A 121,896-nucleotide genomic window follows, 5' to 3' on the forward strand; every position below is an offset into this window, starting at 1 on the left:
AGTTAAACATATACTTATCACACAACCCACCATCCCATTTCTCTTATCCAGGAGAAATGAAAACATAAACCCACACTGGGAGCTATACACAAATATTTATAACAGCTTTATTCATAACTACTAAAAACTCAAGACAACTCAAATATCCATGTACTGGTGAATGAATAAACAAGCTATGTACTTCCACAAAATGGACTACTATACAGCAACATTCCCTGGTGGCTTAGTGGTAAAGATTCTGCCTGACAATACAGGAGACACGGGTTCAATCCCTGGGTCGGGAAGATCTCCTGGAGTAGGATACGGCAACCCACTCCAGTATGCTTGCCTAGAACATCCCATGGACAGAGAAGCCTGGTGGGCTAAGTCCACGGGGTCGCAAAAAGAATCAGATAAACTTTATCAACTAAACAACAAATAAGCAATAAAAAAGAACAAGCTGCTGATACACACAATAACATTGATGAAACACAAAAGCATCATGCTAAGAGACAAACGGCTACATATTGTTTGATTCAATTTACATGGCATTCTGAAAAAGGAAAAATGATAGGAGCAGATTGATGGTTGCTGGAGTTGGGGGTGGGCGAGGGAGATTGACTATGAAAGAGTACAATGGGACTTTTTGAGGTGATTAAAAGTTTTATATCTTGATTTATGGTGGCAGATCTATAACTGTATTATTTGTCAAAACCCATCGAACTGTATCCCTAAAAGAGTGAACATTATTGTATGCAGATTGTACCTCAATAAATCTGAATTTTTCAATTTATTTATTTTTTAATTGAAGGATAATTGCTCTACAGAATTCCGTTGTTTCCTGTCAAACCTCAACATGAATCAGCCATATGTATACATATAATCCCCTCCCTTTTGAACTTCCTCCCATCTCCCTCCCCATCCCACCTCTCTATGTTGATACAGAGCCCCTATTTGAGTTTCTTAGCCATACAGCAAATTCCCCATTGGCTGTCTATTTTACATATGGTAATGTAAGTTTCCATGTTACTCTTTCCATACAACTCCCCTCTCCTTCCCTCTCCACATGTCCATAAGTCTATTCTCTATGTCTATTTCTCCATTGCTGCCCTATAAATAAACTCTTCAGTACCATTTTTCTAGATTCCATATATATGCATTAGAATATGATATTTATCTTTCTCTTTCTGACTCACTTCACTCTGTATAATAGGTTCTAGGTTCATCCACCTCATTAGAACTCACTCAAATGCGTTCCTTTTTATGGCTGAGTAATATCCCACTGTGTATATGTACCACAGCTTCTTTATCCATTCATCTGTCGATGGACATCTAGGTTGCTTCCCTGTTCTAGCTGTTGTAAATAGTGCTGCAATGAACAATGGGATACATGTGTCTTTTTCAATTTTGGTTTCCTCAGGGTATAGGCCTAGGAGTGGGATTGCTGGGTCATATGGTGCTTTTATTCCTGAATTTTTTTAAAGAAAGAGGAAAAAAAAAAACAGATGCCTTAAATCTAATAGCTTTAAGATTTCTTTGGGAATTCCAGTGTTTAGGATGTCATGCTTTCACTGTCGAGGGCATGGGTTCAAAGATCCTACAAGCTTCCAGGTGAGGCCAAAAATAAAAAGGTAAAAACATGAAAAAAGATTTATTGGAAATCAACTGGCTACCATACCCAGTGATGTTCAGGAGATACAGATCTGAAACTCAGAGGAGGGGACTCTGTTGGAGACTGTAACCGGTCTCAGTGCCGGTTGTTTTACCTGGAAAGAGTTCTCCTGACCCCCTCGTTTCTCTAGCAAGTTCCTGCTCATTTTTTGAAGTTCAGCGCATTCCCTCCTACATGAGGTTCTCCATGATCCCAATCCTTCAACACATAAAATGTGACCTCTGTAAGAGCAACAACCTCATCTGACTTTTCTTTGCTGTACCCTCAAAGCCTAGAACATGGCTGGAACAAAACAGTTGCCTTATAAATTGTTAATGAATGGATGAATTATTCCATCTTCTGATAGTACTTCAGGACGTTTCATAGCACGTATCATACAGTTATCTGTCCCCTCTAATAGTCTTCTCCTTGATTATCGCTGTTAATTCTTATTTATCTCTGTATCCCCAGCTCACTGTGGAACTGAACCAAACTGAGAGACTTGAACCTCCGTGCTGATAATTCTTCCAGAAGAAGGAGGCAGGGGAGCACCTGTGATGCTCCAGGCCCTACCAGGCTGGTTTAATTCCTGCAACAGATGAGGAAACTGTTAGACAGAGAAGTTCACTGGCTTGGGTACTGACATGAACGACGTCACTCAGCAGGCAAACAACAGAACTAGAACATTAGATCTGTTTGACTCTAAAATGTATGCTTTTTTCCCTATCCTTTCTTTTCCTTAAGATGCTTAACTAGGTGATTTTCAGCACCTTTGGCCACGCTAGAATGATATCAGCTCTGACCTCAAATTCTGACAGTCTCCTCTCTGACACACCACATTGCACGCTCCCTTGTTTTCCAGACAGCTGCTGCCATCCGTCATGTCAGCTCCCAAGCCCTAAACTCCTTTTCATCTGAGGTTTTCTTTGCCTTAGCTTTCCCACTCAACCCACCCCCAAGAGTCTATTTCAACAATGTGGTAAGCCTAGATTCCCTTGCTTCTGAGTTTCCACCACTCCCTCCCTCTTTCAGCAAGATATTCCCTGAGGATACAGATTCTTATGTGGCTGACCTCATCATAGCCATGTTATGTGACCTTCACTGGGATTTCAAAACCATTCACATAACCTAGTGTACCACATGCATGTAGACATAGACTCCTTTCGTCTGTCCTGCTCTTCACACTGGGGGGAGGCAGAGACACGTAGAGGTTACATCAGGCAAACCCCAGGTGTGCCACCTGCTAGCACTAGCACTCTTCAGGGTCCAGCTGAAATGTCAGGTCCTCCAGCCTCTTAGGCACAGCGCCAACCTCACTCCATTGTCATCGCTTGTTTAATTGTTGATCAGCCTGGCTAAAGAGTACCAAGTACTATCCTGAGGACACCTTTCATCAACCTTGCTACCTACACCAAGATATCACCCCATTTTCTCCTTTCCATCCCTGACAAACTTAGTTGAACCCAGTTATTGCATTGCAGGCGGTTTCTTTATTGTTTAAAGATACACACACAGGAGGCTTCCCTGGTGGCTCAGTGGTAAAGCATCTGCCTGCCAATGCAGGGGACACAGGTTCGACCCCTGGTCGGGAAAGATTCCACATACTGCTGGACAACTAAGCCTATGTGCCACAACTACTAAGCCCATGCTCTGCAACAAAAAAGCCACTGCAACGAGAAGCCCACGAATTGCAGCTAGAGAAAGCCCATGCAGCAAGGAAGACCCAGCCCAGCCAACAATACATAAAACTATTTTTAAAAAAGATACACACACGGAGCTTCCCTGGTGGCTCAGATGGTAACGAATCTGTCTGCAATGCAGGAGACCCAGCTTGGATCCCTGGGTTGGGAATATCTCCAGGAGAAGGAAATGGCAACCCACTCACTCCAGTATTCTCGCCTGGGAAATCCCATTGACAAGAGAAGCCTGGAGGGCTACAGTCTATGGGATCCATGGGGTCACAAAAGAGTTGGACATGACTTAGAGACTAAACAGCTAAACAAACAAAATCTACACACATACATATTATACATATATATATATACACACAAAAAGTTTGTATATACATACATATATATGTTCATGTATATACAAACATTCTTTTGGCAATGCCACTCAACCACTCAGTCCAGGATTTTAGCTCCCCGACCAGGAATTGAACCTGGACCCCAGCAGTGGAAGCTCAAAGTCCTAACCCCTGGACTACCAGGGAATTACCCCAAACTTCTTAAAAAGAAAAGTTGACATTCTGCTTCCACTCAGCACTAACCACTTACACCTTGTCCTTTCAGCACCTGGCTTTGGTCTCCATCGCTTTATCGGAAGTGCTGTGCTTGTCCTCAGCCCCCTTGATCTCTGTGTGTGTCCGCCCCTCCTTGAAATTCCTTCTCTTTGGCTTTCATGACAGCCCTCTCCCCTGGTCTCTTTTGGGAGCGGACAGGCATCTGGACCTCCTCTCCTTTCTCCTCTCTTTTTCCTCTGTCTCTTCCTCCTCTTCTTGCCTTGGGTCCCTTTGTGCAGACTCGGCCCACTTTTTTTGTCTGATCTTTTATCACAGGCCAGCTCATCCACACCAGGGTTTTCCCCAAATCCCCAAGGGGGGTGGCTTCAGACAGGGCTACCACATCTGCCTGTGCAAGTCGGTCATTGCACAAGGGCACCAGGCCAAAGAGACAAGGAAGCTGACTTCCTCCAGTTTGTGCAAAGGCCCTGAGGGCTAGCCTTGGCCCCATAAGCTGCATTCCATACCCCATGCCTCACTCAAGCTGTAACGCTGCTTGTCTAGCTGCCAGTTTCCCCAGACATTGCTGGTAGATCTGCCAGGTTCAAAGCCAAAGCGAGAGAGGCTGATAGAGATGTGGACGTTGATGGGACGAGTTTGAAATGGTTCTCAGACACTCTACTTTTCCATTTCATCCCTTTTCCATAGACTCAGTTTTAGTCACCCTGCCCCGTGCTCAAGATGAAAGTAAAAGAAATAGTGACGAGCAGGGAGCAGAAGGCTAGAAGGTAGTGAGAGTGAAATAAAGGGTCTGGGAAGAAAAGGAATAAATGCGGGCAAACCAGAAAAGAAAGGAAACTGACTAGCTTATTCTGCTGTCCAAGCTCTTCCAGGCAGACTGTCACATTTGATCCTCATGAAAACTCTAGTTGTACATATAACTCCTATCCTTATTCTACAACTGAAGAGACCAAGGCAGGTAAATTTGCCCAAGCTCACCCAGCCAGCAGTGGAACCCTGAACCCAGGTCTTTGGACACCCACCTCTTGGCAGACTGAAAAGAGGTGATGGGCTGGGGGATGGCATTGAGGTACCTGGAGAGTGACCAGGAGCACCAGGGGCAGAAGTAGGGAAGGGGAAGAGGTTATAAGAATAGGAGCGGCCACCCCTGCCCTGGTAGGTGAGAGCTGCCTTTGTCAGAGGAGACTGCAGGGGACCCCAGGGAGCTGAGGGGACTCCGGAAGGGCCCGATTTCTCTGAGCTTTATCACTGGAGATTCCTGGACAGCTAAATGCTTCTCAGGGCTGACCTTTATCCCTGGAAAATAAGCCAGGATACAAATCCAACTGAAGCAATGATATAAAAGTACCAGAGCCTTCTTTGATCTTCCGAACCCGAGGGACAGGGCCTGGACAGAACCCTCAGAAGCCCTCTGCTACTGACACTGGACAGGCAGGTCCAGGGCCTCCACAGCGGGCAGGGACACTTTCAAAGAAATTCCCAAAAGTCATGAGGGATTCTCATGGGTTCCTGCTCCCAACCCAGTTGCCATCCCCATCATCCCACCGGCCTCCACAGCCTTCCTAACCACATTTCCTGACCCCCACCCCCACCACTGCCTCTCCTAGAACCCCCTTTTCATTAATGGTTTGAATCAAAGTCACTTAGGGAGCTTCCCTTACATGCCAGGAATTCTCACACAGCCTCAGACTCTTTTCCCTCGGGTTTCACTCCCGCCCCCTCCCCTGTCTATTCTCTTCCTCTCAGGCTTTGCCCCTGACTCAGCACCCCTTGCAGTCCTCCTGTGGGCAGCCTGCAAGCCAGGCCCTCCACTGAGGGGAGCTGAAGGGAGCCTCCTAGGCCAACTGCTCACCCGCCTCACTGCCCCCTACTGTCCCTGCAAGGACCTCTCACTGCCTGTAACACACACACTTTTGGAAATCCTGTCTGGAGTCATTCTCTATCCTTCAGTTGTTGGAGAAGATGAGGAGAATCAGACACGTGCCCAATCCTCACCCCACCCCATAACTCCCCGCCATAGACCCCCACCCTCACATTTCAGTTCCTTTTCTAAACAACCACCTCCTCAGGGTTGGGTACAAAATTTATAGCCTAAATGATAAAGCAAAGCCTAAGGGGCTCCAGGCCCTCATGATCCCCCAATCCCTTAATCCCCCCACTATCTAGTTCTCCCAGGGCTGTGGCTCCCGCCCTCCCTGGGAGAGTGCCAGGAGGGGGAAGGAAAGAGCTGACCCCTCCTTATCAGGGTCATCTCAGAATTTACTCAGGAATTAAACCTGTCTCTCAGGTTCCCAGCTCCCCAGCGACCCCTCAGCAGGACACCGGAACCCAGGGCAGGATGGGGGTGGGGACCATTTCCCCTCCTTCAGGACCCCCACCTCAGCCAAGTCTCTTTACTCAGCTAGCCTTCTCTTCAATGTCTTTGTTCTGGCCTCTCTCAGCAGGGCCCCTCCTGCTCCCCCTTCACCCGGGACTGGCCTCACTATCACCCATCCCCCTTCCCACCTGGCCTCCCACCCCCAACTCAGAGCCTCAGTGCTGGGAACCAGGGTGCTCAAAAATGCCCCCTCCCCAGCTCTCCCAGAGACACTCAGATAAAAGTGAAAAGGCTCTGAACCACAGAGCAATCTAGATGTGGTGGAAAAGGGCAGGCTGGTGCTGGAAACCTGAGGTCGGTATCTGCCCCACTGCTGCAAGAGGTCAGGAATGTGGTCACTAACATCAGCTACGGGAGATAAGACCCAGCTGGCAGTGCTCCTCCACCACCCCCAGACAGCGCCTCCCTCCCCAGGCCCCAAAATGTCCCAGGCTGTTGGAGTCAGGCAGCAGTCAGAGAATGATCTGGAAAGAGCTTAGATAAGAACCCTTAGATCTGGACCTGATCCCCGTTGGAATTCAAAGTCCCCCAGGGGTCTTAAGTGACTTAGAAAGAGTCCTTATATCCTGGAGACATCTGCCCTTTTGGAGATTTACCCAATAGTAAGTAAACAGCATTTGTTCAGTGAATGAGTGAGTGATAATTAACATAAGTATCCACTGCCATCCCAGGAGATAGACTGGTCACGCTTGCTTTCTTCTCCTTTTACAAGAGAAGAAACTGAAGTGCCTAGTCAAGTAACTTCCCCAAGGTCACACAGCTGGCAACGTACCCAAATTGGCTGACTTCAAGTTAAGCAAAAACAGCAAAGGCAATACCTCATATATGTAATCTCTACCCCTTATTGTGCAATTCTACACAACAAGACAATTCTGGAACCTCGTGGGAGAATGTGAAGGTGAAAGCAGGAGAAACCCCTTTGACTGGCTGGGACTTCTAAGCTCCCAGAAATCTTCCAGGCAAACCTAGTGGTCATTCATTTGTATGCAAATTTGCATTTCATTTGCCTCTTGGCCTTCAGCAGACCCTAACCCTCCCCTGGCCATTTCCTACTCTGACCTCCCCTAGCCAGCTCCTGCTGGTGCGGGGCGCTGGGTAGGGGCCTCGCCCCAGCAGAGGATGCCAGGACTGGGATGATCCAGGGCCAAGTCCCTCATTTGACCTGTGCCTGCCTCGTCCACCGACCTAATTATTCCTGGGACTCCTTCTCTTCCCAGGCCTCCTTTCCTGTCTGCCCCCTTCTCTTCAGTTCAGCTGGCAGCTCGATAAGAATCGATAGGTCCACTCCAGAGCAAAGAGTACAGACAGGCCTGTAATGCCAGGCCCTGCCAGCCAAACGAGCTGGCGGTGGTGACAGACTTGAAGGCCCAGTATCTCAGGATTCCTCCAGTTCATTCAGTAGGGGGTCACCATCCAGGTTCTGAGGTGAAGGGGAAAAGGGTACTTCCCTACCTCCATCGTCTCACCCATGTCCTGACATAAGTTTCCTGGAGGAGGCAGCCCCCTGGAGACAGGCATGGGATTCAGAGAGCCTTTGGAGGAGAAGCAGGGGGCCTGCAGAAAAGTCCTGGTAAGGGGAGAGAGAGCTGGCCACCAGGGCTGAGTCTCAGCTAGAATGTTTCTCCTCTCAGACAGTCTCCATGAGGGATTACTGGTCTTTTCTCCCTGCTGCTGTCCAGGCAATTAGAGCAGGGCCTGACACACAGTAGGTGCCTAACAAATATTTGTTGAACTGCGAGTGCTCAGAAATTGTTTACCCAAGGGTGTGGGTAAGGCTGATACACAGGTGTGTTGAAGTGAGGACTCCAGCTGAGACCACAAAGCACTCCCAAGTAGACCAGACCTCCATGGGAGTGAGCTGAGGCACAGGGGAGGGGAGGTTCAGGGTGAGTTTTCGGGAGTCAGTGTAACTGGTGAGTGAGTGTGTCTGTGGGCAATGACAGCACACGTCTGAGTGTGTGCTAGGGAACAACGGGCAGGAGGGGCGAGAGTAAACCAGCGGGACTTGAAGCTCAGGATGGCGTCTCTCTTCCTCTCTGCCAGCCCCCAGCTTTTCTTCCCCAAGACTCCTGGGGCTTTGGGATTTCCCCCGAGACGCCCCCTGCAGGCGAGAACTTGGCCTGCAGGCTGAGGACAAGGACACACACAACTCGACACTCATCCCCCAAATTCTCTACGAGGCCAGTACCTCCCTCCACCTGGGAAAGGGGGGTACAATAACGTCATTTCCTGCCCTGAAATCCCAGCTGCCAGAGTCAACTTCACCTTCTGCCCTTGGCAGGCCCGGTCCCACTCACTCACCTCCTCCCTGGGGGGTGGAGGGAGGCCTTGGTGGGGCGGTGCAGAGGGGGCGGGGAAAGGCCGGGAGGGTGAGGAACCGAGGGCGCCAAGTCCCCGCGGTCCCACCTGTGACCCAGGCTTCCGCGGCGACTCTGATGGCGGGGGCGGGGCTTGCCGGGCCGTTCCCCACCCCCGCCCCCATCCCTGGGAGCTATAACTTGAGTTGCGGACCTCACACACTCCACGACCCAGCACCTGAGTCCTGGCCTCGCTCTTTCCTCGCGAACAAGCATCATGAGCTTCAGCACCCAATCCACCTTCTCCAACTACCGGTCCCTGGGCTCCGTGCAGTCGTCGGGCCACCGGGTCCGACCGGTCAGCAGCGCGGCCAGCGTCTATGCAGGCGCCGGGGGCTCGGGCTCCCGGATCTCCGTGTCCCGCACCACCAGCGTCCGGGGCGGCTGGGGGTCCGGGAACCTGGGCGCCGGGATGGCCGGGGGTCTGGTGGGTGTAGGGGGCATCCAGGGCGAGAAGGAGACCATGCAAGACCTGAATGACCGCCTGGCCTCCTACCTGGAGAAGGTGAGGAGCCTGGAGGCGGATAACCGGAGACTGGAGAGCAAAATCCGGGAACACCTGGAGAAGAAGGGACCCCAGGTCAGAGACTGGGCGCATTACCTGAAGATCATCGAGGACCTGAGGGCTCAGGTAAGCGGGCACGGCGGGAGTGGCTCCCACTCCCAACCAGTGTGACCCTCCAGTCACCCTCTCCCTTCTCTCTCCTCCCCCTACCCCAAGGATAGGAATTTTAGTAGGGGGAGGTGTATGCACTCCTCTCCCCTCCCTATCTCCCGCCCCGCCCCCAACTCCACCCGTCGGGGATTAGGGATGTCCCGGATTTCCACACACACCGCCTCCCCACCCCCGCTTCACGGGGACCCCAAGGGTGGGTGAAAGGGCACGGATAGCTTCCACAGGGGAGAGTGGGAAGAGGAGGGGGAGCTTCACAGAGGAGCGGACAGCATGCAGGGAGGCGAAACAGGCCCACACAGAGGACCCAGACACTCCAGCTTCTGGAAGACAGTTGGAGGGGTTAAGCGGATGTGGCTAAGGCTGAGTCATCCTGGAGTAAACACACGGCCTACCTGTGGGAGAGGCCAATGGGGCCTGCGCTGAGCAGGTGCACTAAAAACAGCAGGAGGGAACCTGGGAGAGGACTTTTCAGTAGCTGCTCATTTAGTAGACAGGCCAGCCAGCAGAGGCCTAGAAAGAGAGTCAGTAGGAGACTGGGAAAGGTGGAATTTGGAAGTCCGGGAAGGGAGGGAGCAGTATGAGGAGCACAAATGGAAGGGCCTAAGTATAGGAGGAGAGCCTCTGGTTATTCCAGGGACCCGGAAGGTTTTTTCAGAGACACATAACACCCTCCACTCAGCCCACCTCATCACTTAACACCTATTCATGGAGCGACCTCTGTTTACAATATACCCAGATTTTTGCAAATTCTGTGGACAACGCCCGCATCGTTCTGCAGATTGATAATGCCCGTCTTGCTGCTGATGACTTCAGAGTCAAGTAAGGCTGGGGGTTTAGGAAGCTGGGGTCAAGGGGATTTTGTTCAGTTGTGGGTGGAGCTGGGTGGATGAGAGTAAAGCATCATCAATTTATTCTTAATGTAACTCAGTGTGAAGAACTCTGCCCCCCAAGTGCCAGGAATGGTGTTCAGAGGCTTAGTGCTTGATTCCTGACTTCAGGTGGCTGGTGTGCATAAGGCTGCTTTTAGGAGGTGGCATGGGTTGAGAAGGTTTGGGACCAGAGGCGGGGCCCTTCTGATCACCTCCACTCCCCGTAGGTATGAGACAGAGCTGGCCATGCGCCAGTCTGTGGAGAGTGACATACACGGGCTCCGCAAGGTCATCGATGACACCAATGTCACCCGGCTGCAGCTGGAGACTGAGATCGAGGCTCTCAAGGAGGAGCTGCTCTTCATGAAGAAGAACCATGAGGAGGCAAGCAGTGGCCCCTGGCCACCAGGGGGTCAAGACAAGTCAGGGTTGGGGAGTAGATGGAGCAAGCCACGTACAAGAAGACTTACAGGGAAGTTGAGAACTACCAGCCTAAGCACTTCTTAATCAGACTGTTGCCATGCTCAGTGGTTAACCGGAATTAGAGCATGGTGAGGTCAAAAAGACATGGGTGAGAGGATGAGATGAGGACCAAGGTGGAAACAGCTAGCAGTAGAGGTGAGATGTGATAGAGGATGGTGAGGGAGGAAGGTGCAAGGAATAGTCTGTAGATGGAGGGACAGGGTGAAGAAAGGAGAGAGAAACCACCACCTGTGAGCAACAGGCATGTGTGGTTAACAGTGGGCATTTTACCCATATGGAGTAGAAGCCCAGAATTGGCATTGCCCAGAGAGCAAAGTCAAAAGATTCCTCAGTTCTGTTCCCCAACTGATCCTGTAGGACTCCTGGAAGAGGCAGTCACAGATAAAGAGGCTTCCTAGAGCTCTGACCCTGAAACCTTCCTCAACATTTGTCCCTCTCTCTTTTAGGAAGTAAAGGGTCTACAAAACCAGATTGCCAACTCTGGGCTGACCGTGGAGTTGGATGCCCCCAAACCTCAGGACCTTAGCAAGATCATGGCAGACATCCGGGCCCAGTATGACGAGCTGGCTCAGAAGAACCGAGAGGAGCTGGACAAGTACTGGTCCCAGCAGGTACGAGAGAGTGATGGATGCCAGGCTCAGCACAGAGGCATGAGGGTGCGGGAGGGAGGCTGATGGAGAAGGAGGAACCTGAGGACCATATCTACCCTGCAGATTGAGGAGAGCACCACAGTGGTCACCTCGCAGACCGCTGAGATAGGAGCTGCTGAGATGACCCTCACGGAGCTGAGGCGCACTGTCCAGTCCCTGGAGATCGACCTGGACTCCATGAGAAATCTGGTAAGAACCCTCAGCTCCTTTCACTAGGAACAGTTGTTTCTCCCATTGCATTTCCCACTGCTCCTACCCACTAGCCTAGTGCCTGGCAAATAGTAGGCACTCAACAAAGTTTCAAAGAGGGCTGAAAGCTGCAGAGTCTCTCTCTCCACTCTGTCTCACCCCACCCTCCTCCCTGTGCCCCTGCAGAAGGCCAGCTTGGAGAACAGCCTGAGGGAAGTGGAGGCCCGATATGCCATGCAGATGGAGCAGCTCAACGGAGTCCTCCTGCACCTGGAGTCAGAGCTGGCCCAGACCCGGGCAGAGGGGCAACGCCAGACCCAGGAGTACGAGGCCCTGCTGAATGTCAAGGTCAAGCTGGAGGCTGAGATCAATACCTACCGCCGTCTGCTGGAAGATGGGGAGGATTTCAGGTGAGTGAGTCTCTTTTCCTACCCCTAGAAGCTAGGATCAAGCTACCACTTATCCCCAAGCCCCCATATGCCTGTTCATTGGCCCACTGAGCATTGGGCTGGTGCTCTGTGCATGCCCCGAGAAGAGAACTGACCAAGTGTCGGCCCTAGCTCTTCTTAAGGCACAGGTGGAGTTTGGCTTAAGCAGCTAAGGGGGAATTAGGAAGTAATGCCAGGCTTATTTTTCTTCATTTTCCTTGTTTCTCTTTTCTCTTCGGGGCTGTTTATAACTGGGGCTTTGTCTTCTGTTACAGTCTTGGCGACGCTCTGGACAGCAGCAACTCCAGGCAAACCATCCAGAAGACCACCACCCTCAGGCTCGTGGATGGCAAAGTGGTGTCTGAGACCTCAGACACCAAAGTTCTGAGGCACTGAGGCCGCAGAAGCAGGGTCCCCTGGGGAGCAGGAGATCAATAAAAGTTGAGACGTTATTGCATATCATTTTGTGTCTTCAGTGTCTGTTTTCATACTGTGAGCGTACAAATGCCCTGACCGGATAGACCTGTCTCTCTGATCAGGCAGAAATCACCTCTAAGCGCAGGGGTTTCATACGAGTGGGGTATGGGCAGAGGAAGTATCTGGGCTCTGGGAAACAGCTTCTCAGAGACATAAGAGGGAGCTAATAGATGAGATGGGCCAAGGGCAGTGGGGAAAATTGCAATAGAATTGTGAACTGGCGATGATAAATTCCCACCTGACAAGTGCTCCTTGGTACAAATCTGAGCCTGAGGAAGAAGTTGTGCCAAAGACAGATGTGTGTGTATAAGTGGGTTTCTTGTCAATAACTGTAATAGTTCATTGCAACTATCAAAATTTGCTTCTTGCTTGGTCCTCTGCCAGGCTGTTTCATGTAATGCTCATGATCAACCCAATGGAGTAGATACTATCCCATTTTCTTTTACTTCATAGAAACATTTTTTATTCTTTTTACATTCTTTTCTATTATGGCTCGTTACAGGATATTGAACATAGTTCCCTCTGCTGTACAGTAGGACCTTATTTATCCATCCTGTATATAATACTTTGTACCTGACAATTCCAAATTCCCAGTCCTCCCTCCGCCATCTCCTCCCTTGGCAACCACAAGTCTGATCTCCGTGTCTGAGTCTCTCTGTTTTGTAGACAGGTTCATTCGTGCCATATTTTAGATTGCACATGTAAGTGAAACGGTATTCGTCTTTCTCTTTCTTATTTAGTATGACTGCCTGGTTGCACAATTGGGTCCTTTTGATTGGAAGTGTGTCATCTAGTGAAAAAAAAAAAGGATGGCTAAAATTAATCATGCCTTGATTGGAATGGTAATTTATTCTTTTTAATTAAAAGTATTTTTAAAATGCACAAAATCCAAAAGGAAATAAGGAAAGAAAATTAAATATGTCCCATTCCATTCCCCACAGTTAACCACTATAAAAGTTTCTTAAACTAGACATACAAACACATTTTATTTTGTATATGTAGGATTATACTGTTTGTTCTGCACCTCAATTTCTTAAACTCTGTTTTCTTAATTTCACAGTGTGTCTTGGATACCTTTCTGAATCAATATATGTAGACCTACCTTTTTTTTTTTAACCCAGATAAGTGAATTTGTAATCTCTTCTACCTTCATTTGGAATCCATATGCATATTCCATTTACTAAAAAATTGTTAGTCCAGGATCGAGGGAGAAAAAAAAAACAGAATTGCAACGATTATGCATTCTGTCACACATCCTGTTTTGGTGCCAATTTCAATTAATTTTTCCTACCCATTGTCCAGTTGAATGTTTATATCACATAAATCTGCTTTTAATCTGCAATACAGAGTAACTACTACACTCTACAAATTCTTTCAAAAAATCAGAACCTTGCTCTGTATAAGGTTCAATCATGCTCCACAGACCAATTCGAGAAATGATATTTAGATTTTTTTTGATCCTTGCCTTAGTAATTTGTCATCTGTCTAGTTTGCGAAACATCATACAAAATATGATACCATTTTACATAAGACTTCTTATTGCATCTGTATAGGAATGATGTTGGCATAATTATTTTAAAAGAATCCTCAGTAATTTTCTCTCGGGTCTCAGCAATGCAAAAAAAACCAAACTGTCATTTGATGGGAAAGGGGCTATTACATTTGATCTCACATCATATGTCTCATTATTTTGAACAGCTGCTTGGTATTTTAGTGTGTGGAGTATGAATTTACTTAACCCGGATCTTCTAGCAATGAATGTCTTGGTCTCCAGTAGTTTTGTTTTTGCAAAAATGCTGCAATTAATATTGATTATTATGCATTTAATATCTAAGTAATATGTCATATGTGAGCATATCTAGGAATTTATCTAGGAATTTATCTATAAATTCCTAAAAATGAGACGTTAGACTGCCATATTACCAAATATTAACATTTATGCAGTGCCTACTTTGTGCCAGGCCCTGTCAGCATATATGTGGTAAACAAAGTTGGTACTGCCCCTACCTCGTGGGGCTCATAGCCTAATGATCAAAAGGATGTGCATTTTTTATTTATTCTTTCAACAAATACTTACTGAGCACCTACTATGTACCAGCCTCTCTTCTAGGCACTAGGGATTTTCAGTGAACCAAATAGACAAAATATCTGTCCTCATGGAGTTTATATTCTGGTGACGGGAAACAGATACTAACTGCAACACAGCATGTTAGCAAGAAGTTAAGTGTTATAGGCCAGATAGAGCAAGCCAGGAAGACTGTAGTCAGGAAAGTGCAAATGTGATGACCCCAGGATAATGAATCTCCGACTAAAATGGAAAACTGAGTTTTTACTTAAGAAATACAGTGTGTTTATTCTGCAATCTCTAAAAACATGAAGGTCCTTCAAGAAAAGCTAAAGATAGTACTGCCAGAGCCCCTTTGTCCTTGAGAGGCCCAGAGGACAGTGGCGCCAGGACAGGCAGCCTCGAGGGCCAGGGAAGCCCCCAGAGGAAGGGATTGGGCATCTTTACCAAAGTAGGCTCCCCCAGAGAAGATGAGTCAAAGGGTACATGAAGTGAGCACAGCAAGGGTCACTCTTCCTGAGTCACAAGGAGAGGTCATCTGGGAGCTTCTGCAGGTCACCTGGGTCCTTCAAAACATCCTTCCTGAAAGCAAGGTGCCCTAGTGAGGTGTTTCTCACCCTTCTTAAACCTACCTTCCCTGAATAAAATAACAATCACTTATCCGACTTCTTTCCCAACCGTTATCATCCCCCAACGCTAATCTTTGCAGGAGTCTACAGGAAATGAAACCTTGGGGCAAGATGGTTGAGCTTTACTTTCTGAGACTTGTTATAGGAAGGCCATTGAGGTAGAAGTCTGACGCGGTCCTCTCCACCATTTTCCAAACGTGTAAGTATCACATGGCAAGTAGTACATCCCTCTGACCACACAAGTGCCCCAGAAGTCTGATGAGCCCCCGACAAAGTATTCTACTGCGCTGGTGGGCCATCACTGGAATTCGGGGCGGCGGGGGTGGGGGGGCCTGCTGCACAGGATGTGGGGTCTGAGTTCCCGCACCAGGGGTCAAACCTGTGCCCTTGCAGTAAAAGCACAGAGTCTTAACCTCTAGACTGCCAGGAAAGTCACCTCGCTGAAATTTAGTCAAGAGGAATCTAGCTTTTCTTAGGCCTCTAAAACAAAGAGACTTATGTGGGACAGCGAGTAGACAGGCCTGAGACTAGACTGACCCCAGCAAACAGTATGGGAAGTATACCTGGTTCTCTGGTGACTCAGATGGTAAAGAATCCACCTGCAATGCAAGAGACCTGGGTTCAGTCCCTGGGTCGGGAAGATCCCCTGGAGAAAGGAATGGCAACCCACTCCAGTATTCTTGCTTGGAGAATTCCATGGACAGAGGGTCCTAGTGGGCTAGAGTCCAGGGGGTCACAAAGAGTTGGACATGACTGAGTGACTAACACACACACACACACACACACACCTGCCCGAGGGTGAAGCAGAAAGTCCCTGGCAGAGCCCGAGCAGTGCTTGCAACTGAGGCAAATGATGGAAGTAACCTGAGATGAGACATCTGGTATGCCTAGCCCTCCCATTGGACAATGTCTTACAGTTCCCAGGGCGCTCACGCATTTGATCCCATTAAAATCCTGTGAAGTATGCGAGGCAGCAGTTATTACTGGCTCTGGCCCAGAGAGGTGGGCACTGAGGTTCACAGAGATCATGTGACAGGTCTGAAGCCACAGAGGAAGAAGCTTAACGCAGGAAACTACATTTCCAGATTCCCAGTCCCAAACTCTTTCCTCTGTGCATTACAACTTAAACCTGGGGTTTGGGTGGGGTGGGGGGGAAGCAGGGGTTGGAGTCTCAGCCCTTGGATGCACATTTGAATTACCTGGTGAGATTCATAAACAATATCAAGGCCAGGTCCCATCTCCAGATATTCTGACTCAGTTGTTCTGAGGTTGGGGCACAGGACTCAAGGCAAACGTTAAGAGTCTGGTGTGCATGCTCAGTCATTAAGTCGCGTTGACTCTTTGTGACCCTATGAACTGTAGCCCACCAGGCTCCTCTGTCCATGGGATTCTCCAGGCAAGAATATTGGAGTGGGTTGTCATCTCTTCCTCCAGGGGATTTTCCTAACCCAGGGATCAAACCCACATCTCCTGAGTCTACTGCATTGGAGGATGGATTCTTTTCCATTGAGCCACCTGGGAAGCCCCAAAAAGCCCGTAGGTGATTCCAATGGGCAGGCAAGGTTGAGAGTCAGACCCAGTCTGTACAGAGGGTCAGCACCATGGCTTTCCCTCCTAATGCAGGAAAGGAAAAGGAAATCAAGGACTCTGGTGTGGTCTGGCTGCTTTGGCTGTACTAATGAGCTTAAGAAAAGGAAATGGCAAGCTTGACCTTTTAAATTCTTGGCTTAAAGGGACCAGGCTGATCCCAAGAAAGACTTCCTAAATGAATCTCTTAACTCCTGTAGCCATGGGGCCGATGCAGCTGAAGCCTGATTCTGCAGGTTGTTGGATTACATACACTGAAATCACAACCTTCCCAGGTCTTATGGGAAAAACCAAGAGATTAAGAAGGAATCCTAAGAATAGGCAAAGGGGCTTTGGGATATATTTGAGGATGCTGAATGCCCAGGCCCTGCTAAATCTCACTGGCTGGCAGAGGCAGCCCCTCTTTCTCTGTTTAATGAGGCTGGTTTTGTCTTACTTGGAAACTCTGTAAAAGCCTCACTTGCAGCAGTCAATGTGCCATGGACAGCTCAGACACACAACTAGAGGGACAACACAAAATCTGACCCCAGAAGAGAAAACTCACAAAAATTGCAAACATTTACTAGTTTATGAAGAACAGTGTATAGAGTAAGATTCTAAAGATCCTAAACCAGAGAGGAAGGAACACAGTTTTAGAATTGGGTTGAATTTTTTTTTTTTTTTTTGGTCCCACTGCAGGAGAAGGAAATGGCAACCCACTCCAGTGTTCTTGCCTTGAGAATCCCAGGGATGGGGGAGCCTGGTGGGCGGCCGTCTATGGGGTCGCACAGAGTCAGACACGACTGAAGCGACTTAGCAGCAGCAGCAGCAGCATGGCTTGCAGGATCTTAGCTCCCAACCAGGGATTGACCCCGGCCTTCAGCAGTGAAAGCATAGAGTCCTAACCAATGGACTGCCAGGCGAAATTCCCTGGGCTGAATTTTTTAATATGGGTTCAGAGATTCCAAACTCAGTGTGCTAACTCCAGCAGTTTAGGAATGATTTTTATCTCTTTCCTTAATTTGTTAAAACCTGGATTCAGGAGTGGTGCACGAGGAATGAAGCTGTAATATGAGAAATCCTATTGTATAACACAGAAAAAGAAATCCAAAGACTTAGACAGGAATGTTAAAGGGGATTTATCATGTACAATCCATTCACTCACTCCTAAATAATTCCCCCAAGAGGGCCTAAGGGAAACGTCCTTCACTGAGGCACTGATATATATACTGATGAGAGAAGCACATCATTCTTTAAAAGGGCTGTGCTGATTTTTCTCTGCAGTCAGGAATGAAGATGGACAGCCTGCTATGGAAATGGGCTTCCTGATTTCCATAGCAATGATGGATACCAGCATGGAGAGGCCAGAGGCAGCAGCTGACCACCAGAGGCAAAGTGGGTTTGGTTACCTTAAAAGGCAACAAGGTCAGTGTAATAATCAAAATGGTCTGACTTTCAGGAATCTTTGGCAGTAATTACCTTGTCACACGGCTCCAGTTCTAAAATAATTGGGCAGTCTATTAAAACCATCTTTTTTTGTTATAAATGTGTCTATAAGAAATTCATTTCTAAACAGAGTGAAGTAAGTCAGAAAGAGAAAGGTAAATATGGTATATCAATGCATATATATGAAATCTAGAAAGGCAGTATTGGTGATCCTACGTGCAGGGCAGCACAGGAGACACAGACATAAAGAACAGACTTTGGACACGGTGGAAGAAGGAGAGGGTGGGATGATTTGAGAGAAGACCATTGAAACGTATACATTACCATATGTGAAATGGACAGCCAGTGGCAGTTTGCTGTATGAAGCAGGGAACCCAAAGCCAGGGCTCTGTGACAACCTAGAGTGGTGGGACAGGGGCCTTCAAGAGGCAGGGGACATATGTGTACCTGTGACTGATCCATGCTGATGTATGGCAAAAACCATCACGATATTGTAAAGTAATTACTGTCTAATGAAAATAAAATTTTTAAAAAAGAAGTTCACTTCAAATCAAGGACATAAAAATATTAGAAATTTTGCAAAATTTTACCATGTCCTGAACTTGGAAATAATCTATATGCCCAACAATAGGGACTTGGTTGACTACATTTTTGAACAATTGTTTAATGGATTATTAAATCTAATGGGTTGTTAAATCTATTTAGAATACTGACATGAAAAAATTTTCTACAGATAAATGTATCAAATTTTTAAAAATCACAGGTATACAAAGTAAAAGAATGAAAAAAGAAGATATGTAATGGAATATCAATCAAAATAAAGTAGAAGTGGCAGTATAAATATAAAATATAGTAGACTTCAGAGCAAAGAAAATTGCCAGAGATAGAGACACCATATCAGAGAAGGCGATGGCACCCCACTCCAGTACGCTTGCCTGGAAAATCCCATGGACGGAGGAGCCTGGTAGGCTTCAGTCCATGGGGTCACTAGAAGTTGGACACGACTGAGCGACTTCCCTTTCACTTTTCACTTTCTTGTATTGGAGAAGGAAATGGCAACCCACTCCAGTGTTCTTGCCTGGAGAATCCCAGGGATGTGGGAGCCTGGTGGGCTGCCATCTATGGGGTCGCACAGAATCAGACACTACTGAAGCAACTTAGCAGCAGCAGCAGCAGAGACACTATATAATGACATGAATTCAATCCACCAGGAAGACACAGCAATCCTAACATATATGCAGTTAACAACAGAGTTGTAAAATATGTAAAGTAAAAAAATTGATTGAAATGAAAGGAGAAACAGAAAAATCTACAATTATAGTTGGAGATTTCAACACTTCTTTCCTACGAACTGATAGAACAACTAGACAGAAAATCAGCAAAGCTAAAGAGGAACTCAAAAACACTATCAACCAATGAAACTTCACTGTCATTTATAAAACAGTTCACCCCCACCAACAGCAGAATACACATTCTTTTCAAGTGCCCACTGGACATATACTGAGACAGGCTATATCCTGGGCCACAGAACTAACCTCAGAAAATTGAAAAGAATTTAAATCATATAGAATGTTTTCTTTGACCACAATGGAATCAAACTAGAAAACAACAACATAAAGATAAGAGAAAAACCTCCAAACACTTAGAAATGAAATACCACACTTCTAAGTAACCCATGAGTCAAAGGAGTCTCAAAAGAAATTTAAAACCACAATGAACTGAATGAAAATTAAAATACATTATCTCAAAAATGGTAGGATACAGATGAAGCAATGTTGAAAGGGGAATTCATGCTCAGCTCCCATTTCAAGAATATAGAAAAAGAACAGCAAAATAAACCATAAGCAAGCAGAAAGAAGGAAATTCAAAAGGAAGAAATTTTGAAAACAGTGACACTGGAAACAGAAAAGCAATAGAGAAAATAATGAAAAAGAGGACTTGTTTTGGCTGCTCTGGGTCTTCCTTGCTACACTAGGGCTTTCCCTAGTAGCGTGGGCAGGAGCTACTCTTCACTGCAACACGCAGGCTTCTCATTGCAGTGGCTTCTCCTGCTGCAGAGCGCTGGCTTTAAGTACACAGGCTTCAGTAGCTGCTTAGTCACCCCAGGGCATGTGGAATCCTTTCCAACCAGGTATTGAACCCATGTCTCCTGCACTGGCAGGAAGATTCTTATCCACTGGATCACCAGTGAAGTCCCAAGAACTGCTTCCTTGAGGGCCTTCCCTGGTGGTTCAGTAGTAACGAATTCACCTGCCAAAGCAGGAGATACAGGTTCGATCCCTGATCTGGGAAGACCCCACGTGCTGTGAAGCACCGAAGCCTGTAGGCCACAGTGAGAAGCCTGAGCGCTGCAACTAGACAGTGGCCCTGTTCACCGCAACTAGAGAAAGTCTGTGTGTAGCAATGAAGACCCAGCCAAAAATAAGTACATAAATAAAAATTTTTTAAAAAGAACAACTTCTTTGAAAAGATGAACAAAATCAACAAATCAAAAGAGAGAGAAGAAACAAATTGCCAACATCAACAATGAAATGGGATTATGTGTGTGTGTGTGTGTGTGTGTAGAGACAAGATTATTCTAAAATTTACATCCCACTCCAAATATTCTTGCCTAGGAAATCCCACGGACAGAGAACCCTGGTGGGCTACAGTCCATGGGGTCTCAAAGACTCAGATACGACTTCCCAACAACAACCCACACATTTAATCCTCACAACAAGCCAATGAAGCTGATATTATTAAATTTAACATCTTGGCAATCTTTTTATAGTCACAAGGCTATTTTTTCCTCTATAGTAAAATAAGAAAAACTTTTTAAAATAAAAATATAATGTATATGGAAAGGCAAAGAAACAAGAATAGCTAAAACAATTACATGAAAGTAGGAAAAATCAGTCCACATGATGTGAACACATTATTTCACTATAGTAATCAAGACTGTGTGGTACTGGCAGAGAGACAGATATACAGATCACTGGAATGACATACAGAACCCAGGAATAGATTCACACAAATATGCCCAGTTTTTGACAAAAGGAAAAGAGCAATTCAATGGAGGAAAAAATAGCCTTTTCAACAAGCAGTACGGGAGCAACTGGACAATCACAAATGAAAAACAGCCACCACCATCTCAATCTATGTCTTACACCTTATACAAAAATTAACTCAAAATTGATCACAAACTTAAATGTAAAACACAATACTAAAAAACTCTACAGGGAAAAAAAAAAGACAAGCAACAGACTAGGAGAAATTAGTTGCAAACCATACATTTCCCAGGTACTACTATCTAGAACATATAAAGAATTCTCAAAACTCAACAGTAAAAAACAAACAATCCAATTAGAAAATGGGTTAAAATTTGAAGAGACAGTTCCCTGAAGAGGATATACAGATGGCAAATAAGCATATGAAAAGATGTTCAATATCACTATTGGGGAGATGCAAACTAAAATCACCACAAGATATCACTACACACCAATTAAGATGATTAAAAAATTTTAAATGGACAACACCAAATGCTGGAGTAGATGTGGAAAAACTGGAACATTCATACATAGCTGGCAGGGATGGAAAATAGCACAACTCTGAAATCCAGTTTGGCAGTTTCTTAAAAATCTCACACACAATGCAGCCTTGCACTCCTGGACATTGATCCTAGAGAAACAAAAACTTTATCTTCACAAAAAGAATCTGTACTGCAAAAGCAACTTTATCCTTTGTAAAAATTTTTTAATTAATTTATCTGTAAAGATTTATTTATTAGTTGTGACACACAGGATCTTTTAGTTGAGGCATATAGAGTTTAGTTCCCTGAACAGAGAATGAACCCAGGCCCCCTGCATTGGGAGAGCAGAGTCTTAGTCATTGGAACCACCAGGGAAGTTCTGCAACTGTATTCTTAAAATAGCTAAAAACTAGAAACAATATAGATGTCCTTCAACAAGTAAATGGTTAAATAACAGTACCACATCCTTGCAGTGGAATATTTCTCAGCTATATGCAATAGCCCAGGTGAATCTCCAAGGAAATATGCTGAGAAAAGTCAGTCCCAAATGTCACATATTGTATGATTCCATGTCTATTTCATTCTCCAAATAACAAAGTTATAAAAATGGGGAACAACTTAGTGATTCAGTGGTTGGGGGGAGGGGTGTGGGTGTTAAGAAGGAAATGGGGCCAGAGTAAAGTGTGTGGCCATACAAAGATAACACCAGAGATCCTTGTGGTGATGGAAATGTCTTGTATCTTTACTTCATCAAGATAAAAGCCTTGTCTGTGATCTATAGTACTACAGTTTTGTAAGAGGCTACCCTTGGGGGAAACTGGGTAAGGAAGTGCGTGGGATTTCTCTGTGTTATTTCCAAATGCATGTGTCTACAATTATCTCAAAATAAAAGTTTAATTTCTTAAAAATGGGTTTGTAAAATGTTTCTTATTTATTCTCTCCAAAAATAACTTTAAGATTGTTTTTTAATAGTCGATCCTTACCTTAAACATATACGCGCTCAACACACACATACCTGAGATTTTTCCCCCTGAGTTCTTTGTGTTATGATAGGAAAGTGCTCCTCCTTCTTAGGAGACTGAGGCGTTGCAGGTGCCCCGGGACTCGCCCTGGGAGCTACCGGAAGTTTCAGAACAAACTGGAAGCCAGGAGACCCAACTGAGGGGTTCTGGGGATACAGCGGCCCTGCACCCGGCACGAACCCAGATTTGCAGAGGCCACGGGACAGGGACAGGGAGACAGCCCTGAGCCCTTGGGGCTGCAGACACCCAGGCGCCCCCTGCTGACGCCACTGGGAACTGGGGATAGGAGAGGCAGACCCGAGGGTGGCGGACGCAGTAGGAAAAGGAGGGTGCGGGCCGGAATGCAGCTTCCCCACGCGGTTTGTTCGGGAAACGAGCCGAGACGGGCTGCGCAGAGCTGAGAAGCAGCTCCGCCAGCTCCAGAGAGTCCTTTAAGGAGAATTTTTGAGATTTAGGGTCCGGCTTCCTGCCCGCCAGTCCCCACCCCCGCGCTGCCCGCGTCTCCATGCTCTGGCGCCTTCTCTGCGTCCTTCTCAGCACCCCCATCCGTTCCACCTTGGCTGTCGCTTTAAGGGGAATCCCACCCCGACACAAAGCTTCTCTTTGTTCTCACATTTCTCACCTTTCCTCTTTGCCTTTCAGCTCCAAGAACAAGGACTGCAGCCCTGGAGGAGGTCTTGGATGTGATCTGGTTTGAGTAGGGCCCGCTGGGTGCCAGGGCAGTGGGTTGGCCAGGTGCCCACTGAGGGAGCTAGGGAGGGAAGATGGCTTCTGGACCCAGGGGTGGCAGCCCCCTCACTAGAGAGCCGAGCCTCAAATCCCAGGAAAACCACTCAGACTGGATGACCCTGGGACAGATTCCTTACCTATCAGTGCCTTAGTTTTCTTGTTCCTAAAATAGAGCTAAGGGTAGTGCCTGCTTCTGGGGTTGTTCAGTTCAGTTCAGTTGCTCAGTCATGTCTGACTCTTTGCAACCCCATGAACCGCAGCACGCCAGGCCTCCCTGTCCATCACCAACTCCTGGAGTTTACCCAAACTCATGTCCATTGAGTCAGTGATGCCATCCAACCATCTCATCCTCTGTCATTCCCCTTCTCCTCCTGCCCTCAATCTTTCCCAGCATCAGGGTCTTTTCCAATGAGTCAGCTCTTCACATCAGGTGGCCAAAGTATTAGAGTTTCAGCTTCAACATCAGTCCTTCCAATGTTGGGGGGGAGTAAATGAACTAACACATGTAAAGCTTGTTGGACCCATCTAATCTATGCTGTTGTTCAGTCCCTAAGTCTTGTCCAACTCTTTGTGACCCCATGGACTGCAGCACACCTGGCTTCCCTGTCCTTCACTATCTTCCCAGAGTTTGCTCAGACTCATGTCCATTGAGTTGGTGGGTGATGCCATCCAACCATCTCATCCTCTGTCGCCCCCTTCTCGTCGTACCCTCAATCTTTTCCAACATCAGGGTCTTTTCCAAGTCAGCTCTTTGCAGCAGGTGGCCAAAGTATTGGAGCTTCAGCTTCAGCATCAGTCCTTCCAATGAATATTCAGAGTTGATTTCCTTCAGGATTGACTGGTTTGATTTCCGTTCTGTCCAAGGGACTCTCTAGAGTCTTCTCCAGCGCAGTTCGAAAGCATCGATTCTTCAGTGCTCAGCCTTCTTTATAGTCTAACTCTCACGTCCATACATGACAACTGGAAAAACCATAGCTTTGGCTCCATAGACTTTTGCCAGCAAAGTGATGTCTCTGCTTTTTAATATACTGTCTCGGTTTGTCATAGCATTTCTTCCAAAGAGCAAGCTTCTTTAATTTCGTGGCTGTGGTCACCATCCACAGTGATTTTGGAGCCCAAGAAAATAAAATCTGCCACTGTTTCCACTTTTTCCCCATCTATTTACCATGAAATGATGGGACCAGATGCCATGATCTTAGTTTTTTGAATGTTAAGTTTTAAGCCAGGTTTTCAACTCTCCTCTTTCACCCTCATCTTTAGTTCCTCTTCCCTTTCTGCCATTAGAGTGGTGTCGTCTTTGAGGTTGTTGATATTTCTCCCCAGCTTGTGATTCATCCAGCCCAGCATTTCTCATGATGTACTCTGCTTATAAGTTAAATAAGCAGGGTGACAATATACAGCCTTGACGTACTCCTTTCCCAATTTTGAGCCAGTCCATTGTTCTATGTCCAGGTCTAACTGTAGCTTCTTCATCTGCATACAGGTTTCTCAGGAGGCAGGTAAGGTTGTCCAGTATTCCCATCTCTTGAAGAATTTTCCACAGTTTGCTGTGATCCACACAGTCAAAGGCTTTAGCATAGTCAGTGAAGCAGAAGTAGATGTTTTTTGGAATTCCCTTGTTTTTTTCTATGATCCAGAAGATGTTGGCAGTTTGATCTCTGGTTCCTCTACCTTTTCTAAATCCAGCTTTATACATCTGCAAGTTCTTGGTTCCCGTACTGCTAAAGCCTAGCTTGAAGGATTTTCAGCAATACTTTGCTTGCATGTGAAATGAGCACAGTTGTACAGTAGTTTGAACATTCTTTGGCATTGTCTTTCTTTGGGATTGGAATGAAAACTGACCTTTTCCAGTCCTGTGGCCAATGCTGAGTTTTCCAGATTTGCTGACATATTGAATGCAGTACATTAACAGCATTATCTTTTAGGACTTGAAATAGCTATGCTGGAATTCCATCACCTCCACTAGCTTTGTTCATAGTGATGCTTCCTAAGGCTCACTTGACTTCACACTCCAGGATGTTTGACTATAGTAGAGTGACCACACCATCATGGTTATCTGACTCCATGGACTGTAACCTTCCAGGCTCCTCTGTCCATGGGACTCTCCAGGCAAGAATACTGCAGTGGGTAGCCATTCCTTTTTCCAAGGGATCTTCCTGACCCAGGGATTGAATCCGGGTCTCCTGCATTGCAGTCAGATTCTTTACCTCTGAGCCACCAGGAAAGCCCTTGTCCGGATCATTAAGACCTTTTTGTGTATATTCTTCTGTGTATTCTTGCCACGCCTTCTCAATCTCTTCTGCTTCTGTTTGGTCCACACCATTTCTGTCCTTTATTGGGCTCATCTTTGCATGAAATGTTCCCTTGGTATCTCCAATTTTCTTGAAGAGATCTCTGGTCTTTCCCATTCTATTGTTTTCTTGTATTTCTTTACATTGTTCACTTGAGAAGGCTTTCTTATCTCTCCTTGCTAGTCTCTGGAACTCTGCATTCAGATGGGTGTATCTTTCCCTTTCTCCACTGTCTTTCACTTCTCTTCTTTTCTCAGCTCTTTGGAAGGATTCCTCAGACAACCATTTCGCCTTCTTTCATTTCTTTTTCTTTGGGGTGGTTTTGGTCACTGCCTCCTGTACAACGTCTAACCTATAGTAAGTGCTGTCTAAGGCTGGATATTATGATAAGCAGGTGAGCACTAGAATTCCCCCTTCTTCTCTTCAGTTTCCATAATCGCCCTCCCCTGCTCTTTCCCTCTCTGCCACAATCTGCTTATGCCGACTGGTCACAAGGAATCAGAAGGGTGGCACACACACTCTTACCATCCAGTGAGTCTCCTCACTCTGGCCCAGGTCCCTCTCCCATCTCCCCACCCTGGGGAAAGTCTCAGTTCTCCTTGGTGAAGAGGGGTAAGGAGAAAGATTTTCCATCTCCTCCTGGGCTGGGTCACCCACTGGGGTGTGAAAAGCAGGGAAGTTCTAAACTCTGAATCCCTGGGACTTCCCTGGTGGTTCAGAGGTTAAGGACTTAACACCTACTGCAGGGGCCCAGGTTCAATCCCTGAACCTAGTCAGGAATCTGAAATCCCACGTGCCATGGCAAAAGAAACGCAAATCCTTGTCCCAGCCCTGTCACTACCTCTGTGACCTTGAGTCAGCCACCCTCGGGGCCTTAGTTTTTTCATGAGTGACATAAAGATATTGCTTTCTTGAGCACACATTTATTAGGTGTAGACACTCGCCTGCCCTGCCCTAACTTCTTCATGGGTGGTTGTAAGGATTACTTGAAATAATACAGGTGGAAGTGAGTCATGATGTTCCCTAGAATTCCACACATTTTACAGTCCTGAAGTTTTAGGAGGCGGCCCAAGTCACTCAGTGCCTGACTTCCCATTCCTCTCACCTCCCAGTCATGTTGGCTCCAGGAGATTAGGGATTTGCGTCTGCTTTGTCCTCAGAAGTAACGAAGGTTCAAATTTGGTCTCTCAGGGTAGGAATCTTCCTTGTGGCCCTACTGACATCTGTCCTCTGTGGGAAGACTTTAAGATAGCCTGTAAAGAACTTCCCCTATAGTCCAGTGGTTAAGAATCCGCCAGTGCATGGGACACGGGTTCGATCCCTGGTCCGGGAAGATCCCACATTCAGTGGGGCAACTAAGCCTGTATGCCACAACTACTGAGCCGCACTCCAGAGCCAGAGGGCTGCAACTACCGAAGCCTGTGTGCCCTAGAGCCCGTGCTCTGCAACAAGAGAAGTCACTGCAGTGAGGAGCCCGAGGACCACAACCAGTCAGTAGCCCCTGCTCACCACAATTGGAGAAAGCCTGCGTGCATCAGTGAAGACACTGAACAGCCAAAAACAAATAAATAAATACTTTTCTTAAAGATAGCCTGTAAGTATCTGAAATCACTTTGCTGTATACCTAAAACTAACATAATATTAGAAATCAACTATACTTCAATTAAAAAAAAAAAAAGAAAACGTTTTTAGATAGCCTGTAAGTGACTTAAGATAGTGCCCCTTTAAGGGATAGTTAGGAAGTTTGGGATGGACATGCACACATCACTATATTTAAAATAGATAACCAGTAAGCCTCTGCTGCTGCTGCTGCTAAGTCACTTCAGTCATGTCGGACTCTGTGCGACCCCACAGACAGCAGCCCACCAGGCTCCCCCGTCCCTGGGATTCTCCAGGCAAGAACACTGGAGTGGGTTGCCATTTCCTTCTCCAATGCATGAAAGTGAAAAGTGAAAGTGAAGTTGCTCAGTTGTGTCTGACTCAGCGACCCCACGGACTGAAGCCCACCAGGCTCCTCCATCCATGGGATTTTCCAGGCAAGAGTACTGGAGTGGGGTGCCATTGCCTTTTCCAGTAAGGCTCTACTGCATAGCAAAGGGAACTCTGCTCAATATTGTGTGGCAGCCTGGATGGGAGTGGGGTTTGGGGGAGAATGGATGCATGTATATGTAAGGCAGAGTCACTTTGCTGTCCACCTGAGACTATCACAACTTTGTTAGCTGGCTATACTCTAATATTAAAAAAAAAAAAGTTAAAAGGAAGATAGTGTCCCCATTGGGCACTCTAGTTACTAGAGTATTATTGCCACTGATACTGGGCTGAAATCTACCTTCTTGTAACCTTCAAGACACAGCTCGCCCACTAGAATTACACAGAACTCCCTTCTCAGTGAGATAGTATCTGTGCAAGTGAAAGTGTTAGTTGCTCATTCATATTCGACTCTTTTGGACCCTATGGACTGTATCCCACCAAGCTCCTCTGTCCACTGAATTCTCTAGGCAAGAATACTGGAATGGGTTGCTATTTCCTTCTCCAGGGAGTCTTCCCAACCCAGAATTGAACCCGGGTCTCCTGCATTGCAGCCAGATTCTTTACTGTCTGAGCCATCTGTGAGTGATTATTATTCTCCTAACCTGTGTAGAGGGAACCCCAAGCACTGTGTACAGATTTAGCTCCACTGTTGGCCTTGGACTCCCCCTGCTTGGGACTAAGCTGGGAAAGCACTTCTCTACCTAAGAACATACAAAGAATTTGAATGAAGGAATGGTTTTAGTGATCCTCAGCTCTTGGGAAGCTGCTTCTCCCAAAGGCCCTGACCAGAACATGAAGAAGTGGCTGGTGCTGCAACAGGAGGGATTTAGGGTAAAGTAGGGATTCAGTGCCCTGGGCCTAAAGCAGGCAGAGTTCCCCCTACCCCCCACCCCAGGCAGTAGGGTCAGCAGGTCCCTACCAAAGCAGCTAAGCTTTCTCCACCAGCCAACCCCTCAGGATCTGAAGGCACTCATTTACATTGTTGACTTTCCTCTAGGCCTTTCCCACACATACCTGTGTTAGAGTGCTGTTTTGTGTCCCCCGCTAGAGCTAATGATTTACACTCAAGGCCAGATGAAAGGGCTTGGGAGCCCGCGAAGGGAGGGAGGAGAACAGGAAGAGACTTTGAAGCCATCTAGATTTGGGGAATGAATTACAGCCCCTTGTGGCCCAAGTCCTCCACCCCAAGTTAGTTCACTATGCCAGACTAATAATGCTCCTTTCCCTCTTCTTCTAAAGCCACTACAATCTCTTCCAGGAAGCCTTCTTCACTCTTCCGTCACTCTTCTTTTCTCTTCCCCATCACCTCACCCTACCCTCACTAATGTCTAAGGCAGTATTTTTCAAAGGAAGGAGTATGAGCAGAAGAGTTGTCTAACCAGCATATCTGCTGCTAAGCTGCTAAGTCGCTTCAGTCGTGTCCGACTCTCTGCAACCCCAGAGACGGCAGCCCACCAGGCTCCCCCGTCCCTGGGATTCTCCAGGCAAGGACACTGGAGTGGGTTGCCATTGCCTTCTCCAATGCATGAAAGTGAAAAGTGAAAGTGAAGTCGCTCAGTCGTGTCCAACTCCTAGAGACCCCATGGACTGCAGTCTACCAGGCTCCTCCGTCCATTGGATTTTCCAGGCAAGAGTACTGGAGTGGGGTACCATTGCCTTCTCCAAACCAGCATATACATAAAACTTTTTAACAAAATTAATAGAATAAGGTAAAATAAACTAAATTGGAGTGCATCCCATGTGGTACGGGTGGATACTGTTATACTGTTTCATGAAACTCTTAATGTGAAGAGAGAGATGTTTTATAAATATATATATGTATATGTATATATACATATTACTGTGGATTTTAATCAAAAAAAGTTTAAAAGCCACAATCTAAAGCACTTCGTTCTGTCATTTTGATGACATATATCTGGATCTGGATACATGACCCATCTGCCTTACCCATCCCTCTTCCTCCTTCCACCTCTAGATAGCATCCAAAAGATCTTTTATTTCTGCAGTAAAGGAAGTATACTATATCTGTCCAGTATGGTAGCCACCAACTCCATAGGGCCTACTGAGCACTTGAAGTATAGCTAATGTGACTGAGAAAATTTATTTTTACTATATTTAATTTCGATGAATTTAAATAGTCATAGTAGTGGCTAGTGGCTAAGACTACTGTATTGCACAGTGAAGTTCTACACTGAAGGCTCCCTGTGGGCAGAGACTAGGCTGTCTTGCTCACTCTTGTACCCCTGAGACTTGGCAGAGTTCCAGCACGTGATAAGTCACCTATAAACAGTCAGGTGTCTTTGTTTTTGAGACAGAATGAAGTGGGGAAACCACTAGACCACTCAGGTATGACCTAAATCAAATCCCTTATGATTATACAGTGGGAGTGAGAAATAGATTTAAGGGCTTAGACCTGATAGACAGAGCGCCTGATGAACTATGGACGGAGGTTCGTGACATTGTACAGGAGACAGGGATCAAGACCATCTCCATGGAAAAGAAATGCAAAAAAGCAAAATGGCTGTCTGAGGAGGCCTTACAAATAACTGTGAAAAGAAGAGAAGCGAAAAGCAAAGGAGAAAAGGAAAGATATAAGCATCTGAATGCAGAGTTCCAAAAAATAGCAAGAAGAGATAAGAAAGCCTTCTTCAGTGATCAATGCAAAGAAATAGAGGAAAACAACAGAATGGGAAAGACTAGAGATCTCGTCAAGAAAATTAAAGATACCAAGGGAACATTTCATGCAAAGATGGGCTTGATAAAGGACAGAAATGGTATGGACCTAACAGAAGCAGAAGATATTAAGAAGAGGTGACAAGAATACACAGAATAATCATACAAAAAAGATCTTCATGACCCAGATAATCACGATGGTGTGATCACTCATCTAGAGCCAGACATCCTGGAATGTGAAGTCATGTGGGCCTTAGAAAGCATCACTACGAACAAAGCTAGTGGAGGTGATGGAATTCCAGTGGAGCTATTTCAAATCCTGAAAGATGATGCTGTGAAAGTGCTGCACTCAATATGCCAGCAAATTTCGAAAACTCAGCAGTGGCCACAGGACTGGAAAAGGTCAGTTTTCATTCCAATCCCAAAGAAAGGCAATGCCAAAGAATGTTCAAACTACCACACAACTGCACTCATCTCACATGCTGGCAAAGTAATGCTCAAAATTCTCCAAGCCAGGCTTCAGCAATACGTGAACTGTGAACTTCCTGATGTTCAAGCTGGTTTTAGAAAAGGCAGAGGAACCAGAGATCAAATTGCCAACATCTGCTGGATCATGGAAAAAGCAAGAGAGTTCCAAAAAAACATCTATTTCTGCTTTATTGACTATGCCAAAGCCTTTGACTATGTGGCTCATAATAAACTGGAAAATTCTGAAAGAGATGAGAATATCAGACCACCTGACCTGGCTCCTGAGAAACCTACATGCAGGTCAGGAAGCAACAGTTAGAATTGGACATGGAACAACAGACTGGTTCCAAATAGGAAAAGGAGTACGTCAAGGCTGTATATTGTCACCCTGCTTATTTAACTTCTACGCAGAGTACATCATGAGAAACGCTGGGCTGGAAGAAGCACAAGCTGGAATCAAGATTGCCAGGAGAAATATCAATAATCTCAGATATGCAGATGACACCAGTCTCATGGCAGAAAGTGAAGAGGAACTAAAAAGCCTCTTGATGAAAGTGAAAGAGGAGAGTGAAAAAGTTGGCTTAAAGCTCAACTCTCATTAGTTTTTCTTTTAAATTAATTTATTTGACTGCACTGGGTCTTATTTGCAACATGTGGGGTCCAGTTCCCAGACCAGGGATGGCCCAGCTCCCTGCACTGGGAGCTCAGAATCTTATCCACTGAATCAGCAGGAGAGTCCCCCTCATTCGTGTTTGAATGAATGAGTGAATGAATGAACAGATAAATGAGTGAAAACCTATCAAGATGGGACGATATAAGAAGAACACTCAAGGGAAGGATTAATAAGGAGAGTGAAAGTGTTAGTCCCTCAGTCGTCTCCAACTCTGTGAGACCCCATGGACTGCAGCCCACCAGGCTTCTCTGTCCATGGAATTCTCCAGGCAAGAATACTGGAGTGGGTTGCCATTCCCTTCTCCAGGGGATCTTCCCGACCCAGGGATCAAGTAAGGAGATTTTTGAAGTTGTCCAAAGTTATCTTTGGAGAAGGCAATGGCACCTCCCTCCAGTACTCTTGCCTGGAAAATCCCATGGACGGAGGAGCCTGGTGGGCTGCAGTCCATGGGGTCACTAAGAGTCGGACACGACAGCGACTTCCCTTTCACTTTTCACTTTCATGCATTGGAGAAGCAAATGGTCTCTGGGGTGGCACAGAGTCTGACACAACTGAAGCGACTTAGCAGCAGCAGCAGCAGCACAGTCATCTTTTGGGAATTTCTTGGCAGTCCAGTGGTTAAGACTCTGTGCTCTCACTGCCCAGGTCTGGATTGAATCCCTAGTCGGGGAACCAAGACCCCACGAGCCTTGTGGCATGGACAAAAAAACCCGAAAATCATCTTTCTCCTTCTGTAAACCCTCTTTGTACAAAGAAATAGAACCCATTGGGAGAATGGTTAAACTTCCTCAGTCTGTGGCCCCACTTCACAGCTGCACACTGTTAGGAAACCTCAGACTTTCCAACCTAAGCCATTCTAGCCAGAAGAAAATCCTGTGTATTATAAAAGCTATCGAATGAGTATTAAAGCATGTGGGTTGAATACTAAGCTCATGTAATATAGTTAAATTTTTTTTTAATTTCCAGATACAGAAATTATACAGCTTCCCCCAGTCAGGTAAATAGCCTTTGTAATGGGATGTGCTAAAACTATAAATCTTGCTGTCTTTTAGGAATGCGCAGTTCAAATGTTTATTGGCCCCAGGCACCATTTTCTACCTCTCCTTTGAAGGGCTCGGCAGTTCTCCCCTGGGGTCGATCCTGCATTCCACACGTGTTCAAGAAAGGAAGGGCAGGTTCCTATTTTTCAGATAGCCTGAACTCCTGGTGGAGACCTTAGCCCTAACTGATTCAAAACAACAGAGTGCTCAAATAAAAAATCAGTCAACAAAGTATGAGACAAGGATATGAGAAAGGTCATGAGCTGAATTCAAAGCCAAGGAATGGCAGGGCAGTAACCACTACAGGCATTGGGAGCAAAGATGGTGATTGTGATTCATGCAGAAGCGGGCTCTGAGGGATGGCAGGGCTTGTGCATCGGGAGCATGTGCAATCCAGATGAGAGGATAATGAGAACACAGTGCCCAAGGTCAACCAGGAAAGTGACAGGAACACCAGCACAGTGTCCTCCGGCGCCTCTGTCCATGGAATTCTCCCCACCCCAGGGATCGAGCCCAGGTCTCCCACACTGCAGGCAGATCCTTTACATCTAAGCCATCAGGGAAGGTGTCCTCATAGTAGGCATTCAATAAACACTTGTTCCTAGTGTCCCAGAGAACCTGCATCTGCTCTTGGCTATGGCGATGGCAAGAGAGCATGGGTGGGCAAATGCCAGGTGTCAGGCAGTCGGTCCATCTCCAGGGAGATAACCTGAGGCTGACAGGAGCATACCTTAGGGCTGAGCTGAGCCAAAAGCACAGACAAAAAGGTCTTGTCCCTGCAGCTGCTATCTAGGATGCCAGCCCCCCAGCTGCCTCAAAATCTCAGGCCTAACTAAGGAGGTGACATCCTGCCTGCTGAACATGGCTCTGCTCAGCCAGGGTCTAAAAGGCCTGCTGTCCACCTTAGTGCTTCCCTGAGCCTACCTGGCACCAGGCCCAGCTTCTCAGAGCTCTCAGATCCCTCCGTTGTCAGGGCTAAGGGTGGCTGGACTATGACAGCCCTGGTCAAAGCAAAGTCTTACTGGGGTCCCCTGGAGCTATCTCTCATTTGCCACCCACTCCCAGGCCTCCATCACCTCTCCTTAGCCTTTCCTAGCAACTTCTTTGGCTCATTCAAGCTCCCACCAAGTAACGAAAAATCATCCTTAAAAGGCAGTATCATAATGTTCAAGCCCTTAACCAACAGTTTCAAATTCCAGAAAACTCTGAAGACCAGAGTTTTGTTTTGTTTTGCTTGGCTGCGTGGCATGTGGGATCTTAGTTCCTTGACCTGGGATCAAACCCACACCCCCTGCAGTGGAAGTGTGAAGTCTTAACCACTGAAGTGCCAGGAAGTCCCTAGAAGTTTTTTGTAATTTACTTACTTGAAACCCTGACATGAGGCTGTGTCTAAGTTTTATATATCTCACCTGGGAGGAATGTTCCTACATCTCCCTGCTGAAATAGTGAAGTATGTGATTTCATGATTCCAGGGGCCATCTCAACCCCCCTGCGATTTTCCTTAAACATTACATGCACTACGTTTCCTTTCTAAAATCTAAAAGATTCTGAATTCCAGAAGTCATCTGGACCTCAGGGTTGGGGTCAGCGGTTGTGGACTTGTCGCATCAGCCCAGGCTTAAATTTAGAGCGAACAGATTCCAAGCCTGAACACCTATTCCTTAGAGTTGATGATAGGCAGGGACCCCAGGAAGACAAGACGGGGGTGGGGGTGGGTGGGGAGGGGGGACAGGGACCTCTCAGGCGGTGACTATTTCCCAACTGAGACACAAGTGCAGTGTTTTCATACTTTAACAACTACGAGGTGGCCCGGGGGCATACCTGCTGCCTAGCAGCTGTGGCCTCACCCTCTCTAGCAGTCCGACCTTGAGCAAAACCCTCATCTCCTCACCTGGGTTTCTTCATCGTTTAAGTGAACCCACCTTGGAGGAGCTCCGGGTGGGGACGAAATGAACTGAAACGGAAGGAGCTCAGAGGGTAAGGACTACTTGAAGTGTTCCTTCACAGTGAGGCCTTCCTGGACCACCCTGTACTGCTAGGGCCCTGTGGGCAAGACAATGTGTAAGTTACAGGGTGAGCTCAAGGATAGGATGTGCACACACAATTAAAAGTGAAGATCAAAGTAAGATCTCCAGGGACAGAAGAGTTTGGCGTGGAGAAAAGAAAGCTTGGGAGGTAATAAAAGCGCCCTGGGTGGTGTCAGGAGGCGTGGGTTGGGCCAGGCTGACTCACCAGGCAACTCTAATGTGGCTCTTTCCCCTCTGGGTCGTTTTCCTCACCGAAACGTAGATTAGCCTGCAGTGTCCTCTGAGTTCGCTTCTGCTTTCTATGATCTGAGGGCCTGCCATTCAGGAGGAGAGAAATTAGACCTGGTCTTTGTAACTCCCTGTGAATGGTCTTCCCTTGTGGCTCAGCTGGTAAAGAATCCACCCTCAATGCGGGAGGCCAGGGTTCGATCCCTGGGTTGGGAAGATCCCATGGAGAAGAGAAGGGCTACCTTCTGCAGTATTCTGGCCTAGAGAATTCCATGGACTGTATAGTCCATGGCCTCGCAAAGAGGAGTCGGACATGACTGAGCTACTCTCACTTCACTTGTAACTCCCAGAGGAGCAAAGCGTGTGTGACGCAGGGGGCAGATCTCTGCTCACATGAGGGACTGGGTGAGGTGCTGGCCTATATGAGGGCTGTCCACCTCCTTCTCACCCGAGTGAGGCAGCCTGGGGATTGGGCACCGGGCAGGGCGTCAGAGAAGGGGATCGTGACACCAAAAAAGGCAAGTGAGCCACCCTGGGACAAGTAGAGAGAGGAATGAAAATTCAAGGGTCTGGGCTCCCAGCACCATAGCAGCTGCAAACGGCCCAGGCCCAGATTCCCAGAGAGACAGCGGTCCAAGAGGCCAGCCAGTGGCCCCACAAGAACAACCCTGGAGAGACCACTGCTTCCATCCCATCTCGGGAATAGGGCCTCCCAGGGCCAGTATCTGCATTCCAGTGAATAGTTCTCTTCACTGACAGTTGACCCCCAGAAGTCAACAAGGCATGGGTCTGGGGTCACAAGAGCGAAAGGAGATATTCTGGGGAGCCTCTGTGATTAGACTGAGCCTCTGGGATGTACCCCTGAACCCAGTGAGCTAGCCCCAAACCATATCCCACCTTGCTCTTGAATTTCTGCCCTCTATTTCTCCATTCCCCATCCCCCTTTTCCCGCCTCCCTTCCAGCAGACTGAGGTCAGAGTGTGCTATGCAGAAGTCAGGTGGTACCAAGGAACTAAACCCTTCCCTGTAAGGTGCCAGGCCCTCTGGTCCAGAATAGTTCACCCTGCCCTGTGCCACCCAGGAGGCAGGGAAGCTCCACTATGGACAGAAGCATTCGCACAGTGTAGACCCAAGGTCTGGAGGATCCCTGGATTGAGAGATGGAGGCATGTGTCTCTCCTGGCTTCCTCAGCCCCACGCCTCCTGGACCTTTACTCCAAACACTCCCGGGCCTGCTGGGACAACAGCAATGGCAGAGGATGAGGAGTGGGGGAGATAATAGTGCATGGGACCCTTACCTCTCTCCTCTGGAACACAGTCTACACTTCACTTCCAGAATTATCTGTAAATCCACACCTGTCCCCTATCACCACTCCCTCCCCTAACAGATACCTTCGATGACATCCCATTGTTCAAAGTATACAATCCGACCTCCTTATCCTTGCATTCCATCTCTCCTACGACCCTGTGTTTGTCTCCCTACTTAGCCCGCCTGTCTCCTCCTTCAGATTCTTTGCTCCCTCGCAATGCTTCCTCAGCTGCCTCCTGCCGCTTCTCTGTCCTGGCTACTCTTCTCTTTCCTGGTCCACACATCCATCAAGGCTCAGCACTAAGGACACCTCCTCCCTGAAGCCTTCCCCACAGCTCTGGCACCGGATAACTGGTGCCCTCTCATTAAGACCTCTCATTGAGATTGTTCTTTTAGTTTTTGAGGTTCCTGGTCCCGTATGTTGGCTGGAATTGATTCTTTGAATGAATGTTTTTTGACTCTATGATGGCATCTGCTCTACTCCCCAAGAAGAGAGAGGGTAGAAAAGCCCATAGCAGGGGTCAATAATCCCCAGGCCAAACCCAGGAGATGTTCATATGATGATGAAAGTGAGATGTTCCCCTCCAGCTTTCAGAAGCACAGGCCCCACATAAGATGAAGAAGCCATAGAGATGCAAAGAGACCCAAAGTTGGAGGCAAGGCCTGAAGTTGGGGGCAAGGAAAGCACTTGGGAAACAAAGATTCACTGTCCCCAGGAAAGAGGATAAACTGCAGGGACCAAAGGGGGCAGAAACTAGTTCCTGGGAAAGAATGTGTTATTCATCTTAGAAGAAAGAAAATGGGAGCTTCCTGGAGGGGAGGGGGTACTGATCTTATCTGACGTTTACATTCCAGAGGGCCCTTGCTGCTGCTTCTCATCTTAATTAGAAAATACCTGAGGATCCCCGCTAAGTGCTCTGAGAAAGGAATTCAGGCACCTCTCCCGACCCCCGCCCCAGTCTGGCCCCCCTCACCTCTGACCTCCAGGCTTGCTGTGTGGATAGACTGGTGGGAGCCGGGCACTGCCTGCATTTCTGTTTCTTCAACCACATTGGGTGGATCCTTTAAGCTCCTTGAGAGATAATATGAGGGGGTCTGGGAACTGTCAGGACTCCACTCCTGCAGGGGGAAAAAAAAAAAATCAGTGCCAACCCCCACGTCGCCCTTCCTTCAGCACCGTGGTATAGGGTGCTGACACCACCCATTATCCACCTGGCTGTCCATTCAAAGTCATTTATTAAGGCCTGTTATATATTTGCCAGACACAGCGCTGGGGCACAGACGCTTCTGTGGCAGCCTCTGTTTCCAATAATATATGACAAAAGCTATAATCCAGCTATATACATGCTATGAGTGCATGGAGACAAAACTTTGTCTTGCAGATGTCCCAGAAGCACTGACATCTGAGCTGGTCCTTGAAGGATCCGTCCAAGATGGCAAGGCAGTGGTAAGATAGGGCACTGCATGTTTAGGGAAGAGCATGAGCCAAGGTCTGGACTCCATCCCTTCTTAAACAGCATCAACTGACCTTCCTCTCCCTCCTCCATCAGATTTCTTTCTCACTCTCAAACATGTCCTAGTGGCGCCCATCTTAAGACAGGCCCCCTGGACCACTGTCCCAACATCCCCTTTTTGAGTTCTCTGCTCCTTTCCACAGGCTCTCCCCTCCCTTGCCCCTGCCCATTCCTCAGCCCACTCCAGGCTGCCCAGGGCTCCCATGAGGGCTGCACCAGTCAAGGTTCCAAGAAATTCCACATTGTCAAAATCAGTGGATGCTTGACACTCCTTCTATTCCTTGACCTCTTAGCTTTCAGCTGCTGAACATAAACACTCTCCTTTTCGGAACACTCTCTTTCCCTCGTTTCCTTGAACCTCACTCCAGGTTCTCCTCCAAATGTAGCTCCTCAGCCTCTTTTCTCAGCTCATCCCTTTAATCTGCTCTATATACATTGGCGTGCCTCTGCATTTATTCCTGTGTATTATTCCCTTGAGTAATCTTACTCATTGCCATGACTTTAACTCCATCCTCTATAGACCAAAGGCTTCCAGTCTTAGATGTCCAACCCAGATCTTCCTTCTGAGCTCCTGACTAGTCAATGGAACTTTCTACTCAATGCCTCCTTTTGAATTTCTCTTAGACACCTTGGATTTAACCTGTTCAAAACCGAAAACTGAACTAATGATCTTAACTCCTCACCAGCTCCTTGTTAATTATTGCTCAGCTTAATAAGTGACACACATCCAGCTACTCACTCCCAAAACCTGGGGATCATATTTGACCTCTTCTCTCTTACCCCATCCCTCTGCACCTAATGAATTACTAAGTCTACTTCCAAAATAAATCCAAACCTATTCCCTTCTCTTCTTCTACACTTGGTATCCAGGCTGCAGCCATCTCGTCTCTGTATTACACGGTCTCCCTAAGTAAAGGCCTTCTTGGAGCCACCTATGACCCATTAGCCTTCTTTGACATGCCAGCCAGCACTGTCTTCTTTGAAAATAAATCTTATGGAACTTCCCCAGCAGTACAGTGGTTAAGATTCCAGACTTCCACTGCAGAGGGCAAGGGTTCTATCTCTGTGGGAACTAAGATCCCACATGCTGCTCTGCGCAGCCAAAAAAACGAAAAATAAATAAATCTCATCATGTCTCTCACCTACCTGGAATCCTTCAGCGGTCTCAGAAATGTGCAAACTACATGGTCTCTCCAGGGGCTTCCCTGGTGGCTTAGATGGTAAAGAATCCACCTGCAATGCGGGAGACCTGGGTTTGATTCCTAGGTCAGTAAGATTCCCTGGAGAAGGAAATGACAACCCACTCCGGTATCCTTGCCTGGAAAGTCCCATGGACAGAGGAGCCTGGCAGGCTGCAGTCCATGGAGTTGCAGAGTTGGGCACTACTCAGCGACTAACACGGTTTCTCCAGCCTTCAGGGACACTGAGCTTCACCCAGTTCTTCTAACCAGGCACACTTTTCCAGCCCAAGGACCTGAGAGTGTGACAGTCACACTTCACACACCCATGCTACTCATATGCCTTGCCCCTCACTTAGCTCCCTCCTACCTCATCCTTAAAGGATCTGTCAGGCTCTGGCTTCCTCTCCAGGCTCTGGTCAAGTGCTCTGGTGCTCAGAAGGTGCTCAGTGAACGTGGGGTAGGGAGGGAGAACAGAGAGGGGAAAGGAAGAGGCATGGTGAGGGAGGAGGCTCACAGCCAGGAGTGTGTGTGGGAGAAGGGGCGGGCTGAGGGCAGTGGCTGGACAGGTCCTCTGAGCTCCCTCTGAGCATTTAGCATCAAGATCTGCACCTGTTTGAATTATTCTGTTTTGTCCCTGGCACTTCATTTTTATAATGATCCGTTTTATTGAATGGTATTGTACACCGGTGGCTCCAGCAGGCCCTCAGGAAGCAGCATCCTCTTAACCTTCGACTGCCCCCTGGTGGCTTTTCAGAAGCAGATGGCTGTTCCAGCCTAACCCGGGACTACTGCGCTGTGCTCTGATTCTCAGCCTTACAGCACCACCATCTGGCCAAAGCTATTAACAGTCGGATGCTCCACCCACATTCTTTTAATTTTAATTTCAACGAAATTAAAAGACGCTTACTCCTTGGAAGAAAAGCTATGACAAACCTAGACAGCATGTTAAAAAGCAGAGACATCACTTTGTCAACAAAGTCCATCTAGTCAAAGCTATGGCGTTTCCAGTAGTCATGTACGGATTTGAGAGTTGAACCATAAAGAAGACTGCACGTGCACGCTCTATCGCTTCAGTCCTATCCAACTCTTTGCAATCTTATGGACGGTAGCCCACCGGGCTCCTCTGTCCATGGGATTCTCCAGGCAAGAATACTGGAGTGGGTTACCAAGAAGGCTGAGCAGTGAAGAATTGATGCTTTCAAACTATGGTGCTGAAGAAGACTCTTGACAGTCCCTTGGACCGCAAGGAGATCAAACCAGTCAATCCTAAAGGAAATCAATCCTGAATATTCATTGGAAGGGCTGATGTTAAAGCTGAAGCTCCAGTACTTTGGCCAGCTGATGTGAAGAGACAACTCACTGGAAAAGACCCCGATGCTGGGGAAAATCAAGCATAGGAGGAGAAGGGGGCAACAGGGAATGAGATGCTTGGATGGCATCACCAACTCAATGGACATGAGTTTGAGCAAATTCCAGGAGATAGTGAAGGACAGGGAAGCCAGATGTGCTGCAGTCCATGGGGTCACAATGAGTCCGACACAACTGAGCGACTGAACAACAACTATCACCCACATTCACCTCCAATTTCTTTTCGACCTCTCATTGGGCGGAGTTCATAGAATCACAGCCTCTTGGAATGCAAATGACCTCAGTGGACAAAGTCACATCCAGAGTTCATCTATGCTTGAAGTTCATTCCTGCAGGACCTTGCAGGAAGTATGGACAGAGAGGCAAAGACCATGGTCCAGCAGTCAAAGGACAGGTAATATGCACGGCAGGTGCAGAGCCCCAATCCCTGACAGCTTCTTTGTACCCAAGCTGTTCCAGCTTTCCTGGTCCTGCCCTCCATCTCCTCCCCAGCCCACCTCGGCCCCTCCTCACACACAAACACCTATCACTCTCCTTCATCGTGGGTGGAAAGTCATTGGCCTTTTACTGGGTTCTCTTCCAGATTAGCTCAGTTGCTTCCCTGGTGGCTCAGACAGTAAAGAATTCGCCTGCAAGGAGGGAAACCTGGGTTCGATCCCTGGGTTGGGAAGATCTCCTGGAGGAAGAAATGGCAACCCACTCCAGTATTCCTGCCTGGAGAACTCCCATGGACAGAGGAGCCTGGGAGGCTATAGTCCATGGGGTAGCAAAGACTCAGACTCGACTGAGTGACTTTCACTTTCATTAACCTATTAACACAATCTTTGATTCCTATCCAGTGACTCTCACCATGCTTTAAAAAATAAATGTGGTTTTTTCCTTATTGTACCTAAGTAAGATGTGTTCACTGTAGAAAATTAGAAAACACAGATGAGTAGAAATAAGAAAAATTTTAAACCTTCAGAATACCTCCACCTAGAGATAACTATTGTGAATACCTTGATATGTAGCTTTCAAGGTCTTTTATAGGGCTTGTGGCTATTAGGGCTTGAGCCTTGTGGCTTAGCTGGTAAAGAATCCACCTGCAGTGGGGGAGACCTGGGTTCAATCCCTGGGTTGGGAAGATCCCCTGGAGAAGGGAAAGGCTACCCAAATCCAGTACTCTGGCCTGGAGAATTCCGTGGACTATGTATATAGTCTTTGGGTCACAAAAAGTCAGACAGAACTGAGCAACTTTTACATACTTGTTTTAATTTCACAAAAGTGAGATTGGATTGTACCCACTGTTTTATAATCTCCTCTTCACATATCACATATATAATGGAAATTTCTTTCCCTGTCAAACATTCTTCCTCTAATAATATTTTTGGGGATTGAAGAGTATTCCCTCAATGAATGGATATAGAGCAATTTATTTAACCATTCCCCTAGTTTGGAATATTTACTTTGACTTTAGTTTTTCGCCATCATAAACTGAATTGCAACAAACATCTCTCTGATCATTTAAAAAATAACTTTGCATTGTAAATGTTCCCATAGGTGGGCTGCTTACTCTGTTCAACTGTGAGGACCCCAGATAGAACCACACTGCACCTTTTCCCCTCATACAGAGCCACATTTGCAGCCCCAGTGGTCCATCCCCTTCTCTCCTTCTCCTTCACAGGAGCCAGTAGGCACTTCTCATCTAAATCCCACCTGCTTCAGCTCTCTGCTTCTCCAGGGCTCCCTTGTTTTTTTCTGACTTGGGACATAAGTCAGTATCTACCTATGAATTAAAAGTAAGGTGATATTTTCACTATGGTATAGTGGAAAGAGCTTTGAAGTCAGCCCAGACCAAAGTCTGAATTGTTTATTAGTTGTGGGTGTCATAGGCTGTCAGCCCACCCCATGGACAGATGGACCTGTCTCAGAAAGGGAAACTGAGGGCTTCTGGTGGTCCAGTGGTAAAGAATTTGCCTGCCAATGCAGGAGACACAGGTTCGATCTCTAGTCCGCGAAGATCCCACATGCCGGGGAGCAACTAAATCTGTGCACTACAACTATTGAGCCTGTGCTCTGGAGCCCAGGAACCACGAGAGAAGCCACTGCAATGAGAAGCCTGGGTACTGCAACCAGAGAAAAGCCCACCCAGCAGCGAAGACCCAGCACAGCCAGAATAAATAAATAAATCATTTTAAAAGGTGCTTCCTGCCTAGCTCACAGGATTGACATGACTTAAAAAAAGAAAGAAGGAAAGAAGACTGATAGTGAACACCTCTAGTCAGGGCACGCCCTGCTGGTCTTCCACGGACTGCACAGCGCTCTGTGACTTACACCCCTTTACTGCCTCTCTGAACTCTGCAGCAGTTGAATTTGAGACCCAAGAGGATATTATCCCATTTGGTCTTTAACAAGGACCTTGTAAGGAGAGCAGAACTGTGGGAATCTTCCACCCTGAATCAAGGTGGCTCCTGACATCAAGGGGGCTCATTGTCAGTGGAGAAATTAAAAAAAAAAAACAAACTGACTAAAAGCCTGTTTTGTCTTATTTTCATGTGTAGACAATTCTAAACAAGGTCAGTAAGGGAATTCCCAGGTGGTACAGTGGTTAGGACTCCTTGCCCTTACTGCCAGGGGCCCCCGGTTTCATCCCTGGTCGGGGAACTATTAACAAGAATCTGCAAGTCATGCCGCCTGGCCAAAAAGTAAAAAATAAGGTCAATGATCAAATATTTCATAAGAAAATCCTTCGTTGGTCCAAGTGCTAAATGATTGCCATGATGACTGTTGAGTTTTGATAATAAATGTGTAAACTTCAAATGAACACTTTCATTACTTATCTATCAATAAACATAATTTTCTTTACCCAGCGAATACCCTGTTCATTTTGAGAAAAGTTTGCAACAGTTCAGAATTCTCCAAGCCTTTGGATGAAGCACAAGCTGGAATCAAGATTGCCGGGAGAAATATCAATAACCTCAACTACGCAAATGACACCAAACTTTTGGCAGAAGGCGAAGAGCCTCTTGATGAACGTGAAAGAGGAGAGTGAAAAAATAGGCTTAAACTCAACATTCAGTAAACGAAGATCATGGCATCCAGTCCCATCGTTTCATGGGAAATAGATGGGGAAACAATGGAAACAGTGAGAGACTTTATTTTGCGGGGCTCCAAAATCACTGCAGATGGTGATTGCAGCCATGAAATTAAAAGACGTTTACTCCTTGGAAGGAAAGTTATGACCAACCTAGACAGCATATTAAAAAGCAGAGACATTACTTTGCCAACAAAGGTCCATCTAGTCAAGGCTATGGTTTTTCCAGTGGTTATGTATGGATGTGAGAGTTGGACTATAAAGAAAGCTGAGCCCCAAAGAACTGATGCTTTTGAACTGTGGTGTTGGAGAAGACTCTTGAGAGTCCCTTGGACTGCAAGGAGATCCAACCAGTCCATCCTAAAGGAGATCAGTCCTGACTATTCATTGGAAGGACTGATGCTGAAGCTGAAACTCCAATACGTTGGCCACCTGATGTGAAGAACTGACTCACTGGAAAAGACCCTGATGCTGGGAAAGATTGAAGGCAGGAGGAGAAGAGGATGAGATGGTTGGATGGCATCACTGACTCGAAGAACATGAGTTTGAGCAAGCTAGGGGAGTTGGTGATGGACAGGGAAACCTGGCGTGCTGCAGTGCATGGGGTCGCAAAGAGTTGGACACAACTGAGCAATTGAAATAACTTGCCCAGCCAGCCTTTGTGATAATACATCTTCTGGGTTTATTTAGATGGTAGATGAAAAATAGACAATGACCACATACAGTGATTATTAAGAAACAACCTTTGGCTTACTCCAATTCATCATTCTGTGTGGACATTTCAAAATTTTATTTGTGTTTAAAATTAAAAATAATGACTACAAACTGCAAGGTAGAATATTTTGCTTGGTAAGTTGTAAACTTTAGTTCATACATAAAATGGTATATACTGAGTTTGAATAATATCTTGTGTATGTGTATATATATATATAATTGTCTGTACCTCACGGCTTGTGGGATCTTACTTCCCCAACCAAGGATCTAACCCATGACCCCTGTAGTGGAAGCATGAGTCTTAACCACTAGACTGCAAGGGAAATCCCTTAAATAATATTTTTAAATTTCTAATTGTTCTGAAGCTAAAAAGTGAATCAAGAAAAAAAGATTCTTTCTAAAAATAATTTTGTCCTGTAGAGAAGGAGTGTTCAAGTATGCCACTGGAGAAAGACACAGTTGTGTTCTTATTTTTTAGATATATTTATTTACTGGCCTGAGGCTTCCCAGGTGGCTCTAGTGGTAAAGAGCCCGCCTGCCAATGCAGGAGACATAAGGGACTTGGATTCAATCCCCAGGTCAGGAAGATCCCCTGGAGGAGGGCATGACAACCCACTCTAGTATTCTTGCCTGGAGAATCCCATAGACAGAGGAGCGTGGCAGGCTACAGTCCATAGAGTCGCAAAGAGTTGGACATGACTGAAGTTACTTAGCACTCATGCACATTTATTGGCTAATTAGAATTATTATGAACTAATAATTATTTCTTGGTTAATTAGTATTGTTATTGAATTAATACCATTTGCCCTTCAATTACCGTATCAGTCAGAGTTCTCCAGAGAAACAGAACCAATAGGAAATATAGAGAGATATGTAAGACAAGATTTATTTATTTATATCTGGCCATTCCTCACAGCCTGTGGGATCTTAGTTCCTTGACCAGGGATTAAACCTGGGCCCTACACAGTGAAAGCATGGAGTCTCAACCACTGGACCACCAGGGAATTCCCAAGACAAGAATAATGGAAATTGGCTCACATGGTTATGGAGGCCAAGAAGTCTCACAGGCTACTGCCTGCAAGTTGGAGACCCAGGAAAGTCAGTGGTTTTATTCAGTCTGAGTCCAAGGCCTGAGAATTGGGGCCCAATGGTCTGATGGGGCCCATCAGTCCTGGTCTGATGCAAGGACCCATTGAAGCATCAATGTCTGAGGGCAGAAGGTGGACGTCTCAGCTCAAGTAGAGAGAGCAAATTCACCCTTCCTACACCTTTTTGTTCTATTCAGGCCCTCAGCAGACTGGATGATTCTCACACAAACTGGTGAGGAGGATCTTCTTCACTCAGTCTACTGATTCAAATACTAATACCTTCCAAAGATACCCTCACAGACACACTCAGAAATAATTTTACCACCAATCTGGGCATGTCTTAGCCTAGTCAAGTTCACATAAACTCAATCATCACAACTACAAATTTGCATGGTAAAAAAGATATACAATGAAAAGTATGTCTTAACATGGGTACATGCTAAGTCCCTTCAGTCGTGTCTGACTCTTTGCAACCCTATGGACTGTAGCCTCCCAGGCTCCTCTGTCCATGGGATTCTCCAGTCAAGAATACTGGGGTTGCCATCAAGAAGTGGGTTGCCATTTCCTCCTCCAGGGACGTCTTAATATACAATGCAGGAATTCCACCCCTGGGTATATATCCAAAGAAAACAAAAACACTAATTCAAAAGATACATGCACCCCAATGCTCATAGCAGCGTTATTTTTAATAGCCAAGATGTCCATCAACAGAAGAACAGATAGGGAACTCCCTGGTGGCCCAGTGGTTAGGTCTCAGTGCTTTCACTATTGAGGGCCCAGGTTCCATCCCTGGTCAGGGAACTAAGATCCCGCAAGCTATGTGGTATGGCTAAAAATAAATAAATAAAACAGAAAAATGGATAAAGAAGATGTGGTGTACACACACACACACACACACACACACACGGAATACTACTCAGTCATAAAGAAGGAATGAAATGTTGCCATTTGCCACAACATGGATGGACTTGGAGGGCATTATGCTAAGTGAAACAAGTCAGACAGAGAAGCACAAATACTGCATGTTACCATTTATGTACGTATGTGTTAGTGGCTCAGTTGTGTCTGACTCTTTGCAACCCCATGGACTATATAGCCCACCAGGCTCCTTTGTCTGTGGAATTCTCCAGACAAGAATACTGGAGTGGGTAACTATTCCCTTCCCCTGGGGGATCTTCCCAACCCAGGGATCAAACCCAAGTCTCCCGCATTACAGTCAGATTCTTTACTGTCTGAGCCACCACTTACATGTGGAACCTGAAAAATAAAGCAGCTTCCCTGACAGTCCAATGGTTAAGACTCCAAGCTTCCACTGTAGGGGGCACAGGTTCAATCCCTGGTCAGAGAATTAAGATCCCGCATGCCACAAGACATAGCCAAAAAATAAATAAACACATTTCAAAAATAAGATAAAACAAACCAGAGAATAAAACAGCAAAAAAGGAGTAAGTCTCCATCCTATCCCAGATGCCCAGCCTCTTACCTTATTCCAGATGTAACCACGGTTTACAGGTTTTTTAAGTTTCTGTAATTTTACAGTATAATTTAAATCTCATTTCACAAGTAAGGATACTGAGACTGAGCACGGTTGAGTGACTGCCTGAGATCACACAGTTAAAGAGGCCAGTAGAATGGAATAGATGTCTTCCTGGACACCATACTGCCATCGACATTATCTCCGGAGTTCACACGCATGTCCTGGACGTACAGCCTGGACTGAGGGCCATCAGAGAGACAGGGCTGCCCCGGGAACTGGCTCTCGGTAGTCTCCAGCTCTGGGTCAGTGCACACTGCAGCCGGAGGCCTGCGATCTGGTCCGCAATTAAGCTGCTGTGGAGGTTTCTCTGGATTTCCTCACCTGTTCTTCTCACTCACTGGGCTACGCTGGCACTGAAACGTGCTAAGTAGAAAGATGTTTGGAAAGTAAAAGTGTCACATGACACATTTGAGGAAGGGAGGAGGCCAATATTGACAACAGGTTTAATTTTATACCTTAATTTGGACACACATGTCCTCATTAGATGTAAAGTTCCTAGAAGAAAGCTGCTTGCTCACTGTTGCTCTTCTTTTGAAGAGGGTGGACTCCTGCTGCTCTAATAAATCACCAGCCCCCCAGGGCAGACAGGGCTCCTGTCAAACAGCCCTGTGCACACCTAGAAGGTTTAGGGCCAAACAGCGTACTCAGGTAGTGATATTTCTGTCAAGGAGCAGCACAGGGGTGCCAGTCAGCTGGGGCGCAAGATAGTTGAGCCAGGAAAACGAGAGCACGGGGAGTAGCCTATATCTGCTACTTCTCCTGTCCCCTGCTGACATTCCATGACTGCAGATACACCTCTCCATCAGTGTAGCCATCCCTACACAGCAAAAGATGGTGAAGGACAGGGAAGCCTCGCATGCTACAGTCCCTGGGGTTGCAGAGAGTCGGACATGACTGAGCGACTGAACAACAACACAAAACAAAACAGCCAAGACTAGAGACTTAAAACAGCAATCATTTATTAGGTCACAATTTTAGCTGGGTTCAGCTTGGCAGTTCTGCTGGCCTCACCTGAAGTTGCTCAAGTGGCTACAGTCACCAGGACCAGGATGGTTCAAGTTGGCCTCACTCACATACACGAGGGTTGGCTGGGACTCTCAGTCAAGGCTCCTTGGTTCTCCTCCATGTGGCTCTCCAGAAGAGCCTGGGTTTCTTACTGGGTAACAGCAGGTCCCAAGACACTAAGAGTGGAAGCTGTGGGGCCTCTGGAAGTTTAGGCTCCAGAAGTCACTCATTGTCACTTCTAACTTTTTGCTGGCCAAAGCAAATCACAAGACAATTCCAGATTCAAGGAGCAGGACATTAGACTCTACATCTTGATGAAAGAGATGCAAAATATTTTGGTCATGGAGTTCAATCTACTACAAGCTTTATAATCATTTAATAATTCTCATCAGGACTTCCCTGGTGGCACAGTGGATAAGAATCCACCTGCCAATGCAGGGGACACAAGTTCCATCCCTGGTCCAGGAATATCCCACATGCCCTGGAGCAACTAAGCCCATCTGCCACAACTACTGAAGCCCACACACCTAGAGCCTGTGCTCTGCAACAAAAGTAGCCACTGCAATGAGAAGCCCATGCATTGCAATGAGGAGCAGCCCCTGCTCTCCATAACTAGAGCAAGCCACATGCAGCCACAAAGACCCAACCCAACCAAAAATAATAAATAAAAATTTTAAAGGTAATTCTCATCGATCAACTGATCTGCATTCGTGGAAAATCTACCATGCACTAGGTATTGTGCTCAGTACCTAAGTATGAACGAACTCTAAGACCCAGTCAACGCAGGAAAAATCGTAGACCAAAATGAGCAAGAGATTACTGGGTGCTTCCAGAGGACTGCTGGACTTTGTCTAGGGACCTTTCAGCGTTACTTGATTCTGTTCATGTCTACGCCTTTGATTTTTTACGTTTGCAAAACTATTTTAAAGACTGTCAATAGGACTTCATATCTTATTTTCAGATATGCCAAGAAGATACTGTGTTCAGTACAATCTTTGATTGCTTTTGGTTTATAATTTTTTTAATTTATTGTATTTTTGTCTGTACTAAGTCTCCGTTGCTGGGCTCGGGCTTTCTCTAGATGTGGCGAGTGGGGGCTGCTCTCCGCTGGGGTGCACGGGCTTCTGGGTGGACTCTCTCATTGCAGAGCACAGGCTGCAGGGCTGCAGGTTTCAGTAGTTGCGGCTCGCAGGCTTAGCTGCTCCGAGGCGTGTGGAATCTTCCCAGACCAGGAATTGAACCCGTGTCTGCCACATTGGCAAGCAGCTTCCCATCTACTGTGCCACCAGGGAAGTTCTTTTGATTATTTTTATTAAATTCATTTATAGCTCTGCAAGTTGGAAAAACTGACAGTAACGCAGATAATGTGGGGCCGTAGAAATGCAAATGAATATTGAGATAAACAGTGAGATAAAATTGCTTTCTGAATTAAAGAAGAAGACACATTTGTTAAAGGCTTTTAAGTAGCTCACAGATTTCTAAGAAGGACAGTGAGATAGACTCTATGGCTAACTATCCAGGGGTAAGGTCGCCAGTGTCACACATGACTTAGCTTATTTGCTGATTGGTAACATGCTGCTCTCCTGGAATAGGAAATAACAATCCATTCCAGTATTCTTGCCTGGAGAAGCCCATGGACAGAGAAGCCTGGTGGGCTATAGTCCATAAGGTCGCAAAGAGTCCGACACAACTGAAGCAAGTTAGCACACACCGTGCACACATGCTGCTGGTGCGTGCTCAGCTATACCCGACTCTTTGCCACCCCATGGGCTGTAGCCTGCTAGGCTCCTCTGTCCATGGACTTTTCCAGGCAAGAACACTGGAGTGGGTTTCCTCCTCCTGGAGATCTTTCCAGTGCAGTGCAGCTCAAGCCACTCAGCCGTGTCCACTCTTTGCAACCCCATGGTCTACACAGTCCATGGAATTCTCCAGGCCAGAATACTGGAGTGGGTAGCCTTTCCTTTCTCCAGGGCATCTTCCCAACCCAGGGATTGAACCCAGGTCTCCTGCATTGCAGGCTGATTCTTTACCAGCTTAGCCACAAGAGAAGCCTGGGGATCTTTCCAACCCAGGATCAAACTTGGGTCTCCGATGTCTCCTGCACTGGCAGGCGGATTCTTTACCACTGTGCTACCTGGTCCCGGCTGGGGCAGCTGTAGAGAAAACACCATCGCTGCTTCTATTCAGCATCAATGGAGCTCCAGGCTGAATGACAGCAGTTTTGCTACTCAAGTCCTTTAATAGCCAGACTCTGCCTCTGCCTTGCATTCCAGAAGACCGGTTCTTTCCAGTGTCGCCATCTCCTCCCTCTGCTAAATAAATAGACTAGTCATCAAAAAATAATAATCATAAAATATATTTTAAAATAAAATTGGTTTCTGGGCTTTCCTGGTGGCTCAATGGTAAAGATCCCACGTGATGCAGAGCAACTAAGCCCATGTACCACAACTACTGAGCCTGTGTTCTAGAGCCCATGCTCCACAAAAGAAGCCACCACAATGAGAAGACCCCACCACAACTATAGATTAGCCCCCGCTCAACTCAACTAGAGACAAGTTCTCACATCAACAAAGACCCAGCACAGCAGCAAAACTTTTTTAAATTAAAAAAATAATAAAGTTGGTTTCTGTCCAGCAGAAAAGATAATTTCAAATTTTAGTATAAATAGGACATGGCAACTTCATTTCAGTATTCTTGATTGCCCATAAATTTGTCTGCTCTGGAGTCTCCTTTCAGTTGCTTTTTAACAAATTGCAGGTTTGTCCTTAATTCAGTTCAGTTCAGTCACTCAGTCGTGTCCGACTCTTTGCGACCCCATGTATTGCAGCGCGCCAGGCCTCCCTGTCCATCACCAACTCCCGGAGTTCACTCAGACTCATGTCCATCGAGTCGGTGATGCCATCCAGCCATCTCATCCTCTGTCTTCCCCTTCTCCTCCTGCCTCCAGTCCCTCCCAGCATCAGAGTCTTTTCCAATGAGTCAACTCTTTGCAGGAGGTGGCCAAAGTACTGGAGTTTCAACTTTAGCATCATTCCTTCCAAAAAAACACCCAGAACTGATCTCCTTTAGAACGGACTGGTTGGATCTCCTTGCAGTCCAAGGCACTCTCAAGAGTCTTCTCCAACACCACAGTTCAAAAGCATCAATTCTTCGGCACTCAGCTTTCTTCACAGTCCAACTCTCACATCAATACATGACTACTGGAAAAACCATAGCCTTGACTAGACGGGCCTTTGTTGGCAAAGTAATGTCTCTGCTTTTGAATATGTTATCTAGGTTGGTCATAACTTTCCTTCCAAGGAGTAAGCGTCTTTTAATTTCGTGACTGCAATCACCATCTGCAGTGATTTTGGAGCCCCAAAAAATAAAGTCTGACACTGTTTCCACTGTTTCCTCATCTATTTCCCATGAAGTGATGGGACCAGATGCCATGATCTTTGTTTTCTGAATGTTGAGCTTTAAGCCAACTTTTTCACTCGCCTCTTTCACTTTCATCAAGAGGCTTTTTAGTGTCACCACCATAAGGGTGGTGTCATCTGCATATCTGAGGTTATTGACATTTCTCCCGGCAATCTTGATTCCACCTTGTGCTTCTTCCAGCCCAGCGTTTCTCATGATGTACTCTGCATAGAAGTTAAATAAGCAGGCTGACAATATACAGCCTTGACGTACTCCTTTTCCTATTTGGAACAAGTCTGTTGTTCCATGTCCAGTTCTAACTGTTGCTTCCTGACCTGCATATAGGTTTCTCAAGAGGCAGGTCAGGTGGTCTGGTATTCCCATCTCTTTCAGAATTTTCCAGTTTATTGTGATCCACACAGTCAATAAAGCAGAAATAGATGTTTTTCTGGAACTCTCTTTTTTGATGATCCAGCGCATGTCTCCTTAATTAGGGGAGTTAAATAATATCTTTGATGTATATTCACTTCATGTTTGTGTGAGAGTCATTATGTTACCTTTTTGAAAATTTATACTCTAACACAGCTTCCTCAATTGTAAAATGGCAATAATAATAGAACTTCCTCATAGGGTTGTCGGGCAGATGAAATTATCTTAAATACATAGATATATTAGCAAAGTACCAAGCTCATAATAAATGCTTAATAAATACTAACTGCTTTATTGTTGTTATTCTTACTATTATTCAAAGGAGTAATCATTTAGTTGGGAACTCACACAAAACAGCAGCAAAGCGTTTAAGGATATCTTCAAACTCTAAACTTCTGTGGCAAAGGTTATTAACCCTGGTATTCAAAACAGCTTAATGAATTCTGGAGTCATCCAGGAGGCTTCCTGAAGGATGGGCAAGATTTAGAGAAGGAAAGAGAGGTGAAGGAAATGGTCCCGAGCCAGGCAAGGTCAAGGTGGGAAAAAGTATAATATGGCCAGGATCTATCACAAGTTCATCCTCAGCTCCTTATTCTGTTGTGTTTACCTTTGATTTGTCTAGTAGAGAACATTTCACTATTCATTTCTCCACAGAAATACAATAAAAACATTAATCAGCCGCATTATATTCTTACCAATACCTATCAAGAGCACACAATTAACTATAGCTTTGTAAACTCCTCAGGAGCAAGGGTTGGGCCTTTAGCTGTTTCTCAAACATTCTTCAGCATTAAAAAGCTTGAACTGATACGTGAGAAGGAAAGGAAGGGGAATTTGAGCCTGCTGCTGTCAAACAAGCCTGTCCTAACGAGCAAACTGACTGCTTTCTTGCCAAAGTCTGCAGTGAGTTTCAGGTTTGAAACACTACATGGGAAATCTCTAGCCAAAGCCCTCACCTGCTCCACCGCTGACTAACAACTTCTAACCCAGGAAGTGAAACTATGGCATCCTTGGTGTCAGAGGTTGGATTTGGGCAAGAAAATGCCCACCCACACTCATCAAGCAGAAATTCTCATTAAAAAAAAAAAAAAAAAGGCCTTGGAGGAGAGGAAAAAGAGACTGTAAAATAGCTCCTGGAGTTTATCATCTAATGAGGAGGATAAAATCAACCAAGTGTTAGTAGTTCAGTCATGTCTGATGCTTTGCAACTCCATGGACTACAGCATGCCAGGCTCCTCTGTCCCTGGAATTCTCCAGCAAGAATATTGGAGTGGGTTGCCATCCTCTTCTCCAGGGGAATCTTCCCAACCCAGGGATTGAACCCAGGTCTTCTGTACTGCAGGCAGATTTTTTACCATCTGAGCCACCAGGAAGTACAAAATCAAACAAGTACACAACTAAATAGGAGCCAGGCCAAGAAGTCTTGGGACAATGTCTTGGAGTGGGTGGGGCTTCTCCTGCGAGACTGAGAAGGTACAGGCTATTCTAGGTGAAGAGAATTGTGAGCAACAGCAGGAAAGCCCAGCATCTGCTCTGAGCAAGACAGAAGCTGGGGGCAACATAACGTTGGAGAAACCAGTTGAAGACAGATTACGCAGTACTTTCAGTGTTAGGGAGGAGTGCCTTGGAAAGAAATGGACTGTGTGTTAGTCAGAGTTCTCCAGAGAAAATGGAAACAACAGCACACACAGAGGCAAATATAAGAGGAGGCTTATTATAGGAATTGGCTCACATTATTATGGAGGTTGAGAAGTCCCATGATTTGCTCTGTGCAAGCTGGAGAGCCAGGAAAGCTGGTGGTGTCATCACTCAGTCCAAAAGCCTGAGTACCAGAAGCACAGATGTCTGAGGTGGACAGAAGATGGATGTCTCAGCACAAGCAGAGAGAGCAAACTTGTCCTTCCTCTGCCTTTTTGTTCCACTCAGGCCCTCAGTGGATTGAATGACACCCACCAGAATCATTGGTGGAGGTTATCTCTACTCAGTCTAGCGATGCAAACTCTCATGTCTTCCAGAGATACCCTCACAGAAATACCAAGAAATGATGTTTTACCAGCTATCTGGGCATCCCTTAGTTCAATCATGTTGACATATGAAATTAATCATCACAGAGGCTTCCCTGGTGGCTCAGTGTTAAGGCGTCCACTTGTCAATGCAGGAGACATAGGTTCGATCCTTGGTTCAAGAAAATCCCACACATCTTGGAGCAACTAAGCCCATGTGCCACAATTATTGAGCCTGTGCTCCAGAGCCCAGGAGCCACAACTACTGAGCCCATGTGCTGTAACTACTGAAGCTCACGTGCTCTAGAAGAGCCTGCACCCCACAACAAGAGAAGCCACAGCAACATAAAGCCCTTGCGCTGCAACTAGAGAGTAGCCTCTGCTCTCCACAGCTAGAGAAAATTTGAAAAAAGACCAAGCAGTGACAAAGACCCACCACAGCCAAAAATTTAAGAAAAAAAAATTCAACCATCATAGAACCCATGTTTAAGAAGATTCATCAGGGCAGCCTGTACTGGGTAGACTGGGCAAACTGGGCCAATTCCTGAACTAGTCCAGAGGGGAAAGGATAGTCACAGATGGAACAGAGGTGGTGGGAATGGAGCAGAAGGCAAAGATGAGAGAGGGGTAACCACCCTATCACCCTCTCCCGTACCCACCAAGTTCCAGCCACAATGGTCTCCCTGTTGGGTGACTCCCTCCATGGACCTCAAAACATGCCATGCATGCCTCCACCCAGGGTCTCTGCCTTTGCAACACTCTTGCCCTGAAGTACGTTAAGTCTCATTCCCTCTTTTCTTGACTTCTACTCAAGTCCCCTTGACCCCCTTCCCCCATCATGGCACTCCTATCTCTTACTTTCTTCAATTTTCTCCAAGGCACTTATCACTCTCTGACCTAATACATATTTATTTTCTGCCTACTTCCAAATGGATGCAGGCTCCACGAGGACATGGACTTTTTTAGTTCACCATCATAGCCTCAGTGCCTAAATCAGGACACACTGTATGAATACTTAACACCTGGGTTGGTTTTAGATGGGGAGGTTAACTTGACACCAACAGTCTGAGATTGTGACATGGAAGACAGCAGTCAGCAGTACCTTTAATGGAGGTAGGAGAGTTGGGATAGAAAAATGTTCATTCAACATGAGCTACCTATGAGATTAACTGGGCTTCCATGGTGGTTCAGCGGTAAAGAATCCGCCTGCAATGCAGGAGCCACAGGAGATGTGGGCTCGATCCCTGGGTTGGGAAGATCCCCTGGAGGAGGGCATGGCAACTCACTACAGTATTCTTGCCTGGAGGATTCCATGGACAGAAGAGCCTGGCGGGCTATACAGTTCATAGAGTCGCAAAGAGTCAGACACAACTGAAGTGACTTAGCAGGCACGCACATATGAAAATAATTAAAAATCCAGGACTATTCAGAGCAAACCCACAGGGAACTAGAAGGCAGAATCCAAATCTCTAAACAGTTAAAAAAAAAAAAAAAACTGAGAGGAAAAAGGTTGAAAGGAGGAGCTGGACTGAGTTAGGTACAGAGGGCACAACCATAAACAGCAAGGCCATATATGGGAAAGTAAATCACTAGGTCAGAAAGCATAAGCAAACATTCAGGTTGAGCATGAAATATGTCGGGCAAAGGTGACCGAGGTCAGGGCCACGAGAGAGAACCAGTTAGGACTCTTACAGGCTGCGTTTATCGGTGCTGGCTATAGGGAGCCAGGTCAGACTCGTGACTAAGCAATCAGTAGCTGCCCCCACAGTTTAGACCAGGGCGAGAAACCCAGAGTTGGAGGCATCATTGAGCTCATCAGGTGCTGTGAATCAAAAGAACTGATCTCTGCCCCCATTTGAACAGGAGCAACAACAGAAGCTTTGAGTCACTGATGAGAACTGATGAGTCACCAAATGCAGAGCTCAGGTTGCAACTGAGCGGCCCCGGGGTTAAGCTGACCCTCAGGAAAGTCTTACTTGGGGTATACAAGGTTTTACTTTTCTAATTAACATCTATTTTCAAATGTTGACATTTTCACAAAAAAACCCTCATATTTCTGGTTTATCTTGCAGAAACTGGAAGATCTGGAGATACTAGGCTTGATAGTAAGAGGCTGAACTGAGCTGTGACTGCTGCCTTTAAAGAAAGTGTGTGGGGGTAGGCTAGGCTACAAAATAGAGGAAGGGGCTTAGAATGAAGATTTGTTTCTTATTCACTCCAAGTCCAGGGTCAACTCTCTGGAGCAGCTCTCCTCCTGGCAATATCGCAGGAATCCAGGTTGCTTACACCTTTTCTTTGCTCTGCTGCTGCTGCTAAGTCACCTCAGTCATGTCCAACTGTGTGTGACCCCATAGACGGCAGCCCACCAGGCTGCCTCGTCCCTGGGATTCTCCAGGCAAGAACACTGGAGTGGGTTGCCATTTCCTTCTCCACTTCAACTTATATTCTCCATGATCAGCAAGGAGCAGCGGCTGTTCAGATCAAGCTGCTCCATAGCTTTTAACATGCTTCCTACTTGATGGGACACAGCTCCTCCACTGCCAGTCTGTCTCCCTCCCCACCCCTCAGCAAGGAGCTAAGAAATGGGGAGTTTATGGACTGGGGTGAGCAGCAAACATCTCTGCCACATGGAGCAGTGATCTGCATGAAGTTTGCCACAGTGCCTACAAGGCTGCTTAAATCATTCCCATTAGCTGCCTAGCTCCTGGAGGCATCTGCATCCTTAGCCTTTGGGCAAAAAAAGAAAGAAGGGCTGGGAGAGAGCCTCCTCAAATGCTAGCTCACAACAGAATGGCAGGTGTCTTCCAGCTTTTCCTCTCCTCCCCAAGGTAGCTGACTGCCAAGAGAATCCACACCCACACCTAGCCATCTCTTTCCCACTCTTCTAGGTACACCACTGAGGGACGCCTCATTCTTCTCCAGAGATGATTCAAAATGTGCCTGAGCCATTGCATATTTCAAATTCCTCATAGTCAAGAATACTCTAGTATATTCTATCCATTTGACTCCCCCTTGCATTGTGTTTTTTTGCTTACCTTTGTTCTGCACAGATGAGTAGCAACAGAGTTGCAACAAGAATTTGCACTCCTAGGCTCTAGAAAGTACAAAAACTGTTATTCAGGAAGACAATTCATGTGCCATCCCTTTAAAGTGCTTGCTTTACATATCTTATTTTTCCCCCAGCTAGTTTTTAAAATTATTATCATCTATTCCTCTTTTTTTGCCTTCTTTTTGATTAAATGTCTTTAAATCCCATATTAATTAATTTTAACTATATTTCTTTGAATTATTGTTAAAGTTCCTGTTCTAAGGCTTAGAATACTATCCTTAACCTTTCATAGCCTACTTAAAGTTAATACCGTATTTCTTCAGACAGAAGAACCATCATCCTTTACACTATAGTTGTAAATAATACACACATTACACCTAAATACATTACAAATCCCACAAGACAATATTCTAAAATTTGCTTTTGCTTTTAACAATCAGATGAATTTCAAAGACATTAAAAGGGAAACAAGTCTTCTTTATGCATCAGTTTACTATTTCTGAAACTCTCCATTCTTTCCTGAAGATCTGAATTTCCTCTGGTGTCATTTCTTCTCAGCTTTATTCTTCTGGCATGCTAGGAATCTTGTTTCTCTGTTTTTAGACCTCTATAGTTCATGGAAAGCCCATGGCCATTCAAATCCCCTGCACAAATGTCACTTTTTCCTGAATGCTTTCAGGATTTTTCTGTTATCATTGGTGTGTGTTCAGCATTTCGACTATGATACGCCAATGCGGTTTTCTTTATATTATTTAGGGTTTGCTGAGCTTCCTGAATCTTAACCAAGTGTGGAAAGTTTAGGGGTACTATTTCTTCAAATATTTTCTACCCCAACTCTCTCCTCTCCTTTTGAGACTTCAATAACATGCTCTATTTTTTAATATTCTCCACAGGTCCCAGAGAGTCTGTTTACTTTTTTCTCCAGTCTTTTTTCCCTCTCTTCAGATTTGATCATTTCTATTGATCTACCTTCAAGTATAGAGACTCTTTCCTATTATCTCTATTCTGCTTGTAATGTCATCCATGAAATTTATTTCAGACATTGTATTTTTTATTCTAAAATGTCCTCTTGGTTCTTTTCATATTTTCTAAGTCTCTGCTGAAATTTCCTCCCTATTCATTCATTACAAGGATATTTTACTTTAACTCATTGAACACTGTTATAATAGCTGCATTAAAGTCCTTGTCTGATCATTTCAACATCTGGCTCATCTCAGGGTTGGTCTCTGTTGTCTTGTCGTCACATTTTCCATTTTCCTCACATGTTGAACAACTCTGATTCATGTACATCAGGTATATTATGTTTTGAAGACTCTAGATTCTGTTATATCCTTCTGAGGCATGCCACAGCTAAGAGTTCCCAAAACTCAAAGATTCCTCCAGCTGCAACTAAAACCCAGTGCAGTCAAACAAATAGATGTGCACATCCAAACCTCTGGAACCTGTGAATATGTTGTATTATCTAGCAAAAGGGAATTATGGCTGCAGATGGAATTATGGTGGCACACTGGAAGACCTTAAAATAAGAAGACTATACTGGATTGCCCAGGTGGGCCCAATTGTATCACAGGGGTCCTTAAAAGTAAAAGAGGGTGGCAGAAAGAAAAGTGAAAATCAAACTGATCAATACAAGAAGGACTCAACCCAACATTTCCGGCTTTGAAAACAGAGGAAGCGGACCATGAGCCAAGGAACATGGCCAGTTGTACAGAAGGTGGAAAAGGCAAGGAAACAGAATCTCCCACAGAACCTCCAGAAGGAATGCAGTCTTGCCAACACGTTCATTGTTGGCAATGAAACCTATTTCAGGCTCAGTGAAACCTATTTCAGGCTTCTGACCCAGACTCATAAAAGAATAAATTTGTTTTTTAAGCCACTAAATTTGTGGAAATTTCCTACAGGAGGAACAGGGAACAAACGTATCCTCCAAAAATGTTTATGTTTTCATTTTAGCAAGCGATTAAACTGGTTGGACCCAAACTACCAACTCTCTTTCTCACATGATGGAGATATCAGCTCAGATCTCAGTTCAATTCTTTTTTTGCTTTCCTCAGCTGAACTGTTCATGCTTTCATGCTTCAATGACCAGTCAGTGGTTTGAGTAAAGTCAACAGCAGAATTCAGGCTCTCTTCTTTACAGGATTCTCTAACAACTTTCTGAGAAAACAGACTATAAATGCATGGCATCACCTAAGTGTTCATGCCAAAAACTTGGGAGAGTTCCTTCTCCTGTGCCCTTTTACATCTAGTCCACTTCCAAGACCTGAATCCATCTCTTTCCATCTCTACACTCATGTCTAAAGCACCAGCTTCTCTCACCAGGATGACAGCAGCCAGGGTTGCTTATTCAGCAGGCATAGCAGACACAGTGCCTGGATACCACCATACTTTAAGGGCCCCACAAAAACATTTTAGCTAATTTTTAAATCATAAGAAAAAATAAACATTTAGGTCAAAGAAGATGTATTTTATCAATATGCTGGTTTTTATACCAGGACAATCATAAAATACAAATTTTAATATTAGGACTTCCCTGATGGTCCGGTGGCTAAGAATCCTCCTTCCAATGTAGGGGGCACAGGTTCAATCCCTGGTTGGGGAACTAAAATCCCACATGCCATGGGGCAATTCAGCCCATGCTCTGCAACAAGAGAAGCTACCGTGTGCTGCAACTAGAGAAAGCCTACACGCCGCAAGGAAGACCCAGTGCAGTGAATAATTTTAACACTGTTTTAAAGGAGAAAGGGCCTATGAAGGCAAAAGTGCCTACGGTCCATGAAGACATTATGAGGTCCTGGCACCAAGAACCTTTTAACTGATCTTTCTCTTCCATTAGTGCAGGTGTATAACCCACTCTCCATTCAGTAAACTAAGTAATCCTGTTGTTGTCATCACTGTTGTTTAAAGTATGACGTCTATACACTAAGTGCACAATTCTTGAGTGTACAATCTGATGTATATAAATATACACTTATGTAACCATCACCCACATCAAGATACTAAGTAACCCTTTACAAAACTATTTCAAGTCCTCACACTCCCCTGCATAAAATCTTTCCACGCTTTCCCAATCCATTTGGAATAAAATCCAAACTCCTAAACCTGATTCACAGACCTACACAAACACCTAAACCTCACATGATCCAACCCCAACATATTTCTCAAACCTCATCTTTTACCACTTTTCCCCCCTCCCTCACCAAACTCAGACTCAAATTTGCCAACATGTTCCTGTCCTGGAGCATTTGATCTAGTTCTTCAGGGGGTTGGCTCTCTCTAACTGCTGCTGCTAAGTCACTTCAGTCGTGTCTGACTCTGTGAGACCCCATAGACGGCAGCCCACCAGGCTCTGCCATCCTTGGGATTCTCCGGGCAAGAACACTGGAGTGGGTTGCCATTGCCTTCTCCAATTAAAAGACGTTTACTCCTTGGAAGGAAAGTTATGACCAACCCAGATAGCATATTCAAAAGCAGAGACATTACTTTGCCAACAAAGGTCCGTCTAGTCAAGGCTATGGTTTTTCCTGTGGTCATGTATGGATGTGAGAGTTGGACTGTGAAGAAGGCTGAATGCTGAAGAATTGATGCTTTTGAACTGTGGCGTTGGAGAAGACTCTTGAGAGTCCCTTGGACTGCAAGGAGATCCAACCAGTCCATTCTGAAGGAGATCAGCCCTGGGATTTCTTTGGAAAGAATGATGCTGAAGCTGAAACTCCAGTCCTTTGGCCACCTCCTTCGAAGAGCTGACTCATTGGAAAAGACTCTGATGCTGGGAGGGATTGGGAGCAGGAGGAGAAGGGGAAGACAGAGGATGAGATGGCTGGATGGCGTCACTGACTCGATGGACGTGAGTCTGAGTGAACTCCGGGAGTTGGTGATGGACAGGGAGGCCTGGCGTGCTGCAATTCATGGGGTTGCAAAGAGTCGGACACGACTGAGCGACTGATCTGATCTGATCTGATCTCCAATGCATGAAAGTGAAAAGTCAAAGTGAAGTCACTCAGTCGTGTCCGACTCTTAGTGACCCTGTGGACTGCAGCCTAACAGGCTCCTCCGTCCATGGGATTTTCCAGGCAAGAGCACTGGAGTGGGTTGCCATTGGCTTCTCCGACTGAGATCTCAGTTTACATGTCACTTCCTCAGAGGCCTTCCCTGACCATGCAATTTAAGTTGCACAAAATCAGTTTTATCAAATTACCTTAATTACCTGTAGAGTGCTTAACATTTCTAATATTTCATTTAATTACTGCTTATTGTCTGTCTTTCCCTCACTGAACTATATAACATGCTTTGGAGCAGTTTTGTTCTCCGGTTGTACCCAAAATGCCAATAAAAGCGCCTGACACATGGTAGGAGCGCAAAGCAAATTTTCATTGAATGAACTACTACCTATGGGGTTTCCCTGGTGGCTTATTGGTAAAAGATCGTTCTTCCCAAGCAGGAGACGTGGATTCCATCCCTGGATGGGGAAGATCCCTTGGAGAAGGAAATGTCAACCTACTCCAATATTCTTGCCTGGGAAATTCCATGGACAGAGGAGACTGGCGGGCTACAGTCCACCGGGTCCCAAGGAGTCTGACAAGACCTGGCAACAAGAGGAAGCGCAGACAGCATTAGACTGTGAAATCCTAAGGGCCTGAGTTTGACTGAATTTAGTTTGCAAAACGAAGGATTAAAAGACTTTTAGTAAAAGATCGTGGCAAGTAAGTGATGAATGTTACTTTCTTTTCCTTCTAAACATCCCCAATTAAAACCATCCTGAAGCAGAATGGTGGTTTATTTTGCTTTAACAAAAAGCGATTTACAAAGAAACTCAGAATCTTCCCAGGAAACCAATTGTGGCACGCCCATTCTGGATTCCAGCCCGCCTCCAATCGATGCCAGAGAGGTGGAACTTGACAGCGCCGCGCCACCCCTTCCGTTTACCGCACAGGCAGGAAGTCTGCGGATCAGGAGACCCCGCCCCAGGCTCAGACCTGCCCCTTGTCCGCACGTCGCCCTACGTAAAGCGTGAGGGGTTTCGCGACAGCGCAGGCCCCACCCCTTTGGCCACATGTCGCGCAGGTCTTCCCGTCGGATGCCTCGTCACCTCCTCGCGCTGCTTTACGAACCTAGAGGAGCGCCGCCCCGCCTCCTGTGTCCCTCCTCAATTCCCCGCCCCCTCCCAGTTTCGCGTCTCCTAGCCCGACGCGCTCGCTATAATCACGTGACTGCCTCATCCGGGTCCTTTGCGTTCTCTCTCCCTCTCCCAACATGGCGGCCTCAGGTGAGTGAGCGGCCGAGCGCGGCCAAGGACCAGGCTCCGAAGCGACTCTCCGAGCCTGATCCACTGATTCTTCGGAGTCGGGGGGTGGGCGGCACCTCTTCCCTTCGGATTTTGGGGCTGCGGCAGGCTGGCGGCTGGGCCATGATAGGTTATTGCCTCGGGATGTTTGGGGGGAGGGGAAGGACACCTTCCCCTCCCCCCTCACACCCTTTTCACCCCATCTGCGCGAGGTTGGACTGGGAGTAGTGGTAGACTCTGGCTTGAGTTGGAGTGAGGAGGAGGCGCAGAAAGATCAGCAGGAGAAGTAGGCCTTTTCATAGACATGAAGCACTGTGCCCGCGTGAAAGCGTGGAGGAAGGAAGGAGGCGGTTGGCGCGCGGACGGGTGCACTCTGAACTAGGTCTCCAAGGCGCGAGGCCGTTGCGGACGGGAGTGGGGGCAGGGAATAAAGGGGGGGCAGTTAGAACCCGAGCGCGAGTCGCTGGAGGGGCGGAGGAAGGTGGCGGTGCGCGTGCGCGGTCGGAGAGCCTAGGGTACTGGAGACTGGCGCGCCTGAAAAGCACGCGCGAGAGCCCAGATGGGAAGGTTTTACGCGCCTGTGTTGCTTTCTCTTTAGGTCCCTCCACTTTTTGCTCTTCCCCTTCTAGAGTGTGATCCGGCCCCTATGTTCTTCCAAGGGTAAATGTATTAGGTTTGGAGGTTGGCGCTACTAGAGTTAAGACGGGGGTAGGGAATCCGGTGTGGTGCGCCCACGTGTTGGAGGAGAGGAAGCAGGGTGGAGACCTAGATTTCGTCTGGACTTTTTCTTACTCAGTCAACACAGTTTTACTTGTGAATGTATATTTGTCAGGCATGCTTCTGGATATTGGAGATCCAGTGGTGACCAAGATCAGAGCCCTTGACAGCTTCCGTTTTGGTTGAGTTTTGATAGCCCCAGTAGTAGGGCAGGGCTTTGGGGTAACTGCACAACTGCTAGGAGTTGCTTTTAGAATACCAGTGGCTGGAGTTGACTTCTTGTTTAGAATTTGAGAGGAAATATCACTTTCATGTAAGTCTGCTTGCACTTCTCATGGACTTAGTGGAGAGTTGTGCCAACATTTTGTTAACAGTGATTTTAGAATAGGGGATATGATCTCTTTTCCCTGGCATGAGCCTACATTGTACAAAACATTTATTGAACACCTTATCTCTGAACACTGATTTCTCACCAAGAATTTCGCTTGTCTATTACATAGAGATGTATGTCTTTGAAAAATGTTGAGGGAATTGAGGTGCAGTTGAGCGTAATATCTTTTACTAGTGTAGCACTTGACAGTTGACCTGGCACTTTTCTTTGTGTTGTCTAATTTGATGTTCTGTGAGATAACGCAGATGTTGGTTATCTCCTGTCTGAGGAAGATGAAAATTACTCTTTCAAGGTCACTGTCTGCAGATGGCAGAGTAAGGTCGAAGTCTTTGAAACTTCTCATTCTTCTCCATTATCAACTTGGGACAAACAAGGTTGGTTTCTGTGTCATCATAAGTTTGGGATGCTGCCCAGGAGCTTCATCTGAAGTACTTTGGCCTGAATTTGCTGTCTTGATGTCTTAGTGTCATAATTAGTGAAAAGCCTGTTTTCCCTTTCTGTATATCTTGTGTGGAATTTTTTTAGAGGTGGAAGACACCGATAGCATTGTGTAAATAAAGTCCAGACTAGTAAAACAGATGTGCTTAGTGAAGTCTCTTTTTCCACCCTCCCCAATTGGAAGCCCTCATCTCCTTTAGTTCAGTTACATGAATCTTTTAGCTTGTGTAACACTTGTAAGGGAAACTTATGCTGGTATCCGGGTACAGTGGTACATCTGACAGTCAGCCCTTGAGAAATCATCAAATTTCTTTCCCCACTATGGATCTTTTCCCATCGTATTGATTTGGTGTATAATGGGTATACACCCATTGTATTAATACAGACCCACTGTATTAATGGGTCTATAAAATTAATGTATTTTCAGTATACTTCTTGATGAACCCTGAAAAAACATCTTATATTTTCTTTGTGAAAATACATGATAAAACTTAACAGGCCTCTTACTTTTTTTTTTTTAATTAGAGTAAATTTGCTTTACAATGTTGTGTTGGTTTCTGCTGTACACAGGTGAAACAGCTATAACTGTACATATATCCCCTCCCTTTTACTTTTAAATGAAACCAAAAAATTCTTTGCAATAATGCAGTATCCAGTGTGACTAATTATTGACCTTCAAGAACTGGAGGTGTCCCAAAGCTAACTGTTGCATCTGTGTCCTTACCTATAGGGGATCAAATGTATTTGACACAGGTTAACAGTTTGTGAGACTAGACTGATTTGGGATTGTTAACAGTGTACCTGCCTTTCATTTGTATAACTTCAGAATGCCATTATATGTGGCATCTTGTTTGATTATTTTTTATGGTAAGATAGTGTCCAGTGGTCGTTTTCATACAGTGCTGACTCCTATAGTTAAAAATGGTTTCACTGGTTGCTGTTGTATGCAGTTCGTGTATTACCTGTCTTCATATCCCTTCCTGTACCATGTGTTTGTTATTCTGGGAGTAAGATACCCAGATTCAGAAGGTCAAAGTTAAAATGTCTTATGAAAATTCAAGTACAAATAGAAAGAGAAGTATCAAGGTAAAACATTGTATTTCTAAGTAATGTCACTTTTAAAGAATGTGTAAGTCACATGCCATGTATGTATCACTTGAGATAAGAATAACTTACTACATTGTATTCGTTGCAGAACATCCTAGAATTTGTTTCCCTGATCATGGGGGAAGGAATTAACTTTAGAGTTTTGGGGGTTTTTTGTTTTAACTGCTTGTTTCCCAAAACGTCCTAGAATTTGTTTTCCTGATCATGGGGAAAGGGATTAACTTTGGAGTTTTGGGTGTTCTTGTTTTAACTGGTTGTTTGTAGTTAAATATATGTATGTACATTTATAAGTGCACTCAACCAAAGTCAATTTCTTAGATTTGTATCATATATTGCTGTGGTCCACATGTGATCAAAATTGAGTATGTGTGGAGAGGTAAGGGAAAACATTGTGGCATTTTCCTCAGATTGGGTCAGGATGAAGTGGGACAAAGAGATCCCGTGACAATTAAACATAGGGGTCAAGATGCTTCCCAGGTGGCTCAGTGGTTAAAAAAAAAATCAACCTGCCAATGCTGGAGATGCGGGTTCAATCCCTGGTTCGGGAAGATCCCCTGGAGAGGGAAATGACAACCCTAGTAATGACACTGTAGTATTCTTGCCTGGGAGATCCCATGGACAGAGGAGTCTGGCAGGCTATAGCCCATGAGGTTGCAAAGAGATGGACATGACTTAGCACGAGCAAGATGGTGGAAGCTTGTTGATCCTGACTCGGTCTTTATTCTCTGGTCTGCTAAACAGTAGCACAGTAAAGGTCGGGGACTCTTAATGTTATGATACTGTGCCACACTATATGAAACGTCTTTTCATGCTGTGGTCTGAACAGCAGTAAATAAGTCTAGTTCTGCTGCTGCTGCTAAGTCACTTAAGTGGTGTCCGACTGTGTGACCCCTTAGATGGCAGCCCACCAGGCTCCCCCGTCCCTGGGATTCTCCAGGCAAGAACACTGGAGTGGGTTGCCATTTCCTTCTCCAGTGGATGAAAGTGAAAGTGAAATCGCTCAGTCGTGTCTGACTCTTAGTGACCCCATGGACTCCAGCCTACCAGGCTCCTCCGTCCATGGGATTTTCCAGGCAGGAGTACTGGAGTGGGGTGCCATTGCCTTCTCCGAGGCAGTCTGGTGTTTGGGCAGATTGCATTTTTTTTGTTATTGTTATTGGCTGCATTGGGTCTTCATTGCTCTGAGAGGGCTTTCTCTAGTTGTGGTTCACGGGTCTCGTTGCAGAGCACAGGCTCTAGGTGTGTGGGCTTGAGTAGTTGCAGCTCACTGGCTCTAGAGCGCAGGCTCAGTGGCAGTGTGGGATCTTCCTGAAGCAGGGATTGAACCCATGTCCCCTGCATTGGCAGGCAGATTCTTATCCAGTGTACCACCAAGGAAATCCAAGAAACTTAATTTTTTTAACAATGCCTCATTTAATTATTAAGAACTGTGTGAATTCTCATTCCTGAATAAGAGATACTAGTTTGAGAAAGAGGGAGAAGTAGGGCTGCCTTGTACAACAAATAAGCTTTTATTGCTTAAAGTACTTAAAGGTGTCTACTGTTTTATTTAAAGAACTAACAGCTTGTCCATAGATTTTATCACTCCAGTATATGTCAGTTGGAGCTTTTATTACTAATACAGTGGAGTTAGAATAGAAAGAAAACTAAAGGAAGCATTTTTACTTTTGATTAGCCTGATAATCCTGAAGATTTGGTTTATTGTAGTCACTTTTCTGCTAATGTGCTTTGTGTAGGGCTAACATTTCCTTTTGTCTACTTATTTATTGATGTGAAAATACCATTTAGAATGCTGGTTCTCAACCATGGGCAGTTTTGTCTCACCCACCCAGGACACTAAGTCCAGGCTTGGAGATTGCTGTTAAGTATACAGTACGTGGTGGAGAAGGCAATGGCACCCCACTCCAGTACTTTTGCCTGGAAAATCCCATGGATGAAGGAGCCTGGTAGGCTGCAGTCCATGGGGTCGCTAAGAGTCAGACACGACTGAACGACTTCACTTTCACTTTTCCCTGTCATGTATTGGAGAAGGCAATGGCAACCCACTCCAGTGTTCTTGCCTGGAGAATCCCAGGGACGGGGGAGCCTGGTGGGCTGCCGTCTATGGGGTTGCACAGAGTCGGACACGACTGAAGCGACTTAGCAGCAACAGCCTACAATACACGGTACAGTGTCTCCCTGCCCTCCCCCCCAAAGGATTACCCAACCTAAAATGTCAGCCAACAGTGCAGAAATTGAGAAAGAGTTAAGCTGATCAGTTGTAGTATTTATTTTTATACCTATCATGACAAAGCTTAACTAGATGAGTATATAAAGAGCTTCACAAGTACCTAGTATTTAGTCAGTAAATTACAATTGTAATGAGGCAAGCAGGCAGTTAGAAGGTTTAATAAAATTTCTTCTTGTCCAAGTGGATTTGGTCTTAAGTAATTGGGATGTGTTTTATTACGTGGTTGAACTTTCACCAATTCATGGAAAACTTAGACATTTAAGAGTTGGATCAGCTCATTGTGTCAAAGGTTTGATACTGCTGGGAGCATTAAAGGATGCTTAACTTAGTAAAGAAAACATCATTGAAGTCCTAAACATGGGATGGACATAGATATTGCTGGAGCAAAAGGTGCATGAAAGATTTAGGTAACATTGTTTCTTAATTATTTGAATAAAACAGAGTGGAGAGAACATTTAGGTTTGTTAATTTTACTTTTTTAAAGGCTTGTTCTGTTAAATCTGCTGCTTATATTATGATTGAGTCAGTGCTGCTGCTAGATTTAAAGAAGTTGGAGGTCTTGAGGAAGAGTTTTAGTTTGTCTGTATATGAAGGCTATCCATCACCCAACAGTGATTTCTCAGCCAGAAGTTTCTGAGGGGCCAGTCACAGAATCCAAGGGGAAAGGGATATGTATCGTTTGAAAAGACATTCTAAAACAGTGTTTTAATTTTCTTTTTTGGACACACTATTTTGAAATTTCAAATTACGTTAAAGGAGAATGTGAGATTAGTTTGTCAAGAGGTAAAAACTGAGAAAACCTGATTTAGGAAATTGATTTATGCCAAAATCAAAGGGCAGATTGGTTTTCCAGCTTGTGCTGTTTTGGCATTAGATTTGTATGTAAAACAAGGGGAAAAGCGACACCTCAATCAAACTGTTATTCTCATGTTGGGCTTTACCTCATTGTACGGGCTGACCAGCAGTTCTGTTTTTATTTTCTCAATGACCAGACAGATCATGAAGCCCCATGAAAGTAAAGCTCTCTAGCTAGCATCATACTAGTCCCACTTATTTTTTAATTGAACAACTAAAATAAGCCTATACATTATCGTTCTACATAAAAGGTATGTTTTATGTCTTATTCAAATTAAAATTTCCCCCAGGCCTTTGCATATGAGCTAGGAGCAGTATCAGTATTATCAAACTTTGCATAGCTACTTTCTTTCGAAGCATAGGATAGATACACAATATAACCTGGTGATCATAAATGAGTTTTGGAACAGGGTTATTATTAGGTCACTTGAGAGAAGCATGAAAACTTCACATTCAAGACCATATTTTTTCCCTGTATAATTGTAGCCAAGTTTGTCTGTTTTGCACATTGAGACCATAATTCTTGAGGTTCATTTTGTGTGCAGAAGGTTCATAACATTCATAGCAAACAGGTCTTTAGTTCTTGAAAATTGTGTTTTAAAGGAAAGGTAAGTACCAGGTGAGAGAACAGCCTTCGTTCAGTTAAGTAAATGGTGCATCGAGTTACAGACTCTTCATCATTTTGCATTGAAAATTGAAAGTTTGTTGAGAATTGGAACATGGAGAAGGAACTCATCATTATAAAAGGCATGAAACTGATCTTTGTTACAACAGAACTGCTTGTTATGGTTTTGGGGGGTTTTTTTCCCCCTTAACCACGTCACAGCTGCTCTGAAGGGCCAATTCTAGAACTTCAGTTAGTCCTTTCAGTTCTTCTGCATTAGCTGCTGACTGGTGCCATCTCAGAAGAAGTTCTAAGGACTGGAGAGTAATAGAGTCATGGCCAGGATTCCTAAAGATTTCAAACCAGGGAAAACATTTAAATTGCTGATTCTCAGGGATTTCTTATGTTTTTCCTTTAGTATAATATCTCGTTTTCATATGTGGTGTTAAGGTAGGGAAGGAGTGTCAGAATATTAAGAGTAAGGATTTTGTTTTGTTTCTTTGTGTCCCGGGAGCAATGAATATAGTACCCTTTCTTAAACACAAATAGTTAAATTAAAAATCTCAAATGATACACAAGAGAATGTAGTAGGAAATAAAAGTTTGCCCCTACCTCATTTTATTTTTCACTTCTCATTGGGCTTTCTGTCCCAATACATTGTGCTTTCTCCTTTATATCTGCACGGGATTCTTTCATATAAATGTACCACAATCTAAACCTTTGATGGGACTTTTTTGTTGCTTTCTTATAGGTACTTTTAACAATAGTGCCGTGTACAATTCTGTAAAGACCCAAGTATTGATGAGTAATCTTTCTCTTGTCTTTTTGAAACAGCGAAAAAGAAGAATAAGAAGGGGAAGACTATCTCCCTAACAGACTTTCTGGCTGAGGATGGAGGGACTGGTGGAGGCAGCACCTATGTCCCCAAACCAGTCAGCTGGGCTGATGAAACAGACGATCTGGAAGGGGATGGTGCGTTTTCTTCTGTTTTCCATCATGCCTGGAGTTTCTGGACAAAATCTATCCCATAATAATGCTTCACACTTGCAGTTTGGAAGAAGCTTACTAATTTTGTAGAATCTGAAATCTTATGTTTATGTATTTGTACATAACAAAATAGGTTAAGGCTGTGAGTTTGAAATAGGGACTAAAGTGGTGATTTGAGAGGGCTTAGTGCCAATTCTGGCTATTACAGTAATAGAGTTTTGTCAGGGTACTGTCCTTTTAAGCCTTGTTTTCATTTGGAAAGTAAGGGCTAGATGATTTCATTTTAGGTTTAAAATTCTGTGATGTCCTCATAAAGTAAGATGGCACTATAATCTATAAGCTGTTTATACTTAACAGTCAGGAAATAATTTGTTCTAGGAGCTATTAGTATGAAGGCATGGTGTTCCTGGGTAAACAAAAATGGTCTGAGGGAAAGGAATGGGAATAGTAATTATGGTGGGAAAATATTTGAAGAAGTTCCATGCCTTCGCAGAATAGCTGGCAACAGGCAGGAGCTATAAAGTCATTGGGCCTGACACATCTGATCACCCGTCATTTTTTTCTAAAACCTTCATTGCAAACTGAAAAATACTTTTGTGACCTATTTTTGTATTAAGAAATTTCATCTAGAGCGTACCTTCTATAAGTGTTGATACCTGAAGTACAAACTCATGGGCAGTACCGTAGGGACAGTATCTCCTAGCTCCACTAGGAGTACCATCCTGCTGGGCTACCATCTGTGTGACCTTGGTAGGCAAGTTACAAAACCTTCCCAAAATCTTAGTTTCCTTTTCGGTAAAATGGGGAACAAACTCACAAGATTACTACAAAGGTAAGGTGGAATAAAATGACTTACCACTTGGCACTTGGTGTAGGTCCTCTTATTCTACAGTGGTACTAAGGGAAGTTTCTTCAATTGTTTAATGTCTACTTTTCTACCCTAGTTTCAACCACTTGGCATAGTAATGATGATGATGTGTATCGGGCACCTCCAATTGACCGTTCCATCCTGCCCACTGCTCCACGGGCTGCTCGGGAACCCAATATCGACCGGAGCCGTCTTCCCAAATCTCCACCCTACACTGCTTTTCTAGGGAACCTGCCCTATGATGTGACAGAAGACTCCATTAAGGAATTCTTTAGAGGATTAAATGTAAGTGTAAAGGATTTAGGTAATTAACTACATAGGGAGGGTAGCATAGTGCCTGTCTCTTGAATTCCTGTGTTGAGAAAAGTTCTAAGGTTATATATAGACTTAGAAAAGAAAATTATATAATTAAGTGGCATTTAGGCCCTCTGGCTGAGAATGTTCTCATCCAACAGCAGTCGGACAGTCTTATCAACAGATTTAATACCTTATTAATACAGGGAGAATCTGTCAAAAACATATACCATTCTCATTAAGAAATTTAAAGGTGACATACCCAGTTGAATGTTGAAAAGTGGAAAGAAAGTTTCTCTGAACTCAGCTATTCTGTTAATGACATTCAGGCTTATAGCAAAACTGCATTTAAAAACTACATTTTTATATTTTATATGAATACATTTAACTGAGCAGATATGTAGTTTATGTTAACAGAATCTGTTCGCGTATAATGGAATTCACAAGCTTGCTTAAAAAGTTTAAGGCAAGATGTTTGAAAACACTGATCTGAAAGTTTCTAGAAAGTATGAGGTGCTTAGAAGTCCTTTTTCCAAACTTTGATGAAAAAATACTTAAGATTTCAAAAATGGAAGAAGGAGTAATAATTTCCAATTCTTTTGGGTTTTTCTCCAGAGTCTTTGCCAATGAGAGGACATCTTTATTCCCTTTTTTTTTAAATTCCTTTTCCTGCTCTACTCATGAGTGGAGTTAAAATAGCAACTAACAAAATCCATATCTCAGAAGGCCAGAATAAAGGATCAAATCAGTGATGCAAAAGATAACTTGAATATATGCACAATGTTAGAGAAATGAAGAAGTAAATAATAGGGGTTAGAAAACAGACACAAAAGGTGACAAGAAAGTAGTTAAAAGTATGAATCAGTGCTTTATCATTTGGCAGAGGGTAAGGATGGTCAGAGTTTACAATCCAGTGTTTGATTCAGCCAAGCTATAAATATGTGAAAACACTAAATAATGTTTCTCAGATAAGTCAGCTTGTCATAAAATATACTGCCCAGAAAACCTTTTGGCAAAAACTGAGTCTAATTTCTGAGAGAGAAAAATTGAAAATCAATTAATTGTGGAATAGGCAATTCCTCTTGATTGAAAAACAACTAAAAAATAGAAATACAAAATGAGGCAGAAGTCAGGGTTGCAAGGAATACACTGAACTTGTCCAAGGTTTTTAAAGGCTAAATTCATACTGTTCAAGTTGTAAAGATTTTAACAAGGTATATAGTGAAGTCTCTCTTGTATCCTTCTGTACCAGTTTTCCTCCTGGAGACATCTAGGTTCTTGTGTATTCTTCAGATAAATGCATTGCATACACAGTGTCAGAAAAGAAGGCAAGTGAACAAGAACATTGAATTTGGGAACTATTTCTTATTTCTCTTTAGATCAGTGCAGTGCGTTTACCGCGTGAACCCAGCAATCCTGAAAGGTTAAAAGGTTTTGGTTATGCAGAGTTTGAGGACCTGGATTCCTTGCTCAGTGCCTTGAGCCTCAACGAAGAGGTAAATAAAAAGGGTGGGGTTGAGGGCTGGGAGCTAACAATTCTTATGTTTATCAAACTGATTATTTTTTAGTCTGGGTCTGTAGCTATTTCAAAGATTCCCACAATATCTACAAAGAAAAGCTTGGATTATTTATCAGTATTCCAGTTAACTTTCAACATCTAGCAAGTCACACTTCCTTTCAGCAAGTTCATCAGGGCCTAGTAATAATTTTAAGAGGGCTCAGAAACATTTCTAAAATGTCAATTGTATCAATAGTACTTGCTCCTAGGAATAACAGTAAACGTTCAGTCCTGCATTTTTACTATTCTTGCCTGTAGATGTTTTCCTGTCTAGACACACCAGAGGTTCAGTAGGGAGAGAAAATGCAGCTATTAATACATGAAGGGGAATGGAGATTAAATCTAATTGTGATCAGTCATTTAAGGCCATGTATGGATTGTTAGGCTTGCCTAAGCAGGAATATTAAAACAGTTAGTTGCATATTAGTGATAAAAAGTTTCTAATCCAGGAACTGCTTTTTTACCTCTAGTGACTTTAGAAATCAAACTGATTATATCTGAAAAGGGAAAAAAAGGCTCTTATTTAAATTCCAACAACCTCTCATTGTTGAGAAGGCAATTTCCAATGACATTTGTGGCATAATTCTGTGGTCCACATCTGACATTGGACATGATTGAAAGCAACTCCTCCTAAAATATTTTTCCTGTCTCAGGCTTGAGTACCACCATGATAATCTGAAGCAAATGTCAAATAGGAATAAAATTTGTGTATTTAGTTAAATATTAATATATGAAAAACAAAAGTTGGAAGTTTTTCTTTTCATATCACTTTTAGGTTTCATTAGCATTACTAATTTTTAACTTCTCATTCTGGATAAGAAAAGGATACCATACAACTGTTATTGTCTGAAGTTTGCTGAATTGCCTATAATGTAAAAGGATTACACTTAATAAATTGCCTGTGATAGTTAAAAAGTTAAATCTATTCTGTGAGATTTGACTTTATAAAAATAGTAAGATAATTGAACTGACATTTATTTAAGCCCAACTTAAATGTTAATTCTACAAGGTTATTTTATATTCAAGTCTTTATAGAGGATTCTTTAGCCAACAGATTGTAGTGTTGGCTAGATTACAGTGTTTTTCCTTTATCTTCCTTCCCCCAGTGCTTCTGCTATGCCCAGACGTTCAAGGTCACTCATGGGATTTGTGCATAATGGGGCAAAAGGTTGGTTAATATGGTCCTATGCTCTCAGTCTCTAGGTAACAGGAGAATTCGAGTGGACGTTGCTGATCAAGCACAGGATAAAGGTGAGAAAGCTGACTGAATGTGTTCGAGTATTCTGTTTCATCTGGTCCTAGGATGACAAACCAGAGGTGCCCTTCCCCAGAAGTTTTTAGTGGAGACCTACCTTAATCTCAATCAGTAATTGTTGACTGAGGGTGGTTTTGCTTCATAGTGGACATTTGTCAGTGTTGGGAGACATTTGGGTTGTCACAAGTGTAGGGAGGGCTGCCATCTAAAGGAATCTGGGGGCTGTTCTCTAGTGTGTATGATGGCCCCCACAACAGAATCGTCCAACCCGATTCTTGTTGCTGAGAAACCCTGATTGCCTTAGATGAACATTAAATATATACTAGATAAATTACATACCTAGCACCCTGGACACCAAAGGAGCCCGATTCACCTATATTTTAGAGGCTCCTGGCCTATATAGAAGATGAGATAGGTAGGCATTAAAGCCAGTAGGAATAAATGTGAGGAAGGGAGTCACTTGGTTGAGCTGAAGAGTGCACTTACAGGGCTGGGATGACTTCATGACAATGCTGTGGTGTAAGCAGGTACCATGTGTGAGGCAGCAGGGGTTGTATACACATGTGAGAAATATTTGGCAACAGTTTTTGTGAGCTAACCTGTGGTTTTTTATTTGATATATCTGTAGACAGGGATGATCGTTCTTTTGGCCGAGATAGAAATCGTGATTCTGACAAAACAGATACAGACTGGAGGGCCCGTCCTGCTGCAGACAGCTTTGATGACTACCCGCCCAGAAGGGGTGATGATAGCTTTGGAGACAGTAAGTTCATTTTCATCCAGTTAGTTTCTTCTGTGTTCTGGGTGTGTTTTGTAATTAGACAATAACAGAAAATTCATTACCTTCAAATAATCCTAAATGTCTACCCATACACTAGGTACTTTTGTGAGCTCAGGATATGGCAGTGAACAAAACATAAAATATTGCTGTCTGGACATTATTTTAACAGGGGAGAGAAATAGTATGCAAATACAATGTGTAATTTAAAGATGACTAAATAGTGGTTTGTTGATATAATGGAATACTTGATAGCATAACGTACATGTGATGACAGGGATAAAATTCAAAACCTGTTTGGTGTGGCCAAGCTTCATGGCTTACGGGATCCTAATCCTCCTGACTAGGAATTGAACCCAGGGTCCTGGCAGTGAAAGTGCTGAGTCCTCACCACTAGACCACCAGGAAATTTCCAAAACCTGTTATGGTGAGCAAGAAAAGCAAAAATGTGGAGGAATTTTAGAGCAGTATCAAGTTAAAAAATGGAAAGAGCAACTTAAATCCACAAACATTTTGATTGTTGTGAGACACTAGTGAACCCTGTGTCAAATATAATTGAGGAAGCAGAGATACATTCCTATTTTAAGAGAGTCCTCCTTGATATAGTTAAGATGTAGAAGAACGAAGTCACGTTTGTATCTGATTTTTAGATCAAGTCTTTATGACTCAACGAGCCTTGGGAGAACTACTTAGGTACTTTTATTTCACTATCTATGCAAGAGGTTTTATTATTAACAAGGAGAAATGGCTGTTGAAAAGCAGACAATCACCCCAAGGGGTCCCAGGAACATGACAATTTTCTCACCTCAGATATTAAATTTAATAATTTAAAGCAAGCAGGATGGATAATAACAAAGACTAGGCCAGGGCCCCAAAGTTAGCCCTGCCAGCATGGTAGAGGCAGATCCCACACTGTGCCGCAAAGGGAGAGACCCCGTCCCAAGCCAGTAGCCCACAAAAGACACCTTGGGAGTGGGGAAAGTATTACTCTAAATGTTTTGTATATTTCCAGAATATGCTATCTTATAATAACATAGCTCTGTGCTGCTTTTCTTCACTGTGGATCCCTACTGTCTTAGTGAAAGTTTATAATTTATAAAGTTTGTTTATTTTTGTATTTTGCCCATGCCACGAGGTATGTGGGATCTTAGTTTCCCATCCAGGGATTGAACATGTGCCCCTCTGCGTTGGAAGCACAGTCTTAGCCACTGGACCGCCAGGGAAGCCCCTTCATTTATAAAATCTAAACTACCTGTGGATGAATGTTCATGTAGACAAAATGATGACCTTTGCAAAATGAAACCATTGTTTAAAATGAAGCTGTCACAAAAATATCTTTCTTTGACCTACTCATGTAAACTCAAAACATCTTTTAAGTTGGCTGTTTCATTTTTTAATTAATTGGTTCATATTGAGACATTGAGGTGTTTTAATTAACCAGTTGTCATATAGTACATATATTTTTCTCATTTTGATTTGTGGTATATGTAATTATTTTTCCATGCCAAATTTTTGTTTTCCCCACCACCACACCACATGGCTTTCGGCATGTTTTTTCCCTAACCAGGGATCGAACCCATGCCTCTTGCTCTGAAAGCTTGGAGTCCTAACCACTGGACCACCTGGGAGTTCCCTCCATGCTAAACTTTTAAGTAGACTTTGATTCTTTGATATCAACTGTGAAAGATTCCAGCTGTATTTTCTTCTGGTGTTTTGTGCTTATATTATTTAATATTTATATCATTAATCCTGGAAGTTTATTATGGAATATATAGCAGTCCATGTCTCCTGCCCCCTGCCATACCTGTGGATACATTTCAAGACACCGCCACCCCCACATGGATGCCTGAAACCTTGGATACTACCAAATCCTGTGTGTTACACTGTGTTGTTCCTATACGTACATAGCTATAATGAAGTTTAATTTATAAATTAAGTATACTAGAGATTCACAATAATGATTAATAATAAAATAGAACAATTGTAACAGTATACTGTAATACAAGTTACGTGAATGTGTTGTCTCTCTCAAAATATATCTTACTGTTCTATACTGTGTGGGTACGCTGGACAAAAGGGATGATTTGTATCCTGGACAGGTTGGAGGGAGAGAGCATAAGATTTCATCCATGCTATTCAGAACAGCACACATTATTGTTACGTTTTAAAACTTAAGAATTGTGTATTTCTGGAATTTTCCATTAAAAATTTTTGACTGTAGTTGACCACAGGTAACTGAAACTTCAAAAAGCTAAACCACAGACTGTATATTTATTTCTCCCCTAACTTCCTCCTAAATTGTTACCCCAGGAACGTTATTGAATCAGTAGATAACTTTTTAAAAATAACTACCGAGAAAACTTAATTCAATACAAATTATTCTGCCTTGGATATAATATTTTTGTTGTTCATAAAAACAGACACCTCAGTGAATATGAGCTCGAAACCAAACTGACCTATTGGGCTGTCATGTTTCTTTTTATTAGTAGCATCAAAGAAAAAGGAATGACGTTACCTGTCTGTCTTCTTCTCTAGAGTATCGAGATCGTTACGATTCAGACAGATATCGTGATGGGTATCGGGACAGTTACCGTGATGGCCCACGCCGGGACATGGATCGATACGGGGGCCGAGATCGCTATGATGACCGAGGTGGCAGAGACTATGACAGAGGTCATTATAAAACACAAATTCTTTGAAGAGCTTCCTTCTTCCCTCCAGTGTGATGATTACAATTTGGGATCTGTTTACAGGCTACGATTCCAGGATAGGCAGTGGCAGAAGAGCATTCGGTAGCGGGTACCGGAGGGATGATGACTACAGAGGAGGCGGGGACCGCTATGAAGACAGATACGACAGACGAGATGACCGGTCCTGGAGTTCCAGAGATGATTACTCTCGGGATGATTACAGGCGGGATGATAGAGGTAAACATCTTGTCTGCTTGCTTGATGGAGCGTTACAACTAGAGTAGTAACTGGTTGAAATTTTCCAGTTATGGGCACAAATAGAATCTGCACATAGTTAAAGAGAAAAATGCATCAGAACAGGATAGAAAGAGCATTAGATTAAAATGAACATGATGAACATAAAGCCTAGTTCTAATCTGTCTTAGGATATAGATTAAAATTTAATTGAATAGACAAAAATGGAAAAAACCATTTGCCAGACTCTTACAGTAAGGTCTCACTTAAAATAGTCTGTTTTAGCCCGACTTTTCAAGTGAAGAAATGAAATTCAGTCACGGTCTCATAGCCAGTAATTGGTAGGTGGTATGGGTCAACACCAAAATCAGATTGATTATATTCTTTGCAGCCAAAGAAGGAGAAGCTCTATACAGTCAGTAAAAACAAACTGGGAGCTGACTGTGGCTCAGATCATGAACTCCTTATTGCAAAATTCAGACTTAAATTGAAGAAAGTAAGGAAAACCACTAGACCATTCAGGTATGACCTAAATCGAATCCCTTATGATTATACAGTGGAAGTGAGAAATAGATTTAAGGGACTAGATATAATAGAGTGCCTGATGAACTATGGACGGAGGTTCGTGACATTGTACAGGAGACTGGGATCAAGACCATCCCCATGGAAAAGAAATGCAAAAAAGCAAAATGGCTGTCTGCCTTACAAATAGCTGTGAAAAGAAGAGAAGTGAAAAAGAAAGATACAAACACCTGAATGCAGGGTTCCAAAGAATAGCAAGAAGAGATAAGAAAGCCTTCCTCAGCGATCAATGCAAAGAAATAGAGGAAAACAACAGAATGGGAAAGACTAGAGATCTCTTCAAGAAAATTAGAGATGCCAAGGGAACATTTCATGCAAAGACAGGCTCTGTAAAGGACAGAAATGGTATGGACCTAACAGAAGCAGAAGATATTAAGAAGAGGTGGCAAGAATACACAGAAGAACTGTACAAAAAGATCTTCATGACCCAGATAATCACGATGGTGTGATCACTCATCTAGAGCCAGACATCCTGGAATGTGAAGTCAAGTGGGCCTTAGGAAGCATCACTACGAACAAAGTGGAGGTGATGGAATTCCAGTGGAGCTATTTCAAATCCTGAAAGATGATGCTGTGAAAGTGCTACACTCAATATGCCAGCAAATTTGGAAAACTCAGCAGTGGCCACAGGACTGGAAAAGGTCAGTTTTCATTCCAATCCCAAAGAAAGGCAATGCCAAAGAATGCTCAAAATACCGCACAATTGCACTCATCTCACACGCTAGTAAAGTAATGCTCAAAATTCTCCAAGTCAGGCTTTAGCAATACGTGAACCGTGAACTTCCTGATGTTCAACCTGGATTTAGAAAAAGCAGAGGAACCAGAGATCAGATTGCCAACATCCACTGGATCATGGAAAAAGCAAGAGAGTTCCAGAAAAACATGTATTTCAGCCTTATTGACTATGCCAAAGCCATTGACCGTGTGGATCACAATAAACTGTGGAAAATTCTGAGATGGGAATACCAGACCACCTGACCTGCCTCTTGAGAAACCTATATGCAGGTCAGGAAGCAACAGTTAGAATTGGACATGGAACAGACTTGTTCCAAATAGGAAAAGGAGTACGTCAAGGCTGTATACTGTCAATCCTGCTTATTTAACTTATATGCAGAGTACATCATGAGAAACGCTGGGCTGGAAGAAGCACAAACTGGAATCAAGATTGCCGGGAGAAATATCAATAACCTCAGATACGCAGATGACACCACCTTTATGGCAGAAAGTGAAGTGAAGTGAAGTGGCTCAGTTGCGTCCAACTCTTTGCGACCCCATGGGCAGTAGCCTGCACGAGGCTCCTCCGTCCATGGGATTTTCTAGGCAAGAGTACTGGAGTGGGTTGCCATTTAAACCCTCTTGATGAAAAAGGAGAGTGAAAAAGTTGGCTTAAAGCTCAGCATTCAGAAAACGAAGATCATGGCATTCGGTCCCATCACTTCATGGGAACTAGATGGGGAAACAGTGTCAGACTTTATTTTTGGGGGCTCCAAAATCACTGCAGATGGTGATTGCAGCCATGAAATTAAAAGACGCTTACTCCATGGAAGGAAAGTTATGACCAACCTAGATAGCATATTCAAAAGCAGAGACATTTCTTTGCCAACAAAGGTCTATCTAGTCATGGCTATGGTTTTTCCAGTGGTCATGTATGGATGTGAGAGTTGGACTGTGAAGAAAGCTGAGCACCAAAGAATTGATGGTTTTGAACTGTGGTGTTGGAGAAGACTTTTGAGAGTGCCTTGGACTGCAAGGAGATCCAACCAGTCCATTCTGAAGGAGATCAGCCCTGGAATTTCTTTGGAAGGACTGATGCTAAAGCTGAAACTCCAATACTTTGGCCACCTCATGCAAAGAGTTGACTCATTGGAAAAGACTCTGATGCTGGGAGGGATTGGGGGCAGGAAGAGAAGGGGACAACAGAGGATGAGATGGCTGGATGGCATCACCGACTCGATGGACATGAGTTTGAGTAAACTCTGGGAGTTGGTGAGGTGATGGACAGGGAGGCCTGGCATGCTGCAATTCATGGGGTCACAAAGAGTCGGACACAACTGAGCGACTGAACTGAACTGAATGGGTTAAAAACCAAGTGTTGCTTATTTCAGTGCTATTATACCAAATGGTTGCTATTCATTCATTAATGGTACGATGTCAGTGTATGTATTGTAAAATTAATGCCCCTAATGTTAGGATCACTTATATAAAACATGTGTTACAACTCTACCTCAAAAAGTATTATAAATGGCCACCATTTATTGTTCTGACTTCAGCGATGTCATTTTAAAAATAATATATCTGGGAGTTTCCTGGTGGCCTGGTGGTTAGGATTCTGGGCTTTCATTGTCCTGGCTTGGGTTCAGTCCCTGGTTGGGGAACTGAGATTCCGAATGTGGTACAGCCAAAATTAAAATTTAAGTAAGGTATCTGGTCCAGAATTCTTATCTGTAATTCTATTTAGACAGCACACCTACAGTTAATGATTAGTAAGTATTCAATGTGGTAGAGGTACAAGTATTGTCTCCACTTTGAAAAGTAGAGGCTCAGATGCAATCTTCGTTGGCTGCTGACCTTTGCCTTTCATGCCATTTTCTCCCCCAATATTTGATTTCCACCCCCATCACCCCCAACTTGTAAGATCTGCCCCCTTTCCTCCAGGGTCACTGTCACTGTTCAGACATCGTTGCTGTGCCCATGTTACTTACATTTCCCTCTATTTTCACGTTGGCTTGGGTTGTCTTTCTGGAACAATACCTAATTAGGTTATTCTTCTTCTAAAACCCTTTTTTTGTCTCTTCATGGCCTGAAACATAACCCTTTGTACCTCTGACATAGACAAGGGCCTTCACTGCTCTGCCTCTTCGTATTCCTGGCATTGATATGGTATCAGAAATATAAGTGTTCAGATTATTTGTTGAGTAGGTAAAAGAAATTATCAATAATGTGGGTTTCATTTTTTGGTCCACCCTATATTAGGTGTGTGACTTCAGTGAGTTCTTGTTTCTGACCCCAGTTGTATCCTATTCACATTGGTTATGGCCCCTTGACAGAGTCATACAGATGAAAAATGTTACCTTAAAAGTTACATAAACTACTAATGTAAAACCTTTATAGAAAATATAAAATTTGCTAAACAATATCCTCTTTGTTTGCAGATACATAAATACGACCTAAAATAATAAAGACATGCATGAGAAGGATAAATAGCAAATTGAGCATAGTAGTTAGGAGAAGACAATGCAGCTAAGCATGTTATCAGGGAAAGCTTTGGAAATTTTTGCAGTGTTTTATGTCGGGTGGTTGATGTACACAAGCTTTCTTTATATTTTCTATATCTTTTGTCTGTTTGAAATGTTTAGGATAAACACTGCGGGAGTCTTCCCCAGCATAGTGTTATAAGTTCTTCTTAACCTACTATAATGATTCCTCTTCCAGACCACATATTTTAACAAGATACTTTCATCCAATATCTTATCATAGTTAAAAATCCCCCCAGATAATAGTAACCGTGGTAAAGGATCAGTTTAATGATCTGCGTCCTTACCTTTGTTGGACTGGCTAGGCCACTCTTTAATCTGAATACTAAATAGCATTTCATAAGAGATACGTCTGGCAATCTGACTTTTAAACATCAGCTTTTGGTGATTTCCAAAAACTATTACTTTTTTTTTTTTTTTCCTAATTTAGGTCCCCCTCAAAGACCCAAACTGAACCTAAAGCCTCGGAGTACTCCTAAGGAAGATGATTCCTCCGCTAGCACCTCCCAGTCCAGTCGTGCAGCCTCTATCTTTGGAGGGGCAAAGCCTGTTGACACAGCTGCTAGAGAACGAGAAGTAGAAGAGCGGCTACAGAAGGAACAGGAGAAACTGCAGCGTCAGCTGGATGAGCCAAAACTAGAACGACGGCCTCGGGAGAGGTGAGATGATCTTCAGTGACGGATTTCGCATCCATGAAGCCCATGGTTCTTAACGGGGGCATTGTATCTCTAGGACTCGGGAAATTTGTGTGAGTGTTACTGGTTGTCACTTACTAGCGTTTAGTGCTCATGGGCTGAAGCTGCCAAGTAGCAGTGAGTGAGACAGTTTCTTTAGTCAGGGAAGAGTTGTAGCCTGTCCCTCATGATTTTCAAAAGGCCTCCTGGGCCCTCACAAGCATCTGCAAATTTTGGCTAACCTTCAAGAAAAAAATTTGCCAAACCCTGCCTTAGTGTATAGAGTAAAATCCAACCAAAGTGAGGTGAATGGATTTACCTCTTTTCAAGTTATTGGAGATGGAGTAGAAAGAATGTTTTCACTAGTACTAAGTATAGGCTGTAAATTATTTTCCAGTTACAATAATCTGATAAAACTAGACCTGGTTTTTTGATTGATTGGCAGAATTGTGTTGTCAATAATGGAGCACAGAGTTACAGATTCTGTAGGAGAATGTTCTTAACCCTAGCCAACACTTGGTGAAGTACAGGTTTCCCCAATGTCCAAAAGTAGAGCATTCCTACAAAACTTTTTATAAGCCAGAATGGTGTAAATCAAAGAAGCAATTATTTTAGGACACATTTTGCTAACAGATAAAAAGCTTGCTGTAAAACCAACACTGAACACTATTTTCACTTTTCATCTTTTTTTAAAAGCAGAGTCCTCTTAGGATTTCTTTCTGGTGGCAGCAGCATATATGGGTCTTTTTGTAAAAGTAAAGTGGCATAAAGGTAACTTTGAAGCAAGTGATACTTATATTTAGAACCCAAGTGTATTAAATGTCTGCCAGTTTCAAATGGTTTGAGCAAGAAAGACAGCTTATACACCCACATATAAAGCCAACATGATAAAACTTAAAAAGTGATAGTTCTTGAGGGGTCAGCATGGGTGCAGGGTAGCCATTACTGAGCTGGGCATGGTGTATTTTGTTAAATCTCTTTTATACAGACACCCAAGCTGGCGAAGTGAAGAAACTCAGGAACGGGAACGATCGAGGACAGGAAGTGAGTCATCACAGACTGGGACCTCAGCCACATCTGGCAGAAGTAAGTCAGACCAGGGTGGGTATCTTATTATTGCCCTTTGCCTTAACCTAACGTATCCATAGCCAAATTATGCATATGAAATTTAGTCGTGGACTCTTTATTTGGGTTATCATGGATTGGTCTGACTTTCATATTTGCTCTGAGAAAATCTGGGTAATGGGTACCAGAAGAGACTTAGTTAATCAGTTTAATCTCCCACTGAAAAGTATACTTGGCTGTTGGGTTTGTCCCCTCCTCTTAGGTTCTTGTGTCACTTTGCTGTTGTCGTTGGGCTGGGTCTCCATTGTGGCAGGTGGGCTTTCTCTAGTTGTGGAGAGCGGGGGCTGCTCTCCAGTACGATGCTCTCATCGTTGTGGAGCCCAGGCTTTAGACGATGGGCTTTGGTAGTTGCGGCACACAGGCTTAGTTTCTCCATGGAATGTGGAATCTTCCAAGACCAGAAATCAAATCCGTGTCCCCTGCAATAACAGACATTCTTATCCAGTGTACTACGAGTGAGGTCCAAAGTCTTGTATCACTTTTTGTTACGAGTGTTTCTACATGTGTATCAAGTACCAGTGTTTTAACACTGAGAACATCTGTTGGGAGCCAGATTCAGCTCTGTATTGAAGAATGATGATGGAAAGCAGTGTACTTGGATGTGGGCCGTTTTCCACTCTTGAGGTTCTAATAGGTTGTTATCAATAAGCCCTTTTTCTGATGCTTTGACCTTCCCATTTTGACCTCACAGATGCAAGAAGAAGAGAGAGTGAGAAGTCTTTAGAAAATGAAACCCCCAATAAAGAGGAAGACTGTCAGTCTCCAACTTCTAAGCCTCCCAAACCTGAACAGCCTCTAAAGGTAATGCCAGCCCCTCCACCAAAGGAGAATGCTTGGGTGAAGCGAAGTTCTAACCCTCCTGCTCGATCTCAGAGCTCAGACACAGAGCAGCAGTCCCCTACAAGGTGAGTCAGCTTGGAAACATAGCAGTTGGTTGGCTATAGACTCTTCAGTGCTGTTTTCTAATGGTGGAAGGTGCCCTCTGGGGTACTGGCCTTATGGCATCTGATATGTTCTGCCATCTTGGCTTTCATAGTGCAAATTCTGTGGTGTGCCGGTGGCTCAGTTTTCTGGAGTTTTGCTAGCTGCTTGACATCACTTTGGTGACTCAGTCTGCACACACTATAAATCAGAACCTGCGAGGGCCACAGTTTGGCGGTATGGCCTTGGGGGTCACGTCAAAGGATGTGACACTTGGTCAAGTTCACATAATTGCTCTGATTGTTGTCTTTTCCCATATTTTAATGTTTAAAAGCATTAAGTATGTGTTTTTGGTTTTCTGTAAGACTAACTGCACTTGACATAGACATTTCTGTTCCTTTCCTAAGATAAGCTGATGAATGTGATTACGTGTTTTCTTTCTAGTGGTGGAGGGAAAGTAGTTCCAGCTCAACTATCTGAGGAAGGATCAGCAAGGAAAGGTAAGGCCAAGAGGGAAGTAGGTCATTTGCCAAGATAGAGACCTAAATTAAAAAAAAAAAAAAAATTCTGTAGAGACATTGAAAAATACTGAACTTCATTGTATTTTGCACCTTTTTTGTTGTTAAAAGTTGATTGCCTTTTCTTGCCAGTAGAGGGCAGGAGTGGCTTGTTTGGAGAAAACATTGAGCCCTGCCCTTTCCTGGTAGTACATTTCTTTGAAAAGGGAAAGAAAAGGGGGTGGGGAGGAAACGGACATGCTTGGTCCAGATTAGAAATGTTGCCATCTGCAAGGCCAAGGTCACTACACGGCATCATAGTCCTTATTTCCACTTTGCTTTTCATGGTGGCGTTAACCCCAAGGCAGAATTTTTTAGTGGATCTTATTTAGGGTGTGTGACTGATACAGAGGACGTGGAAGAAGAGCCTAGGAAGGAAGTCTGGATCGGGGATAGTTTTCATTTCCCTCAGTACCTTTGGGCACACTTCTCTTCAGCTTAAGGGAAACCTGAGAGAGTGGGAGTGTTTATTTTACTTGACTTCCATTTATTTTTATGTCCCTCAAACAGATGAAAATAAAGTAGATGGGGTGAGTGCCCCAAAAGGCCAAAGTGGGAGCTCCAGCCGTGGTCCGGGAGATGGGGGGAACAAAGACCACTGGAAGGAGGCAGACAGGTATGCATGTCCTTTCATTTCTAGTCTCTGCCCTGATGCTTGACAGCTGCCACTTTGTAATTAAGTTCCCACTGTTAACCTGTTAAAGTCAGCCAATATAGTTAGTTACAATTCTGAGAATCTAGAAATTACAAAAGGTCCAGATAGCCAAAATTGTTGACTGGATGTGCCTATTCAGTATCTGAAAACTGCTTATTGGTGTTGGAAGAGTCCTCTCCTAAAGGTATTTCTGCCTCTGCAGGAAAGATGGCAAAAAGGATCACGACTCCAGATCTGCACCTGAGCCAAAGAAAGCTGAAGAAAATCCAGCCTCGGTGAGTGTCAAAGACTTCCTCAGCTTCCTGTGGCCCACTTTCACCACTGAAATTCTGTACATGCTGCAAACGGAGTGGTTGAAAGTGGGCATTGCTGCTTGTTTGAAATAGTGAAAGAAGCTTAGGCTAGCTTTTCCTTCATTCTGCCTTTTACTACTCTGATCCCCTCTTCAAGATAAAAGGTGGTGTATGCCTTCCATAAGAATATACCTGCCTCCAGTCAACTCTCCCCAGCTACAGCTCCATCCGAGAAGCCTGATAAGCAAACGCGTGGGTGTGGTCTGGACATCCACCTCCTGTCCGCCCCAGTATCCTGGACCTTGGTTTTTGCTGTGAGAATTCAAGGCCTTATCTATCTTGTCTGTTACAGAAGTTCAGTTCTGCAAGCAAGTACGCTGCTCTCGCCATTGACGGTGAAGATGAAAATGAGGGAGATTACACCGAATAGACCTCTGCATTCTGTGCTTTCTCCTAATCTCTCTCCACCCTGGAACATTCAAGAGCAAATCAAACCTCTATCCAGACAAGACAAAATAAAACTCACCATCTCCTGGAGACCTTTCTTAACTTTTTTTTAAAAAAACACAAAATGAAATGAAATTCTTTTGCATGCTGCTGCAGCCTTTAAAGTATTGAACTAACAGGAGAATCATCAGTGTAGCCAGAGAAAGAGACGTACAGCTTTTAATGGAAAAGTTGTGGTGTGTTTTTATGACACATGCAATTGCCTGTGTGATTAGTGCCTAGGGGCCTCCGTTTAGCGTGATGCAGTGTCTGGAATCTAGTTGGGCAGTAGACAGGTATAAGGAAGAGTGAGGTTCCTACCTTTAATTCCTATTATCCTGTTGTGGCATACATGAATTCTCAAATATGACCTGAATAAATTCTCCATCCTCGGCAAGGTAGGTTTAGTCTCTGATGTTTTAGTCTCCAGGAGGCTGCCAGCCCCTCCTCTCATTTAGTTCTGAGTTACTGGGGCCAGCCTACGGGGAGTTCCTTCATTTGTACCCCCCAGGGGGGTAGGTGGAAGTGAGTCTACAGGCCACTGAAGAATAGGACTGTTTGGTGACCAAAATAAATGGGGAAATCGTGGTGTGAAAAGAAGCTTCGGGGTTTGGTGAATTATTTTGCACCAGTAATAGAGAAAATGGTATATGACCTCCAGTAAACACATGAATGGTTTACTTCCTGGAGCAGGAAGCACTTAGGGTTCATGGGAATTCCCAGATCTTTTATGTGTCCTGGTTTCACCCTTTCTTAAACACTGTCCCTTCTGAAAGTTCAGATAAATCCACATTCTGTTGAAATCTTGAAGTTTTAAAAATTCAGACTCTTGTCATCATCTTCGGTTCCTCGTGCTAGTCTTTCCTGACCTTCCCAGGGACGACTTGGACTTCGGTCTCACTCTTGAGCTAGGCATCCTCTAGAGCCCCTCGGGAGCTGTCCAGTGAGGAATCACTACTGCTTTTCTTAAGCAGTTCTTGGCTCCTTCATTGAGTCTCACTCCTTCCCTCAGCCATTCCTGCTCCTCCTGCTTTGACCCCTTTTGCACCTCAGAAAACTTTAGAATTACCAGTCTTAGGTGGTGTGTGTGGTTAAATTGGAAACCTTTCTTACAACCTTGATTGGTGTTGGGTGTACTTTTTCAAAAAGTTTCCATCTCTGCACTGAAATCCCACACAAATGTTTGGGTTTATAATGTGGCCTAGACCAAGTGTTGGGGGGGGGGGGTGTTCTTTTTATTTTTTAGCATTCCTTGCGAGAACGAATGATAATGGAGAACAATTTAACAAGGTTCTTGCTTCTCTTGCAACACAGTAGCTCTACTTGCCTGCTTTATGTGCACCTTGGTACTGTCAGCTCAATAGATGGTGTCCTTATGGGCAGTATTGGTACCTACAGAGAAAAGACACCTTGGTCTCTTATTTGCAAACTTTTTTCCCATCAGTCCTAGCTTAGACCCTGTCCAACCTTGCAGGGTGTTAGTTTATGAGTGCTGCAGCAGTGAGCGTAATGAATCATTTACCCAGTGGACATAAAGGACATACCAAGTGAGGTAACTTTAAATAATTGGCTTGGAGTGGCTAGTAGCTAGGAAGTGGCTTTTAGAGATACCCAAGGTTGAGAGGGTATTTTTTTAAACCATTTGCTATAGATGTTGAAAAGGTAGGGTTTGCCCTCTTCATGTCTACTCCTTCCAAATAGATGTATACAAAAAAGCTGGTTTCTTCCCCCCATTCCTCTACTCTTGCCACCCTGTTAGAACAAACAGGGATTTATGACCCGCTCCTCATTACATGTAAAATTTGTACAAAAATATCTTCTATGAAAATGATTTGTAATCTGTAGACTTAATACCTGGGAGATGTCTTGAGATGTAAAATCCCATCCTTTGGGTTTTGGGGTTTTTTTGTTTTCTCCAATAAATCTGATCTTTAAAGTTCACTTTAATGCTTAAGTTTCTTGATATGCATACCACATTCTATCCACTGACAGTGTGCTGTCCACACACACACCTTGCTGAAGTTCTCTCAGTACTCGATACCACTTTATGCAGCTGAAGTGTGGGACTACAAGCAGAATCTGTTGACTAAGGCCTCAGAACTGGAAGTGATAGTATCAATGCCCCCTCCATTTTTGCCTGGTGTTAACTTTTTAATGAAGTTGCTCAGTTGTGTCTGACTCTGCAACCCCATGAACTGTAGCCTTCCAGGCTCCTCCATCCATGGGATTCTCCAGGCAAGAATACTGGAGTGGGTTGCCATTTCCTTCTCCAGGGGATCTTCCCGACCCAGGGATCGAACCCAGGTCTCCCTCGTTGCGGGCAGACGCTTTAACCTCTGAGCCATACCTGAGAGTATCTGCATCCCATTTCCTGTACTGTTTATTTTAATCGTAAGATGAAGCAGGAACTCTAGGGCTACATCTGCAGGTCCTTGAGGTTTTGTCTCTGCAAACCTGCACTCCAGTCTGGACGGGTGCTGTGTCTGCTCTCCTGGCTGCACTGTGCAGGCGGAGGGGAGTTGACAGGGTGGTCCAGGTTACAACTGAGGCCACTTTTAAAGCACCAATGGTGAGAATTTTCCAAACAGCTAGGGACAGACTGTTCATTGTTTCAAGGCAGGAAAGAGGTTAGAACAGTGGCAGAGAATCCTTAAGGTCACAAGGGGGTGGAGCATAAAAGCCACAGAAACCACAGTGGACAATTTTGGGGACTTGGAGCCAAGAGGAAGTGTGGGGCGGGAGATGGGAGCACAGTTAAACAGGTGGCTTTCCTGGGCAAATTCCAGCAGCAACAGCTCCTGTAGTTTACGGCTGGTGCGTTGACTTCCAAGTTGAGGGATAAGGGGCGTGTGCTGTGCTGTGATCCCTGTGGGCAGGGAGGAAAAGCTCCCGCCCAGGCTGCCTGTATAGCCTGCCTCAGTCACATCCTCCAAAGCCTTCATTTCAAGCCACCCTCTTCACTGTAATACTGACGTCTGAATAAACTGATGGAAAGAAGGATGAAGATGGGAAAAGGGCTGACTGGAAAGAGGTTCTCGTTGCTTGTGCACAGAAAAAGCAGGGAGAAGGGAACTGCCCGTTCTATGTCCCAACAGGTTAAGTTCACTGGTCTGCCCACCATCCTCAGTCAGAATGTATGGACTCTGAGAAGCCCAACCACTGAAATGGGTTTCAAGATGGGTCAGCCCTGTCAACCTCCTGTTGTCTTGAGCAACTGGAGGCTGCAGGTTTGGCATCAACTTGAGTCTGGCCAGGTCCCACATGAATTCCAGTCCACGTGGCCTAGTTTCTCCTAAACAGAATTAAGCATTAGACTCCAGATCCCAAAGCAGGGTCCCAGTGAGTGCCCAGAATCTGGTTTCTCAGGAAGTGGGAGACCTACACATCTTCTGGGAAGCTGTTGCTCAAATAAAACCTTGTTTCTCAGCAACCATCGTAACCTCCAGGGCCACAAGTGTGGACAAGAGACTTTGCCTTCTCTCACCCCCAGTCTCACCAAAAAGAAAAGTTTGGAAGAGGCGAGCTGCACTGCTCCCCGCCCAGCAGCAGCAACCTCCCAGTTGGACAATATACCCTCTGTCCTCAGCCAGGAGAGAGAGCTCTGCCCCTCCCCTGCCCTTCCTGGTTCCCAGAGCCCAAACCCTTCCCTCAAGGCCCCCTGACCTCTTTGTGCCAGAACAGCCTACTCTTTCGATGCCCTCCTCCTGTAATCCCCCACCCCAAGGATCTGAGCACACTCGGTCACAAGCATGGGATCACCCCAGACCACGGAAGAGGGGGTTCAGCCTTCCGTGCCAAGATGGGTTGCCCTCTGCGTAGTTAAGGTAAGGAAAACCTGCAGGAAGGGTCAGAAGGTGTTCTTCAACTTGATTCACTGAAACCATCCTGGTTTTTTCCTCCCTTTCCCCTTCCTTTCTAAAGTTCCCTCTGCTCTCAGCTGGTATGGTAGTCAGGATGCCAGGCTGGCCCCCCATGCCACCCATTATAATTTCACCCTCTCCAAGCTGCCACCTTTATTTTTTCACTCTCCACCTTCCTCAGCGTCCCTCCTGCAGCCCCCTTCCCCTGAGCTGTAAGTTCAGCTACCCACCTTATGACCCTGCCCCAATTCTTTGGCACCTCAAAAGTTCCTTTTATTGGGAATTCCCTGGTCGTCCAGTGGTTAGGACCTGACACTTTCACTGCCAAGGGCCAGGTTTGATCTGTGGTTGGGAAACTAAGATCCTGCTAGCAGGGCAGTACTCTTGCCTGGAAAATCCCATGGACGGAGGAGCCTGGTGGGCTGTAGTCCATGGGGTCACTAAGAGTCGGACACGACTGAGCGACTTCATTTTCACTTTTCACTTTCATGCATTGGAGAAGGAAATGGCAACCCACTCCAGTGTTCTTGCCTGGAGAATCCCAGGGACAGGGGAGCCTGGTGGGCTGCCGTCTCTGGGGTCGCACAGAGTCGGACACAACTTAAGCGACTTAGCAGCAGCAGCAGCAGCAGTGGGGCAGGATGCCCCCCCACACACACCTGCCAAAAAAGTTTCTCTTAGGGACAGCAATACCAGCATGAGTGTGAGGCTCTAGCCCTGCCCACCGTTCTGGGATCCAATCAAGGATGTTTTCTCTGAGCCCCAGTCTCTCCTTTGGTACCTCTAGAACCTACCCCCTTTGGTGTGCATCCCAGGGCCCAGCCAAAGACCCTAACAAATTCTGGAAGAGGAAAGATTTTGTAAGAGCTAGCCTTAGGTACGAAAGGAGTGAGTGAATTTTCGTATCTCAGTATCTCGATTACATAATCAGACCTGGCCAAAATACACTGAATGATCTTCAGCCCTCCCCCTCTCCCAGCAGGTTCCGATTCTTGTCCTTCTCCGAATTCCAGCCCCTCCCCTTCTCCTAATGCCTCCAGATCTCTTCCCTCCCCTGCTCCATTCCAATCCTCCACCCCTTCCTCCAAAGCCCAGTGACTCCTGCTGCTCTAATCTGAGACTGGCTATTGGACACCAACTCAGTCAAGAGCAGTAAGTTCAAGGGTCCCAGCCACATACCCCACATACCCCACATACCCCAAATGCCAGTTTCTGGGGGCCCTGCACTGTCACCACTTACCAACCTCTTCCCTGCTGCCAGATTAGAATCAGGTGCTCCACTCTCTCGTAATCAGAACCAGACTTCTCAGCCTTTGCCAAAGGCTAGATGAGCAGAGAAAAGACTCAGATGAGAGACGAGCCAGTGAGGAACAGAGGGCCTTAGTGCTTGGCGTTGGGCATTGAGGCCGGGGCACTGGCTCCTCAGAATCCGCCTGACCCCCTTTCCGCCTCCCCCCGGCCAGTTTTCATCATGGAAAATCCAAAGGGGAGGGGGACAGAGGGAGAAACTTTCAGGAACCACTCACTGCTAAAGAACAGTGGGGAATCTGGGAATGGGAATAGATTGAGCTTCTAGAAAGACATCCGTTCCCTCTACCTTCCCCTCCAGGGCAGCAAGACTCAAATCAACCCCAGAGCCTCAGTTCCAAGAAGTGCCAATCTAGTACCAGATCCAGACACTGCAAAAGTAGTGAATGAGATTAGAATGAATTTCCGTGTCCACTGGGAAGCCAGGAACTTGAGTTAAAAGTGAAGACTTTTTAAACAGAATTCTCCTAGGGAACAGGACAGGCCAGGTTCAAAGCAGGGGGGTGTTTAGGCTCACTGGAGTGGCTTAAGGTTAGGGATGGGGGGTTGAAATTGACCTGGAGGTCCTCAGCTCTGAGTCCTTTGGGGGAGCATAAGTGGCATCCGAGAGAGGTCTCCCGTGGGGCAGAGGACCAGGGAAGTGTGCCCAGCGACTTGGGAGACAAGTGACACCCGGTGCCTTCATCCGAAGCCCCGATGGGAAGGTGGCGCTAGCTTCACTAGGCCAGGCAGCGGGTGGACCCTACTGCCTTGGGTGCTCAAGCCCACTCTCAAATACACTCCTGAGAAGGGGCCAGACTGAAAGAGGCTGAGGCAGTCCTCTACGCCCTTGCTTCTGGTGCCTTCTGTCCACCTTTTCTTCTGCTGGCTCGTAAGTTTCTTTGCCTGTCTCTCTCCGGATCAGTCTCTGCGGGGCTCTGTTTCCAGTCCCTGTGTTCTCCGTGTGCACCTCTCTCCCCGAATTTCTGTCTCCGAGGGTCTCTGCCAGTCCCCTCATGCCTCCTTCCCAGCTCCTGGGCGCGTGGACTCGCCGGAGAAGGTGGAGAGAAGAGAGAGAAGGAGGAGGAGGGGCGGGGAGCGGGCGGCACGTGGGGATTGGAGCTCGGGAAGGAGGGAAAGAGGGAGGGAGGAGAGCGCGCGGGAGAGAGCAGAGGGCGGCGCGGGGAGCGGCGGGGGCGAGCGCGGCGCGCCCGTCCCGCCTCCTCCGCCTCCTCAGCGTCTGCTCGGCGCGGGCCCGGGGCGGGATGGGCTGGCCCGGGGGCTCCCCCTGTTGCTGCCCCGCCCCGCCGCGCCCCCGCCCCGCCGGGCGCCCCCCGCAGGTGAGTGGCCGCGAGGCGCCGGACGGGAGGGCGGCGGCCTGTGCGTCACGGCGCGGCGGGCAGTGCCGGTGGTGGTCGCCAGGGGGCGCGGGGCCGCTGCGCGGGGCGAATGGGCGTGGGGAGCGGAGCGGGCGCGCCAGGTCGGGGGTCGGGAGCCCGGGGTCCGGGGTCCGCGGCCGACAGGGGCCGGAAAGGTGACCGGGGCGGGGCCAGCCCACGGCCACTCCCCGGCCGGCCGTCTTGCCTTCGCGCGTCGGGACAGCATTCGCCGCCGCTCAGTCCCGCCACGCACGCGCACCGCCCCCGCAGGCCCGGGACTTGGGCGGGAATTGGCCGGGGAGAGTGTGTGTCAGGGTTTTCCTTTTCCACCTCACATCTGGGGAAACCGAGGCACATGCGGCCTCCATCGTGAGTTTTCTAGATCACTCTGGGCACTCTCGCGCACCCCTTCTTCCCTCCCTGTCTCCTTCCCTGGGCCTCACCCCTCCTCCGCGGCTGGGCTCCCAGCCGCTCATCCAACCACAGCTATTTCCAGGAAGGGGGAGTGCGGGTGGAGGGTTTCTCCAAACAAACCCAGGGCTTTGGAGTGAGAAGGGGCCAGGCTGGGGGAGAGACTGACAGGCTCAGGAAGGTTTCGGGCTGGAAGAGGGTGAGGGTCCCAGGGCTCTGGCCTGGGCTTCCCAAGCTTGCCCCAGGGAGCTGCTTTTCCTGTCAGCACTAGCAGCGGGCTCAGCGGTCTCCCACTTCCATCTCACTTGAGAGGCGCTGCACGGGGTGGGGAGGGACTCAAAGCCATCTTCCCTGGCCACTCAACACAGGGCCTAGTGAGCCACCCACGAGGTCAAGAACGAGGCTCCGAGGAGGTTTGGGGACCTGTTGCCAAGTTAGGGGACTTTTCAGCCCCTGTGGAGGCAGCAGAAGTAGAGACAAGCCTGCTGGAGGAGTCCTGGTCGGGGTAACTGCAGTAGGAGGGGAGAAAGACCACCCACACCCGCACCACCACCACAACACCTCACCTGCTCCCAGCAGAGCTGGGGACTGGACCAGCCCCGGCCCGATTGCCCACACTGGCCAGGGGCCCGGAATGTCCTGGGAAGCAGCCAGGGCTGGAGGTGGGAGTGGGTTGCAGAGCCACTGCCCCTCTCCAGTTACTGGTTAGGCCTCCCTCTGGCCAAAGTACCCTGGGGACAGACTTCCTGACCTGAAAGGGGAATTAGAGCTTCAAGGGAGAAGTCTCAGGCTAGGCCCAGCCCAAGGAAGTGTCCTGAGTGGGCTCATCGAAGAGGAGGCAGGGTTAGACCAACCTTGATGGGCACGGGGGAGGGAGAGGGGAGGCTGAGGGCCTGGTGGGAGAAGCCAGAGCTGGGGGAGCTGCCAGAGCCCTGGGACATTCAGTAACTACCAGTGCAAATGTTGGGGGGGGACAGGACACACACATTTGCACATTCTTTCAAGCAGCTGGACTGTTCCACTGGACTGCTCTAGGGGGCTGTGATCCAAGACTTGGGGCTGAGAACCCCCAGGCTGTTAACCCCTAACATTTTTTGGAAGATTACTACCCCCACCCCTTTCCAATGCCCCAGTCCACCTCCTTCCCTTAACTCCTGGGACAGGAAGCTGGCTGTGTTCCCAGGAGGGAGGCAGGAGGCCTGCGGAGGGGGGTGGAGTATGTGTTGGGAGGGGGGCCTCCTGTCCAGCCCTCCAGCCCAGGGACAGCTGCTGAGGAAGGAGAGCGGAGCTGGGGGAGCCATGAAGGTAGAACTAATGCTTGGGGTGGGGGGAGGGCTGGACGGGGAGGAGGAGGGCCCAAGTTGCAAGGCTCCAAAGAGGAGCTAGGGACCCAGGGAGTAGGTGAGTGAAGGACTGTGTCCGGAGCAGGGCAGCTGGGGAGCTTTCAGGAGAAGGGCCTCAAATGCCTTGGGCTAGGGCAGAATAACTGACTCCTGTGGGCAGAGCAGTCTCAGCTGGAATTTGGCTTTCAGTGTAGATGGTGGGGGCAAGGGGCCAGTGCATGTTTTCCTCTTCCTGTTGCTTCATGACTAGTGAAACTGAGGCAGAACGCTGACCCTCAGGATGCAGTCCAGGTCCTGAACTAGCTGGGACAGCGATTCCCAGCTCCCTCTCCCTCCCACTAGAAGGTCCCCAGAGAGCCTGAGAGTTCAGGCGGGGAGGCTGGCCTGGCAGGGACGCGGCGTTCCCCTCTGGCCCTTGTCCGGGGCCCTGAGACCTAAATTCCCACCCCGCCCCTGCCCCGCCCCACTGGGGGCTGGACCTCAGGATCCCACAGATCCCCGGATAGGATAGATCCCAGGCCTGGGGGCAGCTCCCGAGCAGGATCGGGGTGGGGGCAAAAGATCCTGGGCTGACACTCCCAGCAGGGTAGATCCTGGGAATCTGATCTCCTGGCCTCCCCCACATCCTCTCCCCCGCCACACACACTTCCTGGAGCAGCGACCTGCCCCCTTCCCGCCTGCACTCCCCTCCACTTCCAGGGCTTGGCTTCTCCTCACACCAGCCAGACAGCCTACTCTCCACCCAAGGGAAGCGGCTGCCTCCGCCAGCCAGGCCGCTTCCAGGAAGCCCCGGGCCAGGCCCCAGCATTGTTCGGGCCCCAAGGCCAGCACCCCAGGCAGCCAGACACGATGAAGTCCAGCGGCCCGGTGGAGAGGCTGCTGAGAGCCCTGGGGAGGAGGGACAGCAGCCGGGCCACCAGCAGGGTAGGAGTGCCCTTGACTGGGCAGAGGGGTGGGGGTGGAGGAGTGGGCAGTGGGGGAGGGGGCCAGTTTCAGCCTTCTTCCCTAGTCCCGTATCCCCTCGTTACTCTGTCTCTTTGGAGCGGCCAGGGCTGTGACATGAGCAGCAGAAGTCTGGGTGATAGCAAATCCTCGTCAGCTCCCCTGTCACCTTCCCTGCCCTAGCCCAGGCCAGCCCTGCACGGGCAGGTATACATTATGGTAGGACTTTCCCAGGTACTATTTTGGAGCCCAGGAGAAGACTTCCCTAAGCTAAGAAGTTTAGGGGAAATGGGGCAGGGGTGGCAAAGGAAGGAAGGGAGGCGGCCAGGTCTCAGAAGTGCCTTAGACAAGGGGGCTTGACTTGCTTTCCATGACATCATCTGCCTGTCCCATTAATACCAAAATGCACCCAAGTTTCCTAGTGGGTCTGGCAGAGTTGGTCCAGCCCAGAAGAGTTCAAGTTGGGTTTAATCCAGCAGCTTCGAGGACAGCCAAGACACCAGAGGTGCTGCCTGCATTCCCAGGCTGCGGGGCCTAGAGGCCCCATCACTGCCTTTCTCCACATTTTTTTCAGCCTTACCCCTCAAAAAGGCATCTCAGGGCAACATGAGACAGTACTATGGGGGAGGGAGGCAGGAACTTGAATCCCAGAGGAAAAGAAAAATAGGAGAGGAGACAAGGAGGTAAACGGTCCATCGGTCCATCGGTCCCCAGAGGATGGACGGATGGGAACGGTAGTCCTGGGCCTTGGGGGATATCCCAGCCGCCTCGCTCACAGCACTCTGGGAGGGGAGAGGCCCCGGAGAGCAGCGGGCCCACCCTCTCCCCCTTCAGTGCTGGAATCCCTCTTGAACCTTCTCAAGTGACTGGGTGCTTACTACATCCTGGAGCAGTAAAGCAGCTAAATATTTCCATGTCGTGCCTCCATCTGCCTCTCCCTCCAGCATGACCGCCCCCTCCTTACACAATTGCTGCCTGCCGCCTTGGTGCACAATGAGTAAACATGTTGTTCTGACAGTGGGGGGAGGAGGGCGTGTCAGCTGCTGGGAGGACGGGGACAGTGGGAGCCAGGGAAGCAGGCCTGGCTGAGGACTCTCCGCTGGGTCATCTGGGTGCTCGTGACTGACACCCTATATTCATGTCTGACCCCCTCCCTGCTTACTTCCTACAGGAAGGGCAAGATGGGAGGAGAAACAGGTTGCCTTCATAGAGGAGTCGGGGAACGCCACCCCCCCCCACCAGAACGGAAGCTCTAGGGTTTGGGTAACAGTGACCACAGGGGTATCACACACCAGGGCCACGTGAGGGGCCTAAGTGATCCCCTGGGGAGGAGCTGACCCAGCTAGGGTGACGCAAGGGGCCAGGTTCTATGCACTGTCGAGGACAAGCACTCTAACTGCTTGGAAACAGCTGTGGCCAACTGCGTTTGACAAGTTTGGGGGCCATATCAGGATGGAAAACAGGAAAAGTGCAGCACTCAGGCCCGGCCCCGTCCTGGAGATGGACCCGTGGGAACTGACACCTCTGTCTGTCTGTCCCTCCACCCGTCAGCCTAGGAAAGCTGAGCCGCATAGCTTCCGAGAGAAGGTCTTCCGGAAGAAACCACCCGTGTGTGCCGTGTGTAAGGCAGCCATTGATGGGACGGGCGTCTCATGCAGAGGTGAGGTGCTGTGCCGTGTGTAAGGCAGCCATCAATGGGAAGGGCATCTCACGCAGAGGTGAGGTGCCCCACCCTAGGCTGTGGCTCTGAGAGCATCACCCAGCACGACTGGGCTGCACAGCCCCAGCAGGCAGACCCCAGAACAGAGTATGGGCTGGGCAACGTGGGGGCCAAGAGGAACTGCCTCCCCTCCAAACAGCCCTTGCACCCCCAGTACCCCAGGAAGCCTAGTACTCTAAATTACCCTTCCACCTGACCTGGAACTGGAGGCTTCCCTCTGTGCCTTCCTCCACACCCGCACCCACCCTCGATCATTGCCCCTGGGTCCCCCACTCCCCGGCCTGGGCAGTAGCGCACCACTGCCATGTGCTTCCCTTGAACTCTGCCCCTGCTCCCGGACTCCAGCCAGCTCAGTACAGCTGGAGTCCAGAAAGTTCCAGAACCTGGGGAGACAAGAGAGCCACCCCTTCCACTGCCCCAGTAGGCCCCTGCTAACACCTCTCCTCCCCTCCATCCCCTCTAGTCTGCAAGGTGGCAACACACAGAAAATGTGAAGCAAAGGTGGGTAATCTGATGTGGGGAGGAGGGCCTGGGGTCCCTTCCTCCTCTGAAATGGGCTTCTCCTCCCTTCCACCCCTCTCATCATTGGGGAACCCCTGCTGGGTAACAGAGGGTACTGTACTGGGCCCTTTAAGAACCACCCTACTCCACCCCCTGGAGGACTGGCCCAGGCGGGTGGACAGCAAGACAGCACGTTTGTCTTGGTGCTGTGCCCAGGCTGCAGCTGGCGCGAGGACGGGGCGGGGCGGGGGGGGGGGGTAGGGAAGAGGAGGAGAACGAGGAGGAGGAAGGGTGGGGTGGGTGGGGGTCAAAGCAGAGACTGGTGGCCGGATGGGCTGTGCCTTCCCTCTGGGGAAGGGTCCTCAGGATGCCTGAGTGGGTCTTGTCCTGGGTCCTGGAAAGGCTGGGCAGAAGATGCAAGATGTAGGCAGCGCCCATTATCCATTGGGTACCTGAGCCAGCCCCATCTCTGGGGTGCCCTAGTCCTCCTCCTGCAGTGTGAGGGGTCCTAGGGCCTTGGAGCTTGCTTTGGGGAGCTGTGTGCCCAGGGGCGGGGTCTCCCAGTGAAAGAGGCCAGTGTCTGTCCCTGGCTGTGGCCTGCCTGCATGGCTCTATATATAACTCCTACCCTGCAGCTGGATGAATGGGGGTCTGTGTGGGCAGGGGGCTGGGAGCCAAGAGTAACATGTTGGGGGCCCAGGGGTGGGAGGCCGAGAGGCCAGAGGGGAGGCTCCCTTAAATAGAGGAACCTCAGTTGCAGCCTGTGCCCATCTGCTGACAGCCCCTCCACTTTCTTGCTGAAGCTGAGGGGTGGCCCCATCCTTAAGCCCAGGAGAGCCCATTTCACCAGCAGCTCAGCTCCTCACTCCAGTCTCCTTCCAGGTGACTTCGTCCTGTCAGGCTTTGCCTCCCGTGGAGCTGGTGAGTGTGCTCTGGGATGGGGTGGGGGATCCAAAGAGTCCAGAGGTCTGGTGGCCACAGACGGGGCCCCAAGAAGTTACCTTGAATGGACTGCTGTCCTTAGTGGCCATCCTCAGACAGTGGAAAACTTTTTGAGCCCTCTGCTCTTGTGTCTTGGGCCTGCTCAGGGTTAGGACTCCTCCCTCTCTCCCTGCCCCACCTAATACAGCCCTCACAGGGACACACACAGCCCCTCCCCACTGCCCCCAGGCCCAGACTGGTCCTTGCCCCTTCCCTAACCACTCCCTTTTCCTCTCCCTTCTCCCTCTAGCGGAGAAACACCGCCCCTGTGAGGCGCATAGAGCACCTGGTAAGGTGATGCTGCAGCGGGGGTTGGGGCGGGGAAGGAAGCAGATAGCTCTGGGACTAAGGACCTAGGTCTCTCCTGGAGCAAAATTCATAGAGCTCTGGAGTGGGGAGGCCGAGAATGAGGGGCAGAAAAGATGTGTGCAAAATCTCATCTCATCCACCAGGGATCCACCAAGTCTCTGAACCACTCAAAGCAGCGCAGCACTCTGCCCAGGTAAGTAGGGTGCCGGGTGTGGTCCCATATGAGCCCTTTCCTGATACCCTACCCTCAGCCCAGGGCAGTTCCCCCCAACAAAGCTCTCTAGGACAGCCCCACCCCCAAAAGGTCAGGACCCAGGAGGCCTCACCTGTAGTCGGCCAGACACCTTTCCATCACACCAGCCTCCCGGTGCCCGCCCCACACCCTCTCCCCACCCGGCTCCTAACACAGCTTCGCCCCCTCCTCCCCAGGAGCTTCAGCCTGGACCCGCTCATGGAGCGCCGCTGGGACTTGGACCTCACCTACGTGACGGAGCGGATCCTGGCCGCCTCTTTCCCCGCGCGGCCTGACGAGCAGCGACACCGGGGCCACCTGCGCGAGCTGGCTCACGTGCTGCAATCCAAGCACCGTGACAAGTACCTGGTGAGAGGCGGGACCTGCTTTAGTCAGCCAATGAGAGGGCTGGGAGGGCCAGAAGGGCCCGGCAGCTCCCTGACGTCAAACCTGTGGAGGCGGGGCCCCGGACGCTCCTCGGAGCCGACCTAGAAGGCAGGCAACTGATGCGGCTGTCAAAGTTAGGCCGGGCCTTAGTCACTTCCTCCATTTGGAGAAAGACCCTTACTAAGGGTCACAGCAGGTGACACCTCCAAGAATCACCACGCCTCGCTGCCTAGGGTCACTTCGCCTAACGCCCCCACTTTACTTGCAGCTCTTCAACCTTTCAGAGAAAAGACATGACCTGACCCGCCTAAACCCGAAGGTAGGAGGGAATTAAAACCATCACCCCTAGCCTTCTCAGTATTAACAGTAGCACTTGGCATCTACTTTACTCTGAGACACTTGCCCATATGACTTGTCACTTGGGACAGCCCAAAGCGTGGTGCAGCAGGTATCGACCCATCATCTCAGTGAGGAAAGAATTGAGGCTGTCATCGACACAAGCAACAGGCCCCTGACCTTGTCTCCAGGCACCTAAACCCTATCCCTCTTCCACCCCACCCACCTCTTCTTTGGTGGCCACCAGCCCCAATTCCATCCCTGTACCCCTCAGGTCCAGGACTTTGGCTGGCCTGAGCTGCACGCACCCCCCCTAGACAAGCTGTGCTCCATTTGCAAAGCCATGGAGACCTGGCTCAGTGCTGACCCGCAGCACGTGGTCGTATTGTACTGCAAGGTGAGCTGGAACTTCAGGTTCACAGGACTGGGGGCCCTCAGCAAAGGGCCCCAGCAAGCCCTCTATCCCTCTTTGTCCTCAGGGGAGCAAGGGCAAGCTCGGGGTCATCGTCTCTGCCTACATGCACTACAGCAAGATCTCTGCAGGGTAAGGTGCCCCAGCCCCAAGTCCCCCCTTCCCCAGGGACCCTCCCTCCAGCTGGCCCTTGATGAGCCCCACTCCTCTAAAGCCCACCTCAGGGTTCAGAGCCATTTACTATAAACTTGAGCTTTCCACCTCCTTTTTCTCACTTGTACTTCACCACTTTCCTAGGGCTGCTATAACAAAGTGCCACAGACTAAGTAGCTTAAGACAACAGAACTTTGTTGTCTCAGTTCTGGAAGCTCCAAGTCTGAAATCAAGGTGTCAGCAGGGCCACACTCGCACTGAGACTCTTGGAGTGGCCTCTTCCCAGCTGCCGGTGGGGGCCAGCAGTCCTTGGTGTCCCTTGGCTTACAGATGTATCGCTCCAGTCTCTGCCTTCGTCGTCACATGGCCTTCTTCCTGTGTGTCTGTGTGTCTGTGTCTCTTCTTCTTTTCTTCTAAGGCCACCAATCACATTGGATTAAGGGCTCACCCTACTCCAGTATAACATCTTAATTAATTACATCTGCAACGACCCTATGTCCAAATAAGGTCACATTCTGAGGTACATATCTTCTGGGGGGACACAATTCAACCCATTTCTGTTGTTTAGTCGCTAAGTCATATCCGACTCTTCTGCAACCCCATGGACTATAGCCCGCCAGGCTCCTCTGCCATGGGATTTCCCAGGCAAGAATACTGGAGTGGGTGACCATTTCCTTCTCCAGGGGATCTTCCCGACCCAGGGATCAAACCCATGTCTCCTGCATTGGCAGGTGGGTTCTTTACCACTGAGCCACGGGGGAAGCCCCAGTTCAACGCATAGCATGGTCTTATTGTCCCATTTCACAGAGGAAGAAACTAAAACTCAGGGAACAGTTGCCTGCAGTCCAACAACTAGTAAAGTGGCTGCTTGTGGGGTTTCTAGTTCTCTGCACCACCACTCTGAACTTCCTCTAGACTTCCGGGGAATCACACCTCTCTTCTCTCCCCTGGAGCTTAGGAAAGGGAGACCAGGATGTAACCACCCCCTTAGCCCCCACACTGGCCCCTGTCTCCCCAGGGCAGACCAGGCACTGGCGACCCTTACCATGCGGAAGTTCTGTGAAGACAAGGTTGCCGCAGAATTGCAGCCCTCCCAGCGCCGGTGAGCAGCCTGGGTGGGGATGGGCCAGGCGAGCAGGTCCCTCCGTGGCTGCCAAGGCCAAGCTTATCTCATTCATGCAGCACACCTTCCTGGAGCACCTCCTGTGTGCTAGGGGCTTGTGTCAGGTGCTGAGAATGCAGAACAAATCCAAGGTCCCTGCTCTCATGGGGCTTATTGACATGCTGGTGGGGTAGAAGGCAATAAACCTATAAATAAATAGACAAGATCGTTTGGGATGTTAGCAACAGCTATACAGAAAATAAAGCTGAGTCTTGTGATAAAGAGGGACTCAAGGGATAGTCAGGGCCCATGGCTATACCACGTGAGACCGAGACCTGGAAGGGGCTTACATCCCCCTTGACATCCGGCCACCAGGTATATCACCTACTTCAGCGGTCTGCTGTCCGGGTCCATCCGCATGAACAGCAGCCCTCTCTTCCTGCACCACGTGCTGGTGCCCGTGCTGCCAGCCTTTGAACCTGGTGCAGGTGAGTCTGCCTGGAATGTGCCCCATCGGGGGGCTGTGCCCCACCCCTCCACTCAACGCCCTTCATGTACCTTCTCTTTTTTGCTCCTCTAGGATTCCAGCCCTTCCTCAAGATCTACCAGTCCATGCAGCTTGTTTACACATCAGGAATCTAGTGAGTGCTCTGTTGCCAGACAGACCCCTCCTCCCTGAATCCCTGTTTTTCCAGCCTTTCCCAGACAGCTGGGCCTCCAGCTCTAGCCACTGCACCCCAAAACTAATAGCATCCTAGAATCCATTTTACAGATGGGGAAGCTGATGCTTAAAGAGCTCGCGCTCAGGGAGGGCTCAGTCTCTGATCTCCCAACTCCCTGTTGACTCTTCACAGCCACCGGTGCACCCAAGTGCCCCTGATTCAGCTCTGCCCTCTCTCTTCCCCAGTCACGTTGCAGGCCCTGGTCCCCAGCAGCTTTGTATCAGCCTGGAGCCAGCCCTCCTCCTCAAAGGCGATGTCATGGTGAGGGGGCCTTAGCCACAGGGAGAGTCCTGGGGGTGGGGTCGGGGTGGTGGTGAACGCTGCCAGCTGCACCGTCTCTGGAGAGCCATTGATTTAAGGCAGGCTGGAGGGCAAGGAGGTTGTCTTCCTGATGGGGAGGTCAACTTGGAGCCAAGGTGGAAGCACAGAGGAGATGTGTGTGGACACAGAGCCTGAACGCTGGTCTTCCTCCCCTCACCCAGGTAACATGCTATCACAAGGGTAGCCGGGGAACTGACCGGACCCTCGTATTCCGAGTCCAGTTCCACACATGCACCATCCATGGACCACGGCTCACCTTCTCCAAGGACCAGTTGGATGAGGCCTGGACCGGTGAGTTGGAGACAAGTGGCCTGGGGGCTGGAGCCCGGGTGAGGCAGGCAGGTGGGTAAGGGCAGGGAGGGGGGCACCTGGCTCCTCACCGTCCACTCCCCACAGAGGAGAGGTTCCCCTTCCAAGCCTCGGTGGAGTTCGTCTTCTCCTCCAGCCCAGAGAAGATCAAAGGTAAGAGCCAAGCCTGGGAGGGGGCAGGAGTCAGGGGGTTGTCTCCCTGCTCCTCACCCCCGGGACGCCCCTCTATAGGTAACACCCCACGGAATGAGCCCTCCGTCTCTGTCGACTACAACACTGCAGAGCCCGCAGTGCGCTGGGACTCCTACGAGAACTTCAACTTGCACCATGAGGACAGTGCGGATGGTGTGTGGGGTGTCCCCAGAGGTGGCGGGAGGTGGAGTTTCTGGCGGGGGCGGTACATGCTTCCCTCCCTAGACAGACACCCTTCCAAGAGACACCCCCTGAGCTGGAGTCTCCGGCACCATCCCCTATTAACACACGTGCTTTATCTGTCTCTCCCTCTCTCTCTCTCACTTTTGCCTGCTTGCTCTCCTGCCCTGATCCTCTCCCCACTCAGACTCTGTCACCCACACCCGGGGGCCCCTGGATGGCAGTCCTTATGCCCAGGTGCAGCGAGCCCCCCGCCAGACCCCGCCGGCCCCGTCTCCGGAGCCACCCCCACCCCCGCTGCTTTCTGTCAGCAGCGACTCTGGCCACTCCTCCACACTGACCACAGAGCCAGCTGCCGAGTCCCCTGGCCGGCCACCCCCGACGGCTGCCGAGCGGCAGGAGCTCGAGCGCCTGCTGGGAGGCTGTGGAGTGGCTAGTGGGGGCCGGGGAGCTGGGCGCGAGACGGCCATCCTTGATGACGAAGACCAGCCTGGTGCAGGCGGAGGCCCCCACCTCGGAATATATTCGGGACACAGGCCTGGCCTCAGCCGCCACTGCTCCTGCCGCCAGGGCTACCGGGAACCCTGCGGGGTCCCCAATGGAGGCTACTACCGGCCAGAGGGGACCCTGGAGAGGCGGCGGCTGGCTTTCGGAGCCTATGAGGGGCCCCCCCAGGGTTATGCTGAGCCCTCCGTGGAGAAGAGACGCCTCTGCCGCTCGCTGTCCGAGGGGCCGTACCCCTACCCGTCTGAGCTGGGGAAACCCGCCAATGGAGACTTTGGCTACCGCCCCCCAGGCTACCGGGAGGTGGTGATCCTGGAAGACCCGGGGCTGCCTCCGCTGTGCTCGTGCCCCGCCTGTGAGGAGAAGCTAGCACTGCCCACGGCAGCCCTCTATGGGCTGCGGCTGGAGAGGGAGGCTGGAGAGGGGTGGGCAAGTGAGGCTGGCAAGCCCCTCCTGCACCCAGTGCGACCCGGGCACCCGCTGCCCCTGCTGGTGCCTGCCTGTGGGCACCACCACACCCCGCTGCCTGACTACAGCTGCTTGAAGCCACCCAAGGCAGGCGAGGAAGGGCATGAGGGCTGCTCCTACGCCTTGTGCCCCGAGGGAAGGTATGGGCACCCAGGGTACCCTGCCCTGGTGACGTACGGCTATGGAGGAGCAGTTCCCAGTTACTGCCCAGCATATGGCCGGGTGCCACACAGCTGTGGGTCTCCAGGTGAGGGCAGAGGGTATCCCAGCCCTCGTGCCCACTCCCCCCGGGCTGGCTCCATTTCCCCGGGCAGCCCGCCCTACCCCCAGTCCAGGAAGCTGAGCTACGAGATCCCTGCAGAGGAGGGAGGGGACCGGTATCCGCTGCCTGGGCACCTGGCCCCAGCAGGACCCTTGGCATCTGCAGGTGAGGCCCTGGGAAGGGGGATGCCCAGGGCAGAAGAGGGTTCTGGGGAATGGTGGGGAAAGCACAGACTGAGGAAGAGCTAAGCCAGGCAAAAGGGGCTCTTCCTGGCCTACAGCTCCTCTCCCTGCAGAGTCGCCAGAGCCTGTGTCCTGGAGGGAGGGTCCCAGCGGGCACAGCACCCTGCCCCGGTCCCCGCGAGATGCCCAGTGCAGCGCTGCTTCCGAGCTGTCTGGTCCTTCCACGCCGCTGCACACCAGCAGCCCCGTCCAGGGCAAGGAGAGGTGCTTCATGGGGCTGGGCAGCTCAGGGGCCTCCTTATCTGGGTAGACACTGAAGCTTGGGTTGGGAGGCAGCTCACGCAGGGCTCTGCAACCCAACTAAACTCCCGCCCGCCTTCCCTCCCTGCAGCGCCCGACGGCAGGACACCCGCTCCCCCACCTTGGCGCCCACTCAGAGACTGAGTCCTGCGGAGGCCTTGCCACCTGTTTCCCAGGGAGGCGCTGATAAGGCTCCAGAGCTGCCTGCAAGAAGTGGGCCTGAGCCTCCAGCCCCTGGCGCCTTCTCCCTAGCCTCCCCACCCAGCTCTCCCAACGACTGGCCTCAGGAGAGGAGCCCGGGGGGCCGCTCAGACAGCGCCAGTCCAAGGGGGCCTGTACCCAACACCCTGCCCGGCCTCCGTCACGCCCCCTGGCAGGGCCTGCGAGACCCCCCGGACAGCCCAGATGGGTCCCCCCTCACCCCTGTGCCTACTCAGATGCCCTGGCTTGTGGCCAGCCCAGAACCCCCTCAGAGCTCGCCCACACCTGCCTTTCCTCTGGCTGCATCGTACGACATCAACGGCGCCCCCCAGCCCCCTCTTCCTGAGAAACGCCACCTGCTGGGACCTGGGCAGCAGCCGGGACCCTGGGGCCCAGAGCAGGTGTCCCCACCAGCCAGAGGCGCTAGTCACCATGTCACTTTTGCACCTCTGCTCCCGGATAACACCCCCCAGCCCCCAGGTATACAGGCCTTCAGGAGGCTGGGGCCACCTGGGGAGAACCTGGTTTCCAGGGAGGGGCATGGCATGGGGACTGGGGAGCCCTGGGGTCAAGCTTAGTCCCTCCCTGTTCTAGAGCCCCCGATGCAAGAGAGCCAGAGCAATGTCAAGTTTGTCCAGGACACATCCAAGTTCTGGTACAAGCCGCACCTGTCCCGTGACCAAGGTGAGAAGCCAGCCTGCCCCCACCCGCTCCGGGCCTTTGGCTCAGCTTCTGGTTTGTGCCACTTAGTCAGCGGGTCTCCTCTGGGCCAAGCCTCTTTCTAGCTGGTGATTCTGGGTTTTAGGCCTGAGGAGGTCTCACAAGGTCAGTGCCCAGTGCACTGACTCCCCAGTGGCATCCTGGGTGCTGACACCACAGCTGTCAGGGCCAGAGGTCTGGGGGGCTCAGGCAGCAGAGCGGAGGTGCTACCTGGGGCTTGGTCGGCTGCTGTGAAAACTTCTCCTGCCTCCCCCAGCCATCACCCTGCTGAAGGACAAAGACCCTGGGGCCTTCCTGATCAGGGACAGTCATTCATTCCAAGGAGCCTATGGGCTGGCTCTCAAGGTGGCCACGCCCCCTCCCAGCGCCCAGTCCTGGAAAGGTACAGAGTGGCCCAGCCTGAGGGGGAGGGGGGTGTGGTGAGAGGAGGCACAGAGGCAAGACTAGGCAGGGTGGAGGAGGAGGAGATGAGCTTTCCTGCTTGGTAGAGAATTCCAGCAGAGAGAAGCGCAACCTGGAATCATCTCCCCTCTTCTCCACTCCTGTCAGGGGACCCCTCAGAACAGCTGGTCCGTCATTTTCTCATTGAGACTGGGCCGAAAGGGGTGAAGATCAAGGGCTGTCCCAGCGAGCCCTACTTTGGTGAGAAGCAGGGGTGGGGAAGGCTGCACTTGGCATTCCGGGGAGGGCAAGAGGTGTCAGGAGGGAGGTGGAGGACTTGGGCACCTCGGGAGCCCGCTCGCCTCTCCCCTGCAGGCAGCCTGTCAGCCCTGGTCTCCCAGCACTCCATCTCCCCACTGTCCCTGCCCTGCTGCCTGCGCATTCCCAGCAAAGGTGGGTGTCTGGGCATCTGTTCTCCCCCTTCTCCCCTCCCACTGCGGCCAAAGGCACAATCTCCAGTCCTGGCTCCCTGCCTGCCTGCCTTCCCTTGGGACGGCAGAGGGCGCCCTCAGCTCCTGGGCCTGCCACTCCCTGCTGACCCCCATTTCCCTCAGATCCTCTGGAGGAGGTCCCAGAGGCCCCAGTGCCCAGCAACATGAGTACAGCGGCAGACCTCCTGCGTCAAGGCGCCGGTACGGGCCTCTCCCTCCTTCCCTCCCGCAGGCACCAAACGGGACACCCCTGACACATAGGGAACAGAAAGGCCTTGTGTGTGGGCCGGCCCTGGCAGATGCACCTCACCCAGGAAGTCAGGGGAGGCCTGTACCCATAAGCACGATAGGATGGGGAGTCCTGTCTAGGCTGCAGGGGTGGGGTCTTGCTAGAATGCAGATTCTCCGGCCTCCTTCCAGCATCTCGCGCAGTCACCTGCCTTTTTAACAGGTTACCTGTGTGATGGATGCATTTTGAGCAGCACTAGCTGGGGAAAGTGCGAGAGCTCGGTGGGTGGGAGGAACACGGATGGGAGATAGAGCTGGGGGTTGGCAGAGCCACCGCTCCCTACTCCCTTCAACCCCACTCCTCACCCTGCAGCCTGCAGCGTGCTCTACCTGACCTCAGTGGAGACGGAGTCACTGACGGGCCCCCAAGCAGTGGCACGGGCCAGCTCCGCAGCTCTGAGCTGCAGCCCCCGCCCCACACCAGCCGTTGTCCACTTCAAGGTCTCAGCCCAGGGCATCACACTCACAGACAACCAAAGGAAGTATGTGTGCCAGATAAGCCCCTGGGGGACCCCAGGCACAGACCCCGGGGGCCCCAATTTCTGGATGACCTTCCCCACCCTCGTCCCTACAGGCTCTTCTTTCGCCGCCATTATCCAGTCAACAGCATCACCTTTTCCAGCACTGACCCTCAGGACCGGAGGTGACCCTCCCTCCCAGCCCTTTCATCCCACAGTCCCCAGCCCAGCTTCTCCATTGGTAGCTCTTCCCTGGGTGCATCCCTTCACAGTTCTTCTCCTTCCACAGATGGACCAACTCCGACGGGACCACCTCCAAGTAAGCCTCCCCCAGAGTGCCGTCTCCCCTCCCAGCATGGCATCAGCATGGTGTCCAGGCGCCTGCTTGCTCCCCATCCCTGGCATGGTGGTCCCTGAGGAAGGGATGCTCAGCCTTCCCCACCCTGCCTTTGTGCCCCCAGGATCTTTGGTTTTGTGGCCAAGAAGCCGGGAAGCCCTTGGGAGAACGTGTGTCACCTCTTTGCAGAGCTTGACCCAGATCAGCCCGCAGGCGCCATTGTCACCTTCATCACCAAAGTTTTACTGGGCCAGAGGAAATGAAGGGAGGCCACAAGCTCCAAGCCCACGTCAGCACTGTGCCCCTCTCAGCACCACAGCCCTCACTTCCCCTGGCCTGGACCCAGGAGACCCAGGAGCCGGCCTCTCCCCTAGGAGTGGGGAGCGGACACACTGGCCTGGGACACTGCTCTCCTCCCCCGCCCCCAGCCTGCTAAGCGAAGTGGATGGGCCCATGAGATGACCTTGCATGTGAGCAGAGGGCAGAGACGGGTGTGTGAGGGTGAGGCGGTGGAGCCTGGAAGGGGTGATCCGGACAGCCCCACCTGCAGGAGAGCATCCGCGCTGGCTGGCGAGGGAGACAGGCACGGCAGGGAGAGGGGAGAGGTGTGGGGAGCAAGGCACTCCCTCCTCTGCCTCCCCTCTGAGCAGAGAGATCAGAGTAGGATCACATGAAAAGGGGGGGAAAGGAAAAAAAAAGAGTCTATTTTTGTCTAATAATAAAGAGTTTCTATAATGTTTAGTCAGAGTTGGACTCATGCCTGTTTCCAGGAAGGTCAAAGCCTCGGGTCTCCCAGGACCACACCTGTGTTTCTTGGGGCATCCCAGGCCCAAGCCATGTCTGTGGGACACACACAATCCCTCTCCCTGGCCCCACAGCAGTCCACACATGCCTCGTGAGCAAGTGTCCTTCGCCACTCCCTCCTCCAGCCCTGTCCCCAGCCCCGTGTACTGGAAAGGATTCCCCTGTCCCGGCTGTACTGATAAATATGGAAACTCCATCTTTATTGGCTGTATAAACATCTCTGGTCTGTACATACATTTCATACATCATAGTGCAGGGCCTGAAGGGAGGGCCAAAGTGGAGGCCCCCGCAGTACAACAGCTCACTGCTTCCCCTAAAGCCCTGCCCACTCTCCCCAAACTCCTGCTCCCTCTCCCTCCCGGAAGCTACTGTGTGGGGAGGGGTCGGGGTCAAGAGGCTAGGAGACAGGAGGGCTTGGTGGGGGAGGACATGTGTAAGTGCTAGATCAAACACTGAAGCAAAACAGGCAACGGCGCAGGCAACAAGCAGGGTGCGGGTGGGGCAGGGGAGCACGGGCTCTCACTGGGCTCTGGGGCCCTGCCCTCACCGTGTGGGAGAGAGAGGCTCTGTGGTCTCAACCTGCATCCTCAGAACTAGAGACAAAGGTGCCACAGGTGAGCTGAGGAGGCCCAGAAGGAGACAGCAGCAAAGGCTCCATTCCGGGACCTTCAGCCCCTCTCTCTACATGTCACGGGCACCATCTACGTGTGTACAGCTGGGGGAGCCAGACGGGGTTCTCGGGGGACCGTGGTGCCCCAGCAGGTCGTGAGGGAGGAAGCTGGCTCTGGGGGGAGAGAAGAGAGGCCCTCGAGTAGTCTTCTAGGGACAGCATTCAGTGAAGGAGAGCGAGGGCCCTAGAGAGCCCCCCAGCCCAGCCAGGGGGGTGACAGCAGCAACTGGTTCACACAATGACGAGGACAGGGAACAGAAGACAGCTGCCCCGGAACACCGGTCAACAGGGAGGGCTGTCCCGCTCCACTCTCTCAAGTCTCAGGCCCAGCAGCAGCTGAGACAGAAGCACTCACTCCTTTCCCCTCACACGCACCAGTGCGGAAGGGGGCACGCCCATGCCCCAAACCAAGGGGACCTGGCCATAGAGCACCACCCTTCAGGCCTGTTTCTGTCCAACCAGGGTCTCTCGCCCAGGGACTGATGACTGGGGCAGCCCTGGGGCAGAAACGTGGGCATGGAGGAGCTTGGCAGGGGCCTGATCTGGTAGGGGCAGAGTGCCAACACACCCTCTGGGGCCTGCTGGGTAGGCAGATCCTCAGGGAGTCAGGAACTCGGTACCTGGTTCTGCAAAGGGAGGGGACAAAGGGGAGGGGCAGGTCCGGGGAGAAGGCCTAGCCACTCAGGGGGTGCAGATCCACTTTGACTTTTTCCCCACAGCTCAGCATCCCAATGGTGGGGAAGAAGCCTCCAGAAGGTACAACAGCATCCTTCTTGCCAATGATCTTGCCATTCCGAGTGAAGAAAACCTAGGGGTGGAGGAGGAGAGCGGGATGGGCAGCAGGCTCTGCCTGATGCTGGGGCTACACAGGCCTGAACCCCATCCTTCCCAACTCCCGCCACCGCAGGAGAGAGATGGACGGCGATGCAGGAGGTGACCACGAGAGGGCGTCCAGAGGCCGGAAACCAGCCTCTCAACCAGTCTCCCCACTCGGCAAGCCCGCGCCCCTCCCCAGGCTCCGCCCTCTCCTCCGCAGGGGCGCCAGCCTGGCCCAGCCCCGGACCCCCGCGCTCACCACCACCTTCTTGCCCTCGTGCTCTTGCTCTATCTCCTCCCCGTCATCTTCCTCTTCCTCCTCTTCCTCTTCTTCCTCCCCTTCCTGGTGCAGATACATGACATTCCGGACATTCCGCACAGCTCGGGCAGTCGGGGACAGGATCACTGTGTCACAGCTGTCGTCGCTGTCACCTAAGAGGCCAGGACACCTGAGCTCCTGCGGTTCTGCCCGCAGAACCCACCCTCTGCCCGGCCAGCCAGGTTGGCCACGGACACCCCCACTCACCCTCACTGTCCAGAATATAGTCCCGGGGGAACATGATTCCACAGCCCATTATGTCCCCTTTGTAACAGCGTGGCCCGAAAGGGTCCCCCACGCCACTGCCATGAAAGATCTTCCCGTCATCTGTTGGGAGGAGGGGAGACCACACGCACCTGCAGGAGGGGCTGATACCCTACACCCCCAGAGCCCGCCCCGCCAGAAGCCCAAGTGCCCCTCCTTCCCTCTCTGGCCCCAAGGAAGGGAGGAGAGAAAATGAGGGCCCCAGAAGAGAGACACGTCTGTCCCCTCAAAGGGCTGAGGGGGAGCTCCCTCAGGAGCTGATCAGAGAGCGGAGAAGGGCCTGGGGGGAGGGAGAGGTGGGACCAGGAACTCAAGGCTTGTCCTTTCTAAAGAAAGCCCGCAAGGAAATCGAACCAGTCAAAGGAAGAAAATGCAGAATCTGCAGGAAGGGAGCAGAGGGAGCCAACTAAGAGGCCTGGAATGTCCAGTTTGGGCCCAGCTTCCCCGCCCCTGTTCTGCTCCCCTGGCTTGTCGGGCTGGGAGGGAAAACAGGAGAAAGCTAGCAGCTTGGGAAGGGGACAGCAGGGGGCAGCAGGGGAGAGTCTCTCAGGTCAGACGCTAGAGGAGAGGCCCCTGGTGCGGGGTCAGGAAAATGGGTGTCCCTGCACCCCCCACCCCCACAGCCCCTGCTCCCCCAGGGCAGCCCCTCACGCACCTGCATGATAAGCCACAGACCCTCTGCTCCAGCCAGGGTGCCTGTTCTTGGGATAATCCTATGCCAATGTGAAAAAAGGAAAGCTGTGATACCACGCAGAAAAGAAGATGGGAGAGTGGCATCTGAACCCTCACCTTCTGGAACAAGCTACAACCCAGATGGCTGCTCCCACCCCGGCAGGCTCACACCTTCAGGCACTGGAGGTTGCAGGGGGTGGGGGCAGAGTGAGAAGGTGCTGGGGTGCCAGAGTTGTGGGGTGCCCTCACCCCCCATCGAGGCCCTGGTGTGTGTGTGTGTGGTAGGCTCACAACCCTCTGTCAGCCCCGAGGTGACTAAGGGTCTGTACCCTTACATAGCAGACACACATGACCTTTCTGTCTCAGGTTAAGATGCCTCTCTGCAGCCGGGCCCCTTCACCTCCCTTGGAGCTCCCAGCTCTAGACCAGAAGCCCCAGAGCTGAGCATCCCCCGGGCAGAAAGCCAGCATTAGTGCCCACCTTCCGGGCCAGCCCCAAGGCGATGTAGCATTTCTCTCCAGGGTCCACGATCTCCACCTCAAAGTAGTGGCTACGGGTGCTGAGTGGGCGCCGGGCCTGGGCCAGCCCCACGTCCACGATGCTCTTGCCCTTGCCCAAGTACTCCAGCAGCTGTGGGGAGAGAACCAGGGGTGGGGACCAGGCTGACACCCACCCTGGAAACCTGGTTCCAAGGCTGTCTGGGGACCAGTTTCCTGGTCTCTCACAGAAAGCCCAGCTGAAAGGGAAGTGGTGCTGGAGGCATAAGGAGGGACTCGGTGCTCCCAGCAGGCAGGGGAGAACAGGCATGGGGCGGGGGAGTGGAGGCGGCAGGAGGAGCATGCAGGCTGAGCCCCTACTGAAGACTGCACCCACCTGCCTACTGAGACAAGGACTCTCTCCTTGCTGTGGGGAGACAGGAGAGCAGCCCCAAGATCCCAGTGGCTGGGCGCCAGGACCACACAGGGCTCTCTCGGCCATCACCTCCCTCGGTCACCGTGCCTGCCTGGAAAGGGCCACCCAGGGGCCCTGAACACAGAGAAGAGGAGAAGCGAAGGCTAGGCTAAGAGGAAGCCTAACGGCTTTCTCAGGGTACCTCGGGAGGCCGAGGAGAATGCAGAGGTTAGGGGCCAAGTCCAGACGTCTGAGGGAGGGGAGACAGCTCAGAAGCCACTTCTGCCTGGGATGGGACTGATACAGTTTCTCAAGGTCTTTGTTGTACTTGGCTCTGAAAAGAGCTGTTTGTAGCCTTGTCGGGGAGGTGCCGGGGAGCCAGGGACAGACCAGCTCTGCTCCTGCATTCAGTGTGAGGGAGGGGGCCAGGCAGAGCAGGACTAGAAAGGCAGGCATTCCTGCTCCCAGCCCCTCGCGGCTCTTTTAAGCTGGAGCAGGGGTGTGGAGGGGAGCTGACTGATGGGCTCCTGGGGCTCCTCAGCCCCAGTGATCCTGCCTGGGCAAGACGGGGCGGCAACCCCCAATCTGGGAGGATTTATTTATCAGTTGTCATGGTAATAGTGGCGCCATGACTCAACCCTGTCCCGTCTGTCCCCCACCCTCAGCATCACCTGGGATTCCTTAATCCCTTTTTAATTAGCCAAACTGCCCCTCAAGACTTTCTTCTACCCTCCCACCCTCTGGCCCTGAAGAAAGCTCACTCCCTGGGGACCTCCTCCACTTCTCCCTGGCAAACCTTGTGTGGGACACTGGCCTCTCACCCCACAAAGAACTCCTGCCTGAACAGGAAAGGCATCACGCTCGCCAGCACCAGCACCCGAGCCTCCGTGTGTCTTCAGCAGAGGGAGAGGCCACATCCTCACCACCCCTTCAGGGAGGCACTGGCCCACCCTCACCCTGGAGCCCCAAAACCCTGGCACAGCAAGTCCATCCTCCCCTCCGCCCCAGAGAACCGCAGGCAGGCGGGGGTCGGGGGCACCAGGAGAAAAGCTGGAGGTTTATGGCAGATCACTGGATCTTTCTCCCCTCCTTCCTCCAGCCAGGACTGTACACACTTCACGGCACCCTGGCTCCGCGATGTCACACTCTTAGGCCAAGTCTCCATTGTCTCACACTGCATTCTTCTATTAGAAAGAGGCCCCCTGAAGGTGGTCTTCTGATTTACCGGGTATTGTGAAGGCCCACCCTGTCTAAATTCTACTTCTGGTCCTCTGGGTGGGCTAGGCTGGGCCTGAATTCCTCCATTGTCTCTCTCCCCACAAGGCTGGGGGTGGGCTTGCGGGGTTATGGGGTCTGATGCACATTAACTAGCATGGACTCCACCCAGTCTGAGCAGCCCCCAGCCCACCCTCTCCTCTGCATTGCCGAACTGGGTGGGGGATCCCACAGCTGCCCTTGACCCACGGCATCCAACTGGCCTCAGTGTAGGAAACACAGTGTTCTCCATTCTCAGAGCCAAAAGACAGCGGATCCAGATCCTGATCCTTGGGAAAAACCCGCCCAACCATTCCCCCTGCCTCGGCCCTGAGGAGGGCAGGCTGCCTTTTTGTTATGGATAGAGTAGGGAGGCTTCCTTAAGCTACAAGGCCAGGAGGATAAAACACTAACGCAACACACTTATTCGGGCTCTAAAACCTACTCCCCACCCTGCAGAGCAGCTCAGAAGGCACAGCGGCTCACGGCCCAGGAGCCTAGGTTCCTTGCACAGTCAGGAGAGGAACCACCTGCATCTCCAAAAACGGTGGCAAAGTGAAGTGAGTGCCAAGGGCCTAGTCTGAGCCCTGGCCGGTGATAAATGCACACATCGGCCTTTCCTAAACTCAGGAAATGGGGGTTATACTAGAATACCCCAGTGTTCCAGTGCTCCCTAAACATTAACAATCGCCCCAAAGCTACAACAGACTGGAACTGCCAATCACAAAGAAGGAAAGGATCTTTCATCTCAGCCCTTACCCCCCTCCCCCACATCGGAATGGCCGCTGATCATCACCGTTTCCCTAGGATACTCCCCAGATGACTCCACCCAGATGACCAACTGCCTCCCTCCCAAGGCTTTCTCCTCAAACAATGCCTCTATCAACATCTTTGGTGGGGGTAGGGGAACTCTTTCCTTAAGGCTCTCAAGACCCCCTACACCTCCCTCTACACACAACAGAAGCCTCGAGAGGCCAAACAGTTCACCCCCACAGAGCAGAGGCTGCAGACCAGAGTGCAGAGAGCCTCCTGCACCCCACCCCTCCCTCATAGCGGCAGCACCTACTCTTTGCCTCCTCTCCTGCTGCGACCCGCCCTCGTCTTGCCAGCAGAGACCCTAATCCCTCTTGACAGGAGCAAGGGAGGGCTCAGTGCCCCGAGGGCCTAGAAGCAGCTGAAACACGAACCAGGAACGTGCTTCCCACCGGCCAGCTCAGGCCCCAACAAGGTCTCCTCCTGGGTTGGGTCTGGGGAGGACCCCTGAGAGGGTGGGGCCTCATTCACCCCACTTTGTGTATGATAGCTGTTGCCCTGTCACTAAGGAATTGTCAGAGGAGCTATGAACGGAAATGAGGAACAAAGAATGAGTCTAACCCCCCAGCCCTACCTACTGCCCCTCGCCCTCAGCACACTGCACAAGGCCCGGGGATGGGGATGAGGGGCAGCCTTCCCCATCTCGGAGCGAACATTGCAACAGCAACTCTTCAGCATCCCAGAGCTCTGCGAAGGGGGCGCTCTCTAGGAGGGGAAAGTAAGGCAGCAGGAAGCAGGGAAAGACTGCCGTCTGGAAAGAGCCAGGTCTGTCCATATATAGATCCTCAGATCAAACAAACACAACTAAATATTAACAATTGTTAATCTAGGCAGTGGAGACCCAGGGGGCATTTACTGTGCTACTTTTTCAGCTTTTCTGTATGTTGGAAACTTCTCAGAATGAATTGTTAGGGTTAAAAAAAAAAGTCTGGAGTTTAAGTCTCTCTTCTGTCTGGGGAGAACCAGTGAGAAAGGAGAAGAGAGGATAACTGACACTACAAAACTGAAAGAAACAGGAGTAAAAGACTTCCAAGGTGGCCAAGAAGACTCACCTGGCTAATGACACTAGACAAGAAAATCTCTGGGAAAGTGGGCTTAAGCCCAGGAACTCTGGACTCATCCTGTGCGACGGGGCAGGAGAGACTGGCTGCAGTAGAGTGGGCCTGGGTAGAAGGCAGCATGTATCAGACAGTGGGAAAGGTGGGGGGAGGGGGCACAAGGAGTATCTAGGCTTAGTTCTGCTACTAATTCACTGTGACATTTGATCAAGTCTCTTTATTTTCTCTGGGGCTGTTTTCTCAGCAGTACAAGAGGATACGTGGGAATGTGTGGGCAGTCACACAGCTGGGGCGGGGGGGCATGGTTTGAGGAGCTACCAGCATCTTGGGTCTTGGAGCCAGGGATGCTAAATGTCCTGCCCATTAAGAAACTGTCTCACTTAAGATGCCCACAGTCTCCACACTGAGAAACCTGGGCGGGATGGCATCAAAGCCTGCCCCAGATTGCCCCAGACTTTTACGGTTCCACAGGGTGCTCTCCTGGGAACATGATCAGGGCAGGAGAAATAGGCTGCAACCACAGCAGAGGTCAAGGTCCCTGGGAAGGGCTCCGTACAGAGGGGGACGTAAAAACAGGAAGGGCAGAGGGGAGAAGCAGCTGCACTAGACATCTTTAGAAACAGGAGGCACAGGCGCAGCCCAGTGACCTCTCCCAGGCTCTTGCAGGCTGACACCACTCAGATCACCAGATTGGAAATACAGTGGATGGTCAGAAGGGACACGAAGGAGGAGGCCAGGAGGCAACAGTGGAGACGGTGGGTCAAAGGGCTGGAAGAAACTGGGTAAGTTACCCTCACTTGAAAGATGAGGTGGTTGGCAAGACTAGAAAAGAGGCGTGCCTCAAGAGGCTCATGTCCAAGGCAGCCCCAGAGGACCAAGTACGCAGGGAACGGCATGCCTACCCTGCCAGCTGTCCCCAGCTGGGGCTGGGGCTTAAGAGAAGAGTTAAACTCAATAGCTTACATCTAAGAGAGAAAAAAAAATTCTTAAATATGTGGCCTGAGGGCACTGGGGGAAGGGCAGAGAGGAAGGAAGGCTATTTATAAACACCTACAGGATTCTGCATCAATTAGAAAAGACTGCCTGGGAGGAGCAAGGAGCAGAGTGGGGACAGGTCCAGGCAGAGAAAGGGTGCCAGGAACTCTTGAGGAGAGGTCAAGGATGAGAGCTGGAACATCGCCCTGGCTCAGCCCCAACTTCAACTCTGTAGATGTTGTCAGAATGATGGTGGAAGGGGGAAAGAAAGGAGAGATGAAGATCAGGGAGTGGGCATCTGAGGTCTCCGGGCTGGTGGCCATTGCAGTCCCTGGATCCCAGTGCCAGAAGGGGGTGCAGAGTGTGAGAAGCTGCAGGAATGCACGCTTCCTACCATTTTCCCTGGGTTGGACGTACCTTGCACTCCAGAAGTGGAGAGCCTTGCTCATAACCTACTCCCACCCCCCACTGCTTCTGTTTTGCTATCAAAGGCTGAGTTAAAAACAGTCTGGCTTGGGGTGAGAAGGCCAGAGGGTGGAGGAAAAGGTTGAGCCGGGAGCGGGAGGGCAGCAGAGGGACAATTCCACGTGGGAGGCCTGAGCAGCCCACCAGAGGTCAGGGCCAGACCCCTGACTCAGCAGCCATCCACTTCCAAGCTAGCATGAGGCACAGAGGCTAAGTATGAAGAATTTCCCTCCCTTGAGGTCTATACACTTCCAACCAAGTTTAAAATCTAGACAGGGGACTAACGCAGGTATGATGAGATGTATGAAAAGGCCAGCTTTGGAGGGTCAAGGACTCTCACTGAATCATCATCCGCCTCTATTCTCATCCTATAAAATGTGGGAAGGCCAAAGAGACTGACATGGATGCTTACTCAAAAAAGCATCTCGAAGAACCTCTCCCAACACGAGTAGGATTTATGATGACACCTACCCCACATCACAGCGAATGAAAAGCTGGGCCAGCTGGGCTGGGTTCAAGCCAAAAGGGAGGTCCAGGCATCCAGCCTCTCCAAAATCAGCCCCGCCTCTCAAAGGTAGACAGACGTTCAGGGCAGCAGTGTGCGCCACCCTGGGGACTGAAGGAACCAAAGAGGCAAAGGAGAGCTACTGCTTTCCCCAAGGTTGAGTGATGAGCCTGAGCTCTCAAACAAAAGGGAAGGTGGGAAAGGAAGACCAAGGCTAAGGGAACACAGACCTGGACGCAAGGACCGTGTCATGGTGCCAGGCACCGCTGCTCAAACTCTCACTTTCCAAAACCCTACAGAAGACACTGTCTTCACTGCCTATTCCAAGCAATCCTAAGAGCCGCTGGGGCCCCAGGAGTTCCGCCCGGCGCCCTCCACCCACTGCCCCTTACTTACGGTTCCACAGACTCGGACGTCGTGCAGCCGGCCCCACTCATCCTCGTAACTGTCCACCATCATGACGCTGTCATCCTCGCGGCCCAGCTCGGCGTTGAGGTGCAGCCGTACCTCCTCCCCCAGCGAGTGCATGCCCACTGCCGGAAACAGCCCGTCCGGGGACATGGGCATGATGGTGGAGCCCACCTGAGTTGTCAGGAGAGAAGGAAGGAGGGAGCTGCCGCCTGGCTCACTTTCCCCACGGCTCATCTAATTCTCACAAGGGGACTTTTGAGAATGATGCAACCAGTCATCACCACACACATTGACAGGAGAGCAAAACAGAGGTACAGAGAAGTTTGGAAAAAAGCTGCTGAGCACTCCTGGCTGAGCAAGCAATCCACAGAGCTAGAAGGCAAACAGCAAGTCTCTCGACGTGCCAAATACTTTTGATACATGTTGAGTGTGGACTGCAGCAGGAAGAGAGCTCAGGATAGATGCTAAGGGAGGAAAACCCCTCAGCAGAGAACTGAGAAAGCGATTTCCCTGGGCAGGAGGTGGGGCTGGGGAGGAGAAGGAAGACAGCCTGGGTCTCTCCTATGTGTTCTTATCCCAGCCCTCCACCATCACTCGCCTTTGAAGAGGGAAGGAAAGGAGAAGTGAAACAAGGAACACAAAACACAGAAAAGACATATCCTCAAAAGCATTCAAGTCAAACGTCCCAAGACGACCTCCAGCTTACGGAGCCAGGCCATAAACTCTTCCTCTTTTTTCCTACTCAAAACCTTCCTCCACATCACCCCATTCTGTACCCCCTCAAACTCTGCCCCTCCTCCACTGCATAAACTTGCCCCTCTGTGTCTATCACCTGGGGACAGTCCCAGCTTCCCCTGGGTGAGGGGAGGGTCTTCTACATGCAGGAGAGCCCAGGAGAATTTAAGACTGAACTGAAGAAGATGGGAAATGAGCCCAGGGGGCCCTGGGCTGGCCCCAGCCAGCAGACTCTTTCATAGCACTCACACAAGTCCCTGGACAGCTTCAAGCATTGAAATCCCACTCAGGATGTCCCACTTACCCGCTTCCCATTTTTAGTGAAGAAGATCTGGGCAGTCTGCACATCAAAGGACACTGGCTCAATGCCACAACCAATCCGGTCCCCAGAGTTGCACTTTGACCCAAACTGCCGACCCTTGGCTCGGCCATTGTAAAGCCTGTAGAGAGGGCGGAAAGACACACTATCTGAGCCTGGCCTCCCAACTTCTCCCCAGTACTCCTGCTCGCCATCACTCTGCAACACCATCTACCTGCGTCCTCGTATGAGCTCCACCCTCCCCTTTAAGTCTGCAAGCCTCCAAGGAGAGTCAACAGGCCACGTTCCTGACCTGATCAGAAAAATCTAGGAAAATACCCCAAGACCAGTGAAGGAATGGCCAAAGCCACCCTGAGGTAGTCCCTTGTATCTAAGATTCCCAAATCTGCAGAAAAGGGGTTGGGTGCCACAAGAGGCAACTCACTTGCCATCATCAGCATGGTAGGCCACAGAGTCAGGCAACCAGCCAGGCTGGTGATCCAAGCTATAGTACTGAGGGACCAGTCCCACAGCAATGGTGCCCCTGACCCCACTGTCCACAATCGACACCTGGAGGGAGGAGAGCAGGGCACAGTTAGCACAGAGGGGAGCAGACATCAAAGGGGCTGAGGCCCAAAGAGCCAGGAGACAGGGGATCAAAGAGAAAGGATGCCCAGAGGAAGAACGGGGGAAAATGAGGGCCCACTTTACCACAATTACTTACAAAATAATTTCCAAGCTATGGGAAAAGACAGGAGACAGAGTAGATGCCGGGCTTGGGTTAGGATGTGAGAAAAGACATGGGTCAAATTCTACCTAGGTGAAGGGCAGGAGAGCCAAAGGGACAGGGTGACAGGACTCTACGGTGCCTCTCAGATTAGGCATCGTGATATTCTGGGCCCTTTTCCCAGCCAACAGGATAATCCTGATGGAAAGTTTAAAGAACTAGGTCAAGAATCCAGTAAAAGAGCTCCCTGGAGCTAAACCATTTCACCCCCTGCTCTGCCCACCCATAGCCTTGATCACCTCAAAATAATTGCTGTCCTTTGTCAGGGGTCGAGAAGCCACATAGCAGCCAACTTCACCAGAGTTTCCATGGTAACTGAAGGAGAAATGAAGAGGGAGGTCCATTAGCATCCTAGCCCAGGAGTTTGGGGGAGTGCCTTAGTGTCCCCAACCCCCACCCTGTGAGGGCCAGCTGAGAGGAGAATCCATCTGGTCACACTGGGGTCATCTGCACAAACACCATAACAAGATACTTGAGGTCACCCGCTGCCTCCAGCAAGGGTCAACCTATACCAGACCACTGCACGCCTGGCTTACGCACTGCCAGTGGGGAAGAGAAAGAGAGCCTCCCAGAGTTGCCTATTAGGTGGTCTCACACCCTGTCTAACCTCAATCCTTCATGCTGCAGCTTCAGCCCTTTTCCTCTGGCTCTGTCCTCAGTGGAGTTTGAGAATGGCTAGTCTCTATCCTCTGGACCAAAGCCTTTCATAGATTGAAAGAGTTATTCACTCCCCACTCCTCAACTTTCTTGTTTCCAGGCTAGATAGCACTACTTCTGTCCCTCTTCCAGTGACAATTCTGTGAGAGAATTCGGTTCCAACGGAGTCAAGGGAGAGTTTCAAGCCAGAAACAGAAAACAAACACACAAACCAAAGGGTTGGAAGGCAGTGAGCAGGATGCACTACCGGGCCATTCTTCCCAAAACAGGAAGTCCACTGCCTTTGAAATGGTCATTCTTTCACCAAACCCAACTCAAGAGATGCAGGCAGGAGACCCAGGCATCGCACAGACTCACTGGAGTCCTCTCGACAAGACAGTTGGGCAACTCCTGAGACCCCAGCAGCCTCCATCTCTGACATGACTACTTCCGATGCAGACCAGGACAGAGGGACCCAGAGACACAGGCCCAGAGGGGTGCAAGGTGAAGAAGCACACTGCTCCATCAGAAAGGCCTCCAGAGTCCACTGCATCCCCATGCAGTATAGACAGGTCTCTGCTTCTGCAAAAGCCCCTTTTCATCTCTGAGACCTGACATAGAAAGGAAAATGTGAAAGCCCTCCCTGAAACTCACCTCAAAGTGTCTCCATCTACAAGAATATGCTTGAACCTCTCCTGATATCGGAAAGCCCGGACCTCTCGAATCTCCCGGATCCGCCGGCGCCAATTCAGAAACCGGTAGTGCAGGTTGAGGTCATCCATCTTGTTCATGAGAACAAACCTGCCAAGGGGAGAAGGGACTTGAGGAAGGGGAAGCAGGGCCCTGAGCACCTTGGCCAGTTCTACCTAGAATGCAGAAAAGACTCTAGACTTGAAGCCAGTTGCCTAGATTGACCTTAACAATCCCCACCCTCGTCCTTTTATTCAAACATTTAGTGAGCTCCCTATACGTGCTCCTGCTGTCCAAGGTGCTATGGATACAGCTGTGAACAAGGATGGGCTGCCTATTCTCAGAGCGCTTCCATTCTACCTAGACAGCGCAGGAATAAGCAGAGTGACATGATGAAAGAATAACAAGTTGAACTCTATGAGATGAAAAGGTGACTGGCATGTGACAAACCCAAGAAAGAGCTTCCCAGGCAGAGGGGACAGCCAGAACACAGGTCCTGAGGTGCAAGGCAGCTGGCATGATAGGAAAATAGGTCAGGTGGCTGGTGTGCAGGGAATGTGAGGCAGAAAAAATGTACCAGAAAAGGATGGAAGGAAGGTAGGGGCCAGATCAATGCTCTACAGACCATGTTAAGGAGTCTGAATTTTATTCCAAGTATGATGGGAAAGCTCTGGAGGGTTTTAAGCTCGGAAATGGTATGTTTCTAAGGCTTTGTAAAGATCATTCAGGCGGTTGGCTGGAGACTAAACTCATCACAAGATGAGCAAAACAGAGTGGCAAACAATTAATCAAGAGGCTGCAGCTGCTGTTCTAATGAGAGATGGCATCCACAAAGACGGTAGTAGAGAAGATGGAGAGGAGTAGGATGACCCAGGTATTTAAACCACCAACAGTGCTAACGCATAGATGAATGAATCTTCCCCAAAGTGACAAAAAGAGGGGTTACTTTCTCTTCCCATATCCCAAACCCTGGGACAAAGGTTCCATCAAGGCCTGACAGTGTCCTGCACACAGTAGGGGCTTAGGAAGCTGGCTAGGCTAAATTCACTCCCCATGTGCATATTACAAGCTTCTGCAGTAGCTACAAGCCACTGCGTGGCTCAGAAGGGTAGGCACCTGCGGGGTAGCCCTAGGACTGGCCTCCTAGGACTGGCCTCCTCGGCACTCGGCCAGGGCTCGACCCCAGGTTGATGCTGGCGCCCCAGACCTAGGGGCATCTGCTTGCCTAGAATCCCATAGCCTTGGCACCAGCGAGAGGAGGCCGCACCGGGCCCCGCCTCCACCCGGATCACTCAGAGGAGACCCGGGGGAAAGGAGCACTGGCCCGTCAGTGTGACTACGCCCAGACTCCCCAGGCCCTGCTCTGGCCGAGAAGGGTCCCCAGAGAGGAAGCCCAGAGACCAGAGCGCAAGGCCCCGCCCCTGACTCCGAAGCCTCCGCCCAGGACCCCCGCCTCCCGCCTCCCGCCTCAGGCTCGGTGGAGACCGACCCGAGGCCTCCGGGACCCCGCCCCCGATCCCCGCCTACCGGGGCCGCCGCGTCCTCCTCATCCATAGGCCTCTCAGCTCCGCACACTAGCTCTTCGGCCGCCGCCACCACACACATCCGGGTCCCCGCCCTTCCTACGCTCCCCGAGACCCGCCCCTTTGGACCCACTCTGGCCAATCTGCAGCGGCCGAGGACGACAGGCACCTTCAGGAGCCAATCGAAGGACGCAGGCCGGACCGGGCGCGGCCCGGTGAACCGGGTACCTAGCGCCGGGTAGGGGCTGGTAAACCCGGGTGTCGAGAGGGTGGTAGGCGGCGACGTGGCGGCCCAGACGCCGCACTGGGCGCCCCGGGCGCTGAGTGGCCGGTCAAGGGGCGGCTCCCGCCCCGTGTGGG

The 121,896-nt window shown here is 48.5% G+C and overlaps 4 protein-coding genes and 2 long non-coding RNA genes across 15 annotated transcripts; 3 read left to right on the plus strand and 3 right to left on the minus strand.

The window, feature by feature from the left end:
• Positions 1-1,603: 1,603 nt before the first annotated feature.
• LOC113893188 lies at positions 1,604-5,856 on the minus strand. Its single transcript, XR_003511238.1, has 2 exons — positions 3,907-5,856; positions 1,604-2,219 (listed from the first exon to the last, which is right to left on the minus strand). It is a non-coding gene; the product is annotated as an uncharacterized LOC113893188 (long non-coding RNA).
• Positions 5,857-8,524: 2,668 nt separating this feature from the next.
• Positions 8,525-12,363, plus strand: KRT18 (keratin 18). The gene is made up of 7 exons (XM_027542967.1): positions 8,525-9,237; positions 10,019-10,101; positions 10,379-10,535; positions 11,081-11,245; positions 11,348-11,473; positions 11,660-11,883; positions 12,177-12,363. Exons 1-7 carry the CDS (start codon positions 8,824-8,826, stop codon positions 12,295-12,297), a joined length of 1,290 nt encoding a protein of 429 aa, XP_027398768.1. The 5' UTR covers positions 8,525-8,823; the 3' UTR covers positions 12,298-12,363.
• Positions 12,364-61,469: 49,106 nt separating this feature from the next.
• EIF4B (eukaryotic translation initiation factor 4B) lies at positions 61,470-87,220 on the plus strand. Of its 2 annotated transcripts, none has more exons than XM_027542975.1 (15): positions 61,470-61,708; positions 68,903-69,040; positions 70,000-70,208; positions 71,597-71,713; positions 72,972-73,026; positions 73,659-73,793; positions 76,344-76,481; positions 76,562-76,735; positions 80,999-81,227; positions 82,231-82,328; positions 83,059-83,272; positions 83,733-83,788; positions 84,356-84,461; positions 84,703-84,775; positions 85,146-87,220. In XM_027542975.1, the coding sequence occupies exons 1-15, from the start codon at positions 61,696-61,698 to the stop codon at positions 85,221-85,223; spliced, it is 1,833 nt and encodes a 610-aa protein (XP_027398776.1). In that variant the 5' UTR covers positions 61,470-61,695; the 3' UTR covers positions 85,224-87,220. The 2 variants fall into 2 exon arrangements, with proteins under 2 accessions (XP_027398776.1, XP_027398775.1); XM_027542974.1 differs by having other exon boundaries at positions 61,554-61,708; positions 82,231-82,343.
• Positions 76,732-98,615, minus strand: LOC113893195. Of its 4 annotated transcripts, none has more exons than XR_003511242.1 (3): positions 98,493-98,615; positions 90,384-90,462; positions 76,732-76,822 (listed from the first exon to the last, which is right to left on the minus strand). It is a non-coding gene; the product is annotated as an uncharacterized LOC113893195 (long non-coding RNA). The 4 variants fall into 4 exon arrangements; XR_003511239.1 differs by having other exon boundaries at positions 90,380-90,462; XR_003511240.1 differs by lacking the exon at positions 76,732-76,822 and adding an exon at positions 82,410-82,786 and having other exon boundaries at positions 90,380-90,462.
• Positions 91,591-107,697, plus strand: TNS2 (tensin 2). Of its 6 annotated transcripts, none has more exons than XM_027542973.1 (29): positions 91,591-91,766; positions 96,053-96,161; positions 96,685-96,722; positions 97,605-97,643; positions 97,954-97,992; positions 98,156-98,205; positions 98,442-98,613; positions 98,900-98,950; positions 99,242-99,364; positions 99,447-99,511; positions 100,551-100,634; positions 101,010-101,122; positions 101,215-101,275; positions 101,542-101,617; positions 101,839-101,968; positions 102,074-102,139; positions 102,218-102,331; positions 102,546-103,757; positions 103,888-104,038; positions 104,166-104,755; positions 104,870-104,959; positions 105,252-105,377; positions 105,545-105,637; positions 105,752-105,829; positions 105,991-106,068; positions 106,469-106,637; positions 106,730-106,798; positions 106,903-106,932; positions 107,075-107,697. In XM_027542973.1, exons 1-29 carry the CDS (start codon positions 91,692-91,694, stop codon positions 107,211-107,213), a joined length of 4,230 nt encoding a protein of 1,409 aa, XP_027398774.1. In that variant the 5' UTR covers positions 91,591-91,691; the 3' UTR covers positions 107,214-107,697. The 6 variants fall into 6 exon arrangements, with proteins under 6 accessions (XP_027398774.1, XP_027398771.1, XP_027398769.1 ...); XM_027542970.1 differs by having other exon boundaries at positions 91,706-91,766; positions 103,873-104,038; XM_027542968.1 differs by lacking the exon at positions 91,591-91,766 and adding an exon at positions 93,439-93,521 and having other exon boundaries at positions 103,873-104,038.
• Positions 107,698-107,927: 230 nt separating this feature from the next.
• On the minus strand, positions 107,928-121,623 carry SPRYD3 (SPRY domain containing 3). The gene is made up of 11 exons (XM_027542976.1): positions 121,541-121,623; positions 119,978-120,124; positions 118,927-119,002; positions 118,346-118,470; positions 117,907-118,042; positions 116,853-117,038; positions 110,976-111,125; positions 110,479-110,536; positions 109,767-109,886; positions 109,500-109,672; positions 107,928-109,232 (listed from the first exon to the last, which is right to left on the minus strand). The coding sequence occupies exons 1-11, from the start codon at positions 121,561-121,563 to the stop codon at positions 109,098-109,100; spliced, it is 1,329 nt and encodes a 442-aa protein (XP_027398777.1). The 5' UTR covers positions 121,564-121,623; the 3' UTR covers positions 107,928-109,097.
• Between the last annotated feature and the right edge of the window lie 273 nt (positions 121,624-121,896).

This window comes from Bos indicus x Bos taurus, chromosome 5, assembly GCF_003369695.1.
Source record: "Bos indicus x Bos taurus breed Angus x Brahman F1 hybrid chromosome 5, Bos_hybrid_MaternalHap_v2.0, whole genome shotgun sequence".
In the NCBI taxonomy this organism is placed as follows: Eukaryota; Metazoa; Chordata; class Mammalia; order Artiodactyla; family Bovidae; genus Bos; species Bos indicus x Bos taurus.

Bases quoted from the DNA above. Each gene is read 5' to 3' on its own strand.
- EIF4B (XM_027542974.1), top strand. The intron at 83,789-84,355 runs GTAAGGCCAAGA...TCCCTCAAACAG, and splicing joins GGAAGGATCAGCAAGGAAAG to ATGAAAATAAAGTAGATGGG. The intron at 84,776-85,145 runs GTGAGTGTCAAA...TGTCTGTTACAG, and splicing joins CTGAAGAAAATCCAGCCTCG to AAGTTCAGTTCTGCAAGCAA.
- KRT18 (XM_027542967.1), top strand. From the start codon at position 8,824: ATGAGCTTCAGCACCCAATCCACCTTCTCCAACTACCGGTCCCTGGGC. The intron at 10,102-10,378 runs GTAAGGCTGGGG...CACTCCCCGTAG, and splicing joins GCTGATGACTTCAGAGTCAA to GTATGAGACAGAGCTGGCCA. The intron at 11,884-12,176 runs GTGAGTGAGTCT...CTTCTGTTACAG, and splicing joins GAAGATGGGGAGGATTTCAG to TCTTGGCGACGCTCTGGACA.
- SPRYD3 (XM_027542976.1), bottom strand. From the start codon at position 121,563: ATGAGGAGGACGCGGCGGCCCCG. The intron at 118,043-118,345 runs GTGAGTTGCCTC...CCCTCTCTACAG, and splicing joins TACCATGCTGATGATGGCAA to GCTTTACAATGGCCGAGCCA. The intron at 109,233-109,499 runs GTGAGCGCGGGG...CTCCACCCCTAG, and splicing joins ACGAGGGCAAGAAGGTGGTG to GTTTTCTTCACTCGGAATGG.
- TNS2 (XM_027542969.1), top strand. From the start codon at position 94,409: ATGAAGTCCAGCGGCCCGGTGGAGAGGCTGCTGAGAGCCCTGGGGAGG. The intron at 96,723-97,604 runs GTGGGTAATCTG...GTCTCCTTCCAG, and splicing joins ACAGAAAATGTGAAGCAAAG to GTGACTTCGTCCTGTCAGGC. The intron at 98,206-98,441 runs GTAAGTAGGGTG...CCTCCTCCCCAG, and splicing joins CAGCGCAGCACTCTGCCCAG to GAGCTTCAGCCTGGACCCGC.